Raw genomic sequence first — 144179 nt, 5'->3', positions numbered from 1 at the left:
TTACTGTTACACTTATACTATATGTTACATACTCTATGTTATATGTTACACTTGCCTATACTTTTTTATACACTAAAACGTGGGTGAATTTAGTGTAGCAAATAGTACACTTCCAAGTACTACGTGTATATATACTTACTACATAAATATACTTTATATATATTGTGTGTGTGTGGCAAAGGGACTGGCTGGTTTTGAAGGTGTGTGTGTGTGTGAGAGTAATTGTGAAAAAGTGCTGCTGGCCAGTCTAGTTTGCTGAGTAGGGCTAAAACAAATTGTAAACACATTCTCTCTCTCTCTCTCTCTCTCTCTCTCTCTCTCTCTCTCTCTCTCTCTCTCTCTCTCTCTCTCTCTCTCTCTCTCTCTCTCTCTCTCTCTCTCTCTCTCTCTTTCTCTCTCTCTCTCTCTTTCTCTCTCTCTCTCTCTCTCTCTCTCTCTCTCCCTCTCCCTCTCTCGGCCATCAAGATCAGCCTTTCTCCTGTTTTAATTGTTTATAATAAAGTGTGCCAGACAGGCTGTCTTTTTTTCATTTTTTTGTAATTATCTTTGATCAAATTAGCAGGTATGCTAAGATCTTCATATATTTTAAAAACTCAGTCTCAGACAAGAACAATGATCTGAGGATGTTTACTGCACGTGAATCGCTAAATAGTGATGCATAATTTACCATGCAAGTTCAGTTTTTTAATTTTTAGTCTAAAATGGTATCACAAGTAACATGGTCTCAGTCTTACTTGTTGGACAAACAAAACAACACAACCCGTTCTGAACAGTTTCGTTGTTGTAGTGCTAAAGAAAAGCAAAGAGAATTGATACATTGTGCATTGAAAATAAATTCCAGAGGAACCATGTTTATGTTCTATTTTATTTGTGTTTATTTTGTGTACTTCTTGTTGGTGAAGAATAATATATGTGATAGCCCAGGAACCAAATGTTTATTTGCCCTCTCTTGTGTCCATCAAGGAAATGAGTGAGCGAAATGTTTTCAGTGTAAATCTCAACAGTGCAATTCTTGGAAAAAAAGCAGTAGCGCTATTATACTTCCAAAGTTCTAGGAATATAAATAATACATCAACCCAGGTTTGGGACTCTCTGTTGATAGAGATATTGGTTTGTTTTACTTCTGGTTCTTTCACTTTGTTTAACAGCTACAGAACTCAATCAGATCTATAAACATACAGGTGTGTCAAACAGTTCACGTTATCTGAAACGCTCTTTACACCACTGCGCTGTATAATAGTCAGAGTACCGTTTAACTTCTGTAAACATGCATTTTCCATAAAGTTTGTGATTAAAAGCAGGTTGTTACTTGTTGCGAGTACAAACAATTACATTTATGTAACATTTACAGAAAGAAGAGTTACAGTATACCTAACTGTTGAAGTAGAGCTGTTTGATCAAAGCGAAAGTTTGATCAAGTGATGTTTTTGTTTTAAGGCATATATGTTCAGAACCTCTATAATGAAACATTTATGAATCACCCAAATGTGACCCTAAAACTTTTCTTCTCCTGCAATAATTTTGTTCATCAGGAACTCCTTTTACTCTTAATCTATTTCTCTCTTCTTGAATCTCTATAGAATCTGAATTTGATTACTTTGACTACGCTACCATTCAAAGTTTTGGGTTAATAAGTAAAATCAGTACGATTTTCTTAGACACTACAGCCAAAAACACTGTTTTTTTTTTGTGCATCTATATTTTGAGATTTTGGGCTTTTTGTCTGGCTTTTCACAAAGTGCTTTTTTAGACTAGTGGAAAGAAATCATCCAAAATACACTTTTAAGAGTATCTTTTATAGCACTTTATCTATTTGTGTCTGTAGATTTCGATTACAGTACATATCTTTAAAAGTCGTTGAGTCAAAATGAGTCAGAAATCTCTATTTCCATAGCACTTACACATCAAACAGTTTTCACATCACATCAAACATCTATATTTTGAAGGTTTTTACAGAGGGCTTTGCCTGATTTTATACACGATTTTATTCTTTAAAAAATTGTGTACATATATTTATTTTTCTGACTGTTGACAGTATTTTCTAATTAATGGAATCATAAAAAGAGAAATCCAAAATCCTCTCAGTAAAAACCTTAAACACTAATATATACAAAACGAAACAAGAATTCTGAACCTGGCTTAATCCAATGTTCAAGTTTATGTTCTAGAAATTGTTGAAAATTAGTGCGTTTTAAATTAGATAATGCCTCATTTCCATGTTTAAACATAATATTTCAGTGAACTTGTAATACAATTTTTTTTGCAATTCTTAATCAACTGGGGAAGTATGGTCATATCTATTAGTTTTTTTTTTTACCCTATTCACCTGGGTAAATTCATTTTATTCAGCAGGGATGCATTAAATTACTCAAAAGTGACCATAAAGATATTATAATGTAACAAAAATAGACTTCTTTGAACTTTCTATTCATCAAAGAATATCATGGTCTCCACAAGAAAAAATATAAACTGTTTTCAATATTGATAATAATATTAATATAATAATAATAGAATGTTTCTTGAGCAGAAAATCAGCATATTAGAATGATTTCTGTAGGATCATGTCACACTGAAGACCGGAAGACTGGAGTAAAAATTCAGTCAGAGAAGTAAATAATATTTTAAAATATATTTAAAACAGTTATTTACGGTAAAAAAAGATTGTTTTCTTGTATATTTCAAATCTTTAAAACAAGAGACATTTAAATTGGAAGCAAAGTGACAAACTATATGCTGTAATTAAATGTAATGAGGTATAAAAAACAATTTGCCAATGGGGTGAAAAAAACAAATCTGAGAGTTTGATTGACCACAATCATTATCTCATTTCAAGCATAAACCTCTGTAAATTTAATTGAGAAACAATTTTCAGAAAGCATAATTAAGGAAAATCCAGATTACGGAAATTATTCATTTTTTGCAGTACATAAAATGTGGGATGAGCATTGAATCAGAAAAAGAAAGGAGTGGTATGGTCCACGTTCTCTGTGATGTTGGAAGACATTGTAAATATTATATTGGTCACCCATCCATTAGGGTGCTGATAAACAGAATCAATGGAGCTGATAGATTGACTATCCATGGAGAGAGAAAACACAAACGGGGGCATTTTAGCAGTTATTTCACTGCTATGCTCTCTCGCTTTTTATAATCTACAGGAATAATAATACTAGATAATGTTATGAGTAAGGGGTTAAATGTTTAATTTCAGAGGGACTCTTTTGAATGTGTTTAAGCGTTGGTGAGGAAAAGCCAGGGAGTTTAGAAAAACAGGTAAATCTGAACACATGACTCCACTGGTGTGTGTGTTTGTGCGCTTTTTGCAGGCAGCTCTGTGCTGAATACGTGACTTCCTGTGTGTAGTAACTGACGTTTGTGTGAGCGTGTCAGTGTGTGTGTTAGGATTGAGGGGGATCTCTGACTCATTCCCTCGGAATTCAAAAAAAGAATCGGATCTCTCAAGAAGAAGAATTAATGAGAGCTTTTAGGACAAGAGCTTGGAGGACAAAAGGGAAAGGCATGTGCACAGGGGAGAAAACTGAGGAGAGGAATTATGAGAAGAAAGAGAGAAGAGAAGCCGTGGCAGGTGAGCTGGCAGTGTGTGGTGTGTGTCGTGGATCCGTGGAAATGCTCCCAGTCACGCATCGAACATGCAGTCACTTAACATACAGAGGGTGGGAGGTGTGTGGGTGTCCTAGTTTCTGCAGAGTCATGACTGCAAGTTGTCTGCTCTGCTTTAAATCATGGCACTTTACACAAGTCTTAAAATCCACAAAGATACGAGTGCTGTTTACATGGGCTCACTCTGTCATTTTTTCTTTATGTTTCCAATTGGCTAATATATCAGTTGTCTTGGACTTGGATACTGACACCTAGTGGTGTGCGCATCATGCCGTGAAGCATCATGCCAACACAAATCTATCTATCTATCTATCTATAGATCCAGTAAACGCTTCAATGCATTTAGGGGTGTGGTCCTGGTCAAGACAATCTCATGAACTCCAAACTGAATGCCAGAATGGGAAAGAAAGGTGATTTAAGCAATTTTGAGCGTGGCATGGTTGTTGGTGCCAGACAGGCCGGTCCGAGTATTTCACAATCTGCTCAGTTACTGGGATTTTCACGCACAACCATTTCTAGGGTTTACAAAGAATGGTGTGAAAAGGGAAAAAACATCCAGTATGCGGCAGTCCTGTGGGCGAAAATGCCTTGTTGAAGCTAGAGGTCAGAGGAGAATGGGCCGACTGATTCAAGCTGATAGAAGAGCAACTTTGACTGAAATAACCACTCGTTACAACCAAGGTGTTCAGCAAAGCATTTGTGAAGCCACAACACGCACAACTTTGAGGCGGATGGGCTACAACAGCAGAAGACCCCACCGGATACCACTCATCTCCACTACAAATAGGAAAAAGAGGCTACAATTTGCAAGAGCTCACCAAAATTGGACAGTTGAAGACTGGAAAAATGTTGCCTGGTCTGATGAGTCTCGATTTCTGTCGAGACATTCAGATGGTAGAGTCAGAATTTGGCGTAAACAGAATGAGAACATGGATCCATCATGCCTTGTTACCACTGTGCAGGCTGGTGGTGGTGGTGTAATGGTGTGGGGGATGTTTTCTTGGCACACTTAGGCCCCTTAGTGCCAATTGGGCATCGTTTAAATGCTACGGCCTACCTGAGCATTGTTTCTGACCATGTCATCCCTTTATGGCCACCATGTACCCATCCACTGATGGCTACTTCCAGCAGGATAATGCACCATGTCACAAAGCTCGAATCATTTCAAATTAGTTTCTTGAACATGACAATGAGTTCACTGTACTAAAATGGCCCCCACAGTCACCTGATCTCAACCCAATAGAGCATCTTTAGGATGTGGTGGAACGAGAGCTTCGTGCCCTGGATGTGCATCCCACAAATCTCCATCAACTGCAAGATGCTATCCTATCAATATGGGCCAACATTTCTAAAGAATGCCTTCAGCACCCTGTTGAATCAATGTCACGTAGAATTAAGGCAGTTCTGAAGGTGGAAGGGGGTCAAACACAGTATTAGTATGGTGTTCCTAATAATCCTTTAGGTGAGTGTATATATCTTGTAAAACCACTATAAATATGATGTTATTGTAATTTAGCATAAAATACATACATAGGCCTACATTGTCACTACCTCTAACCCTTGACTTACATAAATTAGTTACAGCCATTAAAATATTTGAAGGGGCATTCATAACTTTTAATAAATAAATAAATATTTTAAATGTAGAATATATTGTATGGTACACATTTGAAAATTAGCGCAAAAATGTGCACAAAACCATATCTTCTTACTGCATGTTAACCGTAAAAAAGAAGCATTACCAACCAGAGCAGTTGTATGTATCACTGTAGCCTATATATATATATATATTTTCTCATTTCCTGCAGCTGGTGTTCCAGTAAATCTGTTTTACACTGTCGCTTTTTTCCATCAGCCAAAGCATGTTTACAGTGAAGTAAAGACAACATGTGTTGCACATATACTCTCTGACCTGTGTGGAAATGCACATCGCTCCAGGATCTTGGCTGAAGATTCAATGGCAGAACAGCAGACTGCAGCAGACAGCAGAGGCGAGCAAACGTTTGGCCTGTGCTTTCAACCACGCTCGTGTTTGCTGCCTTTTTCCTCTTTTTTTTCATTTTGATATGAAAACAAAAAACAAAAAGACAATTTATTTCTCCAAAAATGTAAAAAAATAAAATAAAATAATCATGTTTGGATCCACACCTACTGAAAAGTCACATGGATAGGCCATTGATTAAAAAGATTTTAAAAATATAAGGTCATATTGTTTAAATAGAATTAATCACATAACATTTGTGCTTACAAAAAGGCTTTCATAAGAAATGTTGCATTTACTCTTACCAAAACCCCAAAACACAATACAAATACAGTGACTTACAATATTCGTCTGAAGCAGATATGGAGAAGAAACTATTTTTATATTCCTACTATAGCTCTTTATGATCTAGCTCGCAGCTCTCTTACAGTTGTCATCTACAGCAGGAAAAAGGAGGTACAGCATAAGTGGTAACAACATAAGAACGACAGCTCACATGAGACTGAGCTCTGAGATCTGTCTAGTGTATTTGCCATGGTTTGATTACACTGGAAAGACAACCTTTCCCTGCAACACTCAAACAGAGACATTCCCTTTTCCCAAAAGAACAGATTTATGCATCTTTTGTCATCTTGACAAAAGAACTCAGGCGTGATTGTGCTAATTATTCTAATTAAAGAAAATGAGATGCATGGAACATTTCCCATGATTCAACTGTCCACATGCAAATTTAATTGGCATAGTATGGTGCAAACTCCTACATGCATTAAATGTCTCTTTAAAATTCTTTGATGGAGTAGTCATAACAAGTTTAGATTACCAAAAAAAAGCAAGTTCAGATTTGTGCCAAATATGCTACCTACTCATAAATACCATCCACACATTTCTTTCTTCCTTTTATGACGATTGTTTTGCATGCTTTTATGATAGTTTTGCATCATTTTTAAAGCTTGAAAGTTCTAGCCCCATTCATTCACTGTAATAGCATGAAAAATAGTGACACCATTTTCTTCAATATGTCTTCTTTTATGTTCCATGGGTGACGACAGTTTCATTTTTTGGTGAACTATTCCTTTAATGGGGGTTAAAGAAACCTATTTTCGAAAACAAAATTTTGTTTTGACAACTTTGTTTTCACATACATACCACAGTCACTGCAATGATGACTGTCCAAACCACTAATAGCAGTTTGGTTGGTTTGGTGCAATTAGCATTGTTATGTAGTAACCAGGTGTTCTCAGCACACTATAGGTGCTCACAGAGATAAACTGCTGTGTAACTGCTCTGTCTCTCTTTGTCTGAGTTGATGGCATTAGTAGATGACCTATGTGACCAACAGTGTTGAATAAGAGCATGACCTCATTTTTTGTTTACCTGCTCAATCCTACAGATTAGTGTTTTGCACATTTGACTAGTCATGCTGATATATGACTACTTGGACTCCTGGACTGTATATGGGCTCCCCAATGACTAAGCATATTTTAGTGAATACAAGACAAGGCCTGAATTCTTAATAAATGAACAGATGTGCAGTAAAAGGAAGTGATTTACCTTCAGAAAATGGTGATATTTAACATAAGAAGGTCAAGCTTAAAAGTATATGAGATGTTTTAATCTCTATTTATGAAGATGTATGTATACTCCTGGCAAATATGGGACTTAAATACAGTTTAAAAACATGATTTGTGTGATTTTATAATTGATAAATATTATTGATAAATATAAACTCTCATATATAATTTTATTATGAACATTTTACCTGAATTAAGCTCAATATGTGACTAGCAAATTTGGGACCAAATTGGCTAGTTGATAAATACATATAAAATAAATATCTGTTTTTTAATAAAATAAAATAATAATTCTTTATTCTTACAATAACCGGGGCAACATATCTGAATGGTTGACTAATGCAGTAAGCATAACAATATTTGTAAAAAAAAAAGTGATTATTTAATTGTCTTCAAGGCATGAAATGTTTTAAATGATGACACATACAGTAGTTTGAGCTTTGAAAAATATAAAAGGTTTTTTAATGGGGTGAAATCATGAAACTAAATGTATCAATTAAAATATGAAATATTAAATGTCAACTGAATATAATTCAATAGATTATCAAAAATTTGACTGCTGTATGGTTTAATTGTTCAGGGACGTCAAAAATCACAATTTTAAACTTTGAGGGTTGACATAAAATGAGCTGCTTTTCATGCTAAGTTCATTTTATGTGAGGTAATAGTTTATTTAAATATCTAATAATTCCCACAAAAGTGGATTTTGTGCCTAATACTTGTAAAAATGGTGTGTACTTTATTGATACACTTAGAAAATACAGAGGTCAGTTTAAATTGCCAAATTCTATGACAGAGTGACAAAAGGGAAAGAGTGAGAGAAAGGTGACTTTTTGTCAAACTCATAATATAACACTGTGGCACTTTTACAGTTCTTTCTAAAACATGAAATGGAGTCACAGCAGCAAAAGTTGCAGTCATGACACCGCCTGCACAGAATATGATGGCATTATAAGATAACAGTGTAATATGTAACGATAAAGCTTCGTAAATTAATTAAAAACATAAAAAAGCAAAGCACAGTTGCTTTCACAGTTGATTCACATTTCTATGTTCTTCATTTTTTAGAACTAGAGTTAAAGAACCTTGCAGTATTTTTTGTGTAATTAATTAAGAGAAAGTTCACCGCCATCTTGCCCTGACGAAAGTGACTTGAACGCACCTGCCATCTTAAACACGACTTCCCACCTCGTAAATACGAACTTCCCAGGAGGACTTGACAGCACCAACAGCTCAGATGAAATTATCCCACTTAAAGTAGACGTGTTCACATTTAAAGTCACCATGAAATACAGGGGCGGCTGGCCAATAGAGGGCTTTAGGGTACAAACTCAAATCTAGTCAGCCATGGGCGATTCTTTTAGCGCCCCAAACGCACACCCGCGCCCATCTCTATCAGACAGCACAGGCTAGCGATAAAGGGAAGCAGTGCGCGAGAGACTCCTGTCGGAGCTGGTACACTAGAAAAGGCCTGGCTATCTGGATGCGGTCATGCTAATTCCCTATGGTGCTTTCCATTCGTACCTTTTAAAACAACAGGGACCGATCAAGCACGAACAGTTACCGGAGCGAAAGATATGAAGCACCTTTCTGAGAAAGTAACTAAACGTTTTGAGTTCAATTTCAAATACAAATGGAAAGTTTGTGCAATATGTTTGTTTTTGTGTAAGAATGCCCCAACCTTTTAATATTGGCATTACATAATTATTTACTTTGTCACAGAGTACTGGTGTCCTGCAGTTGGTATTGTGTTTTTGGGTGGGTTTTGTATTGGGTGGTTATTAATAATAATAATGATGATTTTTATTTATATAGCGCCTTTCCACAGAGATGGGGTACTCGAGTCACATGACTTGACTCGAGTCGCAAATTTAAGGACTTGAGACTTGCTTGACTAAATTAAGAAAATGACTTGACTTGATTTTGACTTGAGATCCAATGACTCGAGACTTGACTTGACTTGAACTCTATGACTCGAAAATGACTTCATATACATTTTTATATAAGTCATCGCAATAGGGTGACCAGATTTCTCGGAGTGGAATACGGGACAGATACAGAACGCATGCGTATAGAGGGAATGCACGTGACGTCACCGTTGGCCGGAGTGACTGCAGTTACGCCCACAAGTGGCAAAAAGACTGAGCGGCAGCATTGGTTTTCAGTGTGAATGCTGCGGAAAAACACACAAAACGCGTCTAAAACGGGAAAGAGCTTTGAGACTGACTGTACAACTAGATTTGACAAGAAATATGAGGAATATTTTTACAGACTACCTAAAGCTACAGAACAGAGAAGCAAATAGATCGCTACAATTCATAGAAACAACTGGACTCCAGGCAGCGAAAGGTGGATTTGCAGTTATCCTTTTTGTGTCAATATGCTGAATTTAGTGGTAAAATCATTCTCTATATATTGTATTGTTATACATTGCAGTGACAACTCATCAATCAAATATTTACCACTGCATATTCTGTATAATTTGACATTTTTAAATAAACACTGACAAAAAACTATACAAGTTTTAAGTCTCTAGACGATATGATGATATATATAACATTGATAAGTGATCACCTGGATTTAGACCTGCCTATTTTGTATTTACAGGTCCTTCTCAAAAAATTAGCATATTGTGATAAAGTTCATTATTTTCCATAATGTAATGATAAAAATTAAACTTTCATATATTTTAGATTCATTGCACACCAACTGAAATATTTCAGGTCTTTTATTGTTTTAATACTGATGATTTTGGCATACAGCTCATGAAAACCCAAAATTCCTGTCTCAAAAAATTAGCATATTTCATCCGACCAATAAAAGAAGTGTTTTTAATACAAAAAAAAAGTCAAACTTCAAATAATTATGTTCAGTTATGCACTCAATAGTCAATACTTGGTCGGGAATCCTTTTGCAGAAATGACTGCTTCAATGCGGCGTGGCATGGAGGCAATCAGCCTGTGGCACTGCTGAGGTGTTATGGAGGCCCAGGATGCTTCGATAGCGGCCTTAAGCTCATCCAGAGTGTTGGGTCTTGCGTCTCTCAACTTTCTCTTCTCAATATCCCACAGATTCTCTATGGGGTTCAGGTCAGGAGAGTTGGCAGGCCAATTGAGCACAGTAATACCATGGTCAGTAAACCATTTACCAGTGGTTTTGGCACTGTGAGTAGGTGCCAGGTCGTGCTGAAAAATTAAATCTTCATCTCCATAAAGCTTTTCAGCAGATGGAAGCATGAAGTGCTCCAAAATCTCCTGATAGCTAGCTGCATTGACCCTGCCCTTGATAAAACACAGTGGACCAACACCAGCAGCTGACATGGCACCCCAGACCATCACTGACTGTGGGTACTTGACACTGGACTTCAGGCATTTTGGCATTTCCTTCTCCCCAGTCTTCCTCCAGACTCTGGCACCTTGATTTCCGAATGACATGCAAAACTGAGCAACAGTCCAGTGCTGCTTCTCTGTAGCCCAGGTCAGGCGCTTCTGCAGCTGTTTCTGGTTCAAAAGGGGCTTGACCTGGGGAATGCGGCACCTGTAGCCCATTTCCTGCACACGCCTGTGCACGGTGGCTCTGGATGTTTCTACTCCTGACTCAGTCCACTGCTTCCGCAGGTCCCCAAGGTCTGGAATCGGCCCTTCTCCACAATCTTCCTCAGGGTCCGGTCATCTCTTCTCGTTGTGCAGCGTTTTTTGCCACACTTTTTCCTTCCCACAGACTTCCCACTGAGGTGCCTTGATACAGCACTCTGGGAACAGCCCATTTGTTCAGAAATTTCTTTGTGTCTTACCCTCTTACTTGAGGGTGTCAATGATGGCCTTCTGGACAGCAGTCAGGTCGGCAGTCTTACCCATGATTGCGGTTTTGAGTAATGAAACAGGCTGGGAGTTTTTAAAAGCCTCAGGAATCTTTTGCAGCTGTTTACAGTTAATTAGTTGATTCAGATGATTAGGTTAATAGCTCGTTTAGAGACCCTTTTTATGATATGCTATTTTTTTGAGACAGGAATTTTGGGTTTTCATGAGCTGTATGCCAAAATCATCAGTATTAAAACAATAAAAGACCTGAAATATTTCAGTTGGTGTGCAATGAATCTAAAATATATGAAAGTTTAATTTTTATCATTACATTATGGAAAATAATGAACTTTATCACAATATGCTAATTTTTTGAGAAGGACCTGTATATAAAGCTTTCACAGGCAAATTTGCTGTATGTATTTCCCTGGTGTCGAAATCAGGCACATATAAATGTCAGGAAAAACGATTCCTGGCTGCATGTTAATATCCATGGATCACTGGATCTTTAGTAAGTTGTAAGGAACACTATATTGAGTCCAATCTTTAGTTTAAACTGATAATCGTTTGTTTTACTTGCGTTTTCGCAGTTTCCCCTATTAAATCCAGTCACGCAGCTGCTCTTCTGCCACTCAGTCCGGCTGAGGGGGCGTGTTCCGGCGGGAAAGTGACGTTAATGCATTCTATTAATGCGTCTTACATGCGCTTCATTAGGCACACTAGCACACACACACAAGGTCTCTCCCTCTCTGTCATGCGCGCGCTACACGGTTTGAACGTTACATATATATTCACTTAGCCTTTCGGAAACGAAACCTATTATATATTAAAAAAATATATATATTAACGATGAAATAAGGGACAAAACATGATTTTTTCAGAATAAGTCGGGACACTAAAATTAGAGTGGAAATACGGGGCTGTCCCGGGAAAAACGGGAAGTCTGGTCACCCTACATCGCAACATATATTGATGAACAAAATGAAAGCAACGGAACCATTGACGCCAGTCATCAGATTCTGCGCGATTGCGTGACGCACAGAGCACAGAAAAAACATACACCTGAGTGAGCGCGCTAAATACAAAAACATCTCCAGCATCGTTTCTTTTTGGATATAAACACTAGAAATTTACCATATTCATACAATAAATTTTAACTGTTAAGGGATATCGGACACGACCATCACAACCTCGAACTTCATTCACCTAAGCTATATGGCGTGTTTAACCTGTTTGTTATAGTTAATTTGACAAACGAAAGAATATGGTTAAAACAGCATGCCTCTTTATACAATATTATGTTTTCAATTCAAATATAGCTTAAGGCTGTCAATAGATTCAAATGATAATTAATGGTGGCATTATGGAAGTAAAATAATGCCAAATGTTTTTGAAACAAAAAGCCTGTTGAATTGCACTACTTGCAAAATTGTTTTGCATTGCATTAACCATGCTTGTATTTTAATGCATTGTATTTTTAGGGCTTGCATTTTTATGGGCTGAAATTTAGCATGGTTGAATATTTAAGATGTGAATATTTAAATTCAAAATATTTCAAACACATTTTCATTATTAAAATTTCAATAATCCATATTCACCTTTCATATTTCATTTCCAAAATATTCAAACTGATTAAAAATTCAACCTATAATATTCAACAGGCGGTTTTCGGTCCATTTTATTTCGCTTTGCAAATTCGCTTCCACAAATTCAGTGGTTCAAATTCGACAGCAAATTCAACGTTGACATCCAGGAACTGCAGGAAAAGCAGTAGATTACCGAGCATAATCTCCATCTGCTGTTAGTCGACCCATGAGTCGACCTCACCAGCAGGGGGTGCAAGCGCGTGTTGTTGACGAAGACCAGAGCAACAGTTAGAGCAAGTCATTCATTCATAAATACTCAGTTACAACAATGTAAGTGTATCTGTGATTATTATATTTTATGTGAAATTTAGTGTCTTCACGATTACTTTTCCTGCGTAGCCTAACGTTACATGCATCTCTACCGTGAACGAGATTATAATGTTCATATAACCGGCCAAATTTCCCACGATCAAAGAGGACACTAATACGCATGGGCACAGCAAAAATCACAAGTTGTGCTTGCTGCGCACGCAAGTTATTTAAGGTGTCTCAACTGTACCTATGACTCAACTGTACCCAGTCTACCCCTACGACCAAAACTGTTAGACCCGTGATTATAGCCGTGTGTGGGGTCTCTCAAGTTTGGAAAATCGGCCGACAATTTTAAAATAATTCTATTTTTTTAATTATGAAATTAAAACCGCCAATAGGTGGCGCCAAATCAACGTCTTACTGTACCAGAAGCATTCATTCAACAGATTGAACATTCTAACAGCAGATGGATATTATGCTCGGTAATCTACTGCGTTTCCTGCAGTTCTTTAGCAGTTCTTGGACGTCAACGTTGATTTGGCGCCACCTATTGGCGGTTTTAATTTCATAATTAAAAAAAAATAGAATTATTTTTTAGCATCTATTTTTTTCTATATTAAAATGATTATATTTAAATAATTAATCTCATAACATTATTTATGGTGTTGTAATTGCAGTGTAAATGCATGGATAGAAAAAAATGGTTAGAACATAGTTAGAAAAAAATGACCCTGGAAATCAATTTAAGGGGTCAAATATGTGACCAGTCACGGAAACGACTCGGTTACTAACGTAACCTCGGTTCCCTGAGAGGAGGGAACGAGTATTGCGTAAGTAGCTTACGCTATGGGAAAACTCCTTTTCTCGAGAATATTGAAGTCTTTATGTAAAACGCATTGCAGCTGCACAGCTGACAGCAATGAACGAAGGCAGCTCGGTCATTGGCTGTGCTGCGGCAACTTGCTCGAACCAATGACGGGGCGACTCTGAATGCGCGACCAATGAGCGCGCTTCGCGCCCGCGCGCGTCAGAGCCCGCCAAGATGGGCGTGGCCAAGAGCTATATATTGGGCGCCCCGTCATGAGAGTTCTTTAGGTTAAAACGACTGAAGCGAACTAACCAAGCACAAGCACGGCAGCTTACGCAATACTCGTTCCCTCCTCTCAGGGAACCGAGGTTACGTTAGTAACCGAGTCGTTCCCTTTCGAGAGGTCTCTCCTATTGCGTAAGTAGCTTACGCTATGGGAACACCATGCAAAACGCCGTGCGTGCTGAACTTCGCCTTATGATAGCCAGAGGCAGGTGCCTGAGCTAAAAAAGCAAAGTTATCATCCAACTAGCCGGCAGAGGCGAGCTTTATATGTGGGAAAGAATACAGAGCGGCTAGAAGGCGCTCAGTGTGACACAAGCACATACATAATCTAGATACGAACTCGTAGTTCAACTAGCATCATGCTGATAGTACATTGGAATGCAGTGTCGGGACCTGTAGGTTGTAGAACCTGATAAATGTGGACGGTGAGGCCCAGCCTGCCGCCGCACAAATATCCTCGATCGGTATCCCGCTCGACCATGCCCAGGAAGAAGCCACACTCCTGGTGGAGTGTGCTTTGACTCCCCAGGGGCATTTAAGTCCCTTAGCTTCATAAGCCAGCGCTATAGCTTCAACTATCCAGTGAGAGATTCTCTGCTTTGAAACGGCGGAACCTTTCGTACGGCCGCCAAAGCATACAAACAGTTGTTCTGTCTGCCTGAATAGGGCAGAACGCTCCAAATACACTCTGAGAGCCCTAACGGGGCAGAGTAGATTAGCGTCGTGTTCGTCTGCTGGGGACGATAGCGCAGTTAGGGAGATAACCTGTGCTCTGAAGGGAGTGGTGAGCACTTTAGGAATATACCCATGTTTCGGTCTAAGGACGACCCTGCAGTCGTTAGGTCCGAATTCTAGGCAGGCAGCGCTTGTCGAAAGCGCATGCAGGTCGCCCACTCTCTTGACCGAGGCGAGTGCCAGCAAGAGCGCAGTCTTGAGCGAGAGCTGTTTAAGGTGCACGGTTCGGAGTGGTTCGAACGGAGGCCCTTTAAGAGCGTCTAGGACAGTAGCTAGGTCCCAGATCGGCACTGAGGGGGGGCGTGAAGGGTTCATCCTCCTAGCGCCCCTTAGGAAACGAATAATTAGGTCGTTTCTTCCCAATGGACGTTCCATTACAGGGTCGTGTGATGCTGTGATGGCCGCCACATATACTTTGAGCGTGGAGGGGGCGCGGCCCGCCTCCAGAAACCCTTGTAGAAAAGCGAGTACGTTCGTAATCTCACATGTTTCAGGGTTCATGGCCCTTGGCATTACACCAGACACTGAACAGTTTCCATTTCTGGGCATATAAGCGTCTCGTGGAGGGCGCCCGCGCCTCAGCGATGGTTTTTAGTGCTCCGCTCGTGAGGTTCCTGGGAACCCGTTGAGGGGCCATGCATGAAGGGCCCACAGATCGGGGCGGGGATGAAATATCATCCCGTTGGCCTGACTGAGGAGGTCTGGCCTCAGTGGAATCGGCCGTGGTGCAGATTGCATTTGCATCAGATCTGGAAACCATGTTTGGTTCTTCCAGAGTGGGGCTATCAGCAGCACTGCGTTTTTCTCCTCTCTGACCCGACTGATGACCTGCGGTAGCATCGCGATCGGGGGAAAGGCATATAAGGGACGGCTCGGCCAGCTCTGGGCGAGCGCATCCATGCTTTTCGTGAAGAAAAGAGGGCAGTGCGCGTTCTCCTTGGAGGCGAAGAGGTCGATCTCCGCTTTGCCAAAGGTTTTCCATAACCAGTGAATCGTCAGCGGGTTGAGAGCCCATTCTCCTGGGAGAATTTTGTCTCTGGATAGCATGTCCGCCCCCCTTGTTCAGGGCACCTGGCACATGCGCTGCTCTCAGCGAGCGCAAGTTGTGCTGGGACCATAAAATGAGTCTCCTGGCCATTGAATGCATGGAGCTCGACCTGAGTCCACCCTGGCGATTTATGTACGATACTACCGTCATGTTGTCCGTTCGGACCAAGACGTGTTCGTTTCTCAGCTGTGGGAGCAGGGCTCTGAGAGCCAAAGCGACCGCTTTCATTTCCAGACAGTTTATGTGTAGGCGCTTCTCCGGGTTTGACCAAAAGCCGGAGACAGGCCTGCCCTCGTAAAGGGCCCCCCAACCTATTTTGGAGGCATCTGTCGTTATCATCTTTCTCCTTGTGTTCACACCCAGACTCACGCCTGACTGGTACCAGTCGGCGGCTTTCCAGTGCGTCAGGGCTTTTATACAGCCGTGGTTCGCTCTGATTAAAAGGTGGCCCGAACGCCACGCGTGAGTAGGGACGCGGCTCTTGAGCCAGCGTTGGAGAGGGCGCATATGCAACAATCCTAGCTGGAGTACGGCCGATGCTGAGGCCATGAGACCGAGCATCCTCTGAAACCGCTTGACGGGGGCGAGCGCGCCCGCCCTGAATGATGTTGCAAGGCGCCGGATGGTGAGCGCGCGCTCTGATGAGAGACGCGCTGTCATTTGCATCGAGTCTAGAACTATTCCCAGGAAAGAAATCCTCTGGCTGGGAGATAGTATGCTTTTTGCAAAATTGATTCTTAGACCCAGGCATTCTAAATGGCTGATAATCCAAGATCTGTGTGTTATTAACTGACTCTCTGATTGTGCTAGAATCAGCCAATCGTCGAGATAATTCAGTATTCGCACTCCCCTTCGCCTTAGGGGGGAAAGTGCTGCATCCATACATTTCGTGAATGTACGGGGAGCCAGGGACAGGCCGAACGGAAGTACTGTGTACTGGTACGACTGTCCCTCGAAAGCGAATCTCAGAAACGGCCTGTGATGAGGCGCTATTGGAATGTGAAGGTAAGCATCTTTCAGATCCACTGAGAGAAACCAATCTCCTGGGCGTACTTGCGCGAGGATATGCTTGATTGTTAACATTCTGAACGAGCGAATCATTAGTGCTTTGTTCAGGTGTCTGAGATCTAGGATGGGGCGGAGACCGCCATCCTTTTTCGGGACGAGAAAATAGCGGCTGTAAAAACCTGCCTCGCTCAGAGAGGGGGGAACAGTTTCCACAGCGCCCTTTTCTATTAGTTTGCGCACCTCGGTGCGTAGAACATGTGAGCACTCTTTTCTCACTTTCGTCTCGACCACAGTCGTAAAACGTGGTGGTCTGCGAGCGAACTGGAGCGAGTATCCGTGCTTTACTATATTCAATACCCATTTCGGCATATCTGGAATATTTTCCCATGCCGCTGCGTGTACAGATATGGGCTGAATACAGGCTAGGGGCGGGCCGCTGTGACGCAGGGACCCGGCCAGCGAATCGCCTGAGCTCATAGCTCTCATAGGCGCGGGCGCGCGCTGAGCAGCTGAGTGAATGGGCGCGTGTGTGATTACAGCAGCGCGCGCTGTGTCTGTAAAACTCGCAGCCTGGGCTGGGGTTGTGTTTGACACTGTAAGGACAGTGTTTATAAGTGGGGGTGCATAAACAGTGGTAGGCACACGCGTCACTTTTATAATGTTTCCCGCTTTTACTGGGGATGAATTTATAACTGTGTGAACAGTGCTTGTGTGTAGTGGTGCGTACATGACCATAGGCACGTGATCTACATTCATGGGGTGCGCAGCTTGAGCTGGGAATGAATTTGGCACTGTTTTGACAGTATCTGGGAATGCACACTTTGTGGACATGTGAACCCTTAGTGACACAGGCAGAAAAAGACTCTTTTTGTGTTTTCTGTGCGTCGCCGTAAAAACGGCGTTTGTTTGCAGGTGAGCGAGCTCTGTGACTGGCCCATTGACTGCTGTATGAACATATCCAGCCGCCTGTAAGGGGACTGGGTAATGCTTGAGCTTTTGCAGAGAGAGTGGTCCGGCTTTTGCGAGACACGGACTCTCTCTTTTCATTCTTGTGGCTAGGACGGCTTTCGAGGCTCGGGGTTCAGCACAATCTTGGGCCGAGGACCCCGTCGCTCAGAAGGCGGCTTGCGGTTGTGAGAGCGCGAGCGGCGTCGAGCGTCAGCCTGAGGCGCGGGCTGAGAGGCGGTGGGGGCTGTTCTAGCCCGCTGCGGCTGCGGCGGCCTCTGTCTGCTCTGCGATGAGCTGGAGCGCTTGGGCAGGAAATGCCGCATAGCTTGTGAAGCATTCTGGGCCTCAGTGAAGCGTTCGGCGAAACCCTTAACCGCCGGTCCAAACAGCCCGCTGGTGGAGATAGGCGCGTCGAGAAATGGCGCCTTATCCGCGTCCTTCATCTCAGTCAAGAGTCAACCACAGATGGCGCTCGAGAACAGTCAAATTAGCCATGGCACGGCCGATAGACTGGGCGGTGGCCTTCGTGGCTCGCAGGGCTATGTCAGTCGCGCTGCGTAGGTCCTTAAAGGCTTCGGGTTCGGGGCCAGACTCGTCCATAGAGCGGAGAAGCTTGGCTTGGAACACTTGAAGTACCGCCATAGAGTGAAGCGCTGATGCAGCTTGGCCGGCGGCGGCGTAGGCGTGACCGGCGAGAGCTGAAGTAGTGCGGCAGGGCTTCGAGGGGTGGGAAGCTTTGGCTTTCCATCCGGTGGTGGAGGGCGGGCAGAGATGATTGGCCACGGCCTCCTCGAGGGGCGGTGTTCCCTCGTAGCCTCTTTCCTTCGCGCCGTCCACAGAGGAGAGCGAGGAAGAAAAAGAAGGCTTTAGGCGCGCAGAGTGGGGGGCTTTCCACGACTTGGTGAGTTCGTCGTGAACTTCCGGGAAGAAGGGAGAAGGCCTTTGCCGAGGGGCCTGCTGGCGCCCCTGCAGAAACCACTCATCCAGTCGGCTCCGGGTTGGTTCTTCGGGAGAAGACCAATCGAGCCCGAGGTCTTCCACGGCCTTAGAGAGAACGCGGATAATCTCGCTATCCATGGTGGAGCCCCCGCTCGCGCTAGCTAGCGTCGACGGGGCGGGGTCGAGAGTGGAGCCCGGCCAGTCGTCCGATGCAGCGTCGATTGACAAGCTGTCATCCATTCCCCCGTCGTCCTCGGACGCGCCGAAAGTCACAAGGCCCACCGCTCTGCTAGAGGGGTGTGGGTCCGGCTGGGTGAACTGAACCGGCGGTGGGGAAGGCAAGAGCGGCGGTGAAGCACGCGGAGACTGGCTCGGCGTGACGTCACTGAGCTCAGGTTCAGGAAGCCTCTGTGAGCGGCGCTTTTTCTTAGTGCGCGGCTCGAACAGAGGGATGGCGGCGATGGGCTCGCTCACGGCGAAAGCGGCGAGGCGAGCCCGCAGTGCGGAGAGACCCAGGTCGTCACATTCGGGGCATCCGCCCTTGGTCAAAGCAGCTTCTGCGTGGTCCCGGCCCAGGCAGCGAGCGCAGATGATGTGACGATCCCCGTCCGGGAGAAGGTCTCTGCAAGACGCGCAGGAAGGCATTTGAAACAACGCCTTGGAAAATTTGCTCTTTTACAAGTGTCGCAGAGCGAACAGATGTAAATACTTGCGTGAGCAGTACGCCGGATGGCTCAGTAGGATCGCGTTAGAAGGCGGCTGAAGGTGCCGACGTCCTCGTAGCAAATCCCGCTGGTATGCTTTTCGACGGCGAAGCTTCAATAATCCGAAGGATCCAGCGAAGAAGGTGTTCGCTGAAGGAGATTAAATCTAAAGAACTCTCATGACGGGGCGCCCAATATATAGCTCTTGGCCACGCCCATCTTGGCGGGCTCTGACGCGCGCGGGCGCGAAGCGCGCTCATTGGTCGCGCATTCAGAGTCGCCCCGTCATTGGTTCGAGCAAGTTGCCGCAGCACAGCCAATGACCGAGCTGCCTTCGTTCATTGCTGTCAGCTGTGCAGCTGCAATGCGTTTTACATAAAGACTTCAATATTCTCGAGAAAAGGAGTTTTCCCATAGCGTAAGCTACTTACGCAATAGGAGAGACCTCTCGAAAGGGAACTAGGGACACAAGTCGGTTCTGGGGCATTTTGCGTTATTCATAGATTCTGAGAGTGTAATATCCAAGCTTTCCAACGATGTGTAACATGTGGAAATCTGATAATATTTGGAGAAGTTGTGGCCATTTAAAAGTAGGCACTTAAAAAAGCTCAAAGAGGAGAAAACGAGCTCTAAAGATTGTGCAGTTCTCACCTGTCTCTGCTGCTGGGGGTGACAATAGGGCTCATTTACATCTCATTTAGATAAGCCATACCCCCTGTAAAGCTCCTCCATGTGCTTTACAGCTTTTTTTACACTTCGAATGAGTGCACTTCTGCCGCACTAGGCGAAAAACAATTGTGCTGCCCCTCTATTTGCAACGTACCAGCAACAACACACAAAGACCAATAATGCCATATAGCCTGCATATAACGCGAAACCAGCAACAACACATAAAGACCAATATGCCATATACATATAACGCAAAACCAGCAACAACACACAAAGACCAATATGCCATATAGCCTGCATATAACGCAAAACCAGCAACAACACACAAAGGCCAATATGCCATATACATACAGTATAACGCAAAACCAGCAACAACACACAAAGACCAATATGCCATATACATATAACGCAAAACCAACAACAACAAACAAAGACCAATAAGCCATAGGCCTACATATAGCGCAAATAGTGCGCAACGCTCGTGTGCCCAAAATGTCAACAATATTAAAGTTTATGTAGGAGGCAAATGCCTGCTGGCATTTTTCTTTAAGCAGTCATTTCTGCAATTTTCCAAATAATCACATTTCACCTCCTCAAATTACTGTTGCAAATCTCTTTACACCACTTTCTTATGTGCGTATACACACACAAATGAAATGTCCGCAAGCACATTATATCATCAGCAGGTTCAGCATCTTAAATAACGACTAAAGAGCAAATGAAGCTTAACTTACATTTCAGAAACACGCACAGCAGGCCTTCATCGCAGCAAAGGTCTTAACTGCATCCTCTATTTCGATTCTCCGTCACATATGAAACAGCCAGCCACCGCTGTCAGCGAGCCGAGCCGCCGTATTGAAGCACTGAGGGCGCGCGCGCTGCGCCCATACCTCCGGTTCAGTTTCCCGAGCCCACGAAGTGCGGCGAAAACATTTTCGGTGTAACTGCCAGACGGTTCATCTCGTCTGCGACAATCTTTGCGGCATCCACCTTCATTGAATTTTGATATCAGATAGAGCCGGCCAGAGCACAGCATAATAAGTAGCCATGTGGTTGACTTGGAGGGCGGGGGCAAAAGCGCCGGGTTATTCAGTATGGAAATACACACAGACAATGACACGCCACGCCCCTACTGCATGCTAGAATCTCCGAAAACAAGCCGATTTCAACCTCAAAATGTAAGCTTTTAAATATACCAATACTGCTATCTCAAACATGGAGAGGCTTCTTCGTGATTTCAATTAACAGATTCTCCAAAAAATTGAAAATCACCAATTTTGAAAAAAAACTCTTCTTTCTCATTTTGCTCGAAAGTTGTGCTGCCGACTTGTGTCCCTGGTTTCTGTGACGGGTCACATATTATGGGCTATTAATGGGAAAGTTAATGTCTGGGTGATATTGCATAAAAAATATATAAGCAAAGTTAAACATATGACATTTAATATAAAACCAATATAATTAAATGCATCGCACTTGTGAATTTGCCTTCAAATGTTTTATCTTCAACATTTTTCATATAATTGTTATTATAATCATAATAATTCCAAATTTTGATAATCATAAATACATGCTGTAATAAATTATACAAATATGATTAATATTACGATATAAATGTATAAGAAAGGTAATCAAGGTAATCAAAAATAAATAAGGTTGAGGCCGATATTAACTTTTTTTGTTTGGTATTGTAATTTGACTTGGAGTTGACTTGACCCTTAGCAGGACTCGACTTGACTTGCTTGAAGTGAACCATTGACTTGACTTGACTTGACTTGCTTGAAGTGAACCATTGACTTGACTTGACTTGCTTGAAGTGAACCATTGACTTGACTTGACTTGACTTGACTTGGTTGCGTGTGCATGCGACTTAGACTTGCTTGAGACTTGATGGTATGGGACTTGAGACTTACTTGTGACTTGAACATGTGTGACTTACTCCCACCTCTGCCTTTCCAACATCCAAGGTCGCTTTACAAAGATAGGTTAAGGCTGGGGTTCTCAAACTGTTGTACGTGAGGTTGATCACATTTTACGAATATCCACACGATTTCAAATGTGACTTTATACAACAGTTAAAAAGGGTAGGCTATTAATATTAAGTGATGTTCATTTTAAACAGTATTGTCAGTATTTTTTGCAACAAAACAATAGCTACAAACGAGGCGTGATTTTTTTTCCCCAAACCACTTCAGCGGAAATCCCGCCCTGCAGCCGATTTCATTGGTTTAGGTTACAGTGACGGGTAGGTTTAGGGATCAGTGTTTGGTGTAGGCAATCAGTACAGTGATTGACATGACCAATGAAAACTTTAGAATCGGCTGCAGGGCGGGATTTCCGCTGAAGTGGTTTGGGAAAAAAAATCACGCTCCAACGAGAGCCACAGCAGTGTTTGTGAACGGATCTGCGGCTTTGAACAAATCGCGAGAGTCAATGATTCATAATTACAGCCACTTGCTTCCTAAAGCCTGGTTCACACGGGACGATTTTAAAATTGTCGGCCGATTTTCCAAACCTGAGAGACCCCACACACGGCGATAAAAAATCACGGGTCTAACAGTTTTGGTCGTAGGGGTAGACTGGGTACAGTTGAGACATAGGGCTCTCAAGTCTCACACGCATTTCAACCCGTTCACACGCTCACACCTTGTATTTCTCACGCTGAGGAGTAAGGGAACTTGTCCCGCTATACAATTAATGGACGAGGCGCAGGCAAACGGAGGGAAGTTCTCTGCCGAGTTCATAGCATCTGTCTCGAGTTATACACATAGATATGGTTATACAGAGTTAAATGCCAGCTACCAGCCAATCAGAAATTAGAATTAGTTGTTTCCGGGTAGATTATGTGTTCCCGCTGCAAGCTCGTTCGTTACTAGACAACACGCGCACACACGGAGTGAAAGTTGAAAGAGCACGATCTGATGAATGCGGTTTGCGTAAATCTTCGTTTTTTTTTTTTTTTTTAGCATTTTGATTTTACGATTCCTGGACGATATCTCTTGCCTGTGATCAAAGACAGTGAGAGCTGATGTTGAGGAGTATAGCCAAATTCGTGCTAAATTATTTTTGATGCATTCAAAAACTCTCCAACTGCTTTTAAAGGGGTCATCGGATACCAAATACACTTTTATACGGTATTTGCAAATAAATGTGTCTTTGCCGTGTGTGGACACAATCACCATGCAATGAAAAAAATCCATTCACTTTTTTTTTAATCCTCAAAAAGCCAAAAAGTTGTTGCTCATTATCATTTAAAGAGACATGCACCGAAACGGGTCACTGTGAACAGAGCTGTTTTTGAGGAGGTAAAAAGGGCAGGGGCGTAGCCATCATTTCAAAAGTGAGGGGGACAGAATGTCAAGTATAATACCAGTTTTATTTTAAAGATAAATTCACTAATCTGGTGCACTTTTAGTGCCCCGAATCCGCTGTTAAAAATAAATAATCCAACTGCCCAAACATATGATATTCTCTGATTTAGATATCTGATCATCGCATTACAATTATTCAAATTATCAGTGTTAAGCATGATAATATGGTTAAATATCACACTGAAGCTGATTTAAAAATAACATTTACTTAAAATAAAAGTTCTTCTTTTGGCAAAATTACATTTTCTTACTAGCCTAAACAAAGTCTGTCTTACTAAACTAAAACTTTACAATTGAAAACCTTCAAACTTCAAGCTTTTAAAACTACTACAAACTTTCTAGTTAGGCTTTTTCAAGAGAACTTAAAGTTTGTCTACAAACTTTTTTTATCTAATTGTAAAGTGTTACCAAATTATGATAAACATCATGTACACATGTTACATCGCTGCCTGATCCAAGCAGATCGTGGCTGTTAATGCATGAAAATACAAATTCAGCATTAACATTCACCATGTTTATTCTCATTTGAAGGGCTTCGATAACATAAAATAAAATGAATTACGAGTAAAAAAAGATTGAAAATATTGCATGTTTGTTTGGGTAGTGAATTTACAACAAAACCAGCTAATTATTCAACAAGAGAAATAGGCGGAGTTATTCATCATTGTGCAACACAATTCGGATACTACATGACAACTTACTTACAGTGCTTGACTTTTTCGTGAAAAAGGAGTGAAGAGTTTTTTGCCATTTTGAACTCTATGAAACTGATGGATTCGGCGCGGGTGCGGGCGTGTCGTAAGCTATGCACGAGTGACTGATTACCATGGAAACGTGAAAGTCACGTATAGACTATCCTTGACTCTTTTGATTTTAAATATCGATGTATACACACCCGTGAAAACCTCAGCTTGTCGTTGACACACTTGCCCTATGAAAAAGTGCGGGGAACAAATTTACATTGTATTTAAAAGTGGGGGGGACACACACGCCCCCCCCCCCCCCCCCCCCCCCCGTAATCTACGCCCATGAAAAAGGGTGTTGTTTTACACAACCATTGAGAAATTTTAACCAAAGTATGTTACAAACTTTACATGAAGACCCAAAAGAATCATACCAACTTGTGGAAAATGGGCATCCGATGACCCCTGTAAAGGTGACCGGTTTGGGTCTTGACATACATGCTCAGGGCAAGTTGTTATGACACAATGTTATGTACATTGAGCACTGATGTTCAGTTGGCTTGTTTGGGGTCAAATTTATTTTTATTTTTCAATAAATTTGTATTTTTTAAATATAACTATTTATTTTATTTGGATGAATTTGTCTTTTTATCAGATTTAACAATTGTTATAATTTCCATTTGTGCTGGTCAATTATGAACAATAGGCAAAATTGAACTGCTAGCAAAAATTGAAGCGAATTTGGTTGGGTCGAGGGACCGCTGCTGCAAATATTTGGGTGGCTCCTCCCCTAAATCTCACTCTAAACTTTTGATAAAACTTGAGAGCCCTGTAGGTACAGTTGAGACACCTTAAATAATTTGCGTGCGCAGCAAGCACAACTTGTGATTTTTGCTGTGCACATGCGTATTAGTGTCCTCTTTGATCGTGGGAAATTTGAACAACGGACGCATCTCCGATCCGAAGATATCGGCAAAAGTTTTTTTTCTAAGATAAGACGTTCACTTCACCATGCACACTCCACAATGAATAGCTTATTATCCTTATGTGACTGTTAAACGTAACTGGTGTCATCACAAACGTTATTCTGTGCCCTAAAAACTGGCATATTTCATGGTATTGTGTCATGCAAGATCATTGCAAAATCTAGAGAAATGTGCGAGGTGGCCAACGGGGTATGGTTGATACGCACGTGTCCCAACTGTACCCGCGATAGATTTCTATTAAGTAATACACTGTTTAGTTGTTCAGTGTTATGATAACAGATTTAACGTCGTAATAAGCCAGCATAGGACTCAAATGAAAATAAAATTTGATATTTGTGATATTTAAACTGTGTATTATTAATAAATATATTAAATATATGGTTCCTGTTTTATATATTTTAACCAGTGCTAATTTAAATAAAATGAATTAATTTAAATGGATGAATAAATAAACATGTTGCCCAATTGTTTTTTTCTTTATTTATTATATTTGCAATGAACATTTAGTTACCTTTACATCATTAAAAATGGGTGTCTCAACTGTACCATGGTACTCTCTCAACTGTACCACGTACAGTTGTGACAAAGTTAAGACAAAAAGCACCTTATTTTTATGAGCTAATTGTGGAAAATATAAACTACTTATGGGTATTATTGATTGATAATATCTTAGTCTAAAAGCTAATGAAATGTCATGTGGCATGTCATGTAGAAATTCACTTCTTTTCAGTATCTATTTTTGTGTGAAAAATCAAACGCAAAAAAGGGTCTCAACTGTACTCAGTCTACCTCTACAGTGGTGCGCAGCCACGCGGCAAAATCAACACATCACACACGAACCGAGCATTCCCAGGGGCCTGTTTCAGAAAGGAGGTTAGGGAAAACTCTGAGGATGTTAACCCTGAAATGAGGGAAACTCTGGGTTTTCTGTTTCAGAATGGGAGTTAAGTCAAACCTGAGAAAGCAGGGTAAGTCAAGCCCGTTTCTGAAAGAGAGGTAACTTATACTCAGAGTCAGTTACCATGGTAACTTACTCTGTGAACCTAACCTGGTCGGGAGCAGGTTTACTTCCGTAAACCCAGAGTTTGTTTCGGTCTCCTCCCCTTTTTTAAAGAGGAAGCGGTGTTTAAACACCTCATTCATTCTTTCGGTACATTTATTCATTGCTGTTTTTTCCCCCAAGTTTTTTAATAAGATGAAGTCTATATAACTTCTTAACTGGCAACTGAAAATACAGTAGATTAGAGTTACATCATGTAGTTCTAAACAAATTCTACAGAATTAAACTGGCATTCACTGAAAATCACTGAACTGTGTTCATCTGTGCACCAGAAGTTCAGGGACCTTCCTCCTGCTGTTCTTCCACACTCTGGGGACGGGGGAGAGATAAGAATATCCATTTATACTTAGATATAAACTTAGGCCGTGTGTCCACCAAAGCGTTTTTAGCCGGCTGAAAACGCTGGACGCTCTGCTGAAAACGCCTAGCTGTGGACGCTTGAGAGCGTTTTGGCAGCACTGCGTTTTTTCAGTTGAGACGATTCGTTGCTTTGATACAGAATATCTGCAGCACAGTTTACTTGTAACTGATTTCGCAGATAATTTTGTTTCATACTAAAAATGTATTTTTCATCCATTTTGTTCGGTTAGCTCTGCTGGTTGACGTCGTTGTACAGAAAGAATGTTGTGACAGTTGGTCGTGTTGTATTTGTCCCGCCCCTCCTCCACTGTGATTGGACGGCTGTGTAAAAAGTGACAGTGATGAGCGCAGCGTTTTACCCAAAGTTGAACATTTTTCAACTCTCGGCGACCAGTAAAAAACGCCGGGCGCTCAGCACTTGAGCGTTAAATACACGCTCAGCGCCTCGTTACGCTCATGGCGTTTAAAAAACGTGGCGCTCCCATTGAAAACAATTGGAATTTTACGCCAGCTGCGTGAAAAAACGCTTTGGTGGACACACGGCCTTAGATTCTATAGGCTACTCCACATAAATAATGTGAAGAAATGTAATGTGTAGATTGTTTGATGTGTAGACACATAATATTAATATTTCTGTGGCAGCAGAAACTGTTTCTTCATCCCCATCGTCCTGTGAAGATGAGCATTTGGTTGAGCACATTTTATAATACTATTTGTCATAATTTCTGGTGTATTGAGTATAATTTCTGGTGTATTCTGGTGTACAACTGCCTGGGTTTCTGTTGGGACAGGAGGCTCCAAAAGACAGATATTACCATCAGAATCTGTTGGGAGCAACAAAAAACCCAAAGTAAAATATATGGAAATATCAAAAACAGCCATATAAAAAATAACACATATGTAGACCTCTTACATTTTATTTAGGCACTTGAATCTTTGGGAGTGACTGGCTCTGATGAAGTCCCTCCAGGAATTCCCTCAGCCATTGGCCTTCCAGCATTCAGGCTCAGGGCCATCTCCATCTTCATCTTCATCTCCATCTCCTCTTCATCTCCATCTCCTCTGCATCTCCATCTCCTCTGCATCTCCATCTCCTCTGCATCTCCATCTCCTCTGCATCTGCATCTCCTCTGCATCTCCATCTCCTCTGCATCTTCATCTCCATCTCCATCTCCATCTCCATCTCCATCTCCTTCTCAATCTCCTCTGCATCTCCATCTCCATCTCCTTCTCAATCTCCTCTGCATCTCCATCTCCATCTCCTTCTCAATCTTCTCTGCATCTCCAACTCCTTCTCCATCTCCTCTGCATCTCCATCTCCTTCTCCATCTCATCTGCATCTCCATCTCCATCTCCATCTCCATCTCCATCTCCATCTCCATCTCCATCTCCTCTGCATCTCCATCTCCTCTGCATCTCCATCTCCTCTGCATCTCCATCTCCTCTGCATCTCCATCTCCTCTGCATCTCCATCTCCTCTGCATCTCCATCTCCTCTGCATCTCCATCTCCTCTGCATCTCCATCTCCTCTGCATCTCCATCTCCTCTGCATCTCCATCTCCTCTGCATCTCCATCTCCTCTGCATCTCCTCTGCATCTCCATCTCCTCTGCATCTCCATCTCCTTCTCCATCTCCTCTGCATCTCCATCTCCTTCTCCATCTCCTCTGCATCTCCATCTCCTCTGCATCTCCATCTCCTCTGCATCTCCTCTGCATCTTCATCTCCATCTCCATCTCCATCTCCATCTCCTCTGCATCTCCATCTCCATCTCCTTCTCAATCTCCTCTGCATCTCCATCTCCATCTCCTTCTCAATCTCCTCTGCATCTCCATCTCCATCTCCTTCTCAATCTTCTCTGCATCTCCAACTCCTTCTCCATCTCCTCTGCATCTCCATCTCCTTCTCCATCTCATCTGCATCTCCATCTCCATCTCCATCTCCATCTCCTCTGCATCTCCATCTCCTCTGCATCTCCATCTCCTCTGCATCTCCATCTCCTCTGCATCTCCATCTCCTCTGCATCTCCATCTCCTCTGCATCTCCATCTCCTCTGCATCTCCATCTCCTCTGCATCTCCATCTCCTCTGCATCTCCTCTGCATCTCCATCTCCTCTGCATCTCCATCTCCTTCTCCATCTCCTCTGCATCTCCATCTCCTTCTCCATCTCCTCTGCATCTCCTCTGCATCTCCATCTCCTCTGCATCTCCATCTCCTCTGCATCTCCATCTCCTCTGCATCTCCTCTGCATCTTCATCTCCATCTCCATCTCCATCTCCATCTCCTCTGCATCTCCATCTCCATCTCCTTCTCAATCTCCTCTGCATCTCCATCTCCATCTCCTTCTCAATCTCCTCTGCATCTCCATCTCCATCTCCTTCTCAATCTTCTCTGCATCTCCAACTCCTTCTCCATCTCCTCTGCATCTCCATCTCCTTCTCCATCTCATCTCCATCTCCATCTCCATCTCCTCTGCATCTCCATCTCCTCTGCATCTCCATCTCCTCTGCATCTCCATCTCCTCTGCATCTCCATCTCCTCTGCATCTCCATCTCCTCTGCATCTCCATCTCCTCTGCATCTCCATCTCCTCTGCATCTCCATCTCCTCTGCATCTCCATCTCCTCTGCATCTCCATCTCCTCTGCATCTCCATCTCCTCTGCATCTCCATCTCCTCTGCATCTCCATCTCCTCTGCTTCTCCATCTCCTCTGCATCTCCATCTCCTTCTCCATCTCCTTCTCCATCTCCTCTGCATCTCCTCTGCATCTCCTCTGCATCTCCATCTCCTCTGCATCTCCATCTCCATCTCCATCTCCTCTGCATCTCCATCTCCATCTCCTCTGCATCTCCATCTCCTTTGCATCTCCATCTTCATCTCATCTGCATCTCCATCTTTGCGAGTCTCTTCCTTCTTTCTGTTGGCTGAGTAGAAGTCAAATGAGAATGAACATTTAATTGTTTTAATTAGAGCTATGTAAAAAATGTTGCTGCACTGCAAGACACTGGATGCTATTTAGTTATTTACAGTTTTTCTCAATTGCTAAGACACATTTCTTGAAAGCTGCTCTCCTTTTCTCTAAACTGTGAACACAAAGCCCATTTTTCAAGCTACATTCACAAAACCTCAGACTCTTCTTGCAAAACCAAACTTTCACCTCTAAACAGTTCAATCTGTGCTCAAAACTGAACTATGTTGTCAAATCGTGCCCCGAGTCAATCAAAATTAAAAACACTACTGAACAGTCACTAAATACTACGTAGAAAAATAGAAAACACAATGCTCAGGACATGAGGCTGGGGAAATAAATGTTTATTGTTCACTGTAGGCTAAATGCATGTTGCAAAACAAAACAAAAAATCTGTGCATTTACTGGAGCACTTGTACAAAAAGACAAAACAGAAATCTTGTGCATTTACATGTAGCACTTGTAAAAACAAACAGAAATCTTACAGTATGCGTTTGCCACTTGTGTATAAGCCCATGTAAAAATAAAGTACAAAAATATACAAATAAGTGCATTACTCAGCCACAGCATCATGTCTCCGTACTGGGTCAGGCCACAGGACTTCATCCACATCACAGGCCACATTTTGTCTGGCCAGGCAACGGGGGAAAAAACCCCTGGCATGCCGTATCCAGGCTTGGCATGCCTCCACACCTATGTCACCACAGGCAAGTCCCATGGCTTGCAGGAGATTTACCCTGGTGTAAGGTTGGCGTTCATATACCTTCCACCGCCATGAGGAGAAGAATTCCTCAATGGGGTTTAGGAAAGGGGAGTACGGTGGAAGGCAAAGATTGATAAATCCTTGGTTCATATTGAACCACTCTCTAACCTGGAGGGCTCTGTGAAAACTCACATTGTCCCAAACAACATAGATGGGATGCTCATCCTGCTGCCCTAACAGAGCATCTCGCATGTGATTGAGGAAAATGAGGAGCTGGTGAGTGTTGTAGGGCCCCAGGTTGGCATGATGGTGGACAACCCCATGATTGCTGATGGCAGCACATAATGTGACATTGCCACCACGCTGCCCAGGAACACCAACAATGGCCCGATGGCCAATCACATTACGGCCTCTCCTTCTCCTTTTGGTGAGATTAAACCCAGCTTCATCCATGTAGATATATTCATGGGGTCTTTCCATTGCATCCAGTTGAAAAACCCTCTGTAGAAATAGATATAGTTTTGTAAGTGATACAGAAAAAGTGATTTAGGCCACTACAGTAAATCACTACCTAGAGTAATCAACATTGAATGTGTCTGGATATATGCCAACCTGTACATACTGGAACCTTTGCTCTTTGACTCGGTCTGAGTTGCGATCAAAGGGCACTCTGTATAGCTGTTTCATGCGCAGTCTGTTGCGCTTGAGGACACGATCAACCGTAGAGAGGCTGACACTGTTGATACCCTCAAAATTTACATGGTCCACAATGATCTTCTGCTGAATTTCACTCAGTTTAATGGCATTGTTCTCACAGACCATATCAACAATTAGGGTCTCTTGGTGTGGGGAGAACATACCTGTCCTCCCACCCCCATGTGGCAGTCTTTCAATTCTACATAAAGAGAACATGGAGTTACAAAAAAATATACATGGAATACTAGGCCTACAAACAGTTAGACCAACCCTCCATTACAATACTACAGTACATTGGTACAGTGATGTACTGAAACATACATTTACTTACAGTATACTGTGGTACAGTATATAGTGTCATACAGTAATTGCTGTCAACATTTACATACTGTACTATAATGTCAAAAAAAGGTAATTACCTGTTCTCTTCTCTAAATCTTCGGATTATGGTGGACACAGTGAATCTACTGATGTTTGGTTGTACCCTTTGTCCAGCCTCCCTCATGCTCATACCATGGACAAGAACATGGTCAATCACAGTAGCTCTGATTTCATCAGATATTACTGTTCTTTGTCTTCGCTGACCACCTCGACCACCTTGACCACCTTGACCACCTCGACCACCTCTCACACGAACTCTTCCTCTCAGATTTCTATCCATTGTAGAGCCTCACAAACCAGTGCTCTCTGAACTGGCTTACTGTATATGTTCCCTCACATCATTAGCCACAAGTGTGATCAATTTTGAGTTGTTGTGTTCAAGTGGTGACACCTGATCTTTAATTGTGTTTGCCTTTTGTCACCTGTGCTCACCATTATGCAGCACAGGTGCATCACAATGAAAATGTGTTGACAAGTTGTGTCTAAACAGGTGAAAAGTGCTTATGGTTTTGCCAAAAGAGTGATTGATTCAATCAGTGGGTTCAGGCAACTGAGCATTTGGTTCAGACAATAGGGTTTAGTGTTTTAGCAATTGAGAAAAACTGTAATATGTCAAATGTTTGTAAAGTCAGGTAGCCTACATCCATGATATGCTCAAGCCTTACCTGATTGAATTATGTTTTTATATTTCATTTTCAGCTGCTGCCATGTTCTTTTAATGCCTGCTTTTAATTGCACCTACATGAAAATTAAAATTAGGTTGAATAACATACTGTTCTTCCAGTTTCTTCTCTGATATTATAACAGTTGGGTAAGTTACTCTAAAATAGTTATTAATTACTAACTACAAATGACATCTTCAACAGTGTAATTAGATTAATGTAATAATTACTATCTCTAGAAAGTATTGGTCTACTTATTACTAATTACTTTATAAATCCCAAATCAACCTCAACCACTTGAACAATACAAAAAGAGACAATAAACTGCACTTTTAATGCTTTCAAATTAACAATATACAATTGCATTAATTATTCTTCAATTGATCAGAGTGTAGAGAGAGAAGGTTACATTAAAAATATACCTTTATAAAATGTTATGTTAAATTGACTATTGTTTCATACAGAATTGTTCTATAGTCTATGCAGTATTTAATGCAATGACATCATATTTTACTTTGTATTCCAGAAGAATTAAGAGTAATCCCTTTAATTAAATTACAGTATTTAGATTACTTGGTAATTACACCCAAAACCGTATAACAGTAATTAAAATGTAAACTTACGCATTGACTTGAGCAAATATTTTCTCCCAAACTAACTCTCTCGATCGCCGCTGCTGCCCTGTTGCTTAAAAAAAAATGTGGTATACTGCTGGTGAGAAATATGCAGACCTCTTTTTGTCTGGCGCTGTTACCATGGTGACTCATAATATCTGCGCTCCATTGATAATGGCTTTTTATAGCTGTGGTGCACGCGCTTAACTCAGAGTCAGTCAACTTAGAGTTTATTGAACTTACTCATTTCAGCTGTTCTGTAACCGAAAACTCAGAGTTTCCCATCTCAGGGTAAGTCAACTCAGAGTTCAAGTTTTAACTCAGAGTTGGTTGAACCTCCTTATTGAAACGGGCCAGACGGAAAATCTTGCAAAATCCCTCGAGATCAAACGTGACTTCAGAGTAAACAATCGTGGCGGACGTAGAGGATGCAGTGGCGACAGTTTGTAGTTTTTTTTAACCGAAAAAAACAAAACGTTATCAAAATAAAAGGCGATGGTCAAAGAAGTGGCGACAACGCAAGCAGGACGGCTGTTTTGATTTTGTTTCCCGGTGCTTCCTCTGTGCCTCGCTTTTTGATTGGCTACACGCCACAGTCCACAGGCTGCGTGCTCGTTTGTCCCCGGGGGGCACCACAAACGAGGAGAAATCGGGCCAAAATAATCCAACATGTTGGATATCCCCGATTTGAGATCGGAGCGGTCCCGACTTCCATCAGAGCAGACGAGAACACTCTTAACACACCACACAAGGCAGGAATATCTCATCAGATTATTTTACGATAATCGGAGCATCCTTAAGTTTGTCGGAAGGGGTAAATCGGGGCTAAAAAACGGCCTAATTATCCTGCCGTGTGAATCAGGCTTTACTGATGAATAAATGACTCGATGACTCACTCATAAAGACAGTGACTTGGCGCCACCTATACTGGCGGATTTAATTTAATATTTAAAAGCATCACTTCGTTTTTACAATCATTGCATATTTCTCCATTGAACATTTTTTCAATTTAAAGCATTATTTTTATAAAGGTAAAAAATACACTGGAAATATAGATATAAGGGGGCAAATATTGTCCGTTACTGAAAAAGGTGTGACAGAGAGGGGGTATGTAGGAGGATGTTAAAAGCCTCATGGGGTAGGCTACTACAACACTCTAAAAAGTATGAGAACCAATGGGTTAAGGATTAGAACAAAATCAACATCAAAGCACAATGCACACAACAAGGGCAAAAAGTAGGCTATATACAGAGGCCACTTACAAAGTTAGGTTAAAGTTACAAACAAAAAGGGATTTAAACAAACAACATATAATAAGGTAGAATTTACAGATTGTGAGCTGAAGAGTAATATTCAAAACCTCTTAAATGCTTTTAAGAGGTTTTTGAATGAGAGAAGGGTGAATGCTACACAGTAAAATCGGCAGTGTAAAAATTCCAGTGTTAAAAGTTATAAATTCCTAAAGAGTTAAATTAACAATCTACAATGTTAAAAAGTACTCCTCTTCAGTGTAATTACAGGGTGCTACGTAGTGTAATTTCATTTTTACACTGAAAGTGCAAAAAACCGCGCCGAATTATATTGACTCCGCCCCTCGATGACTGCTGCTGCTGCCTCGCAAGACGACAACGCCATTTTATCTTCATGCGACCGAGACGGTAGGTTGAATTGCTTTTCTCTTTCTAAAATTAAATAGTAAATGCATTTATTAACATTTTTAGTAAACTATGGTGGTGAACACATTTAGAAATGAGTAATTGCGCGTTTTTGTATGGATTAAGGAAGCTCGTCAAGTTCATGAGATGCAGAGATGTACAGAAGAAAAAAGAAGAAAACATTTCTCATGCCGATTTAATTCAAACTTTTAAAATACATTTGTTGGAATGTGCTTACAATTTGTTATGTATATATATTTAGCTTCTTTCATTTTGGTTTGTTGACAGCCTTCATGAAAGTAAGCATTCCCGCCTCCAGTCGCGCCGAGGCCTGGGTTTACGACGAGCCTGGCACTGAAGCTGATGAGGAGGTCTGAAGCAGCACTATTTGGGCTTTTTTTCTGCGCAGATGAGAGAATTCTTAAAATGGTAATACATTTTATATATTTGTTTTGTGTGTATAAAAGTAGCTGTGTTATACATTAAAACGTTAACCATTCCGTTTTCGTGACGCATGCGCATTATTAACGCAGTCAATGTTTAACGTTAAGTGTGAATGACATAACTTAATCTCTATGTTACTTGTTCTTAGCAGCACTGAATATCATGTCGTCATATCTGCGTCAAGACACAAACTTCCTACCATCAAGTTTTTTTTTATGACAGTTAAATTCAAACATTGTAAAAGTGAGCTAATCTATAAATCCGTCTGTCTTCCAGTTCAGTTTACAGGTATTTGCGTGAGCACTGGCAGAGCATACAGGTACTTTAGCTTGAAATCAGTCTTTATCAATTCATACTGCATTTTATTATAAATGATGTACTAACTATTTATCTGTCTGTATTTTATTAATATGAATCTGTATTTTCTGTTCACATTATAAATAACATTAACAAATTATGGGTCAAATAAATTCTAAACAACATGTCTTTAAATCAAATGAAGGAAACTCCTCTTATGAGATTGCAACAGAAGTGAAGAAAGCAACAGAATGCTTAAGATTAATCCATAATTGTGAGTATCATTAGCCTATATTTTATTCTATGTGCAGTACAAATTTTAATACATGACAAATGAACATGAAAAATCTAAACCTAACTGGGCAACCACACAATGCCTTTGTTCAGACCTGGAATTTACATGTGTCGTTGGTGATTGATTTGTCTTGATTGTCAAAATGGCATAGTGATTGATGTGTCATCATGAATTGTGTAAATTCAAGATATTAAACTGCAAAAAGTTAAAGGGTTAGTTGACCCAAAAGTGTAAAATTGTCTTTTCTCACCCTCATGTCATTCCAAACCCGGAAAGACTTTCGTTCATCTTCGAAACTCAAATGAATGTATTTTAAATCTGAGTGACTTCTGTCCCTCCATTGACAGTACACGCAACTACCATTTTGACGCTTCAAAAAGGTCATAAATGGTTCATAAAACTAAACTATATGAATTGAGCGGTTTAGTCCAATTTTTCTGAAGAGACTCGATCGCTTTGTGATAAATAGATTGAATTTAGACTTTTATTCACATATAAACATTAATCAAAAAACATAAACAGAAGAAAAATAAAATTTGGACTAAACTGCTTGGTTCATATGGATTAGTTTTAAGATGTCTTTATGAACTTTTAAAAGCGTCAAAGTGGTAGTTGCGTAGCTGTCAGTGGAGGGACAGAAAGCTCTCAGATTTCATCCAAAAGATCTTCATTTGTGTTTCAAAGACAAAAGAAAGTCTTGCGGGTTTGGAACGACATGAGGGTGAGTAAATTACAGAATTAAAATTTTTGGGTGAACTAACCCTCTATTAAAAGAATGTGGCCTAGACCTCATCAGAACAATCGAATCTCAATGCGTCTTGGGGGCGTTTACACCTGTACTTCGAGTTGTTCACTTGTGCGTCACCCAAGATGAATGTTAATGCCAGGTGTGAACGGCACTACTCTGCCCGGCACTGAGAGAGATTGGGTTGTCATTATGCTATGTAACTGTTGATGTTTTTTTGTTTTTTGATTTTTGGTTAGAAGACCTCAACTAAGTTCCTGGAAAGGCTTCTCCCAAGAGCTTCAAGGACCTGATTGACTCAGCAGAATCTGTTGTGAAAGATGATGAAACTGATGATTCAGGTTAGACTATAATTCAGAATAAGATTATCTATATGCGCACATGCATTTTTTGCTGAAGTTGTCACATCTGTAATTTAGAATGGGGAAGCGATCTTGCATCAATTTGTCTCCTCCTTGATTTGATTCCACCATCACCACAAGGCTGCAAGAGACCTGGAAAGATGTGCTCATATCAAGCTGAAAAACACCTGGTTGTCTTCAAAAAGGTAAATTTGGGCATTTCTGTCACTATTTACATTACATTTATTCATTTAGCAGACGCTTTTATCCAAAGCGACTTACAAATGAGAACAATACAGAAGCAGTTAAACTAACAGTAGGACAACAATAGAGGGAATGCATTAACGTCACTTTCCCGCCGGAACACGCCCCCTCAGCCGGACTGAGTGGCAGAAGAGCAGCTGCGTGACTGGATTTAATAGGGGAAACTGCGAAAACGCAAGTAAAACAAACGATTATCAGTTTAAACTAAAGATTGGACTCAATATAGTGTCCCTTACAACTTACTAAAGATCCAGTGATCCATGGATATTAACATGCAGCCAGGAATCGTGTTTCCTGACATTTATATGTGCCTGATTTTGACACCGGGGAAATACATACAGCAAATTTGCCTGTGAACGCTTTATATAAATACAATATAGGCAGGTCTAAATCCAGGTGATCACTTATATCAATGTTATATATATCATCATATCGTCTAGACTTAAAACTTGTATAGTTTTTTGTCAGTGTTTATTTAAAAATGTCAAATTATACAGAATATACAGTGGTAAATATTTGATTGATGAGTTGTCACTGCAATATATAACAATACAATATATAGAGAATGATTTTACCACTAAATCCAGCATATTGACACAAAAATGATAACTGCAAATCCACCTTTCGCTGCCTGGAGTCCAGTTGTTTCTATGAATTGCAGCGATCTATTTGCTTCTCTGTTCTGTAGCTTTAGGTAGTCTGTAAAAATATACCACATATTTCTTGTCAAATCTAGTTGTACAGTCAGTCTCAAAGCTCTTTCCCGTTTTAGACGTGTTTTGTGTGTTTTTCCGCAGCATTCACACTGAAAACCAATGCTGCCGCTCAGTCTTTCTGCCACTCAGTGAGCGGAACAGCAGCGACTTCCGCTTACTGTGACGTCATGCGCATTCCCTCTATACGTAAGTGCTATAACCCCTCTCAGTTTAATTTTAGTGCAGTTTTTTTTAATTTTTTTTTATATATAATAGAAGAGAAGAGAATTTATTGTCTGCCTCAAAATATTGCCATTTGGGTTGACTGTATTGTGGAAAACTATAAAGACGGCCAATTGGAGAGCTGACTTTGATTTGTTATTTTTGTCTTTGGCAGAGACCAGCATACAAAAACACCTTGATTGCATTGAACCGACCACACAGCATACCTGCTCGCTGCCGGTGGCAATAAACTCAAATACTACTACTGCATTCATGGATGGTACACAACTGTCGACAAGTAGTTTTCTGCAATCTTGTTCAAATCTACCTGTCATATTTGTTCATGTCTTGGCAAATTAGATGATGTTATGCTTTTTTAATTTATTTTTATTTTTTTGCTTTTTCTTTGCAACTCCTCATGAATGTGATAATTTGACCTTTTCACATCTGGCATATGTTTTAAAGGAGCCACTTTGCCCATTTGTTGAATAAACTTTGGATTTGTACATCTGTCTGAAGACTCTTGATTTTATGTCTGATCTTGTACATTAACACTATAATAATGTAAATTGTTTTTGCACTGAACAGAATACTTTATAAATGACACTTATAGTGTAATCCAATGGATTTAAATCAACACCAGGGGTGTTAAAACCCCATGGTGTAAAAATTGTAAGTGTAACACTTGACACTCGCAGTGTAATTTTTCTACACTGTACGGTGCTATATTAACACTGTAAATTCAACACTATGAACAGTGTACTTTTTACTCTAGATAGAGTGGGACCATATATGATCCGGAGTAGTGTTAAAATTAACACTTTAAGTGTTAATTTGACACTGCGTTTTTTACTGTGTAGACAAATGTCTTGAGCCACAACGCTAAAAGACCTGGCTCCTATGATTACCAGACTATTGAAACTGACTGAATATGGCACAGTCCCACCTAAGATATTTTTCACCAGCCGCCACTGATGAACTATATATTTTTAATGGGATATAGCAGTGTTTGCTAAATGGTTTATCTGTGCACATCTTTTTTTTAAAAGGGGCACCTCTTAAAGGGGACATATTAAAGAAATCTGACTTTTTCCATGTTTAAGTTTTATATAATCAGGTCCCCGGCGCATCTACCAACTCAGAAAACTTGAAAAGTGACAACCCAGTAACTTTGTTTTGGTCAGCCTTTATCTGCAAGCATGTCAAAAAATAAGCCGATCAGACTTCGCTCCCCTTCTATTGTAGGAAGGGGATCTTATTATAATATTATTTACCACCCCTTAATCTGTACGTTTCCACCCTATGGTTTACGCAAGAGACAGAGAGGCATCCAGCTTCAGCCCCGCAGACTCCCTTCTTGCTAGACACCAGTGGCTGGACACCAGTGGATGGACAGCAGACGTCATTTCCGTATCTTCATTCACTTTTCAAATTGACGTAATTTCCGTATCGTCATTCACTTTTCAAATTTGACGCGCCATGCAGATGTCAGCGGTAAGAAAAAATAAAGGATGTTTTTTCAAAGACTGGGTTGGGTACTGTGGAAATGGAAGACGTGGAGACCTGCGAGGGTTTTATACAGACCCTGAATTTCCTGAGCATTGCCCAGACCCAGACTGCCAGTTTTAGGGGGCAGGAATGAGGTGTGATGTGCACAGTGTGCAATAGTTTATTTGGAACTGTTCATGTTTTATTTTCTCTTGAAATAGGGACTTCCTTCACAACTTTACGGGCCTGGCTGAGGCATCTTCATTCTGATGGTCAGATTTGACTAATTTTACTAACTAGTTTGTGTAATTTCCAATAAATATTGCAAAACCATGAAGTGTTAATTTGATCTGGATTGTTTGGTAAATTGTCTGATCATGTGAATCTACGTATATTTTAAAAACAGAAGTGGTTACATTTACAAAAAAAAATCAGAATTGAATATCCAAATGGGCAAGGCAAAAAACTGTGGTCAATTAACATGTACAAGTCTGTTGTATTGACAAAACGTTATGGTCCATTGATCTAGGCTGAATTTAAGTCACAAAAAATAGTGATATGATCTGAAAGATATATATTTTCAAGGTGGTTCTTGTGAATGCGGTTTGCATGCATTATTGATGTTATAATATAAGTATATTATTGAGAATTGTTTTATGTAAAGAGATATGAAAAAGATCATATTTCAATTTGCACACAGCTTTTATATTATATATTTTAAGTCATAAAAGTAAAATGACAATACGGAAAAGACGTGTGCAATTAAGCCTGCAAAGAATGCTGTCTATCCACTGGTGAAAACAGAAAATTAATATGCTGTCTATCCATAGGTGAAAATATAAAATAAATATATGTCGATCCAGCGGTGAAAACCAAGGGGGTAATCCATCAGCCGGAAGTTGAAGCCTCGCGGGAGCCGCCATTGTAGCAGAACTTCACCTGCTGTTAGCATTCCATTGACTCCCATTCATTTTGGCGTCACTTTGACAGCGAATAACTTTACATCTGAGGCGTCCAAAGACTTCATTTGTCCATTATATATTTCTAAATAAACACAACAATGTATAAAAGGCTCCATTACTTTGTATCTTACGTTATGGCCCCGTAGAAGCCGTTTTTGTTAAAAACAGGCTAACGATTGCGTCATAACCACGCGACTTTTTGTCGCACAATAGAGACATTACCGTATAGACAGGAGGAGAAGCTCGCAGGCAATCGGGGGGACGTCCCGTCAAGAGAGAAGCCCATAGATAATGAGTCCATAAATGCAACGGGACAAAATATTTCAACAACGTTTTTGGGGAATTGGAAATAATTCCGTATGTGGCAAGTGAATACATATGAAGTGATTAACGTTGCCAATTTTCACGCACAGCTACTAGAAGATTTACGTCTGTCAGACAGGTTGCTCACGTCATCAAGCTTAGTTTGAGTCGGTTTGAGTCTGCGCGTCAGGAACGGAAGTGCTAAAAAATCGCTAAAAATGGGCTTCAACTGTCTCAACTGAGTTCCAATGAGATGGCTCTGTCCACTTCTTATACTGTTTATGGTGAAAAGGGAAATTAGCGGCGAAACGGAAATGACGGAAAAAATGGAAATGACGTAGGCTGTCTCCGGAGGTGAGTCTGCGAGGCTGCAGCTGGAGAGACCACAGTATTCTAATGCAATGGGGAAAGTTCGAGCAAAGCATGCAAACTGCTCTGTCATTGGCTGCACAGAACGAGTCCCAGCCTCAGACGAGACAAGAGAGCAGTGGATTATTTTTATTTTCAATGGAAATTAAGATTAACAAAAGTAGCTCCACTGAAATGTAACCGTTCAGTAACGTCCAAGTGCGTCTAAAAGTTGCAACCTCTTTCTGGGTCTCTCCGTAAGGCTGCACTCCAATACTGGTTATTTCTGAGATTTTGGATGAGTGAGATTCGGGTGTTTTGTTATTGTATCCGAAGCTCGGGTAAAGGATCTGCGGACCTCTTCTGAACGGGGGCAGGGAGCAGCAGCTCATTTGCATTTAAAGGGACACTCACAAAAACGGAGCGTTTTTTTTACTCACACCCAAAAAGGGGCATATTTGACTATCTACTATAATAAATAATCTGTGGGGTATTTTGAGCTGAAATTTCACAGACACATTCTGGGGACACCATAGATTTATATTACATCTTGTGAAAAGGGACATAATATGTATGTCACCTTTAAACCTCCCTCTTACAACTCTTCTAAGGCGGGAGAAGAGTTGGCGGGAGAAGGCGGGAACTGTCACAAACATTTAATAAATTCCTGATGAACAAAATTGGACAAGTACATTGGTCTGTGCATGCATTCTGTAAGTTCATTCAGTAACAAAACTGAAACTGTAAAACTGAAAATGTAAGTCACCTAAAAACCTTTTAAATGATTGAATTGATGTATAAAATCAATACAACATTTGCAAAAGTGCTGATATTCGGTAAAGCAGCACTTTTAGCTTGTGTGGCATTGCTTATATTTTAAAAAATAACTTAAATTGAGAGTTTTTTTGGACCATATCTTGATTTTTCTAAGTACCTTTATTATTTTGATGGCATTTTTGCCCCACGCCTGGAAATTTGTTCATTTCCGAACCTGGTGTGCGTCATAGCAAAGGCTGCTATACAGTTCGGATACTATAATGTTTTGCTGTCGTGACTGACAATGATGCTTTTTAGCTAGGTTAGTCATGATAACCAGCCACACCAAGAGAAATGCATTTGCACATTTAAAATAAAGGATGGAATAAGAGACGGGGTCAGCTGGAGAAACTGGGACTTTAAACGGAAAGATGGATGAACTTGAGCGTAGCGAGGAGCAGAATGAATACCGTTGTGTGAGTTGGTAGTGTGGAAGTGCAAAACATGAAGAGGACTGGGTCAAGCTGAACTATGGAATGTGAAACTACAAGTTGCAGAATGAGGAAAGGTAGGAAGGTAACTTCCAATAAGGTTCACTGAAGCTTCTGTGACTAATTAGAGGGTGGGATGTTAAGAAAGTGGGTTGCTAAACTACTCTCATATGTTGTGTGGCGAGAGAACATAGAAGGGAGAATGACAATCAGAATGTTAATAGACCTGTTTCTGGTCATTTAGAGCAGGGGTTCGTTCAACATTCACCTTTTCTACTATACTCTGCTCAAAGAAGCATCCTGATTCTTTTATTCTTTTTATTTGTAATTCTGACAGAGTTTTCTGTTGTATTTTTCTCCTCATTCTCTTCCATGTACTGTATGTGGAGGGCACAAGCGAGGTTTCTCTAAAGCTATTTATACAGACTTATGGGATTATCAACTTTATCATTGGGTATACTTTTTACTTTGTATTTGTCATCTGGACACTCCTAAAACACTTCAACTGTAATTAATAAAGATTTTTAATTAGTTGTATTGTTAATTGTTATTAATATAAATACATTTTGAAATATATATTGCAGCCTATTTTTAAGCCAATCCTATGTTGTCCATGTAGGGTAAACGATAGCCAGCAGGACCTTCACAGACCACTAGGGGTCCACAGGAGCAATCGGACAAAAAGTCTTTAGAGCAGTGGTTCTTAAAGAGATAGATCCCCCAAAAATGAAAATGTTGTCATCATTTACTCATAGTATATACCGTCAACTCTTTGGTTACCAACATTCTTTAAAATATCTTATTTTGTGTTCAGCAGAACAAAAAACTCATACAAGGTTGGAACAACTTGAGGTTGAGTAAATGATGACAGAATTTTCATTTTTTAGGTGAACTATCCCTTTAAGCTTTTTGCCTTAATGGTCCTCTTTGTCAACAACAATATTCAAAGGCCCTATAATGTTTCTAGTAATGTTTCCTATAATGTATCTTCATAATTTACTGGATGAGGATTAAAAAAACATGTTTTACTTGCAATTTTAGAGCTAGTAAACTGTATATTCGTTATTCAAATTACTCATGATATTTTAAGATAGTATAGGCTACATTTACACTACTTTTCCAGGTCTCAAAATTACACTTTTAATAACCTTCCTTATATATCCAAGTTTTCAAGACAGTGGGAACCCTGGTTCTTTAAACAAAAATGAATAAACAGTTAAATCAAAATTTTGTTTTTTAAATGCTTGTTTTGCCTTAATTTAAACCATTTTAAAGTACCCCTGTGGTGAAAATCAAGCTTTTAATGTTAAATGTCTACGTGGTGTATTTAATATGATTTAAGACAAACCATGTGCAAATTCATAAGTCAACACCTTTGCTGAGGCTATTTCTCTTTAAAACTGCAGTGAACCAAATACAGTCTCAAAAACGCGGTTCGAAATCGCTGGCGTTCCTTGCGTCACAAACTATCTTGTAACCAAACGTCAACGTGCGGACAAGCTTTAGCATATCATAACTACAGTATATGACCGCTCTGAAGGCCCGGTATATTTTTCTGTTGATATGAAAAATCGTGTAGATTTAGCGATATAGCGGGTGTATGATGTATTACGATGTTATGATGAACTATATGCCTTTCTCCACTGATTTCTGAGTTGTTCAAAGCGTCTGTAAGGATACTGATTGTTAGAAGGCGGCGTTCTGACTCTGAGGTGGTGAACGGGAACATGGTCCATGTAACATTAGCAACACACTATTAGTTGTTTGATAACATAGCAAAACAAATGGCTACTCCTATTAATTACCATTATGTGTCCGACATTGTAATGAGCGATACCTCAGTCTGGTGTGCATGAGTGGAGACAGTGCTAATTAGTATACAGGTCCTTCTCCAAAAATTAGCATATTGTGATAAAGTTCATTATTTTCCATAATGTAATGATAAAAATTAAACTTTCATATATTTTAGATTCATTGCACACCAACTGAAATATTTCAGGTCTTTTATTGTTTTAATACTGATGATTTTGGCATACAGCTCATGAAAACCCAAAATTCCTATCTCAAAAAATTACATTCAAGCTATTTTAAGGCATGAATATTTTTTTGGTCACAGGAAAAAAACGTTTAATTTGGTGATCAAAGATGAGTTTTAAGGTATACAATTATTGACTACAGGGGGACTATCTTGAGGCCCTTTGGAAGTTTGCTGATGCCCTATGGGTTCTGGTCCCCTGGTTGAGATTCACCTCGTTCTTGTCCAATTGTAGTGAGCCCAATATTGACCATAACAGAATAAACAAAATCAACATGGGTCACACATGTTGGGTTTTCCATATGAGTATAAGTTACATTGCATTTAATAGTCTGTGATAGCTGATGTTTCAGAACGTGTATTTTTAAGTGTACACTGCGGATAATAACAATGTCCACGAGTCCACTGGATCTAAAAAAAGAGTGTGTTATTTACTTGCATTGCATGTGAATTTATGGGTGGAGGTTCTGTCAGGAGAGGAAAATGACGTCATAATGTCATAGAGACCATCTGCAGAGATGGCCCTGGCACGATAACCGCTTCTTCCTGTTGTGCCGCCGCAACAACGCCTCGTACTCCCCTTCCTGAAGCCTCTCCAGGACCAACCCTCCCAAACTCTCCATATCATATTCTCAGCGTGAGCACGTAAACATGTTCAGACAACACATCAATACATTATATACTGGAAATAAGGTGATGTTTTCAGTGTCACGTGATACAGAAATGCTGATATGTCTGATGCTGATTTGAAACATTTCTTAATTTTATCAAGGTTGACATGTTCAAATCACATGACCAGTCAAATACTATTACATATCTCAGAATACCCCTATTATCATACACTTTTGCTCATGGAATTGATAACTGCTGACTGCTGCATTTCTACAGTGGAACTTGTAACTAAAAATAAGTCTTGCAATATTATTGTTTTTTCTGTACTTTTAGTAAAACAAATTCAGCCTTGCTGAGCATTTCTTCCAATCTTTTGACTTCAGTAGTGCATTATATAGTTTGGTTTTGTATCATGTCTGTATCATTGCATAAGAATGCAAGACCATTTTTGAGATGTCTTTCTTGAGGTCTTGTTAGGTATCTTGAGGGATTTTGTGCTCTACACAGAAGGGAAGTGATTTGAAACATGCCTTCTGGGTCTGTGGTTCAGTTTTACTGCATTATTTTGCAGTGCAGGCAGATTGAACCTCGGCTGGATGTCACGCCTCAAAGCACTGGAGCCAGGTTCAGTGCCGCCTCCTCTTCCCATGGCATGTCTGACCAAAACGTGGGCACAGGGGCACCTTCACTCCCTGTTGTGTCCTACGGTCTGGACACACTATGTTAGCAAATTATCATTTGAATGGTGGACGGCAATGCGATTTCCATTGATAGAGAGGACAGTTCTGCATGCCTATAGTGAAAAAAGAGGAAGATAGAATTGGTTTGAAAACCAGAAAACTGTTACACCACATGCAGGTGTACTTTCATACAGCATATTATTAAAATAGCAAATATGCCTAATATATTATACAGTTGTTATTTTTTTTAGTGTGGTTGGAGATTTATTTTGCATGTGTACAGTCGCTCTGCCAGTAGGTGGCAACAAGTGACTGTTTTGAATTACTCTAAAAAAAATTGAAACACTGACTCATTCAGGAATTAAACTGACTGGATACATCTGATATTGCATCAGATATATCTGAGCAGGTGTTTCTTTTGAACAAGCTCTTACTTTGCCACCATTAAAAAGTATGTTTTATATAGTATGCATGTGTGTAATCTGGACGTACTACATTCGTCAAGTTGTCATTGTCATGTGATCTACCAGCCTCATTTGCGTCTCACTGCCATTCCTAAATTCTCTCCTGTGGCTTCATGGGAGAATACAGGGTCCGTTTGATGTGCACTTTTGAGTCTTGCTGAAAGTAGTTGGTCATCTGGGTACTTTTTGTGAATTCAGACAATTTTTGAATTTTTCGCAAAGAATATATTGGGTAAGTCTACACATACTTGAATGCAGCTTAGTGACTGTCTGTATTAGTGAGTCATTGAATCATTCAAGCTACTGATTTTTTCAATACAGTGATTCAGGAATGAAAAACTACTCACTATCCACCTTATTCCTGACGAGCTTACTGCGTTTTGAATTATGGGTGGCACTTCCGGTTTGGGGAACTCCCATTCAAAAAGACTGAAACGAATCATTTCAAATCATAAGGTTGCCCTACAAATAAAAATGATCCTCAGTTTGACTTAATGAGCTATCAGTTTTCTTTCATGTTTTATCTAAGAATAACATGAGAATAACGTAACACTTGGTATTTTAACGTGACATGTTATAACAAGAATATCTATATTAAGAGCTCTGCATTCTTTTCCTCATGATTATTTTCTTTTTTACTTTTGAATTTCGCTGTAATAGTATGATAAAGGTCAACATATACTGCACATTTGTGGTCTGTTCTCCCGATTTGATTTACGATGTATACCATTAATAATTCACTGGAATCCTCCCCAAATCCTCACGTCTCTTTCCAGGTTTGGTTTCACAGGCAAATACAATTTATTTTCTGTCAAAATGACTGAAATCACTTTAAAATAGTATCACGCAATGCTGAAGTAAAACATTTTTTTATTATTAAGGCAATGTATGTTACATAATACAGATTACCACAGTGATATTTAACCGACCGATTTTGCTGTGGAAAAATGCTTTTTCAGAGATTATTCATGGTCTGTTGAAAGTACCTTGATGCTTTTACACTTTTAAATGTCCTTTTAATGTTCAATGGTTGAAGGGTGAGTAGTAGAATAATATGTCATCGTACACGGTTTAAATATATATATATATATTATTGCGTCCATAGAGCTATATTTCACTGAATTTTTTACAGTTTAACGGAAGTTACACCCATAATTCGCGCAAAGCGTCATGGGGCGCAGGGATACTGTGGATACGTACGGAACGTCGCCCAGCTTAAAGGTGCTCTAAGCGGTGTCACGCGTTTTTTAGGCCAAAACATTTTTTGTCACATACGACAAACATCTCCTCACTATCCGCTAGCTGCCTGTCCCATGAACACACTGTAAAAAAACACGGTCTCTGCAGACACCCCAGGCTCCACAAACGGCAACAAAAACAAACTGGGCTTACCCGCACCACGAAACATAAACTGTTCCAGCCAACAACCGACAAGAAGGGTTTGGGGGGTTAGTGTGCGGATGAGGAGAAGGGAGGGGCTAGCTAGCCTCCGTTTTGTTTGACAATACTATAAACGTCAACAAGAAGTGATGTCACCCGACATCGCTTAGAGCACCTTTAACAAAGTAAAAGTAGGCTACAGTTTTAGAAATGTACGAGTGAAAGTAAAAGTAACCACATTTGAATCTGCTCTTAAAAGTACAAATTCTCCGAAAGAAAAATACTAAAGTAAATATAACAAAGTAAATGTACTTCAGTACTACCCACCTACCATCTTCTTGGAGACATTCTGCTATGGCTTCATTTGGAAATATTTTCAATAGCGGAGTTTGTAATATACAAACTAAGGGGCAATATTGTTTCAACATTGTAAGTTAGTCAATATTACCTTCTTGTTTATTGAACTGCTGTAAAAGCAATACCACACTGTTGCTGTTGTTCTAAATTGCATGGCTGTGATTACCTGATTTATTCTGAAATGTAACTCACTCAATATTAACTTCTTTTTTCAAAGCATTACATTATTTCTGGCTGTACAGGGAGAGATCCCATCAAAGCATGTGCTAGTAAGAAACATGGTTAATTACTATTCTTGCACCAGTCAAAAAGATAACATTAATTCTCATTGCTCTGCTGGTGTTCCTAAACCCAAAGCTGATTTGGGGTCTGTACAGGGTTGATTGTTGCTGGTGCTTATGCACAGTGCAGATGGGTTGAGCCCCCTTTACAAGCATCAAGAGAGCCACTGCCAGCCATGGGCATCTGTTAACTCTGCAGTCTGAGAGGAATGAGAGATAGAATTAGAGATTGCCTATACATCTCCATTAGTGTTTATTCTTCAGTCTGCCCCTCTGTCATTTACTGTGCCATTTTCTATCTGTCAAACTGCAAACTCTTTATCTCCTGTCAATGTATCATTTTGTTTCTAAATCTCTCTGATTTTCCTATCTTCATCTTATCCTTACCATCTCAACCTTCATCATCCTCTCTTTATAATTCATTCCTTTTCATTCATTCATGTTCTACTTTCGTCTGAAGAGACATTTATGCTATAAATGTTAACAGCTATCTCAAATTAAACTTGTTGACTTTTGGTTCACCCAAAAAATGTAATTACTCACCCTCATGTCGTTCCAAACCTGTATGACATTTGTTAATATTCTAAATAAATGAAGATATTTTTGATCAAATCTGAGAGCTTTCCATTCCTCCATTTTTCAGCCTAAGCGACTACCACTTTCAAGTCTTAATAAAGACCTCAGCTCTGTTTTTTTCCTTTCTTTTTTCTCAAACAAAGGCTGTGTCCGAAATCGGTTACTAGTACTTATTTTAAATAGGTAATTACTTAGCGACCGCTAAAAGGGTTTGTTTTATATGATTGTATATATAACATTTTTGTTGCTTTAAATAAAATAAACTAACTGAAATAAAATTGTAAAATACTTGTAAAAAAAAAAAAAAAAAACTTGACATTTTATTTCAGCAAGTTTCCAGGGCAACATTTGAGACCTAACCACAATCTCACAATCTCTCCGCAACCCAACCATACGCGCCAACCCGTTTGACTAAGGCTGTCGAGCCCCACTGGTGCGTTAATATGCAGTTTCAGTGGCAACGGTTCCGTATGGCATACCACCTACCACAAAACACAATATCTGCCCAACCACCCGTCATTTACGCAATATACACAGGAACGTAATGACTGTAAATACTATACAACCTATACAAATAAACCAACAGACCTTTCAAGTTTTCAAGAATTCTACGAAACCGTAGCATGGCGGCCTGTACACAGCCAGCTAGAATCTTTCCGTCTCAACCACAGCCAGTTGCTGCTCCTTTCTGCTGCTTCAGATAAGTTCTTCACTGTGCGACGCAACTCTTGGCCACTGAATCCGACGTCTCTGAGGAACCGGGTTGTAGAGTGTGCCACAAAACCACGACAACCCACTTCCACTGGATAAACCTGGACTCTCCATCCTCGCTGTTCTGCTTCAGTGGCCAGATGAGCAGTTTCTTCCTCTCATATGCCTCATCTACCGCATCCTCCCATGGCACTGTTAACTCTATCAGTTGAACAATGCGTGCTGATCCAGACCACAAAACAATATCTGGTCGTAGGTTAGTGGTGGCAATCTCAGGTGGAAAAATAAGCCGTTGATCAAGATCAACCAGCATCTTCCAGTCCCTAGCAGCTTCCAGTTGTCCTGGGCGAGAATTGGTGTTAGCACCTTTTCTTGGTGGTTGCTCGCCTGGGCGGAGGAATATTGTCTTCTGCGTGTAATGTTTTGCTAGAACAGGCGGCAATTTATTGGTCATACTACGCTTGCCTTCCAATGCTAAAGCCAAACATCGCAATACTTGGTCATGGCGCCAAGTAAACCGACCCTGGCTAAGAGCCACCTAACATCCTGTCAAAATGTGCCTTAATGTGGCAGGTGATGAACACAAAGGACAAGATGGATCCTCTCCTACCCAGAGGTTTAGGTTCTGCGGTGATGGGAGAACATCATATGTTGACCAAATAAGGAAACTGATCCTACTCTCTTCCATTGACCAAAGGTCTTGCCAGCCCATTTTGCGTTGTTCCACACTCTCCCATCTCATCCACTCTCCCTGCTTGGCCTGGGAAATGGCCTTTATACATCTCATCCTCTCCTCCTGCTTTCGCACCTCGTTGACTACCAGCTTCCTCCTTTGGGCTGGGCCTGCCTTGTGCCATTTAGGAGAGCTAAACTGAGCCCAAAACCCCCTCTTCCATGCTGTACCTGTCCCACGATATCCCCAAATAACACTGCACACAGTCCAGTCATTCCCTTCATGACACAAATGTTTTTATTGAAGCAATTCAATTAAACAAATTGCGTGAAAACATTAAACTTCAATTACAAACAGGTAAAGTGTACTTGCAACTACTTTATTTAACAGTACTGTTTGTAAGTAGACATTAAGCTTTAAAACATTAAGCTAAAACATAAAGTTTTCAAAGACACATATTGGCCAAAACGTTTTGGGACGTACTAAACTTTCAAAGAGAAAGACATGAAATTCCTAGTTTACTCAAATAAGTATCGTTATGATCACTTCTATTTAGTTTGATATGTTGAGCTATTTTAGCTTGGTCTGCCTGTGTGTGTGTGGCTGTGTTTAGATTAGGCTCGTTAATCTTGCGTTTCTCTGCCATGTAATCACTATCTTGTAAATGCTCAGGCTTCCACGGAAGTGTGAACATCCTGTCCAAAACCCCAGCCCCGAAAATAAACTGCTTCATAGATCCTGCAATAAAAAAAGATTATTATATGAAATAGCACAATTTTAGGCTTGAATAAGATTGGGGCATTTGCAGGAATGCCGTATTGTTCAATTACCGTGAATATAATCAAAGGCACAATCCGAGTGAACCACACGAGTTAGTTTTGTATTCATAAAAATGATACTGCAATCACTATAAAGGTCAGTCTATGGGATGGATATTGTATTAATTGTTGAGGATTATCAATACCAGTTTCAGCAATACTAGTATTTGTTGTGAAGCTGCAAATAGTATTCCTGACCAAGCTGATGATTTATTATAAAGTCGATGTAAAGTATGTTTAAGCAACAACAACAAAAAAACATTTATTAATATTACTACATTTAATAGCCAAAATGAATACATATTAAAAATGAAATATGACCATTATTTAATAGACATAATTACAATCAAACATTTCACCTAATTAATAGTTAATAGTCTAGCTGTGATGCATTTGTATGTTTATTGATGCATAAGTATGTTTGTTTATTTATTTATGGACAAGCATTACATCTGTGTTTCATGAGTACAGATGATGGAAAAACAGTCAGTTCCTCCTTTTTTTAATTTTATGACAGGCTTTAACCACTAGGAGGCACTTCACACAAACTTTTTATTTTATTTATTTTTTTATTATTTTTTTTACTTTCATAAAAACTTACAATGACATTTTACATCATACATAAAACAAACAGATATTGGGGAAAACCTATACCAGATCTTACATTGTACAGAGTAAAACATTAAATTCTACAAACTATTTTTTCCAAAAACTTCACACAAACTTGTCAGACGATTTTCAAAGCTTTTGGGAGGCAAAAGACAGACTTTACCAACCCAGAAAAGGTGATTCTGCACAGATGATCCTGACCAAGAAATGTAAATATTATAACATTTCATATTTTATTCCACACTACACTTTCATCCATGTTCCTGCCCTATACTCTCAAATATATTTAGGCTACTAATAATTTGTTAAACATTTAAGGAAAATATAGGATGGCTAATTGAAGTGTGTTGTAGCATCACAAATAAAATGAGCACACTTTGGACAATACAAAATTCTCTTTATATATGGATGTGAGTTTTGATTTTATAAATCTTTAATCTCATTTATTATTTGACACATTTACAGACAGGTGCACTGGATGTGTTATTAATCTTGTTTTCCCAGTCTGTAAGCACTTAAAACGATTTACATTCTACATCCTTACTTGCATACATCCTCTTCAATATCTTGCAATGTCTGTTAGCTTTGTTTTATGCAGATTTATAGTAAGATATGTATCTTTGAATTTGTAAACAAGTAAAAAACTGTTTTGTCATGCTATTATAGAAATGCAGACTGTGCATATGAAGTATTTGCTGCACTGTGAATCAGAAACTAGACTAACAACATATTATTACTTTTGCATCTTAAAATGAAACTATCATTTTTTTTTTTTAAATGAATCAACATTTGAATAACGTGAGCAATCAGTGCATGAAAACGCACCTTTTCAGTATAGCTTGAAGTAATACTCTGGGCTTTTTACAACACCGATCAAAGTGCAAAACAACAAGGCACCGTCATTGTTGTTTTGTTTGTGTGAGGACATCAGAAACTCAACTTTAGTTGATATGTCACACTATACTATAGCACAGAGGAAATAGAACAGATGGAACGAGAAAGTTAAAGGTGTGCGCCGTTGGGAGAGAAGGTTTGGGGGGCGTCTCACAGTAATCTGAGAAAGTGAACGAGTGAACTTTGGATCTCAGGCGTTGCCCTAAGTCTGCTTTGTCACCTGAGTTGCCACACAGGTCTGGTTAGTAACCGTGGTGATGGTGAATAATTGAGAGGGTACGAACAGACAAACAGCGTTTCAGGAAGAGAGAGACAGAGATAGAGAGACTATACCTTTCCAGAGACATTGAACTAATTTGCTTAACATATTTAATTGTTGTTGTTAATTTCAGACACATTTGTGCACACATTAAGTCATGGAGGATGACGTAGATGAAGCGAATTGGACTTTTACTAACATTTCACTAGATGATGAATCAGGTAAGACTCCATGTCTTGTCTAAAAGCTGATCTGAAACCTTTTTTCCCCTTTTTTTTTGTCTTTGAGTGGTCTTTGAGTGTCTTTGAGTCACACAGGTGCACATTCAACTTATTCTGCATCATGCATTATCTGTGAAATGTTTATACAAGTCAACCCATGGCAAAAACATATCTGCATGTAATTCCATCTGTAATTAATTTCTGTAGTGACATCTATAATTACACTATTTATTCTACCCCTTAACCCACCCTTAAACCAATGCATACCACCGAACCTGTCAGTAACCTTACCTGTATTCTATACCAATAGCAGCAAAAGTGTTTTACAATACAACATGAACACAATAAGTATATTGTACCTTACAATTTATATTTCTGATAGAAGTATACAGACCTACATAGTGGTTAAAGACACCTTTTATAAAGTGTGACCTGAATGATTTAACTTCTGGTTTTTAAGTAATACTTTATAAACTATATTCTTGCAAGTTAGTATAATAACTCAGCGTCTAAATGCTTTAGTGCTGTGCAGCATGTAGTTTTCTTGTCCAAATATAGGGATGAATGGCTAGGCATTGAGTCAACACATGTCAGAAACCTCACTTGCTATAATGGGCAGTAAGTGTACTGTGTAGTATGCATGTGAATATGGACTGTGTAGAGATACAGTGAGCATGTGTAAATGAAGCTACTGTCAGAGCAGTAAGTAGAACAAAGGCTGCATATTTCAGATGACTCACAATCTATTAATTTATGTGCTAATTTATGATGGTTCACCCAAAAAAAGAAAATTCTGTCATGTAGGCCTTCTCACTCTCATGTTGTTCCAAACCTGTATGACTTTATTTTTTTTTCTGTAACACACAAGGAGACATTTCCACTTGTCCTTTTGTGACAACATGCCCCAATAGCACATGATGTCAAACTGTATGGGGGTAAGTTGTCACAATGGAATCTGCCATTAAACCTTTCTGTCTATGCATTAAACAGACTATTATAGAGAGCACTGGTTTTATTGTGTTCACTATTACTATTCTATTCTATAACAAACAGAGGGCAGACTTTGCAGTAAGTAGCATGCTAGCGTTGCACACTTTACAGATAACTTTGTCTCCCTCTGTCGGTATTTTTCTGTAGTGAGTGAATGTGAAAGAAAAAGAGAGAAGTGATGAGGTAACGGACGGTCTGTGCCATTACATTGACATCTGCTTTGGAGGCCTGATTATTTTTTGATCATCTTTATTAATAACGCTGAGAGGTTTGGTCTTATATCAGGTAGGACTGTGTGATTGTATATTTACTTCGCGGCTTCACTATTTCATGCGATCATGCTCATTTCGATTCAGCGTATATTATTTCCTAAAGGCCCTTTTACCAGTTTTATCTGTGGCTAATCATTTAAAATGTATTGTTGTCGGGGCCATTTAAAGCACTAAAGTCTTTAGCACCCCAGAGTGCAGCGGCCTGTAATGCCTGAGAACGAGTGGAAACTTGAGTTTTGGTGGCATGAGTTAAAACTCTATAAAACCAGAGTAATGTTATGTCTCGAGTACTAATAGCTATATAATTATACGTTAAGCGTGCCTGTTAATTACAGTGATCTTAGCTTTTTGTGAACTATATTTATTTATGTCAGGCGATGGATTGTTTTGTTAGCCAATAGCTAACGTTAACTTAGCCTGCTTCAACTGTTTTGATGCGCTGGGACTTTGGAACGGCTAAGTTTGCATTATTCGCGAGGTACTTCAAAAAATACCATGACATTACTAAAGAACATGTCCAAAAATATCAGCACATGTTTTTATTTGTATTAGTATATTTTATTTCACATTGATAACATCTCTTACAGCTGACGGAGAACCGACGGTGCAGCGCTTCAGACTGGAGGAACAGTACAGCAACATGAACTGCGAGATTGATGGTAAATATCAGTCGCAATTTATTATAATTATTTTATATTGTGTTGGTAAAATGCATGTTTTCCGTTACAGTTTAAATAGTTTAAGATATGTGTGTATCATTTCAGGAGATATGGAGAACCGGGTTGAGCAGGAGGATAAGTCGAGACTCATAAACCAAGTGCTGGAGCTTCAACATACACTTGAAGGTATAAAAGCATATTTTTAAAATGCATCTAGTCCCAGTAGTTTCTTGTCACTGTTTTGTTTTGTTACTCAACATACACCCTTCATGTTGCTGTTTTTCCTCTAACCAGACTCAACTGACCACCCATGCTCTCTTAATGGCTGCCAGTTAAAGCTAAGTGATGCACTCTAATGCTTTCTGTCTGTCTTCATTAGATCTCTCTGCGCGTGTGGATGCAGTTAAAGAGGAGAACCTTAAGCTCAAATCGGAGAACCAGGTTCTCGGGCAGTACATAGAGAACCTCATGTCCGCCTCCAGCGTGTTTCAGACCACCGACACCAAAAGCAAACGAAAATAAGTGACCGTGTGGATCATGTCAGCTTAATCCACAACATTCAAACTACTAACCTGTACATAAGCTGTTTTTTTGTTTGGTATTTATTTTGTAAAATTATACTGATGCATCTTTCAGCATGGATTTGGTAATACTTGAATGGACTGAGCTGCTTCCTCTCCCTGTCAACTAACTGTGTTACAAGACCTAAAAGGATGCATGTTGCATTTTGTGATCAGATAAGTACAGAGCTGGTGTAATAGCACCACTTCTGTATAATTCACTTAGTACATAACCAATCTCAGACTCTCTCATTGACTTCACCATTTTAAGTACTAGAAAGCCAAAGTCTGGTATTGAGTTCTTTAAAAAAAGTTTTTTGTGCCATTAGCTTTTCACTACTAATCACAGACTGTACAGATATGTTCCCTTGAAAGTGCATGGCATCCCATAACTCAAAACTAAATTGCATGATTTAAAAGGCTAAGAATGGATATCCAAAACTAATCCTCCCTCACTTAGTATGTCTTTTTGTTGAACCAAGGTCTACATGCTCGATTATTTCCATGACAGTTGCTCAGTTGGCACAGAAAGTATGCAATTTGAATTCAGCCATGTATAAAATGTAGTCCCTGCTCCATATTTAAGTACTTGTACAAATATAAGGACTTCCCTTATTGGTCCCTTCATTTTAAGAGACCTTGAGTTACTGAATTGCATGGATTTATCTGAAAAGATCTGACTAGTGCACAAACCCGACATCTTTTGAGTAGGATCAATAGACCACAGTGTAAACGGCAGCATTGTGTTGTAGAGTTTGCTCTTCATGGTCACACGTCCTTTGGATCGACTTAAAATGGATGAAATACAGTGGATGGATTTTTGCTTTTACTGCTTTCAAAGACTGAAGTGAGGTTGCTGAGTGATATTGATCTGATTGCTCCAAAGCGTCTACATGAGTGACATTTATGCATCTGGATGCTCTGCTCTTTGCTGATGTGAAATTTTACTTTGTATGAATTTTTGAGATGACACTGAAGGATCTGCCACGACACTACATACTCTGTTCTGTATTTCTTTTGTGAAAATTTTCATTCCTGTTATTTATACCTGCCTTTTCTGAAAGTCTACATTTTATTTTGTTACTATTATGCCTTTAATAAAATAATTTGCCTTTGCACAGACGAGTAAACTGTTCCTGGTTGAAGTCATGGCAACAGTGCACAGATGTTTATAGTAAATATTTATTTCCAAGAGCAATGAACAGTTCGCAAACATGTAAACAAAAGGCTGTCCTCATAAGGCTGAACACACGACCTAAAAAAAGCAGAAAAACAAGTCTGTTCATCACTTGAAAAACAACCTGTTTGTTTCCAAAGCTCTATGGTTTCATAGATGGCGGTCAGTCTGATGTCAGTGGGAGTGTTTTCAGTGTGCTTACGACTGGCTCTGCAGTTAGAGAGTGTCAGTGATGAAAAACAGTGCGTAACGACTCTTTGATGGCGAAAAAGCAATACTGATCTGCGTTCCTAGCACTCCGCTGACCTAGATGTTTGGTGGAGACGGCTCCTGGTCTCACGGAGCTCTTCTCCGCGGCTAACTCTGGCAATAACACAGTAGAATGCGAGATTAAAAAGTTCTATGCCTAAATTGCATCAATTTTCAAACAAGACATAAACAATAAATACGATCAGAGCGATTTGATCATGTTAAAAAAACTCATAACTTAAAAGCTCACAAAATAACTGACCTCTTTTTAATAACTTGAACTGAAACGTTGAGGTGATCATAAACTAGTTAATCTCTCTAAAATGTCCATTGATTTCCCTTCACAGTATTCACACAGGGAAACACTGGCCCAGTAAAACTTCTTGAACTCTAATCTAAAAAGAGAAAATAGGAAAAAATGTGGAGATTAAACTCAGCAGGTCTGACTTTTGTATCTAAATCCAAATCCCAAGGTTAACTGATAAGAACTAAGCGGAAGACTGAAAGAGGGGAGGCGAGGTTTAGTCGGATGAAGGATGACCTCTTCTGGAGAGCGGCTAGGTTTGCCGTTTTTTGCATGCTAAAGGACATAAGCCGAAAGCATGCAGCAAAAAGAGGCAAAGGACTGAGAGAAGGGAGGAGGAAACGAGGAAAATGTGGTTCTTCAGTCCTTCCGTACTCTTCTCTTTCTCACAGCTTTAGGTTCTTCTCCTGAGCCCTGAATTTCCTCATTGGCGTCCTTCATCTGCAAAGACCAAAAACGGTCAGTCTAACAACAATCAGTGGATCTAGATTATCAGTACAAACCGATTTAAAACAAAACAAAATGATTACTGATATTAAAGCTACAGTCTGTAACTTGTCGCTCTTGCGGTTAATAAACAGAACTTGCGGAAGAACATTGTAGACGGAGCTACTTCTCTTTGTTTATGTCTATGACGAGACACGCAGTTGCTGGACTACTCCGCGGTGGTATGTCCCGAACCAGTCTAAAATAGTCTGAATATAAACACTTATTTTAGGTGTACCGTAGTGATTCAGGATAGGACAAAAACACGGTCTGGAAAATGGATTCATGATGAGCGTACTCGCTCACCATATCATTTTTGTAATGTTTGAACACAAAATAAGTTAGGACAGTGTTTCTGTAAAATAGAATCAAATGTGACCATTTTCCAGCAGGATCTTTGTAACCGTTATGATTTCAGATTTGCATGCTTCTAAATGTCATGTAAAAACATTATTATTTTACATTATCAGTCAAACAGTCTCTTCTCTTCCCATTACGATAGTCGCGATGCAGAAAACACAGACGAATCGCGGAATCCAGCCATATAAATGGAATTTCCAGTACAATGCGGAATGTCACGAATTTGGCAAATTTTGGATGAATAAAGGCTGTACACTAAATCAAATCGTGATATGGATTAGCGATTGTCTGTGAATATTAAAGCGCAAAAAGACAGCCATTTAAATATAAAGTCAGAAGCTGTTTACGGTTAGTTCCGCTGCTTTTAATTGTTTTTCTATGTAAACATGCGCTAGACGGACATCTGACCGTTGCAGTTACTTTTGCATACTATAGTAACTCTTATACGACCCATGTTTTTTAAAGCAAAAGTGTGTTCTGTGTGACCATCCCCTTATGCTTGTTACTCAAAAGTAATAATGTAGAGGAAAACGGCTCAGCGTTTAAAGGTCAATTTACGATGATTGACAACACAGAGTTTACTGGTATTTTGGTACTGATGTGTGAATGGTATCTTGCCAGTAAAATGATGGAACGCTGTTGCTTGTATCAACAGCACATTTTCATAGGACCCTACTCTTTTTGTCTAAATGGGTGGAGTAATCGACTTCATGTTGATCAAAAGTCTGGCTACAGAAGACTAAAAGACAATGCAAACTTGCTTACTTCATCCTCTGAGGCTGAGCCATTTGGCTTACCGGCCTCTTCCTCCTCTTCATCTGTATCTCCTCCATCTTCTCCAATTTCCTTCTCCATCCCGTCCCCATTCGTATCCACTGGTAAGGGAATAACAAAAGAAGAAAATTATGAATAACAGCTACACAGGAAAATAACTTAAATGGGAAAAAGGATTTATTTTACAAACCATTAGCTTCATCTGCTATAGCTTCATCTTCATCTTTCCCTTTGTCCTCCTCTTTTTCCTCCTCCTCCTCCTCCTCCTCGTCGTCGTCTTCTTCTACCTCCTCTGGTTCTGCTTTGGGCTGATCAATTTTCTTGTATACATAGTCATCATCTGACTTCTGCAATACACATATAAACGTGCAAGTCAAGAATATTCAAGAAGCAGTTGTCCACATGAAAGGCACTATCACCGTGGTCACACTGAAGAAGGAAGAGGAAGAAGTGCACCATCCTATCTGTCATCACAGACATCTGTTCATATCTGGTGACAAACCTGAACGCTTCAGGGCAGGTCACTGATACTCTGTTGCTATGCTACCAATGATAAATTCTCATTAAGAGGATTTTGTGCTTGCAAGCTAATCCTAAACACCATAATCTTTAGCAACTTATCAATTGAGTTAACATAAACAATACAGCTGATTAATCTGGTTTACTGTGTTTCAAGTGTTCCGTTTATGTGGATCTCGTCACATAGCAAACACACAACAAATACTGGATTTGAGCCAAGAATGACCTATACATGAAGTACCTTTTTTCTAAAGCCTTGTTTGTTATATAAGCAAGTAGGGCTGGGTAAAAAATATCGATTTCTCGATTTGAATCGATTCTCATTTTTACGAACCGATATCGATTCTTAAATCCCAAGAATCGATTAGTCATCCTGTTTTCAGTTGATGAATGAATGGAACATTGTAGCGCGCATCCCATCCAATAAACGCAATAATCTTTGTGCTTTGTTACTATTGATATGAAACAAAGTCTCAGATTTCAAATTACGCCCATTTTCTTACAAAATTCCAAAACATATACCGTTTTGGCGCTGTGGCGTGAGATCGCTCTGGCGCAGCTCAAGAGAAGCAGCAGCGCTTAGCACACATAATCTTAATATTACCAGTTACAGCGTGAAATAAACATGAATGAGCATCTGAAAGTGTGTTAAAAGATAGAGTATAACTTATCGAAATCCTTGTTGTCACATGGAATCGCTCAATCATTGTTTCAACCGAGGAAAGACGTCAGTGAAACAGCTTGTAAACAATGTCATGTAACGTCACATTTACCTCAGAAAAACCATATCCAGTGACCATGAACTCGTTAGTCAGCTAGAAAAATTAACTCTAGAGAGGAGCATTTTGCTAAATATATGCACCATATTACATATGCATTTTATGTTATTTTATAATTATTTTATGTTTTTCAATATTTAATGCATGTTTGAATAAATCTGGCAAGTTTTTGACAGCCACCATTTAAATATTTATATTTCATATAACTTTATTATTAGAAAAATAAATAAAAGTGTTATTGTTTGTATACAAATCAGTAAATCTTTACCTTTAATATTAGGCTATAGTAGGCTAATGAAACAATTTTAATGATACAACTGACTCCCATAGTTTACAGCATTGGTTAAGAGATTTGTTTTCCTTGAGAAAATTTGCCATGTATTGTACCTGATATCCAAAATAATCAATATTGAATCGAAATCGAATCGAATTGCAAGCTTGTAAATCGAAATCGAATCCAATTGTGAAATTTGTGTCAATACCCAGCCCTATAAGCAAGGCTTTGGCTTGCGTCATGTGTCCTTCACAAAGACAGATCTGCCTGATTCTGATCTCTGATGACTTCAGTTTTCAGCTGGTCCTCTAATGGTTAGACAGAGACCTGGAGAGGCCTACAACCTACAGTCTTTTGCACCCACGGTATACTTTGGTGGAGGATTGGTAATGATCTGGTGGTTCTTTAGTACGGCTAGGATCGGGTAGATCTGTCTTTGCGAAGGATGCATAACTCAAGTCGCATACAAGATTATCCTGTAAGAAAAATGGCTTCTTTCTGCTCTGACAATGTTCCAATACACACAGCCAGGCCAATCAATGAGTGGCTCTTTTTTCGTTATTTTGACCAGTTGCCATTTTCTGCTAATAAATGCTCCTAATTACAATTTTTTTAATTGGAAGAAATGTTGTCAGTGGTTTGAAGAATAAATCAAAAATGTTCATTTTACTCAAATAGATGCATATAAATAATAAATGTAGAGAAACATTCCAGTACATTTTGGTACTGTGTTTTACAGCAGATAGCTGTGCCCGCTATATCAAGTGTTTCCTTTTGCATTCAATGGGATCTCCTCTATGGGATCAGGCCTTACCTTTGGCCAACAGAAGAGCACAGCCAGTCCAATAGGCAAACCAACGGTAAGGATGTAAACCACCCACAGCCAGGGCCTCTCTTCTGCAGCCAGTGCCAACTGACTCAACACTCCAGGCTACGACAGAAAAAGACAGTCAACACAGTGAGTACGTCAACCAAACTAAAGCCCAATGAGCAATAATTACCAGAGCAAAGCTTATGTAAGGCAGAGGCATACCTCATTTGCACTAGCCACCAGTTTTTTGAGTCCCCAGCTGTCTGCAGCCCAGCGGTCTGCCACTTCCTTCTCGGCGGTAACGATGAAATTATCAAAGTAAATGTCAGAGGTCATAGACCACAGCTCTAGACCTACAGCTCTGAATGGTTCCATCCTAAATGGATGAAGATCCTCGAAGTAATCAGGGTTTGCAACCTTCCGTGGACTCCACACACCCTGTTAACAAATTCAAAAAGTCGTTGAAAATAAATGAAATTTTTTTTCAGTGGTCAAAGAGCACAACTGTGTATAAGCTTAATGTAAAGCATAGGGGTGTACTGACTTATGCACCCTGTATTTGAAGGAAGAACAATTATTTATTTACGATACATTATTCATTCACAAAGAAAATTGATGTCCTTAAAGGTAGGATTTTTCCAAATTTTTTTAATCAAGGCATTAAGTTCAATTTCCAAAAGATGATTTTTTTTTTTTAATCTTTTTGGTCAACTTTAGCATGTGTGTATTCACTTATTCTAAGCACTGTATATATTTTAGTAATTAGTAAGCAGTAATATAAAATATGCAATAGTTTTAACCTAATTGTCAAAGACAGGCTTTGTGTCACATTTGCTTGTACTGAATAAAATCTGGGAGCTTAAGCAACATTTCCAGACTCCAGATGTCAGTACCTGGTAGTTAGGGTTGTCTATAAGAGGAGCTTTCCATTTGCCCTTATACTGAGGATTATTGACCATGGCTGGCTTCCATTCACCACATCCAGGAACAGCTGTACATGCTGGATTTGGCACCTGAGGAGCCTCCCATTCTCCATCCATTTCCTCATCCCTGAGAGAGAGAGAGAGAGAGAGAGAGAGGGGGGGGAGGGAGAGAGAGAGAGAATAGAATACTGCTGACAAGGCTCTATAAAAGGTAGAAATACAGCTAAAATGACAGCATTGCATACTGCATAGTGTAATATTACTACAGATGATTGTCTGCAAATTCTATCAGACAAAGGGAGCATTTTTGTGATTGTATAATAAAATGTGTCAAATAATTGCCTAATAATAATAATGTACTTGGGTGACGCACAACACCAATAAGGCAAGATAGTCTAAGGCCGCTTGTCAATGACAATATGTGACATAATGATTGAGATGGCCAATCAAATTAAAGAAGGCAGGACTTTACTGTTCACAGAGGTCAAGCATGGAATCCAGCACAAAGTTTTAATTTTAACGGTAAAAGAGTCTGAAATAAAGAGCACGTAGCTAAGTGTCATATTTGACAACTGTTACAATAGAAATGTTAAACGACCATTTCAACATCCAGGGATGCAAACTACTCAACATTGTCAAAATTGTCTATTTTGATTTGATTAATGTGATGTAATTTCTAACTGAATGTGACAAGACAAGAACCACCATTAACCATTTTCAGTAAATTTGGCATAAGAATGAATGTGTGCACATTGAAAATGTTCATATTGTTAATTTTGTAAATAATTCACTTGTCTAAAATAAAAAAGATTCATAAAACTCAAATTGGGAGAGTTACCGTCCTCAGACTTACGCTAGAACATGAAATAACTTGTGGCTTTGACTCAAATGTATTTATAGGTTGTGGTTAGGACAGTCATTTAGCCTATTAAAATAAATAGCCTACATTACTTGCCAATAGTTCAACATCTTTACAGTAAATTATAGTTCTTTTACTATTTTTCTTCATCTATTTTTGTATTCTTTTAATTTTCTACTTTTAACAAGAAACTTTATAGAGGCAGAACATAAATTTCAGCGCAACATTTCAAGTTTAAACAGTAAAAGAGTGAGGTGAAATGTAAGTATAGTTAAACATGTAATAAACGACATTCAGGATTTTAAATTAAAATGATGATAAGTGTAATTTCAAAATGATTGTGACTAGAAACATTAACAAAGCATATTAAACTAAAGATAAAGAATGTGTGCACATTGTAAAAAATCATTTTGTGAAAATTCACTTGTCTAATAAAACATGCATAAAAGTTGGGAGAGTTAACGTTCTCAAACCTACATTAGAATATGGTAAAATGTGTGCCATTGACTTAAATGTGTTTATTAGGATGTGGTTTAGCCTATTAAAGTGCCCCTATCATGCTATTTTAAAGGTTCTTAAATTTGGTTTTGGAGGTGTCCTACAATAGATTGACATGTATTAAAGGTAAAAAAAAAAAAAAAACTTTAATTTTCTCATAATATACATTGCATATCACCTCATTTCTCAAAGAGTCTGAAAACAGTTCGTTCGAAGATTCAATCTCTCTAAACCGCGTAAAAAGCGTAATAGGGGAACTTTAAATGTAAAATATTTTTTGACAAGAGTTCAAATACATTACAATAAATTCAAGTTCTTTAAATATTTTTCTTTATTCCTTTAAGTTTCTCTTTTTGACAAGAAACCCCAATGTTTGTATTTGTCCATGTAGATATCGCATGTCTGGTCTGTGCTCAAAACGTTAAAGGGATATTTTATATAAAAATTTAAATTCTGTTATTATTCACTCACCCTTATGCCATTCCAATACCCAAATACTAATTTCCAAAAGACTGACATGGTTTTAAAGCTTTTGTCATCCAATATCAATAAACAAGAAGTTAATATTTTGAGCAAAATTATAAACACAATATTGGCAATCATTTCACCAACAAAAAAGCTGCAACAGAACCGTTATGCGCCTCAGAGTAACACACAGTGGTGTTTCGTTACTGAATGAATCACCGATTGAATGATTGATGACCTAATGACTCAATGGCTACGTTTACATGCACAACTTTTGTTTCAATCAGACTGAATTCATTCAGATTGATGAATCCGAATTTAGTGTTTACATGAACGCTAAACATGTTATCGGGTTGATGTGCGCATTTATATGTCACAAGCTTCAAATGGGAATAGATTTTTTGACATCCGCACTGCATGAATATACAGAGTTTCCTGCTGTTTGCACATAGCAACTATTCTCCTACATTGGTTCTTTATTTGTTTTAAACAGCAGACTTAATATTTATCCATTTCTGGTCATAATTTGGAGACAATGAGCATATGAACCGTTGTGCTGTGCTGTTCATATCACGCAGTACAAATGCCCAAAATCAGTCTTCTGTGGATGAAATCTAAAAAAGGACTGGTGGAACGTTGTCCTGTTCCACTTCACAGAAGCTGAGTGAGAAACACTCATTTATACGACACTTTATTCAACAGGAAGAACAGCTTGTTCCGCACGTCATCCGTCTTTACGCTATTTCAACATCATTCATTGCACATTGCGCAGTACTTTCAGTTTCGGTTTTCAATCCGATCAAGTGTTTACATGTTCTCTCGATCGGATAAGAAAAGGAATAAACCAACCCTTTCAATCTGACCGAAATTTCGTTCGGATCGAGCTCAATCCGATCATTTAAGGTGTTTACATGAAGGCTTTTCTACGGTGGCCGAGAAGTACAAAACAAACCGCAATTCCGAAAACAAAACAACAAATTTATAAGTGCAAGGGAAAGACTAAAAACAAATGAACAAGTTAGAAAACACAATAACAATTCCAAAAACAAAATAACAAATCAGAAAACTGGGGTCCTTGGGTGTTTCGGGTTTTTAAATGTCAGACACCCTCTCCCAGGCGTGACCGATACTGACAAATTTGCAGTGGCAAATAAAGTTATTCTAATACTTATCTAAACCCATAAATATCTATGGTGTTAATAACGTATTGGTTCTATCACTGACAGACACACATGATCTTCAGGAACATTGACATTTCTTCCATGTTTTCAACACCTGGCCCCCGATCCATTGATTGACAGCTAATCGGCTCGCAATGCATTTTTAATTCCACATTGAATTTTGCTACATTCATTGAGGGACATTTAATGAAAATGCAGTCACATTTAAAAGTGTCTTAACTGTGAGTGTAAATGCAATTAAGAAAAATAACATTTTAATAATCATTCTGCTACAATTTTTGCTTGAACATGTTAAACATATTTAGTGATTTCTGTAATACATTTCATTTTAATTTTGCAACTTATAAAACGTTAAAATAGGTTTAAATTATGTAAAAACTAGTGTAGTGTAAAAAGTCGTTAATTTTAATAAAAATTATTGAATTTGAATCAAAAAAATAGCCACTTTAGCCACAATTAAAAAAAATACTTTTGTTCTCACCAATCCTCAGGCTTTTCTGCAGTGGGGTCAGACACAAACTCTGGCTCATCATCCAGCCAACCATCAGGCTTCACTGCATCAGGATCAGGCACCTTAGCAAGGGCATCCTCATCCCTAGATAGAGATGGATACATATAAAAAAAAAGAAGAAATAGTGTCTTGACATACCACAGATGCTATTCTCTTGACACAACTTCATCATAAGTTTATGTGGTTCATCATATGAGTGCCATGTTTGTCACTATGACTTTTAAAATTGAAATAAAAACTGAAAGTAGTCACAACAATGAACTGTTAAGTTAACATCAAGTACGTAAGTGGCTTTGGCAAAAAATACTCATGGAAACAAAGAAAAAAACAAACACAAGCTTTAAAACACACGCCAAAGACATTCTTTGCATTTGACTTTGCTTAATAATCATAGATCTCACCAGTCATCAGGTTTGACTGCTTCTGGGTCCGGGATTTTGGCTTTCTCATCCCAGTCCTCTGGCTTGGAGTCTTTGGGATCGTCAATCTCTTTTGGAGGGTTCACAGGTGGAACGACATCTGTCAACATGTTTCCCCTGCTAACACTGGACTGGTCAATAAAGATCTCATAGCTATTGTCTGGATTTAAAACTGAGAGTGGAAAAGAAGAGAGCAAAAATTTCAATTGAACAGAAAAAATGTCACACTTCATTTGTAATATGGTGAAATACTTGTCAGATTTAATCTCCAATTATTACAATTGATTAGCATTTATTATATCCATATGATAGTAATAATAATACATATTTGTAAAAGGTTGCCAGAGCTTTCACAATCTTATCATTTCAAGAACACAAGTGTGTGTGTACGCACCAAGTGTGTAGAGGTGAGTTTTTTTATCAGTATAGATCTTTTTCAGATCGACGTCGGGCCGTTTGGCATGTTTTTCTTCTACATCTCCATTAAGGGGGTTTTTATGTCTGAAGATAAAGTGGAGTTTGTAGTCCTCTCCACATTTGTCCGGCCCAAACATGATGCTGTACGGCGTCCGGTCATGAAACTGTTCCTGTGAGACAAAACACGCATACATTATATATATTATATATGTTTTCTTACATTGTAATTTTCCTTACAATGGCAATTTTATATCATATTCGAATCCAGTGTCTTACATTTCAATTTCTGTAAAATGCATATTTAATGACAATTCAAGGGCATGTTTTTTTTAAGGTGTGTTCACACGCAAAAAAAGAAATTTAGTCCTGGTTCCAGTGTTCACAGTGTCATCTTTAAGATCGAACATCTTTTTCACATGTGATGCTATTTTGACCAGCTGAGAACTCATGAGTAGCTTATAAAATGTGTAAAGAAGTCAAAACAGCGGCAGGAATCCCTCCGTCACACACAAATGATCTGTTGCAAGGAGACTGTGTTTCCGATGCCTGCACCAAACTGCGATGGGCAACAGCGCGACTATGTATGCTTGAGGTATGTCCATGATGTGGCATCACGTCCTGTTTTTGGTTCGTTTAGAAGTCCTTGGTCCGTGTTGCGTTCATATTTTATCCGACCAGCACCAGAGTTCGTTTGGAAGGGGACCGAGACCCATCTTTTCAGGGGTCTCTGTCTGCTTGTTTGTTCCGCACCAGGGTTCAAAAACCAGCGCTCTCATTTATTTATTCAACCAGTCGCACCAGAGTTTGTTTTAATCAAACCAAACATGCCAAGTGTGAACACACCCTTAATTTTTTCCAAAAATATGAAGCAATTAATGAACAAACCAGGTCTAAGTCTTCTGAATCTGACAATAGCTTGATGTAAGCGCCGCCACAGTCAATCCCATCCTGAAAATTGACCTCATACCTGCATAGATTGGATTTTGTTAGAATGCACATGCTTTATTTTACAAGTATCATAGAAATCCAGTATTCTGTGAAAAGTTAGGTTGCAAGTAAGAACAGCACTCACTGGACAATGAGGGGCTTGTCCTCAAACAGGAAGGGTTTGTTAAGCAGAGCTGCAATAGCATGATGCTTCGCACGAGATTTCAGCACCAAACCCAAATCACCAGGCACCTTGTTTTCCTTAAGGGGCTCAACCTCCCATTTACCTACAGGGATAAGAGACATAATAATTTGCCAGATTTTTTTTTTAAGTAGGGTTAATGATAAAATGACATCTATTATCAGTATTACTCATTTATACAAAATAATAAAGAGCGGCACTCAAAATCGCAAATCCTCTCAGCTGGAAAAACTAACCATCATATTTCGCAATATCTTCATCAGCATCCTCCTTCATTGTTTTAGACACCTGCCAACTGCAGAAAATAATAAAAGATGAAAAAGCTAACAAATAATTAAGCAACAAGTAACAAGAGGCCATGCTATTTGCATAGAGTTCTTTTAAACATTGATTGATTTTGTGGAAATTGTCGATCATTATGTCATCGTCGTTTTGACAATCCGTGGAGCGCAGAATTAATGATCAATATTCTTAGTCGGATTGCCCACAGAAGAGCTGTACATTTTAAATGTAAATGTTGTCAACATTTATGAGTATAGTTGAATAAAGATGATCTCAAAGCAAACATACATGGATTACAAGCCACAAAACTGTCATTTTGATTTCCTTCTTTGTGCAATATCAAATTGCAAATAATCTTCACAAACCTGCCCAAAGATCCATCATCAAATGTCTCAGTAAAGAACACCTCTCCTGTTGGAACTGGGGTCTTGTAGGTTACCTGAGCAATTCATATGATGAGTATTTACAAATAACTTGAAGAAGATTAGAGCCTGAGTTAACTGTTCTTATACAAATTTTGATATAAATTTTCTTAAGTGAGCATTTTCAATTTTGACAGGCGTATTTTTTATTATTTAGTGGTATGATATCTAACCTGAAAAGACACATTGGCGTCTACTTCAATGCTTTCACCACTGTCTGACTCCATGTCCACATCTCCATCTTCCACTTGAGCCTCCTCTTCATCCTCCAAGTCTTCTTCCTGGGCCCAAGTTACCATGGTGATGGAGAGCAACAAGAGACACGTCCAGCGCCACCGCAACTTCATCTACAAAAACAACCAAAATAGAGCATGACAAACAGAAAACAAATAAATAATAATGATAAAAAACGCCTTCTTTTTTTTCTTAGGGGCGGAGCGTCAGATTCCATGACACTTTCACCCCGATATTGAACACCACATCTGCCATCGGATTTTTTCAATATTTAATGTAAGACTTCACTTTTTTATAACAGAATAGAATAAAAAAACGAATAAGATAAACAGGTATTTTTAAAAATACTCAATGGCATCTTTTACATTTAATCACAATTATCTCCCGCGCTTTGGTGTTATGGATTTCTCATAATAGTACAATATTAAAACAAAATTCGCATAATTTTGTTATTAATAGTATGTATTATTTCTTTAATATTATTTATAACAATATTATAATAACGTGCTCTGGCTGGCCGCGGTTACCGTTAGCTGGGTGATGACGATGATGATGATGATGACGATGAAGAAGATGATGCCTGTCTGCGTTAGTAGTGTTTAGCAGAAAAAAATATTTTTTCCACTCACCTCCTCCAGCTGAATTAATATTGGCAATGTGTCGGATAACTGTAGCTCAAGCGGATGGGTTTGTCATCCAGTATTTCGGCGCGAAGAGTCCGCTATGAATGAGAGCGATAGCCAGTGTTATCAGAAGCGCAGGACGCCACTGACAACCTCCCCTCTGCGATAAAAAACCTCTTCCGCAACACCTATCAAAATAAAAGTCCCAAATATTAATTTACCACTGCACTGTACTGTATGATAAAATCCACTTTCACATCTCACGCCAAAATAAAAGTCTCGTTCATTTTTTCCCAGTCATTTATGTTTATACGCTGTCACTTGTCTCCTCTGTAAATAAAAAAATAAAAACTTCCGCATCACCTACCAAAAATAAAGAACCAATTTATTTATCCAACATTTTATATGCCACTCACCCACACAGCTGTCGCGAAATAAAACCTACTTATGTAACACTTACACTCTTTTTTACAAGAAGACGGTTCAGGATTCTGTCCCTAATTTATATGTTAGGAGCTAAAATAAAAATGAGATAACATTGTCTGTTGAGGCTATATTATTAAAGGATTTATATAGAGTATTTAGCAATGATGTAACAGAAATGATTAATTAAGTGTTCCCAATCTCCATAAAGATCGCCAAGGAAAGTGGAAAAACAAATATATTTTTAATCAATAACAAAATAAAAATGTTCCCAAAAAACTAAAAACTAATCTTTTGATACATTTATTGGAATGTATTCCTGTGAAAGAAGAAACGAAAAAGAAATTATAATCTAGCAGCTTATTTTTATCGAGTTTCTTATTTGTTGTTTACATAATTTAACCAATTATACTTTAAAATTATGTTATTATATAATGTAAATTATTATTATTATTATTATTATTATTATTATTATTATCATTATTACTAACTTGCAAGAACTTATTAACTTCTTAACTTATTATTAAATTGAAAGAACGAGAACAGAGCAAGAACAGACAAGCATATTAAAACAAGACAAATAAAATAATGAATAGGTCATGGAAGAATAAATAAATAAATAAATAAATAGGCGACTATAGGGCATGCTATAGGGGTTATCTGCTAGTTTAAATTCCTCTAAGTTACTGAAATTTAAGGCATTCTTCTTCTTCCTTAAAATTTAATGATAAGAAATAATGGCACAGTTCCTTGTAAAATATGTAACGTTAGAGATCTGGATATTGTTTGTATTGGTATTCATAGTAAAAAATGTTTGACCTACAAATGATGCGCCCCCTGCTGTCCGTGATGCGACAAGCAAGTCAAGCAGCTTGACCCGGAGGAGAAGCGCCGCATCGGCCATTTTGGGCTCAAAGGGGGCTTTTCTGTCACCACGTGAGGGCTGGGTTAGTAAGTCTGACACGGGCACTAAATCGAGCCGAGCGAGGACTCAGAGAATAAGGGGGTAAAAAACGGGGAAGACGCTGCCTCACACACCCGCACGCATTTCACATGTGCTGATATAGAGAGTGTAAAGGATGCCGACAGTCACTCTGCCTCCCAAAGAAAACGCTCTGTTCAAGAGGATCCTGGTGAGTGCTAATGCTCCAGTACAAAAACATCCATCCGACAAATAAAGCCTGTGGGCAACCGTCATGAATGTGATTCTGCGCTAAAGCTAATTTTTACTACGTGCGAAACTGAACTATCAAAAGAGTCTCTTTCTGTCAAATGGAGGTTAGCTTTTAGCCTGTTAGCTGCTAGCTGTCACTGTGCTAATGTAGCTTAACATACAGACACAATGGTGATGGAAAGAGACTGTCATTGGTTGACTTAAAGCGTACGGGGAGTTTAGTCTTCATTTATTTGATCATAAATGGCAATATAACTACGTTTATACAGTCAAGTGCTCTGAGTCTGCTGTGAAGCTATGCCAGTGGCTGAAGTCAGTCTGTCTCGTGGCCTGTTCATCCAGCAAACCACTTTTAAAGATCCTCAGGATATTTCTCTGAAAATGAATTTGTGGTGGAGTTTTGATTTTGCGAGCTTTGCAGAGTTGTTTGAGAAGATGGGATGAGCTCAACATGTTTGCAGTGTTTCCGTTGTTTGGACATTGAAGGGAAACCTTAGAGTTAAGTGATGCTCAACTTCAGAGCTTCAAACACTTGACGTGTTTTACAACTCCAATTCACTGTCATAGCTTACATTCTTTTTGCTCCACTAATATGTAATGCATTAAACATAGATTTTAGCAAGCAGGCCTCTTGATAAATGAATGTTTCTGTTAGCTGCATTTTGGTTGTTTTATCCATGTTTCTAAACACCCATTTAAACGGCTTGGCATCTTTTTTGTTATTGCAGACTACATTTATTAGAGTTAAATGTGGGCATTAATTTGATATGTGGAAAGCAGACGGCTTGAGAATAGAAACTGATAGCATGATAGGCTTGCTTGCATGTATAACCTTAATTATAAACTCTCAGTGCTGCCATACTGTAATTCCACCCACAAAAAACAACACAATGAACAATTGTATTTTCTTTTGCATAGCATGCATATAACTTTTTTTCATTAGCATTCACTTAACTATTGTAAACTATTGACTCTCAACTGCTCTTTTGTCAAAAATGATAAGCAATGATTTAAAAAAATATTCCTACATGTAATAGTGAGGATTCTAGTGTTGTTTTTTGGCTTGGTCTGGATATAATATTCACAGTCTATTTCATGAAGATGTTAAATTGTAATTATTACAAGGCAAGTCTACAAAAACTTGGTTATCTCTCTGGTATGTAATGCACTGATGTTTTAAAGAGCATTTTATGTAGCCTATTATTCTTAAATTATCTATCTGTGAAGCAAAACTGCAGAAGTAGTTGTTGTTTATGTGTTGTTAACTTTTTATCTGGTAAAATACTATATGTGAGTCCTTAGGCTCTGTCGATCATGATTGATCACATTGTCATTATGAATCCACGACTGATATAGACAAACAAATTTTATTTGATGACCGATTCCTGTATGATTAGATATCACAATATTTAATTTAAAGATAAGTACTGCGTAACAATTCTGAAATTTAATTTATATTTTATAATAATTAATTACTGAAGTATTTATTAAAATAATTAGACAAAAACAATTTCCAGAATTTGGACTACTAGGCCTAGTTAGTTATTTCAACTTTAAAGCGTTATTGAACCTTCAACTGTTATAGGACAATCAGTTATTTCTTCCCCCCATGACTGTATTCTTCGACCTCATGCGTGTAACTAGCTTTTACCCTGGCAGCTGCTCTTTGAAATGTTGTATTTGTTTGGAGTCTGAGAAACTCTCTTACCATGCGACAGTAAATATCGAATTGTGGCGATGGTGAAGCCTGAGGACAGACCCCACCTGGAAGTTCTACCACCTTTGCTCATGGTTGGATTGGTTGCACCTGTCCTCCTGCCAGATTGTTTTGAGCCAAATGCTGGTCAGTGTAAAAAATAATATTTTTACATTCAAGTAATGGGGCTATGCTAAGCAACAAAACCTTGACCTCTCGGTGAGGACTGTCTGAGGGACTCAAGATCATCGTCTGAACGTGGAGCCACAGATTTGCTTTCTACTGCCAGAGAATTAAAGGGACAGTCACATTAGCTTGTGTGTTCTATTCACACACAAAAAAATCACCACCATAACATTTTTCATATCAGTCGATACTGATAATTATCACAATAAAAGTTTAAAGGCAGAGTTTGCTCCTAAGTGAAAGTTGTAGAAACCAGACCGTTAATTGTGGTTTTAAACTAGGCCTACTCTTTATTGTCGGAACATGAATTATTTACACTTTTCCAGTCATTTTTCCTTAACATAATGAGTATTATAATTGAAAAATGAATTTCTTAGTGCATGTCCTAACGGGTGATTCAAGTCATGAAACAGGTTTGTGTCGCCTGACTTTGACGTGTATGTTCAGCAGAGTTTGCAGTGCAGGCTGCTGCAATAGTAATAGTATTACATGTTTTGTCTTTTAGAAATGCACATTTGACAGTAGCTTGAGTTGGGATGCAGATGTACGTTTTTTTTCATAAAAAAGCAGTAACCTCGGTAAAAATTGTAACGACCACAGTTTTAAAACTGAAATATTCTGACTGTTTGAGTTTAAAAAAAAATATTAACCATAAATGTAAAATGTAACTATGTTTTCTATGGTATTTGTATGAAAAACAGTTGCCTAAATACATTTTATATAAATGCACAAATACTGTAGCTTAATTTAAAAAAATACTGGAATTATATTCCCTTTCTCCTGTGGTAAAAATCAGGTTTTTAATGTTGATGTCTGTGGTGTTTTTAATATGCTTTAAGACAAACCATGTGCAAATTCATAAGTCAACAACACCAGTATTTTCGCTTTAAAACTGCAGTGAACTAAAGACAGTCTCAAAAACTCGGTTTGAAATCGCCAGTGTTTCTTGCGTCACAAACTACGTTGTAACCAAAAACATAGACGTGCCGGCCGGCTTTAGCATATCATTAACTATGACCGCTCTGAAGCTGTGGAGTCTCAAAAGAAGCCAAGTTATCCCAGTATATTTTTCTGTTGATATAAAAAATCGGATACATTTATCATTATAGCGGGTGAATTATGTTTATGATATTGCAATGATGATGATGAACTATATGCCTTTCTCCACTGATGTTTGAGTTGAGTTGTTCAAAGCGTTTGTAAGGATACTGATTGTTTGGTGAATGGGAACATGGTTTGTGTAACATTAGCAAGTACAGATTATTAGCTGTCTCAATCATATTAATTACGATTATGTGTCCGATGTAGAGCGATGCACAAAATGCATGACCATTCTGATACTGTACATCGACTTTGTTGACGAGCCTGTATAATTCACTCTTCCACTTCTTCTGAATCAGTTTCAGGTTCAAACATGACTGAATTAAACCAGTATTTCCACTTGCCATTGCGCAGCGTTTACTACAATAAAGTTGGTATTCTGAGCTGGTGTGAGTGAGTGGAGGTCCATACAAAATGAAGTAAGGGTGTAGTTACATTCAAGCTATTTAAGGCATGAATAAAAAAAAATTCACAGGATAAAAACATTTAAAAATATAATTTTGGTAATCGGATCAAAGATGAGTTGTAAGGGATAAAATGATTGACTGCAGGGAGACTTTAATAGCCTACATGTCTACATTAATAATATAATACAAATCTATATGAATATCCCACATTTCTGCCACAATATCACGGTGCTATTAGTGTTACTAAATCTAAATCAATTTAATTAAAATTGTTAATTGAAATAAAGATGAACCTAAACAAAAAATGTGAACACAAATTAAAAATGTAGCCTTGGTAATAACTAAATGAAATGAAGTTAAAGTTGAAGTGCTAAAATTTTAAAAAAATTTCAAAATAAATATTAGAGATCCACCGATATTAGGGGTGTGACGAGATCTCGGAGTTGAGTTTGTGTCTTTTACTGCATGTGATAATTCCTATTATTAGACCGTTATCTAAGGCTGTACATACGATATATTCAAACCATTTAGGAATAATAATATAACACAGTAATATTGTGAAATCACAAACGCTGCAATTCAGTTAAAAAATATATTCTCATTTACACGTCTCAACAACTCCATCTCTGCATATGCTGTGAGTTTGGGTTGCTTATAACTTTCATCTGGGAATGCAACGTGCGTAATTTAATCAGATTTGTAATGCAATTGTTTATAAACATATGCCAACATAGACTCTTGAGTTTGTGTGTTTTGATGTCCTCTTGTTCAAGAAATTACATTGGCTGCAGCATTTCTATCATAAAGAAGTTGCCAAATATTAAATATTAAGTGGACATTTGTATTAAATGCTGTTAGGCCAATATTAAACAAGGATTTGATCATGCTGTAAAGTGTGACAACAACCACCACCAGGCCGTTGGCACCCTCTCTAGGCATTTATTAACTTATACAGAAGTTGATTGTGTATATAGTGTATTACTTTATGTATTTTAAGTGTTGTTTAATAAAACCATATTTGCTTTTGATTACTTTATTTGTATCAGTTATTATTGCCTCATTGTTATGTATTTTTAGTCATTTTAAAGTCTATTGTTCACTTAGGTCTATTTTTATTTAACACATTGTTTTGCTTTTTGTGACTTTCAGTCAAATAAAATATTTAATATTATAAAATACTATAAAAATATTAAATTTTTTCCCATTTATGTTTTTTCATTAAAGATTTTCTTAAGTGTTAAAATATTGTCTCATCTCGTTCTCGTAAACCCAATAGTGTATCGTCTCATGAGCTAAGTGTGTCGTCACACCCCAACCAATATTGCTTTTTACCAATATTTTTTTTATAACCGATACCAATTATAATTTGTATGTTGTTTATACGTTCGATAACCGATATGCAGAACCAATGTTTATTTCATGTTTTACTTGTTTTTATTCAATTTTTATATTCATATTACATTAATAAAACACTCAGCAGTTTTTTTTTATATTAACAATAGGCAAAATAAATTGACGGTCTAATGTTTTCAGATGGAGAACATACATGACAAGAGTCTATTAACTTTTAGGTGTTGTTTATAGGTGTTGACATCTAAAAAGTAAAGACAACTAATTAACTGGAATAAAAGTTGTCAGGAGAGAACCATTAAAGATGCATTACATTTACTTATTACTTATTTTTCTTGTATTATTTTCATGAACAATATGGTTTAATTAAAAAAAATATATAAATTGTCTGTGCATTCCATTTTATTTATCCATGGCACATGCATTTTGATTCTTTGTACTTAAGTAATGTTGTCCAATGAATTGTTTGCATTTTTAGGCAGTATTTTATTTCTTAAGGCAATAGATTTATTTTTATTTTTCTAAAGTTCGCCTTAGAATTTTAAAATAAATTTTAAAAGTTAAGGAATCTTACACTGGTTCAAATTAGACTACTGTATAGGTTTGATTTAAGTTAAAGTGGTTGAAACATGGCTTTTAATTCATTATTCTTAATGAAAACCACGACAACAAAACAGTACAATGACAAACTCGCTGATATTAAACATAACTTTTATTAACTAAACTAATAAGACGGCTTTATTCATGTTTTTAATGTTGTTTATATGTCTATATGGTGTTTTAAATATGCTTTAAGACAAACCATGTGCAAATTCATAAGTCAACAACACCAGTATTTTCTCTTTAAAACTGCAGTGAACTAAAGACAGTCTCGGTTTGAACAAACTCGGTTTGAAATCGCCAGTGTTTCTTGCGTCACAAACTACGTTGTAACCAAAAACATAGACGTGCCCTGCTGGCTTTAGCATATCATTAACTATGACCGCTCTGAAGCTGTGGAGTCTCAAAAGAAGCCAAGTTATCCCAGTATATTTTTCTGTTGATATGAAAAACCATGTACATTTAGCAATATAGAGGCTGAATTATGTATATGATGTATATTACTATGTTCTGATGAACTCTATGACTTTCTCCACTGACGTTCTAAGTTGTTCAAAGCATTTCTAACTGATTTTTAGAAGGCAGACTGAGATGACGAACGGGAACATGGTTTGTGTAACATTAGCAACACATTATTAGCTGTTTGATAACGTAGTCAAGCAAAAGGCTAATCATAATAATTACCAGAGAGCAATACATAAAACGCATGACCATTCATTACATCGACTTATAGAAGAGCCTGTATGAGTGAGTGGAGGTTGGGCTCATTTGCATATTTATGGTTATGGGCATGCCATGGACTGTAAAAAAAAATGGACGTAGTGTGCGTGACGTCACCTGTAGGTTTCTGAAGAGCATTTTTGTAGCCCAAAGTGGGCGGAGCTGGCCGTCGCCATCTTGCCAGCGCCTCACTCCCGGATAACCAAAATTGGGCAAAGAGGCGGGATTAACTGAGGTGACGTGATGGCTAAACAGACAGCAGACAAATGGCTAATGGTGGTGACAGCAGCAGCAATCCTTCTGTCACTCAAGTGGCCACGCCCTTTATTATGCAGAATTTTAAGGCCTAATAAAACTTAAACTGATGAGTTGTAAAAAAGTCACCCCCTCATAGTTGTCATTAAGGGCAAAATTAGCTATATAGACAAAAAACACTTTTTGGACCAGGGTGTAAACATATTTTTTTCTGCTGTAAAGTTAAGCATTTTAACATATGGTGTCTATGGGATTGACTCTTTTGGAGCCTGTCTCTAGCGGCCAGTTGATGAATTGCAGTTTAAGTCACTTCCGTGTTGGCTTCAAGAGAGAGACCAGAAGGTTGCTGCTTGGTGCATAAAATAGAGCAATGGTGTAAAGTTACATTCAATCTATTTTAAGCCATGCATACATTTTTCACAAGGAAAAAACATTTAAATATGTCATTTTGGTGATCAAAGAGAAAAATAAGGACAGCATACATAAATGAAAACGAAATGATAAACGAAATGAGTCCTTCTGCTGATCTGTGCTGTGACTCTTGTTCGGCTCACGTTGCGTTCTCTGATGCGTTATGCATCATGATTTGCAACTTTATAATATTCCATATAATACAAGCTTTAAATACAAACTTCAGTTGTGAAGAGAAACTATATTGTTTGCAGTTTGTGTGGGAGTAGGTGGTGTAGTTTAACATTTTGAGTTTATTGTTCTATTGTACTTAGCCACTAACACAAAGTAGTTAGCAACTCAAGTCCATATCGTGTTGTTAAAATCTACTGAGACTGCCCTTTTGATAGTTTTCAAGTCTTTATTTTTAATTTAGAAAGGCTGTTGTATATAGGAAACTCTGAATTGATTTGAAACCATGCAAGTAGTCCTCTATTGAATGTCGAAGAGCTGATTTCGGATTAGCTGACAGAATGAGGTGATGTTAGTGATCTCACCACCTATTAGCTGAGCAGAGGCCTGTGTAATAGAGGAAACAGAAGCTGCTCCAAATAGAACTACTCAAAGTAAATTACCATCATTTACAGTGTTTGCAGGGGACAGCGTGAGCATGTGCGTTTATCAAGCGCACCCTCACACAAGGTTAGCCAGCTATGGGTTGTCTTTAGAAAGCACTAACCATTAGAGAAGATGCATATAGTACTGCCAAAGCTCTGCACTTGCAGTTTATTTTGGAGAACCCAGAGTTAAAATAAAAATAAAATGAATGCATTTAATATAATAGCTAAATAGACAGACAAAACATTAATAATAATAATTCCGATAACATTCTAGATGAGATGGACTCGGTAATAGTGATGTATGTGTTTTGTTTATTTTTCTGAACACAGATGTATGTGCAATATATGCGTATTTCAGTAAATATTCCACAGTCTTCCTTTCGCTTTACTCTTTAGTCTATTAAACAACACATAAACCTTTTAAAACTAGTTTAAAACGAATCTTATATCCGTGCAAAGTTTATAGAATTGCGTGCCATTTATTGGTGTTCTCTATTTGAAAAAAATTGACTTTGTATTTTGTATTTGACATGTATTTTGCTTATTGTTAAAAGGACAATTCTGGCCAAAAATGAACCTAGGGCTAAATAACACATGGGTACCGACCGAGTAGGGGTGTAACGATATTCTATCCGAACCGAAGAACCGCGATACAGAACCCACCATTCGAATCGCGATACTCTCGTGGCGTAACGGACACGCCCCGCCCCGCCCGGCTCATTGGACCTGGAATGTATACACAACGAATTCAGTTTTGTAGCCTACCCACCATTAACACCAAATAGCAAGCTCTGTGTTTTGTTACTTTCGATAACAAGCAAGGTGTAATCTTCAAATTCTGACTATTTGATCACAAAAATCAAACAATAAATGCCGTTTTGGCGCTCTTTGATGTGGCGTGACAGATCGCTGTACTAGCTCCTCATTTCAAGCGGCAGCGCGGAGCGCGAGTAAACGCGATCATCTCTTCCTCAGTTACAGAATAAACATGAATGGACACCTGAAGGTATGTTGAAAAATACAGTATACTTACTGAAAGGCATCATAACTCGTGTAATCGCTCAATCAGTGTTTTAGCAGCGTAAAGACGTCAATAAAACGGCATAGCTTGTCACTAGCATTATATTTACCTCAGCAGGCAAGTGATTCAGTGTCCACAACTTGTTGGTTCCTAGAGAAATTAACTCTTGCACTAAATACATGCACTATATTATCCTATATATTATGTTTTACTTGACCTGTTAATTATATCTTGATTATTTAATGTACGTTTAAAATATCTTTCATGAAAATGACAGCAACTGTGTAAATTATTATATTTCAGTAACAAATTAGAGTAAAGTTAATGCAAAAACCGCCTTATGTTCAGTTTACATGTTTTCATACAATGTGTTGGGTGTTGATTATTATATCTAAAAAATAAATAGCATCTGAATTTAGGCTCGTTGTTAACCTTTAATGTTATAGTAATGTGCGGCTCCCTATATAGTTTACAGCATTAGCAGATTTCCTTGCAAAACGTTTAATTGTAATAGGGATGGGACGATTACCGGTTTCGCTATAAACCACGATAAAACGTACTGACGGTTAGTAATATCGTTTAGAATTCAATTATCATTAAAACCGTGTTTGATTATCGTAATTTTAATAACTCACTATAAATCCTGTCCAGCCAGCAACAGTCTGACGTAGGCGCGCAATGTTGGGATTTTTCCAAGGAATGGCGGAAGGCGGTGACCGTGTTCGGGAGATTTTTCAGCCTTTTAAGAGGACCAAATCTGAGGTGTGGTCATATTTTGGCATTTACAAAAATCCTGAGGGAAACTTAATCGAGGATGGTATATAAATAATTGGGCACAAAATTTTGTTTTGAGTTGAAATATTTTATCTCACTCTCTTGAAATAAACGTGTAGCTTCCGCTAAGAAAAGTTCGCAGCAAGTGGCTTTGAGCCAAAGACGAACGAACAAGTTCAAACAAGACTATTAAGAGTGACATTTAAGAGATAATAATGTATATTCATTGTACTCTTATTGCACCGATTTTTTTACCACATAATTACGGGGACATATTGAATAGAGATTAATGTCTCTATTCTTACCTGTTAAATACATTTTGTACAGCATACAAAACTCGTCCAGACAAGATGATCACAACAATATTATCAAATTCTGTAAACAATAAATCAACTCATTTTCAATACAATCAAAAAACCAGACGCAAGATGACAAGTTGTATTTGAATGAAATGAGAGCGCGCGTCCGTTGTGATATACGTGTATGTGCACTGAGTTATAATGCGTTGCTATTGACGACGGTCATTATAAGGAATTGCCACAGAATAGAATCTTGCTTTAAAAAGTGCATAGAGCTGCTCGTTTTATTTGTTGTTTGTTGATTCTCAAATATAAAACTTGTTGAAATGTTTTCAGTGTGAGCATCAGTTCTTTTTAACACTTTCATCTTGTTTTAACAAAACCGTGATAATATTGATAATCACGATAATTTCCATCACTATAATCGTGATATGAAATTTTCATACCGTCCCATCCCTAAATTGTAATTGAATTAATTTAAAGACAAAGACACCATTTTTTCATTAAACCACTGTTTACAATTTTTTTTAGCTTTCTAAACCGAACCAAACCGAGGTGTCAAACCCGTGGGAAAACCGAACCGTCAGTTTTGTGTATCGTTACACCCCTAGTACCGAGTCGATCGTTCTCTGGGATGCGTTTTCATGATAATCGAATGTACCCAGTTTTAATGTTAGTTTTAGTTTAACCACAGATTAGCTTATAATGCTAGTGAATGGGGCATAGAGTAAGTAAAAATAAAAATCGCTAGATAATACAAATAACAAGGCTCAAAATAGCCCCAAACTAACATGGTAGCATAATTAGGGTCTCTAACTGCAAACCGAAGCATTGAGAACTTTGTAAGTGTACAGACAGTTTAATAAGAAGATACTTTATAAAGACGGTACACTTCACGTATAGGCAGGAACCATCTTTGGAAAACAGTCTCAACCAGTCGAACCACGAACGCTGTGTTACGTGAGCTGAACTGTGACTATCGACCAGGACGTAGCATGGCGTTTGTGGTTCGACTGGTCAAGACTGTTTTCCAAAGATGGCTCCTGCTTGTATACGCGAAGCGGTTGACTCGGTACCGATGTAATAAGCTGTAATAAGCTGCACTAAAGTAGCAACGCTGTTTAGAATGTTTTTTTTTTAGAATTATTTTTTAAATGTTTTATGTGACGTTTGTTTACCTGATCAGAGCTTTTATTTAAAAGAGACACTTTAGCGACAGTGCACTTTATTTTTTATTGTTTGCATTCTTTCAGACCCCTTTATTTATTGATGTAGAAGTATTTTTGGTATGTATGGAAGGAAGAAGTAAAATTACAGTATAGGAAAAAAAGTGTTAAAACGGTTTTGTTCAGTTCAGTGCTGTTATAACTATCAAAAACAGAGATAATATATCATTTCTGTATACCGGTTATCGGGCACATAAACATGCAAATATAATGTAGGCTTACTAGGCTATCAAAACTGTGTTTTCTTCAACTGTAAGACGACTGAATGAGTTTATATTTTTTGTATTAATAGTTTTTTTTCCTCCTTATGTCATCAGCGATGTTATGAACACAAGCAGTACAGAAATGGACTGAAATTCTGCAAACAGATTCTCTCCAATCCCAAGTTCTCAGAACATGGAGGTAAGAACCATACTTAGCTTATACAGTTTAATGTGAATAACATGGACACAAATCTAATTGAAATGAGCATATACTGAAAAATTTTTAATCAAACATGTCCATATGTATTGACAGAACAGTAGACTGGGCAGAATGACCAATTGGGCACTGTTATTAATAATCTCAAAATTGCCACATATCACTCTGGCTCATTATTACTGCATAAAATATCTATATAGATTTAGACTGCAGCTGAGACATTTGTTTACCAATCCCGTGTAAGTTTACTAGGGCTTAATTAGTAAAAAGTTATGATCTTTGCAGAGACGCTGGCGATGAAAGGCCTGACCCTGAACTGCCTGGGAAAGAAAGAAGAAGCCTACGAACTTGTCCGCAGAGGTCTCCGAAATGACCTGAAGAGCCACGTCTGTATCCTTGGAGCTAGTGACCAAAACGCACGTTTGGAAGATTTCAATGTGACATTTATATGCGTTAACCTCCAGCATGCAGAGTGGAGTGTGGTAATGGTCCATGTGTTGGAGCAGATGGAATGAGTTTGTTTCCTCATTTTCACAGCAGCAGCAGCATTAACACTCCAGTAGGGGGGAGGGGGGGGGGGGGGGGGGGTGGTGGATGGAGCACAGCCAAAATTCCTGCCCTGTGTCTGACAATGATGTGCAGTTACACCATGAACTGTTTGGAGAGCCAAACACATTGTGTGGTGTTTCCTCGTTGCTGGTCAAATGCTTCACATTCTAGAGGTTCATGTTTTACAGGAGAAAGAAAATACATTTTGGAATATAATAATTACTTTATTTTATTGTTTGTTTCCACATGAGATAGTTACCACAAGTTAACCAAAATTATACCAAAAATGCTTCAATTTATTACAATTTAATTGAAAATGTTTGATAGTGGAAAGTCACTGTCAACAATACTACCTGATATTTTATTAATGTGGAATGGCCTTGTTGAAAATACACAGTAAAATCCATTATTTAGCAACTTTTTTGCCTATCTCTTTACCTTCTTACCCCCCACAAAATAAATGAAAACGTATAGACATTTTAATATTTTAGGAAAGGGGTCTCTTGCAAAGGGGTTCATTATATTTGCGGATAATTTTTGTTGTCCCCGGTATAGCCGACTCATTGTGTCCGGGGGCAAATATTTTGTCTTGGCTTTGTGAATTTTAGTGATCATTCTAGGCACAGCACTGACTGTCATCAGCTCTTTTTGTCTTGTTTCTCTTAGCAAACTAGGTGCTTTCCTTAATCTGACATTTTCAGGCTGGCACGTGTATGGTCTGCTCCAGAGGTCTGACAAGAAGTACGATGAAGCTATCAAGTGCTACAGAAACGCTCTCAAATGGGACAAAGACAACTTGCAGATCCTTCGAGATCTCTCCCTGCTGCAGATCCAGATGAGAGACCTGGAGGGTTACAGGGTGAGGATGTGTGTTCAGTTACAGTACTGTTCAAAAGTTTGGGGTCATTATGATTTTTAAAAAAAAGAAATAAACTTAGAAATTATTTTTATTCAGCAAGGAAACTATATGAAGTGAATCCAGTTCTAAATCGAGGAGATTATTATTATTATGAAAATAGATATTACCAGGTTGTATGTACAAGATGTCGAATTGGTCACACAAGACTCACTCGTTCCTATTTATTGAAAGGGGAAGAGAAACCAGTTTGTGATTTGTGTAAGAAATTAAGTGTAAAACACATTTTATTAAGAATGTCCATTTTCAAGAGGTATTAGACCATTTTTATTTAAATGTATTAATGGACTTTTCTAAAAAGGTTTCTCCTGGAATAATTTTACAATTTCTATCATATTAAATTGAAAGATTCTATGTAATTGTGATTATTACTATTGTTGTTATTGGTATATATGTATGTTTTTGTATATTGATTGTTTTTTTAAGACAAAATTGTTAAATTATTGTAAACAATATATTGATGTGATTATTGTAATCATAATTATTTATTAAAATTGAAATGCTGTTGTTTGACATGGATATAGCTGTTGTTGCGGATGTGGTGTTAAATCATAAATAAATTTACTCAGCAAGGATGCGTTAAATTGATCAAAAGAGACAGTGAAGGCATTTACAAATGTACAAAAGTTTTCTGTCAAATAAATGGCAGAATAGTCATGATCGTTCTATTCATCAAAATTGATAAGAAAACTATTTATCAGAAGGATAAATTTCAGAAGGATTATGTGACAGAGTAAATGTGCTGAAAATTCAGCTTTGCCATCACTGTCAAGAGTTACTTTAAATTGTAATAATACATTATTTTTTAGTTTTTGCTGTATTTGATCAAATTAAGTCAGCCTTGTTGAGCATAAGAGACTTCTTTCAAAAACATTTAAAAACCTTAGTGACCCCAAACCTTGAACAGTAGTGTATTTAATTTGTCAAATATGCACTAAAATATTCTCTTAAAGGAAAATATGTTCTTTAATGTAATTAATTAAAATCCCCTTCTGTTTGCACAATGTTGAGGTGAAACACAAAAAGTGCATGTGTGTGTGTTGGGCAAAATACATGACTCAGCAATGTCCATTTCCTGTCTTGAGCCTGTTTCTCTCTACTCTTCTCTTGTGTCTTTGTTCCTTTGTATTCTGCGGTATGATAAAGTGGTTGTGTAATATTTCATAGCCTCAGGGTACTCTGATACCTGCTTTTACCACTGAAATGAAAGCCTCATTTGGGCTTTGTGCAATATTGCTCCACTGTTGCTTTCAGTAGTTTAAGATGGTACTTTGTTACATTGTTTTGAAAGATCCAATTTCTCCTCTCGATTCAGGAAGAGCTTAACCTTTGTTTAACACCTTTGTTCTGACTGTTTTGACTCTCTTATAGGAGACCCGGTATCAGCTGCTGCAGTTACGGCCGGCTCAGCGAGCGTCATGGATTGGTTACGCCATTGCGTATCACCTCTTAGAGGACTACGAGATGGCCGCCAAAATCATTGAGGAGTTTAGAAAAACACAACAGGTAGATACAGTCATGCTGGGCAGATACAGCATTTTTTATCGTGTAGGGTTGTCACAATACCAAAATGCTAGTATACTAATGAACAAGTAATATCAATATGCTTTAAAGGGGTGGTTTACTGCTTTTTTTTCTTTGCATGATTGTGTTTATAGGGTGCAATATAACATGTATAAGTGTGTTTTTTTTTAAAAAAGCCTTATTTTTCATAAATTTCACCTTTATTGTAAGACTCTTTCTCCTCTGTCATCTGAACGACCGGTTGACTTCCTGATTCTATGAAACCACTCCCTCAGAAACAGGCAATGGGCTCAGATTGGTTAGTTGGGCCGGTGTGTTGTAATTGGCTAAACTGCGTAGTGCACGTTGTGGGGAAACTTCACGCCCATTACCTTTACAGGCGAAAGCTGCATGTGCTCCGGTCAAATGTACATGGTGTCAATACTGCGTATCAGTTTGAGACAGAATCAGACCCAGAAAGAGGCAATGAAGAGAGTAAAGCAGTAAAGCCCCACGGCTCTTACAAAACGTTTCTGAATGGTACATTTTTATTAGTATTATTCTATTCTTTTCTATTCTACTATTATTATATAATAATTTCGATACGCTGTTACTTGAAAATGCTACTGCTGCTTATAGCTTTTGAGATACGGTTTTCTCCTGATTAAACATTTAATATAACTGAATAAATGACAGAGTAATACCGTTTTTTAAAGTTATTGTTTTATCGATATAATGAACAACCGTTTATCTATTCACAAAACTTAGTTTACTTAGTGTATCGTTTTCTTTAGGTGTACACATTTGTCTTACACACACAAAATAGCATCGAACTAACTGGCTACTATAAACAAACAGCGTTGGCATTGGTTTACGTTCTTGATCAAATCGAAAAATTACGTCATAAAGTATACATGGAAAATACATTTACAAAATTAGTACATAATTACAAATTCAGGTCCAAAATGTTTGTACGCGTTTGTCATAGAGACACGAAATAGCATAACTAAGTGGCTACTAAAGCCAGCCCTGGCATTTGTTTACGTCCTTGATAAAAACTAAAGGATTACCTCAATCATTTTAAATGTATTTGCATGTATAATTTTAAAGTCTTACTTACAGGTTGTGGCCCAACAACTGCTGCCTCTGGTTTTAAAGTTGGAACTGCTTCATGTTTTAGTAACAGTTTCTTGTTGAATCCGGCATTGAATTCGTGGAGATTCTGGAAGCTGTCTTCCTAAAATGCGCAGGACAGAGAGCTAAATTACGATTGTAATTTTCAGGAACATAATCAAACATAAATTGTAGCCATTGTTGACAGCGTCCGTAGGAAGCCCGAACACAGAAGACCTGACAGCTGAGTGAAAATAACGCAGTTTCGACGCCATGGCTACTGCTCTCCATTATAACTCTTCCTCTTGGATAAAGCCGCAGAAATATGGCCATGCCAACTTTTTTGAATATTCCGGAGGGAGGGTTGGTTATGGGTTAGTTACATATAAAACCCGGGAGTATCTCGTTGTAGTCCCATTCGAGTCGTTTTTGTAGGCATTAAACTTCCTGATTTTTAAAAGACGATATCTCTGCTTACATTGAACTTTCAGCGCTGCAACTTTGCAGATACTGTTCATGCACCAACAGCAACATTACACACTATTTAAAATGAAAAAAGTGAAATCGCAATCAACCGCCCCTTTAAAACGACATGGATTGTGAAATGTTATTTGAAAATTTTAAATAATGGTATGTAGTAGGGGTGTCCCCGACTAAGGATTTTCACAGTCGAATCAGAATCGCCAAGTCTTGCCTATAGTCGAATCATGTGTGGGGTTTGGGAGGGGCTTTAACATTTTAAAGCCGCGATGTACAGAACATCACACAAAGATATAGAAGAAAATTTATAACAACATTTCGGATCAATAAAACTAAGAAATGGCATAATTAACTGCAGAAAGGCCAAACTGTAGATAGGATTTGCATTTCACATGCAAATTAAATCGGCTAAATTGCCTGTGCCAGCGTGCTCTAGGCCTACAGCGTAACGTTGATACACTGAAAAATAATCAATTAAATAAGAACACAATTTATACTTCTAATAAATACGAATACAAAGCAAAATATGTCAGAATGAAGTCACAAGATGCAGAACTAATGTGTGCAAAATGCCTAAAGTGCAGGGGAATATATATTCAAAGCACAAGCCACAAATAGTTAAATTAGATAACCCTGAGTGCTCAATTAATAAAATAAAGAAGTTATTAAAATAATGATAGTATGGCTAGAATTTTCAACTTTTTCTTTTTTACTGCAGAAACAACAATAAACGATTGTGCGATCATGTTTTTTCTGATGCTAAATCCTGCCTTGGAGAATATCCTTTCTGATGGTGTGCATCCACACTTTAGATTTTCTTATCCCAGACATTTTTAAAGATTTAAATCCCTGCCGCCAAGACGCTCCTCTGTCGGTGACGGATTAAAAGTGAAACTTAAATCTGTCACAGGGTGTTTGGATTTATTCACGCTGCACGCACGTTAAAAATATTTAGCTTCTTTCTTTTTTATTTTTATTTTTACATTTTTATTGACAGCATTATCATAATGGGCTGTATATTAACGTATTGACAGAAAACCGGTAGTTCTATGTGAAATCTTACATTGAGCACCCTCATATAGCCAAAATGGCATGATCCTTGTTTAATAACACCTCTGCGAAGATTCAACCGTGAGATTGGTAGTCGAAGCATTGAATCTTCGACTATTCGGGGTCACCCCGAGTATGTAGTATGTACAAGTGGTTTTTATTTAATTTTTTTTATTATGTGCTTGTATCAAGGTTATTAAAACCATTAAAAACATTGTTGTATATTAAAAAAAATATATAATTCAAGTATTAAAATATTAAAAGACTTAAACTAAACTTAAGGCATTTCCCCCTTTTTTAAGTATCTCAATGACACTAGCTTGTATTTATTAATCATTCAATTACCTTTTATTTTTATATTTAATTAAACATTTATTGTGGTTTTGTAAATTTTAATTGTTTTTTTATTTCACATTTTTTTTGTGCTTTAACTTTAGCGTAAAAGGACATTTGAAATTTGACTTTGCTTTGTAACTAAGTTTTTCATCTAATCATTTTTTTTGTTAATTTATATAATTTCAATTAACAAAATAGAATTTTAATAGCTTTAGTTAACAATAACAAGTTTTTCAAATAATTATTTAAGTATAGAGCCAGTAAATAAAACACAAATTTACTTTAAAAAAGTGATGTACATTTCATATCCCTAATAACTTGGAATAGATTTGAAAGAACCAGGGCAGAGATATTGTGAAAACTTCAACCTGCCACTACAAGTCAACAGGCAGCACAATTGCACACGATTATTGTTGCTTCCAAAATAAGGCGCTTACTTCCTCTCATTGGTTTCTAACCCAACAGGAAACTACAAGTTGGCAAGCTAAATAAATAATTCCTAACTGTTTTATATTATTTTAGAGGGATTAGTTAATGCAACAGATCATTTCTCTATCTGTGAATTTTTAATGGTGTTTTTTTTCTTCTTCTTTTTTTCTCCCCTCAGACATCCCCTGACAAAGTGGATTACGAGTACAGTGAACTGCTGCTGTATCAGAATCAGGTCCTGAGGGAGGCGGGACTCTTTAGGGAAGCTCTGGAGCATCTCACCACCTACGAGAAACAGATCTGTGATAAACTGGCTGTGGAGGAAACCAAAGGTACATCAGTGCACCGTTTTCTTCCCCATCTTCCATGTTTTTCCTTTGTTTCCTTTTTTTCTTCTGCGTTTTATGGTATTTTGTCCATTATGCAGTTTTTCCTGTTCACATTTTGCTTGTCTAGCAGATTGACTTCCTGTTTGTGGTGCCCTATGGAAAATTCTCTGTCATTTAATTTCTTCTGTTTCTGTTGTGGATGTGTAGGGGAGCTTCTGTTGAGTCTGGAACGGTTCGAGGAGGCGACAGATGTATACAGACGACTGCAGGAGAGAAATCCTGAAAATTGGTCTTATTACCATGGCCTGGAGAAATCCCTCAAGCCTGGTACACACACGCAAACTGATTCGCCAGCATTGTTTTTATCTTACATCTTATAACAATATGCATGCACATGAGTTATAGTTTAACAAAACACAGCATTTCTGGTTCTTTCAGTGAATACAGAAGAGAAGCTGAAAATCTATGAGGAGGCCTGGGAGAAATACCCTAAAGGTCTCGTACCTCGCAGATTACCGCTCAGCTTCCTGTCTGGTAGGCAGCTCTTCTAGTCTGATACATCAGCTTCTACCGTCATTTTGGATTTGTTGAATAAAATGTTTGTGTATTGTTCAGGGGACAAGTTTCGAGAGTGTTTGGATAGATATTTAAGAATGAACTTCAGTAAAGGCTGTCCTCCAGTGTACACCACACTCAGATCTCTCTATCAGGACAAAGAGAAGGTGAGGAAACACTACACAGTACACATACAGAACATTCATACTAGTGTTTACGTCCGGATGGGTTTTTCACATATTGTTTTAATTGCAGGTGTCAATAATTGAAGAATTAGTTGTTGGTTTTGAAACGTCATTACGGACCTGTCGAATGTTCAGTCCAGATGGTATGATTTTTTTCTTTATTTCTTATTTACTTTTTATTTCATTTTATGATTATACTATTTGGAAGATAGGGATCATATCATGAGAAATCAAATTTTGCTTGATCTTTTCAAAAGTAAATCTGTATTGTAGCTTTCAGGACTCAAAAACTTCCTTCCTAGTGCAAAAATGCCATATCAAAATGGTTTTAAAGAAGTTATGTGAATACCCACAGCTATGTGAAAAAGGGTATAAAAAGAGATAGTTCACCCAAAAATGAAAATTTGCTGTTAAATTATTTAGCTCCTGACGATACATTGAGGTCTTATGAAGCGAAACAATCGGCCTGTGCAAGAATCTGAACATTATTTACACCTATAATCCAAAGCCTCGGCAAATGGTCCTGAGCTCGAGCTTCCTGTCACATAATGACACATTACTTCACAATACTTCCATCTGTTTCGCAACTGTCTGCGTGACATAATTCTTGTCATCAGGAGGGTCCGTAGATGTCTGTGCACACTGTCCGGATGCAGCCCAATTTTTGTGCGCAAGTACAACAGCTCATGCGCAACGTGAATGTTGAGACAGAAGAGTCCACTAGGTCAGTGGTTTTCAAACCCTGGGTCGCGAGAATTAAAAAATGGGTCGCCAGTGATTTATAAAAAAAAATTAAATTCCGTTTTCTAATAATATTAATAATAATAGCTTTGATTAGAAATACAGTAAAAAAAAAAACATTCAAATTCATGGAAAATAAATAATCCACATGTCACCTGACCGGCTGACCGACCTACTCGTAGCCATAGGCAACACAAAACAAAAAACCTTGACAAAACGAAACAAACTGAACGGAATGCTTCTCCTGACATGCGTGTTGCCCTCTCATCCTGCGAACCGGCTTGGGACCAGATTATGCCGAATAAGCAGGCCCACCCTTCTCATTAATATATATATACACAAAACACGCACTCGTTCGCTCCATCCGCAACAAACACATTCGCTCCATCGACAGCAACACACAAACACTCGTCGTTCCTTCCGCAACACACTCTTGTTCGCTCCATTGGCAGCAACACACATTTCAGATCAATATTTGTTTTCCTTAAAATTGTAATTAAAACTAACTTTATTCTCATTTGAATTATAAATATGTTGCTTTTAAACTGTGTGTGATTTTGGTTGGGTGACAGTTGTAGGTTAAGTTTGACAAGAGTTTACAGTTTGAGAAAAGCACAATGTTGGGTTTTATTGCGTGTACACAAATATAAATAAAGACTTTGGAGTTTGAATGATGTTATGTATGAACAAAGTGACGGAGTATGCTTTTGTTTCCAGTGCCGCGCCTCACACACACACATATACACCATTCCAGGCTGCCGAAATAAAATATGATAATAAAATAGTCAACCTAATATAAAATCACACTGCTCTGTTTAAATAGCAGTAGTACAATACATACCATTCAGCGTAAGCACTGCTCAACTGTGATGTTTCCAAGCACATTTTTGCGTATGTGAAAAGGATGATTTTTACCCTGTCGATATTGCAACGTGAGTGAAGTTGCTACAAAGCCTATAATAAAGAATAGTTTACCATCAAATACATCGCGAATGTTGAAACATTTTGATTCTAATGAGTTACGTGAGCAAAATGCCTCTTTACTTTTACTTTCGCTTTAAATTATTTAGTTTTGGCTTGTTTATAGTTATCTTTTTTTATTCTCGTTCTGTTCTGAATATTAAATTTAGAACAGAGTTTGTTGTGGAATATGTTTTGTGTATTTTTTAAGCATGCAGCAAACGATAGGCTATTAATTGGTTACAATTCCTGTATGTAGGCCTATAGCTTGATCAAATTATTTCAGAATCGACTTTGCGTTGCAATCGCGTCAAGGATCAGCAAGTGCACGTGCATCATCAAAAGTGGTTAAAAAAAAGTGCTGAGCTGATTTTTTTTCCACGCAAAAGCCTATGGGTCGCGTAAAAAAAAAGAGAGAAAAAAGGGTCCCTCTTGAAAAAGTTTGAAAACCACTGCACTAGGTGGCAGTACCCAGTCGTGATGTATTGTACAGACAGTAGTCGAAGAAGAGTGCGGAAAGAGCGATTTAAAAAAAACAAAGCAGCTTAGCATTCTCCATCGTTTTTGTTCTTGTTTTAAACTTTGCATGCAATGGCGGATCCACTACTTTTCTTATTCTGTCCTTCCGAGCGAATGTCCTGTAAATGACACAACTCAGTGCTGCCCTCTGTCGTCTTGTAGAGTATAGAAAAGCAATTGTCCTGTGCATGTCAAACTCGTCCAGCAAGTGGAAATTATGGAGAAATTAAATGCTAAAAATGTATATGATGCTTTTTATGCTGTGGTGAGCCTTCTGATTGGTATTGGTGGATAAGCATTATCTGATTGGTTCTTTTGCTGGTCACATATAGATGATGGCAAAGAGGAGCCGCCCACTACGTTACTTTGGGTTCAGTATTTTCTGGCTCAGCACTATGATCAGATCGGCCAGCACACCATGGCGCTCGAATACATCAACGCTGGCATTGAGAGCACGCCTACTCTGATAGAGCTCTTCCTCATTAAAGCCAAGATATACAAGGTAATATACAATACACATCACACACCATTACCATTTCATTCAATCTCCAGTATGCTAATTGATGCAAGCATCACAACGGCTTGGGTCTCTCATTGAAAGGTGCAACTAATCAAAGGAAAATTAGAATAATTAGGTGGGTTCAGCGATTTGTTTGTCAGATATCCCAGCTCCATTGTGTCTCTTTTGTATTTCCATCTCTCAGCATGCTGGGAACATCCGGGAAGCAGCTCGCTGGATGGACGAAGCTCAGGCCCTGGATACAGCAGACAGGTTTATCAACTCCAAATGCGCCAAGTACCTGCTTAAAGCAGGTCTGGTCAAAGAAGCTGAGGAAATGTGTGCCAAATTCACAAGGGTAAGAGGAGTGTGCGGTCATGCTCATTTGTGTACATAAGCATGCTTCTGTCTGGTAATTATCTTTGTATCTGTTTTGTGTGTCTTAGGAGGGAGCGTCTGCAGTAGAGAATCTGAATGAGATGCAGTGTATGTGGTTCCAGACTGAATGTGCTCTGGCCTATAAATCTATGAAGAAATGTGGAGAAGCACTCAAAAAATGCCATGAGATTGAAAGGGTTTGTTGTTTTTCTGCTTTATTTATATGATGATTTTTGTGTGCTGATTTTACCTCCTCATCTGATTGTTTACCTAATTTTTTTTGCTCTGTCACACATTTGTTCCTTACAGCACTTTGTAGAGATAACCGATGATCAATTTGACTTCCATACATACTGCATGCGGAAGATGACGCTGCGCTCCTACGTGGACCTGCTTAAACTGGAGGACGTGTTGCGTATGCACCCATTCTACTTCAAAGCCTCACACACCGCCATCCAAATCTACCTCAACCTGCACGACAACCCGCTAACGGATGACAGCAAAGAGCTACAGGCTGAAACTGGTAATATGACTGAATCAAGCCTGTATATCGTTGCTGTCTGGTGGAAACCTTGTATCTCCATATTTTGCCTTTTTTTCATAAATTATTACTATTGGTCACCTTTTACATATCTCTGTGGGTTTAAAAAATATTTACTAGTGGTGGAACGGATCACAAAATTCACGCTTTTCGAATCATTTACGGTTTTTGAGCCACGGATCAGATCATTTTTCGGATCAGCAAAAAAAAAAAATATTTATATATAATAAAATTATTTATATATAACATAAAAATTATATACAGACTAACAGTAGTATTCAGGTACAGAAATAAATGATTAAGCCTAAATGTAAAATTAAATAGTTTCATCTTTGTTAAAGCTGTATTTTGTTGTTTTATTAACATTATTGACACAGGCAACAGTAGGAATGTTAGGTGTGTGCTGTCACTTTAAGACCGAATGCACGGACCGGAAAAAATGACAAACATCCGTTTTTTTTCTCAACTGTTCATTGACATAACCGAGAGAATACTTGCTGAAATGGGTATTTAGACATAGTTTTGTGTTTGTGTCCATTCAAGGGCAAGGAAACTCGAGGGAGAAATCAATTCGGTGTTTGACCGCTGTCTGAAATGCGCCTAGGTCTCTCTGTCTCTCTCTCTCTCTTGTTTCTGAAAAATCACGATTCACGATTTTATCATGATTCTTTTTCATGTTGGTTTTACTATTTTGCAAGTGACTAAGCATTACATCCAAACTAATGTCCCTATTTTAAAAACAAAGTCTTACAAGGTAACAAAATATAAGAAAAAAGAATGGCAGACATTTAGGCCAAAGTGGCGAAGATAAAAATCTTTGTTGTTTTTTAGTTACATAGAAAATAATAACAAAGATGCACATTACAAATACACAACATAAAATACAAATTAAATGAACAGTGCTTTTTTCAGCCACAGTTGGTGTATTTAACAGTAGCATCCAAGAAAGAAATTAAATGAACAAATATAAAAATAAAATACTACATAGGCTTCACTGTATAAATTATACATTGATTCTTATTAAAACTACTATTAAAGTTCTCAGTCAAGAGCAGTGAGTGATTTTCTCCTTTTTTTTTCTTTTTTTTTTTTTACATTAAAGGGATAGTTCCCCCAAAAATGAAAATTGTCATAATTTACTCTACTCAAGTTGTTTTAAACTCGAAATAGTTTTTCTTCTGTTGAAAATAAAAGTTATTAACCAAACATTTGCTGGTCCCCAGTGACTTCCATAGTATATTTTTCCTACCATGAAAGTCAATGGGGACCAGCAACTGTTCGGATACCCGCATTCTTCAAAACATCTTATTTTGTGTTCAGCACAAGAAAGAAATTAATACAGGTTTGGAACAACAGAGTGAGTAAATAAAGACAGAATTTTCATATTTTTGGTGAACTATCCCTTTAAGGACAAGAGGGAGCATGCTTACTATAGGCTACTGTCACTTCAAGACCGCATCTAATATAAACGCATATGACGCAGAGACGCACACCTGATTTTCTCAAATGTTTGCTTTCACTTTAGACATGACCAACTGTGTTTATGTAAACCTTGTGTGTATTTAACAGTATTAGCTCAATAAGAGTCGAAAAATAACTTAGTCTAGTAACCAGGCGCTGTGTGACAGGCTTTTCAATGCCTGTGCGCTTCAGGTGTACCCGCTCAGAAAAGCGCATGTTAGAACAGCGCATCAGCCCGCGAATGAAATGTTTAACTGACTTTAAAGCACATGCAAATAGTGAACTTTTGTAAATTGCAGTGTCCCGTAAGTGTAACTCTACCTCTGCGTTAACCTGATGTGAAGTACGTCGCGTTTTACAGTATGTTGAGACGGAGGCGCCAGAACTGCTACTGATAGAATGCACTGTAACACGATACTACGATATTTCTTCAAAAGAGGATTGTGGAGACATTTTTATCGTCCATGATCAAAAATCATGAAATCGCAAACCCGTATGTACGTTTTTTTCTTTACTCAGGAAAAATTATGCATATGAAGACTAATGAGCGGACGGGAATGTTTTAGTCTAGCATTTGTTGTAAAGTCATAGCAATACTGTCTTAAATAGCCTGTGCGTATCATAATAACACGAGTTTTTGGCCAAATGACAGAAATTGAGCACCCACAGAGCTTCAATAAACTTTGTAACCTGTAAGTTGATGTAAAAAATGTAATGTGATTCACTTACTGCCTCAGATGCGACCGTTCTTATGAAGGACAAAACGCTTATGTCAAACATTCACTGGCCAAAAGCCTTGTAACTCCATTTTAGTTTGATTTTGGTAAAATGCTAATAATATAATGATACATGCAAGTGTCTGACCATATATAAACCACAATATTAACTGACAACAGGCAAGTGTTTATTTATAAAAATAGTGTTTTTTCCATTTCCTAGAAAGCGGTTTTGGACATAGAAGGTTTCCTCCCGACAGCGATAATATTTTTCACATGTTTTCTTAAGAGGAAGTATGCTTAATGCTGCTTGTTTGTCAATCAGGCAACCTGACTGACAAAGAACTGAAAAAGTTAAGGAATAAGCAACGGAGAGCGCAGAAGAAAGCACAGCTGGAAGAGGAAAAAAAGAATGCAGAGAAAGAGAAACAGTTAAAGAACCAGAAGAAGAAAAAAGAGGATGATGACGAAGAAATCGGCGGACCTAAAGAGGAACTCATACCAGAGAAACTGGCCAGGGTGTGTGTTTGGTTTGAGAGAAATGTTTGTGAATGTGGGGAATTCTGATGAGAAAAGAAAAACACAATTCATGTCTTTTGTAGGAACCCAAGGGGAAATTTGAAGGAAGTTAAAAGCTTTTATTGTGCTTGGACAGAAAGAGTTCTTTTGTTTTCCCAGGTGGAGAACCCATTAGATGAAGCTGTAAAGTTTCTGACACCTTTGAAAAACCTGGTGAAGAATAAAATAGACACACACCTTCTGGCCTTTGAAATCTACTTTAGGAAAGGTATGTGGTTTACTTCTCTGAAACAGTCTCATCTTCATTTGAACAATCTAGTAGTCATAATATTTAATGAAAATTCCCCTGGTCTATTTTCTAAATGCTCAATATAATATTTTCTAATATTGATCTTTTTGTGAACAATTTAACCATGTATATGTTTATTTTTTTTAATCAAAATAAAATTTTAACTTCTTTTAAATGTAATAAAAAAAAATGTAAGTTAAAAAACTTAACTTCTCTCTGGTGCCGTATGCCGAACCTCTCCGGGTTAAACACCACACCTTTCTTACAATCGACTGAAAGCTCGCTTTCAAATTTGCCTCCGTCCAATCAACAACTACCTTTTTTTTACATTTTCACTTGGATGTGCATCACAATGTGCAAGAAATTATCTCTCGCTACTTCTGTTATATTGTGAATTGAATAGTTGCATTATTTTAACGTTCTTTGTCATCAATTCCCTCAGAGAAGTTCCTGTTAATGCTGCAGTCGGTGAAGAGGGCCTATGCAATAGACCCGGACCACCCTTGGCTACACCAGTGTCTAGTGCGCTTCTTTAAAGGAGGTGAGTTAACCCAGAGTGTGCTTGTTTTCTTTACATTTAATCAATTGGTGACTCTTTTGACTTATTTGTTGCTTCTGACACCATATTCACCTCCATGTGTTAAGTTTGGTCAGTAATGTGTTGGTTTTGATTGGCTAACAGTGTCCGAAAGTAAAGACCTAGCAGAATCGGTCTGCATGGTGCTCAAGCAGGAAATCTCCAGGCTGTTTGGGGAAAGTAATGCTAAGAGCTTCAACCAGGCCTTCCTCACCAAGCACTCCAGTTCCATCCCTCACCGAGTAGCAGGTGCACATGCTCAACACTTTATATTCACACAGCTTTTTTTTTTTTTAACTACTACTTTTCCATAATGCATTTTCACCTATTTTCTTCCTTCACAGCTGCCAAAATGATGTTTTATTTAGACCCTTCAACACAGAAGAAAGCAATGGAGCTGGCTATTGCACTTGATGAATCACTGAACAACAGAGGTGTTCAGGTACATAGTAGACTACATGACCTTAAGAGGATTTCACTAGCCGGTTAATGTATACAAAGTGACAAGAATGGACACATTTGGATAAATATTGTAAAACTTCTTTTTAAGAGGATGAATTTATCCACATTGTCCCTTGTAGAACATGCACAGCTTTGTATTTCAGAGCGATTTCTTCACAATATTGATTTGACTAGCTTTCTGCTTTCTTTTTAATTATTAAAGCTTATGTATTCAGCAAAACAAGGCAGTTGTAAGAAAACAGTTGGCTGACATGCACTACATGACTTTTGCACAGATATTTTCCCTGATTTGCATGTTCATAATAGCTTTGATTCTGTCCAGTCTGAGGATAGGAAACTTTTTGATATTTTGAGCCAATTTTAAATATTGTTTTCATTTGTCCAGCATCTCCTAGCAGCATGTTTCTGCATGAATTTTAGTTTGGAACTACTTGAAAGTCTGCTGTGTGATCCTCAGTCGTTTAGTTTTACTCTGTAACCATTAAGAAGTCATCAAGTGTATGATACTTAGTGTTTTAAAATCTCTTTAGATTTTAAAAGTCGTGTCGAGTATTCCAGCCTGTACTGTGGGCCTCTTAACTCCTGGTCACTTCATGCATTTTCTCTGATCGGATATCTATCAATCGTGAACAGACCAGGTGTAAATGCCCTCCGAAACGCTTTCGGATTTAAATCCGATCCCTCAAACCACTTCAGGAGCTGGTTTGAGAGTCATTCCAAACGAAACTGGACTAGTATATGGACTGTGTAAATGCATCTGGTTGATGAAACCACATAAATTTTACTCCCAGAATGTTAAAAAATAAACATGTGAGAGCATGTTATAGCCAGATATGACAGCTCTACTGCAACACGCATTGCCGCAGATGAGCAGCTGAGTTTCTCTTCAGCAAGCTGACGTGCAAACCGCCGCAAATGAAACTGAAAGTAAGTCGCAGACGCTCAAAACACAATCATCTTCATTTAAAGTAGTGTGACTACATGATCTTACCAGTTCTGATGGCGCTTTCTCTCCTATTGGGGTCTTTGGTCTTGAAATTAGCTGATGATAAATAAAATGCAACTTGTATCTGTTGCTTCCGCTGACGTGAACTCCGTTAAATTTGCATATAGTACGGGAATTGAAGATCGGATTTCGTATTTGTTTTGCGGAGACCCATTTATGTAGCCGATTGTAAATGGAACCGTTTTAACAAATCAGATATCCGACCAGTAAAAACACATGAAGTGACCAGGTGTAAACCGATCCTATATTATAGCCGTGCTACTTTATTTTCTTGCAGATCTGTACAGATGTTTTGGAAAGCCTGCGGGATGGCAGCCTTGGAGAGGCTAAAGAAACGGCCGAGTTATACCGAGCGGAGTGTCATAAGATCTACCCCTATACGCTGGCCTTCATGCCTCCAGGCTATGAGGAAAACATGAAGATTGCGGTCAATGGAGACGTCTCCACGGAAACTGAGGAGCTGGCCAATGATATGTGAACATCCGAAGAGGGTGAAGGACTGAGGGAGGAGGTGGAGGAATGGGACGCGGTGCGGCACCGCCACTGTCGAACACCTAAGACGGTTGCCATTGACTATTGCGGTTCTATGAGGAACTTCCTGCGATCTTCTACACCCCCAGAAATTGCAGTTAGGACTGACAGACAATGACTGTGTTTTGAAGTGAAGGAAGAAGAGGAGGGGTGTGGAGGCAGAGACGAGAATAAAATGCCCATTTTACTTTTTTAACCTTGCTGATGACTACTCTCTAACTGAAAACTAGTCAAACATGCATCCCATTTTGAAATGCAGTATGTCTGAATGCAAACTTTGTGCAATGGCGAGAGCAAATCCCATAGTCAACAAACCAAGCAAGAGAAACACACTCAAACCCATCTTCCCCCTGTTTTAAAGAGTAATTTATATGAAAAATAAAAGCTTAAAAAGGATATTGACTTTTTGTGCAGAAGATCTGGTGTGAAAAGGTGGCTGAATTGTCTGAAGTTGGACATGGTTTTGGGGGAAGGCTGGGTGGACGGGAAGTGATGTCATAATGGGGAAGCAGCATGTGTAGATGTTCCTTATTGCATTTCTTGGAGGTGTAAATGGGAAAAAAGCTGTCTCGATAATGACAGTAAACTGTTATCAAGAGCCCTTTTCCCCTGCTCTCTGTTCCAGCTTACCTCATTTTATCACTATGTCTGATCCAATTGGTTTACAGTGTTCAAAGAAGAGTTTGTTGTATGATAGAGATTTTTTTTTTTTTGTAATAAAAAAAATCTAAATGTAAGAGCACACATTTTGCACCAACCCGCGTCTTTAAAACTCTTCAAAGTATTTAAAATGTTCTGGCCAAAAACATCTTAAGTATACTTTGTCACAAAAATAAAATAAAAAATGCATTAGATGCGTTTTAAGCTACTGCAAGGGATATGAAATAACTGTGGGCTGTTTTTGGTTTCTGTCTAAGCTGGATGTCAGACTTCCCTTTTAACAACGGTTCTTACCCCTTTTATGCATAATTGCATTCATTAATAAAAAGGAATAATCATATGTATTATATTACAAAAAGGCAGAATGTTCTTTAATTACCTGCTTTGATGTCTTATGAAAGTGGGGTTTAGAAAACGATTCCAAGTTTCTCTTTTATTTAAGGGGAAGTAATCAGTAAACATCAGTCATGGACATGTGAGGAGTGCTCACTGGTGCACTCTTAACTTTTAGCTTCCTTTGAACATCCAATTGAAGTTGATTTTTCGCCACTGTAACAGTAAATGGATTCGTCCTTGGAGAGCTCCAGCTCGTCGAACGGTATCCCGGTGCGCTGCCGTCGTACCTGTAAGATCATTGTGATCGGAGATGCTGGGGTCGGTAAGACCTGTCTGACACACCGCTTTTGCACCGGACAGTTTCCCAGCAGAACGGAGGCGACAATCGGGGTGGACTTTCGTGAGAAACTTCTTGAGATGGAAGGCGAGAAAGTCAAAGTAAGAATTAAATTATTTCAGTTGTACTGTATTTTCGATTGATTTTATATCACGTTTATTTTGGAGCAGATTACAAAATACTAATTTAGGCATTACGTTAAACCATCCGTAAAAACGCGATTAGACATTATTGCGAGTAGGAACGGCGATTTTTTTTCACGTCATGACTCATGCAGCCATTGCGTAATCTCAACATCTTTTGGTTGTTTTAGCGAAATGTTTGTATCACACTCAATGATAGCCCTAGTTTTTATTGTCAAGTCATAAACAGTAGGCCTACGTTTTATTTGTAGCATTATTTGTAATATGTTATTCGCCTAAATTATGTTTTTTTTCACCCTTTTAACTTTAAAATTAACTAAATCGAATGCTCAGTACTGAACATACCGCTCTGGAACTGATTTATTGAAGAGATCCGACTCAGAGAAATAGGCTATTTTTTTTTTAATGCAACAATAATAAAAAAAAATACAGAAACAAGACAGTAATGAACAATAATTAGGGTTACAAAAACCACAAAGAATTTTACACCGTAACAGATTCACATGCAGTAGAGTTTTTAGAGTTCCTCAAAGAGTTTTGATGCCATCAAATATTTGTAATAATTTACAATTTACCTGATCTGTTTATCGGATTCAATAACCAAGACGTAAATTCTTTACTACTTTAATTTTTAAGTGGTAGGAGGTTTATTTTTGCTTGTGAAAGCTATGGAGTAGTCTAACAGTGGCACGCTGGATTTTACCTTGTTGTTGTTGAGATATAAATTAGCTTTGAAATGAGGAATTGGACTTCACTTTTTAAAAGAGAAGCTTTAGTCCTGCACCACAAACATATTAAATAACAATTGCTTTAAAGATTAACTTTTACATTACTACCGATACTACCCGGATTTCAACCTTGGCACTATTTTTTGTCCAATTCAAGTACTTTGTGTGTGTAGGCTATTAAAAAAACAGCTAATGAACTTTATAACAGGGCTCTCAAGTCTCACACGCATTTCAACCAGTTCACACGCTCACACGCCACACCTTGTATTTCTCACGCTGAGGAGTAAGGGAACTTGTCCCGCTATACAATTAATGGACGAGACGCAGGCAAACGGAGGGAAGTTCTCTGCCGAGTTCATAGCATCTGTCTCGAGTTATACAGAGTTAAATGCTATCTACCAGCCAATCAGAAATTAGAATCAGTTGTTTCTGGGTAGATTATGTGTTCCCGCTGCAAGCTCGTTCGTTACTAGACAACACGCGCACACACGGAGTGGAAGTTGAAAGAGCACGATCTGATGAATGCGGTTTTTTGACATCTTCATTTATTTTATTTTATTTTTTTAGCATTTTGATTTTACGATTCCTGGACGATATCTCTTGCCTGTGATCAAAGACAGTGAGAGCTGATGTTGAGGAGTATAGCCAAATTCGTGCTAAATTATTTTTGATGCATTCAAAAACTCTCCAACTGCTTTTAAAGGGGGCATCGGATGCAAAATACACTTTTATACGGTATTTGCAAATAAATGTGTCTTTGCAGTGTGTGGACACAATCACCATGCAATGAAAAAAATCCATTCACTTTTTTTTAATCCTCAAAAAGCCAAAAAGTTGTTGCTCATTATCATTTAAAGAGACATGCACCGAAACGGGTCACTGTGAACAGAGCTGTTTTTGAATAGGTAAAAAGGGTGTTGTTTTACACAACCATTGAGAATTTTTAACCAAAGTATGTTACAAACTTTTCATGAAGACCCAAAAGAATCATACCAACTTGTGGAAAATGGGCATCCGATGACCCCTGTAAAGGTGACCGGTTTGGGTCTTGACATACATGCTCAGGGCAAGTTGTTATGACACAATTTTATGTACATTGAGCACTGATGTTCAGTTGGCTTGTTTGGGGTCAAATTTGTTTTTATTTTTCAATAAATTTGTATTTTTTAAATATAACTATTTATTTTATTCGGATGAATTTGTCTTTTTATCAGATTTAACAATTGTTATAATTTCCATTTGTGCTGGTCAATTATGAACAATAGGCAAAATTGAACTGCTAGCAAAAATTGAAGCGGATTTGGTTGGGTCGAGGGACCGCTGCTGCAAATATTTGGGTGGCTCCTCCCCTAAATCTCACTCTAAACTTTTGATAAAACTTGAGAGCCCTGTTTATAAATACCATCAGGTCAGGCAGATATATAACCCAATGGAGATTCAAGTTTCAATTTTAATGTTTCTGTAGCTCAGTTTTGTCATGCATGGCAGCAGCAATGCCAAGGTTATTAAGTCATGAGTAAAAATGCAAAATGTGCTATATCTGTATGTGAACACAAATATAAATCTTGTCCTTTTTCATCTCGCTTCAGGTACAGCTGTGGGACACTGCTGGTCAGGAACGTTTTCGTAAAAGCATGGTACAGCACTACTATCGCAATGTGCATGGGATTGTCTTCGTGTTTGATGTCACTAACCCCATTAGTTTCCGCAATCTGCCTCTGTGGATGGACGAGTGCCGTCAGCACTCTCTTGGTCCAGATATTCCCCGGGCCCTTGTTTGCAACAAGGCCGATCTGGTCACTCCGATTACATCTGTGGTAATCGAGCAGGCTCGTCATTTGGCCGAAGTCCATGGAATGTCTTTTTATCTTACTTCAGCCAAAGGTCACAAAGGGGACCAGGTGGACAGCATCTTTGTGACATTGGCAAAGAGTCTGAAGAGCCAGAGAAGCCAGAGTGTGAACGAATGTGTGTTAAGGTGCAGATCTGAGAGCTTAAAAATCCCAGCTAAAGTCACAATAGCACAGGAGACCAAGAAGAAATGGGGCTGCATCTGCTGACAGATAAACACAAGAGTGGTGTGATCACTTCAGTATTTCCACTGACAGGGACAAGTGTATCCTTTGAAAATCACAAGTCTGTGGTCAGAAAGAGAGAGGAAAAAAATCTTTAAACTATTTGCAGTCGTAGCAACTTGTAAAGATTTATGTTGGCCATTATGCAAAGGACAATTCATGAAGGGATTCCTCCTGCATGGAACATTCTAAGTGTAACTGCTAGACTAAACGACTTTATTCTAAATATGGAGATTTCAAAAACTGCTTAAAGATCTAGTTGTCACTGGTTAAAAGGGAAAGCTTTTGTCTGTATAAAAGTTTGTGAAGTCTCTGACTGAATCTTTGCTTACTTGTTGATGCTCTTTGTGCTGTCCCATACACGTGTGTCTAAGACTAACTGACTTACTGACCATACATGTAACCGTATATTACCCAATTTAAATATATTTTTATGAATCAATAAACAGTATGAAAAATACAATTGTCTCATTTTTACATTTCCTACTTGGATCCTTTGACATCTGGAATTGAAGCAGGAACACAAGATTCATTGACACCCTCATGTGACTGTTAGAGGAAACACAACTGAAGGGGGCTGCATAAATTCATAAAAAGAAAAAGATTTAATTAACTTTTTTTTTTTGCATATCACAGTTTGGTTTGATTATTATCGGACTATGGATATTAGCTTTGTTACAGCTGTCAATTAGTCATTTAATCATTGTATACTGTATAGATCGCACATAATGTTTGTTAATGGCCTGGTTTCACAGACACCGCTTAGATAAAGCCAGGATTAGACTTTTTTCAAGTAGCTTTTTTTTAAAGATATGTCGTTGCTTAACAACGATATAAGTTGCTTTCAGTAAAAACAGCTCAAACATGCATTTTATTCTGAGAAGACTTAAGCCTTGTCTGTGAAGCACTCTAAGAAATAGCTAGTGTACAAGATTTAAAATTCTAAAATTTGTGTTTTGGTTTTTACTTTAAGAATGTTGCCTACCTCGTTGGACATTTGTTTTTATTTGCTGTTTAGACATAGGCCTACTGTCTAAATAATGTTTAAGATCATGGCATCAGATGTGGTTAAAAGAAAAGAGCTCCATGTCTCAACCAGTATAAAACAAAACTTTATAGATGAAACTTTATTTATTTGCTATTTCAACAATAAAAATAGCAATGATATCTTTTGGTGAAATGGTGCTTGTACAGAAACAAATGGGTTATTTCTATAATATCAAACTGTTCTAATAATTCTTTGTCTTAATTGAAGACATTCTGGTAAACATTTCAGAGCACACAGCATGCAGAAATCTGCCCACTATAACCAAATCACCCGCGCACGCTGTGTACAACATTAAAAGGCCTCAGTGAAGCAAAATCTAGGTCACCTTGTCATAATCCGTGTTGGGAGAAATGCATTACAAGTAACGAGAGTTATGTATTCAGATTACTTTTTTCAAGTAACTAGTAAAGTAGCGGATTACTTTTAAATTTACAGCAAAATATTCGAGTTACTTTTTCAAATAAGTAACTACATCTTACTTTGTTTTGATGGTTAGTTACACTAAATGTGAACGAACAAATCTCACCTGCACCAAAACAGATTCAGTATTCTATAAAATGAATGAAAAATAGTAAAATGCAAACTCTGAATATTACGTAGACCTGCAATAAGTAGCCTTTTAAAATACACAAATATACTTTATGTATTTAATCTCATTTTATTTACCAATGACTTTGCTGTTGACCTTTAATGATCCAATTCAATCATACTAATAAGCAAAAATGACTTTAAAGAAACATCAAATTTGTGTTACATTTATTTATTTTTATTGCTGAAGTAAGATTGTTGAACTTTCTTCTACTGCATCCTATTCTTCTTCAATCCAAAACGGCAGCACAGCTTAAAGGTTTGTCTGAGCTGTGTCCTCCGTGACTTTGCATTTCCTTCAGCTTGAGGCTTATTCATTTTACTCTTGGTGTGAAAGAACCTTTACATTAGCCAAAAATAGATCTTTTTTATTTGTTATTAAAAAGCTAAAAAGCAATCTCAGCCAAGCCCAGGTGAGAAAAAGTTATGCAAAAGTAACATAATGCATTGCTTTTCAACCAAGTAACGGAATTAGTTACTTTCTGGGACTGGGAGTAATGCAATGTTGTAATTTTATCACTTTTAAAAGTAACTTTCCCCAACACTGGTCATAATTAAGTTAATAAATGTTTAGGATGTTTCTGCATACGCCACAAGGAGGCATGATAGCAGTAAAGAAGAAAGCGGTGAGCTGAGAGAAGCTCTCGGACATGTTGTAAAACTGTGAAATAGGCAGAAAATACAACAGCAATACTGTACAGTTAAAGACATTTTTTTCCATACGTTTGTTTTTCTATCAGTGAGGAGTTTGTTCATTTTTATTGTTTATATCATGATATTTTCAAGCCTGATCCTTTTTAATAGTATAAGCTTGAAAGAAGTTTACTCCCACTTCTTGAAATAGATATTTCCACAGAATGTGATAATAAATTCGCTCTTTAATGCATTGTTTAGTAATGACACTGTCCTGCCTATTTCATCATCACACTGAGTGTGTAGGATATTCAAAAGCAGTGAAGTGTAGGGAGCGAGTGTGGCCACATGTACGGGAAATCTGAGAGATTTATCCGGCACTATTTTTTGATAGAACGAGCATCTGAGACTGCACTTTTAATCTAGGGAATGAAAACTGTACATTTCATGTTAAACGCCGTTACAATCATCGCGTGACGTTCTCGGAAAAGTCAAAGGAGCTCTTTGCTGTATTTTGGACATCATAGGGCACGAATGAATATCACAAAGAATTAAAATAGCTAACTGAACAGACAACCGAATTCAGTCCATACACTGACTGAATTTCTCTCCAAGTGTAGGCTACCTGAAAACTGAAATGGGAATGCTGGTCATTCTGTTTGCAGCAACAATGCTCTATGCGCAGGAACTCGCCGTGGCCGAGCCGAGGACAAAATGTTCATCCAGGTGTGATGTGAGTAAATGTCCGAGCCCGAGCTGTCCGAGCGGTTACGTGCCCGACCACTGCAACTGCTGTCTTGTGTGCAGCCTGGGCGAGGGCACATCGTGCGGTCGGAAGGATGATGCTCCGTGTGGCGACGGGCTAGAATGTAAATTTCCAGCCGGTAAGCGACTTTCCAAAGGCGTTTGCCAGTGTAAGACAACTCACAGAGTGTGTGGCAGCGACGGAAAGACCTACGGTAATGTGTGCAAGATGAGGGCAGCCGCGCGTAAAGCGCAACAGCGAGGGCTCTCCGTGATTACCCAAACGCACAAGGGTTCTTGCGCATCATCAAGCCCAGGTCAGTCACTGATTCAACTACTTGTTTTTCCTCTTGATTTTTCTGTTTCTGTTCAGTTATATCCTACTATCAAAGTTGGTTCTGTTCAGTGTGTCTTGAATAGTAACTAGTAATTATGTTTACTACTATTTTGTTGACCATCAGCGCTATTGCCTTTGCGCATGACATTTACTCATGCTATTTGTCTATTATATAGGCCTACGTCTATTTGTATGAAAGTGTCAGTTAAACGGCTGCTTGAATTTCGTAAATGAATTGCATTTGACAGTATTTCCTGTCTAAAACTTGCAATACTTTCAAAAGGTTTGGCTATATGTTTAATGGATACACTCACATTAAAGGAAGACTCCGGTGGCATACATTAGGGTATCATGGTGGTCGCCATTTGAGATTATATGATGAGCTGAATAGTAGCTACCTCTTTTTTTTACCATGATTTCTGAATAGTAGAAACACCCTTGTTATTGGACCTTTTTCAAATGTGGGGTAATATACAACAATGGGTGACAAATGCGCCTGCAAATACTTTCACAATGGTGTCAGTAACTGAACATTTTTGACTGCTGCTTCATCCATGTGAATAAGACCACTGTTTTATTGACTGGGGGGAGACAAAAATAATGACAGTGCGAATGTTAGTGTGTGTGTGTGTGTGAGAAGCATAGGTTGATACTCAGTCAGCTTTTGGACTGTTGCTATATCTCTACTAATTTTGGCTTCCTTGCGTGATGTCTGATTTTGTCTGATTGAGACGTCTTGGAATGCCTACTAAGTAGAAACACCAGTGTGATTTTGGATGTTTAGTGAGACGTAGAGTCAACAGCTCTTAGTTCCTTCCTCTTACTATTCCAGTGTGGTCTGTAGTTATTTCACTAAGAGCCAGTGAACATAAACACCATCTAAATGCAGCTTTTAACCCTTTTATACTGAAGCGCGAATCAAAACATGCAACTATTTTTATCCTTAAACTTTGGAAAAGAGGACACAATATAGACCGAAAACCATCTGTGTCCAGCCCACAGATTCTTAGGGAAGTTAAATGTGACACACCTAGTCACAGTTGAGCAGTGATCTAAATTATTACAATGGATGTCCTATATTCTGTTATGTGGACATTTGGTCACTGTGATTTTGCCAAGACATGTTCCTGCATCAACATATTCTGTCAAAAAAATGTGTCCTAATCCTATCCTTATCATCCCTAAACCTTACCCATAACCTATTCCTTAAACCAGAGGGAAATAATAGGTGAATAACAATGTAGAAGCACCTAACCCTGGTTGTAAGTCTAAACTTGACATACAATTGCCCCTCAAATCTGATTAGTTGTTTGGAATGTTGTTCCACCAGGATCAAAAAAGAAGTTGATAAAGGAACAAGTTGTTCTTGCTGAAATCAGGTTCACCTAAGATGTAGTTCTAATCAGCACATTGGATGCTGCTGATATTGGGAGATTAAGTTATTGAAGCCTAAATATGTTTGTATTTCATAGATCAGGGGCCGGTTGTATAGACATTATGTTAAGACAGTGTCTTAAGTTCTAGTGTGACCCACTAGCAGTTAGTCTGGGGATGTCAGTTTTACTTTTCGGTATCAAATTAGGCTAATCTACGTTTTTATGTAACTGATTTAAAAAAGCTATCAACAGTCTTAAAGAAAAAAAATTGGTGTCTAACTCGTAAGACTAGTCTTAGCGCTTTATGCAACCGGTGGGCATATTCAGAGGAAATTCCTCTGTCAGTGATTTCTCACTTAAAATCACACTACCAGTCAAAAGTTTGGAATAATTAAGTTATAATATTTGAATATTTTTAAACTAGGCCTATATTAAAATAAAGTGTAAAACAGTATTATAAGTAGTACTAAAACAGTATTATAAAAATACAGCAAATATAAGAATTATTATTCATTTTAATTAATAAAACAGTTATCCCCTTAAAATTTTGTGGAAACTGTGATACACTACTATTCAAAAGTTTGGGGTAAATAAGATAAAAAAATACTTTTATTCAGCAAGGATGCAATAAATTCATCAAAAATGACAGTAAAAACATTTACATTGCAATGAAATGCTTTTCTTTTGAACTTATTACAAAAATTTATCCAATTTTCCTGTATTATTATTTTTCATGCAGTTTCCACAAAAAAATTAAGCATCAAAAACTCTTTTCAACATGGATCATAAGAAAAAAACATTATTAATAATTGAGAACCAACAATAACTGAGAAAGATTTGCTTAAATATTAATTTAGTGCACATTTACATCCTTATAGTACAGGGGTAGGCCAGCTCGGTCCTAGAGAGCCGCTGTCCTGCAGAGTTTACCTCTAACCCTGAAAAAAAAACCTTACCTGTAGACAAGGTAAAGGTTGCCTACAGGTAGGCAACCCCTGAAGCCTTAGTGATCCTGAAGACATTGATTAGCTTGTTCGGGTGATTTTGATTATGGTTGGAGCTAAACTCTGCAGGACAGCGGCTCTATAGGACCAAACTTGCCTATCCCTGACCTATGCTATTTACCAAAAAACAAACTTAGTATTGCTTATATTAGTCATTAGTCTTCATATCTGGCTTATCATGTCATTGACATGAATGATTCTTGCTGCTAGTATAGGTCCTGCACATCTGAACAGCCCAAGGTATAAGTTTAACTTCATCGCTGATGTTGTGGAGAAGATTGCCCCTGCTGTGGTACACATCGAGCTCTTCCTCAAGTAAATTCTACTCTTCTTTATACCTATAATGATAAATGATAAATGATGTTTTAGTAATGTTTTTACTGGTCAAAGCTATATTTATTTGTCATTTTTGCACTCGACTGAAGACTCTCAAGAGAAGGAGTTTTTATATAATTCAATACTGTAGTAATCTACTCATACCTTACTGATAGTCAACAGTTGCTTTGGTATAATTTTGTTAAATTCTGTTGTAATCATAGTCATGTAATGACAGTGCAAGGGCGATATTACTATCAGTTTACATCAAACTATTAGGTATGCATTTAGCAAGTTGTATTGTTACATTAACTTTTATTTTCAAGCAATACTAGAATATAATTGTAATATTTTCACCCTTTCAGTCATACAATAACCACTGTTTTGAATGTTTGTGTCCAGCCATCCGCTCTTTGGCCGCCATGTACCTTTGTCAAGCGGTTCTGGATTCATAATGACTCAGGCAGGTCTGATTGTGACCAATGCTCATGTGGTGGCTAGTAGTGCAACAGTAACGGGCCGCCAGCATCTACGAGTGCAGCTACACGATGGCCAGACGTATGACGCCTCCATCAGAGACATCGACAAGAAGTCTGACATTGCCACTATCAAAATTAATCCAAAGGTGGGAATCATTTCACAAGCATTAATGACCCATAACTATCAGTTTACAGCTGTTTTTTATTGCCTTGTTTTCCTATCACACATTTTAGTAATAATCATATATTAGGTATCATTTGAAAGCTTAAAAACTAAAAAATCATCCTGTGAAACCTTTTTGAAATCGGACAGTGAATTACCATGGAAATGGTACTTTAAAACCCTTTAGGGGACTCCTCCCCCAAGTGGGAGGTGTCTCATTTAAAGGGTTAGTTCACCCAAAAATGAAAATTCTGTCAGTAATTTCTTCGCCCTCATAGGCTGTTGCATCTGCTGGCCCAGAAATGTTAGTAAAGACATCGTTAAAAAAATGTCCAAGTGACTACAGTGGCTCAACCTTAAGTTTATCAAGCAACGAGAATACTATTTGTGTGTAAAAATAAAATAAAAAAAATAACGACTTTATTCAACTATTCATTTTCGTCCGTGTGGGCCTCTGACGTGAGTTCACGAGAGTGCCACAACACTTCTCAGTTCTCTCGCATGCGTCGTGGCGCTCTCGTGAACTCACGTCAGAGGCCCACAAAGAAGAAAATGAATAGTTAAATAAAGTCGTTATTTTTGTTTGTATTTGCGCACAAAAAGTATTCTCGTCGCTTGATAAACTTAAAGGTGCTCTAAGCGATGTGTTTTTTAGGCCAAAACATTTTTTGTCACATACAGCAAACATCTCCTCACTATCCGCTAGCTGCCTGTCCCCTGAACACACTGTAAAAAAACGTGGTCTCTGCAGACACCCCAGGCTCCAAAAACGGCAACGAAAACAAACTGGGCTAACCCGCACCACGAAACATAACAAACTGTTCCACCCAATAACCGACAAGAAGGATTTGGGGGTGGGGTTTGGGGGGGTTAGTGCGCAGATGAGAAGGAGGGAGGGTCTAGCTAGCCTCCGTTTTGTTTGACAATACTTTGAACGTCAACAAGAAGTGACATCACCCAACATCGCTTAGAGCACCTTTAGGCTCAATCCCAATTCACCCCTTGCCTCTACCCCTTGTTTTCGAGTGTACCCCTTGGCCCTAAAAATAGAGTTACAAGGGCCAAGGGGTTGAAATATTCCCCTACGAAATGGAACAACCCTTCATAAACCCGATACGTCATCAGTCGTCGATGATCGCTCTGACGTTACGGAAGCGACGAGTTTTTACAGGATTTCTCCATGACAACGACTGACAATGAGCGCCGCTGCTTTAACCTCTGAGCAGGGACGTCGTTAGGCCTATTTTAGGGGGGCTGAAGCTACCTCAAAATGTTTCAAGCCCCCCTAAATGATAATAAGAACAACAATAACAATTTGATTTATGAATAACCTCATTGGAATGAGTATCCTCATAAGGAAAGGGGATACGGGATATTTTGGTTTCCCATGGCATACATCCCAAGTCTCCGGGAGTCTCCCGCATATTGATATGCGTGAGACTCCCTGATGCTCGCAAATTAGTTCAAATCTCCCGGAATCTCGAGCTTGCGAGCTCCAAACCGTGTAGCGCATGGCAGAGAGGGAGAGAGCGAGAGACCTTGCGTGTGTGCAAATGTGCGCGCGTGTGCCTCACGAAGCGCATGGTGGTGTCATCTGGGGCTAAATTTAAATGTTTAACTTTTGCGAAGCCATCTCGCCGGTGATTCGCGATGTATTCTGCAAACTTTCTTGTAGCCCTCGTAACTCCCAGAGGAGTGTGCCTCTGAAAAATCTCTGTTTCGAGGGCTCTTTAGCCCTACCCCTTCGCACTACCCCTCTATCACAACAAGAATCGGGACACCCTACCCCTAGACGTGAATAAGCAAAACGGAGGGGTAGGGCCAAGGGGTAGGGGCAAGGGGTGAATTGGGATTGAGCCTTAAGGTTGAGCCACTGTTGTCATTTGGACTATTTTAACGATGTCTTTACTAACTTTTCTGGCCCGGCAGATACAATACCTACCAGCCAGCTCTTAGATTTCATCAAAAAATATCTTAATTTGTGTTCCGCATAAGAACGAAAGTCTTATCGGGTTAGAACAACATGAGGGTGAGTAATTACTGACAGAATTTTCATTTTTGGTTGAACTAACCCTTTAACAAAAAAGTTCACCCAAAAATGAAAACTCCATCATTAATCACTCACCTTCATGGGGTTCCAAACCCATACGACCTTCTTTCATCTTCGGAACACAAATTAATCTTATGGATTTCATCAAAAATATCTTCATTTGTGTTCAGAAGATGAATGAAAGTATAACGGGTGTGGAACATGATAAGGGTGAGTAATTAATGACAGAATTTTCATTTTTGGGTGAACTAACCCTTTACCTACTTCATACTTTACTAACCTTTTACCTACCATATTTGGTGACTGTTTTGTGATAGAAGTTTTATTGTGACAGAAATGTAGTAATTTGCTACAGGAGAAAAATTTCAATGGAATGTGGGTGTCAACAGGTGGCTATTTTTGGTACAGTGCCTAACCAATTTTTGTGATATCAACTTCAAATTTGGAACACAACTTCGGTTATACATATGGCCTTGACTTTTTTTTGTTGTTGCAATTTTAGAGTAAAAAAAATTAATTAAGTACATTTGTTTTACAGTGCTTCAGCAGTAACCTGCCGAGTGTCTTCTTTAAAAAGAGACCAACCTTAGTTATGTACTCCAACGCATTCATGAATTACAACCATTTAAGTTTGGATAGTGCATTTTCACATCTATGCTCAAAAAAGGGGGGTGACAGTTAAGGGATAATAGAATAATAGGACCATTATATCTCATTTTTAATATTTTATAATATTTTTCCCTTGTCTCCATTATTTTCTTCTGTAAATGTGGAACAAGGCCTTGAGGCTGAAAAAGTTTAATCCTCAACCTTTCTTGCTTGTCAGTCTCACCACATTTTTCTTTATAGTGGAGTTTCCCGACACAAAGCCTATTACCCAGTAGTCCAGAGTTCATCTTTCATAAACATTCAAAATATAAAAACTCAGCACAAATCATCCAAAAATGGCAACATCTTTGACTCTTAAATCCCATGTTTATGACTCTAGAGGCAGATGGTTTATATCACACATTCCACCTCATCTAGACACACTTGGACATGTTAACTGTAGCTTTATTTTAAGCACATGCTGACCTACATTTGTGTGTGGGAATTTTGGAGGTGTTGTAAGGTGTGTTTTGTTTCCTGATGCATCTGGATCTGATTATAAAGATGTGTAAACCGTCTAGTGCATTATTTCTGTTGCCCATTTCTGAATTACACTTTCAAAGAGAAACTATTCAGAGTAGACATCACTTTGTTAACAAAAAAATTAAGAATGCTCCCATGTCAGAGAGTTGCAGATATTTTGTTTCTGTTTATAGTAGTTGATGTCATTTCCCCATCTCTTGCTCTGCAGCCTTAGACTTTTTCAACACTGCGCCCAATTTCTGATTTGTTTTTTAAAGTTGGTCTTAAGGATAGACTGTTCAAATGTTTTTGCAAGGACTGAAATCAGATCGGTTTGTTCAGGTTGTGTTATCAATTAAGCAATATTACATGAGCATTAGCGTTGTTGTTCATATCACCATCCCAGCTGTTGTTCTGAGTAAGTGTGTAAAAAAATGTAAGTAGCACATCTTTACTTGAGGAAATAACATTTATTTCACCATTGAATGTCAGTCACATGCTGGCCGGGATAGCTGTGATTCGGCCATAGGCACGAGGCTGCACTTTATCAGCTTTTTACACTAACAGGATGATTGCATGTGTGGCATACAATAATGCAAAAAAAAAGAAAAGAAAAAAGGAGTTAATACTGAGTAATGTAGTGGTGTTTCATTCCTGAGTGAAGCTGTGTTTTTAAACAACAGAAAACATATGGACTGAATCACATTTCAGTTGATTTAATTTTCATGAATTGTTCTGTTTATCTCTAGAAAAAGTTACCAGTGTTATCACTGGGTCAGTCTGCTGACCTGAGGCCTGGTGAGTTTGTGGTTGCCATTGGAAGTCCATTCGCTCTTCAGAACACAGTCACAACAGGCATCGTCAGCACAACACAGAGAGATGGAAAAGAGCTCGGCATCCACGACTCTGACATGGACTACATCCAGACCGATGCTATCATCAATGTAAGAATGGTGTTTTTAGGCTACAACAACTGTTTGATAGATGTTTTACCTGAATTTGATTGTCTATTTCTCTCTCTTTCATCATCAATGAGAAGTATGGAAACTCGGGAGGTCCACTTGTCAATCTGGTGAGTGGGAATTGAGTTTTACATCTAGATTAAGAGGACACTGGTTAGATACATTTAATATTGCTAGCTTTTTACATAATATTTCTGTCTTGTTAGGATGGTGAGGTGATCGGAATAAACACACTAAAAGTTACTGCCGGGATTTCTTTTGCCATTCCATCCGACCGAATCAATAAGTTCCTTGATGAATCCAATGATAAACAGCAGAAAGGTAAGCGTCATGCACAGAGGTAATGCAATTTGTTAGGCAGTTCGAAAAATGAATTCCTCAACAGAAATTTTAGCCCAGAGAAATCTGAATTACAAATGGATATTTATTTTCATTCAATTATATGGATTAATGAGGTGTTTGTGTGTCCCACCTATTCAATTATATTCTGCCAACGGTAACAAAATGGCTACAAAACGAATACACTATGCATGAAACAGCCTGTCCATTACATCCTTGGTGTCATTTACTTTGATTTCAGTCAAACAAAGGCTAGTCAGGACAAACTTCACGCAGTCTCAAGCTGTGAAAACTGCCTCAGGTGAGGTAATTGCTAGCAAATGTCACTTTGCTAGCTAGCTGCTAGTCATCTTGCTGGCCTGATGACATCAAACATGCAAGCTATAGCAGAATCAACTGAAATTTAACTGGTCCATCATACCATTTAATTACTTTTTGAGAGGAGGTAAAGTAAAGGTGCAGCATTGATGTTTAGGCCACAATGCTGAATTAGGTTGTTAACTGTTTACCATGTTATACCATAAAACTGCTATGCATGAATTTGTCCCAGTAACCTGCTACTAGCTAACTGCAAGTCAATAGAACTATTTGCTTCGGTGTTTTACGAAAATGGCTACCAAACAAAAAGGCAGTCATTATTTTGTTAAGTTCAGTTTTGTGCAGTGCTAAACTCATGTTTGTGAATAACACTCAGTATGGGATACTACAGTTATCTGATGGTGCTTTCAAGTCCTCCTGGGAAGTTTGTAATTATGAGTTGGGAATGCGTACCAATGTACCAATTCTACCAAATAATTCTAGAAGATTTTGATGAAGTAAGAATGGGCATTAGGTTTTTTTGTTTTTGTTTTCTTTGCTTTCTTATGTTTGCCTTCAATTGAATTATTGAAAGTGCTGTAAACTGTATCGTTATATATTGTATTGGAATAGGACAATGTTGTATTTTGTACATGCAATTATAGTTTTGTTGTAAATGTAAACAAAAATATTTCAATAACTTCCACAAATTTACTGTCAATAACAGACCCTGCTGCGTCCCAGGCATTCGCCCCGGTTTTCTCACTGACATGCCCCCTACTCAGAAGCTCAGGGCTCTAAGGAAATCGTGAATTTCCCAATCATATTTACTTTGTGGTGCAATTCATGTGCTTTTAACTCGTAAAAACAATCTTTCAGGCAGGACTTGAATTCACTTTTTGAATTCTTAAATTCGCACAAATTGTACAAATATCTAAAACTAATATTTTCTCTTTCAGATATAAAAGGCCCCAAGAAAAGGTTTATTGGAATCAAAATGGTCACTTTAACAGAAAAGTATGTTATGTCAATCAACAACATTGTTTGTTTGTTTGTTTTTTAAAGCAGAGTCCTTCACATTTATTAGTGTCAGGTATAATCAGTAAACCTTCTGAAAGGAGAAAAGTCTTTCTGCATCCCTTTTCGCTCAGATCTCTCTCTGTATTTCTTTTTTTCCTCAGCATTGTCCATGGGTTAAAATGGCACAATCCAGACTTTCCAGATATTGGCAATGGAATTCTTGTCCATGAAGTTGTCCCAGATTCCCCAGCTCAGAAGTATGTCTAAAGGCCAATTCACACTACACCAACAGACGGCAACAGACACTTCGTCGGTTTTTGTGATGTGCTGTAATCTGGTGACTGTCGGTGTTGATCTGCTGCGTCTGTTGGTGCAGTGTAAATCGGCCTGAAGCCAAACTATATATTTATTTTCACCCCACATTCTTTTCAAAATGCGTTTGAGCATATCACATATTAAGCATGCTGTTACATACAGTATATGTTGTTGCAACATCAATCAACTGCATTTTTATTTATCCCAAACTAATCACGTGACGTTCTCCTTTCATTGGTTCCTCTTCACAGGGGTGGGCTTGAAACAGGTGATATTATAGTGAAGCTAAACGGCCATCCATTGGTCAACACTGGAGAACTACAGGAGGCGATTCAGGGAGACATGCCCCTCCTTCTGGAAGTTCGCCGTGGTAATGATGATCTACTATTTAACATTGAACCTCATATCCTTATGCAGTGACATTGGCAGAGATGTGGAACCAGAGGAGTGATCTGAAGAACAAGATCAGCAGATTGGTAGACTCTGAAGTGTTCTTGAGTTTCTACAGCTGGATGAAAATGTGAAGAAAGTAAAGCACAATTAACATTGCATCTGGGCTTCAAAGGACAAATGCAGTAAAAACAATTGCCTAGTATGCGCACTGGATCTTCAGACCATTTTCATTATTTTTAATAAATAAATACATTTTTATTAATGTCATTCTAACTCCAAAGTAATACAGTGTCTTTCTGTATGGATTGCCTTGGTCTTCACAATAAAGATCAATTATCATTTAGAAATAAAAAAGGAGGCACTTAGCCAATTATACACTTTATATTTACGCTACTGAATGCTTTTGGCACCTGATGAAGTGTATCATTTTCATTTGATTTGATATGTAATTGCTTACAGGAAAAACACCAGTCAGAGTAGTCTTTGCACACAGCTTTTGTAAAGGCAAATGCTGATATTGTTTATTAGTTTTTAAATGCAAAATATTTGCACAATGAATATGTATTTCGATAAATGACTATTTAATACTATTAAATAACTATTATTTTTCAAAGCTGATTTAACGTGTCTAGCACTGTTTTAACTTTCACAATGACTTTTGGAATGTCATCTAATAAATTGAATTATATCAGTCATTTTACTCAATGGTTTGTATCACACACTGTGTATCCAGGTCTCCTGTAGCTGGAAAGGCAGAATGAACTTTGTGAGAGTAGCTAGTAGTACAGTAAACAAAAAGATGGATTTGAACATCAAAGTTGATGTTAGAGTATGACAATATGTACTGTAATTTACAGTAATAATATCCAATTTTTATATAAGAATGGGCACCCCACTACCATCTAATATCTAATCTCATTGAGGAATAAATAAAAAGAGATAAATGTATGTCTTTATATTTACTTATATTTTATTGTATTTGGTTTGTGTTGGCACGTTAAAGACGATGGTCAGTCTTGTGGGGATTGACTCTTACACAGGTCGTTTCGTCAGTAGGTAAGGACAAGTGAAAGTCTGTGTGACGGCAAAAACCACAGAAGCAATAATGCAAGTGAAGAATCTTTAATGTATAGATCACGGTCAGATGACACAAAACAAGACTGGTAGCGCAGGGACAAGATGGTCAGGGTCCCAAGTGAAGAGTCTTGAAGTGAAGTGAAGTGAAGGTCCAGGTGAAGTGAGGTAATCCACGGCAGTGATAATCCCAGGGAACACGAAACAAGACACGAGTTGACACGCCGACAGGAAAGGAATAACCACACACAACGAAGGACATCCAACAACGATCTGACAATGAGAGTACAAAAACAGTGAGTATAAATAGGGAATGGGATGAGCTGCAGCTGGTGGGTGGATAATGATCAGCTGGAGCGCTGATCAGCAGGATCGCTGATCAGCAGAACGGAGTGGTGACGCCCACTCACACACACCCACACAGATAACAACAGAAACACGAGACAAGAAGGAATCAATAAATTTATGAACCGTGACAGTACCCCTTCTCCTAAGAACGCCTCCTGGCGTTCCCAGACTCCCTTACCTATCGATTGTAATCATCAATAAGGGAATGATCAAGGATGTCTCTAGCCGGTACCCAACTTCTCTCCTCCTGACCGTAACCTTCCCAGTCCACCAAGTACTGGAATCCGCGTCCCCTCCGCCTTGAGTCCAGAATACGATTTACCGAATAAGTGGGTTCCCCTTCTACGAGTCGCGGCGGGGGAGGAACCAGGACTGGCGGATTAATCCGAGAATAAAACACGGGCTTGATCTTGGATACATGGAAGGCGGGATGAATCCTCCTGTACACTGGAGGCAATTTGAGGCGGACTGTCACCGGACTAATGATCTTGGTGACAGTAAACGGGCCAATGAATTTGGGAGCAAGTTTGTTAGAAACGGAGCGGAGAGGAACGTTCTTAGTAGAAAGCCACACTTTTTGACCAACGACGTATACGGGAGGCTTTGACCGGTGGCGATCGGCCTTGGCCTTGGTGCGCTCCCCCACCCGGAGTAGAGTCTCACGGGCTCTAGTCCAGGTGCGGTGACACCTCTGGACAAAGGCGTGGGCGGAGGGAACCGCGACCTCGGATTCCAGACTGGGAAAAATAGGTGGCTGGTATCCTAAACTACACTCAAACGGAGACAGGCCCGTAGCTGACACTGGTAACGTATTGTGGGCGTACTCCACCATGGACAGTTGTTGGCTCCAAGAGGAAGGATTCTTGGAGACCAAACATCGTAACACCCTTTCCAGATCTTGGTTGGCTCTCTCGGTTTGACCATTGCTCTGGGGATGAAACCCTGAGGACAGACTAACAGTCGCTCCCAGTAATCTACAAAACTCTTGCCAAAATTTGGACACAAACTGGGGTCCTCTGTCGGAGACCACGTCTGTCGGGAGGCCATGAATACGAAAGACGTGATCTACGACTATCAACGCTGTCTCCTTAGCTGAGGGTAATTTGGGTAAGGGAATAAAGTGAGTCGCCTTCGAGAATCGGTCCACCACGGTTAAAACCACCGTGTTACCCTGAGAGGGTGGGAGGGCGGTGATAAAATCTAGAGCGATATGGGACCAGGGTCTCGAAGGGACAGGCAGCGGTTGAAGGAACCCATCTGGGGGTCGATTGGAAGTCTTACCAGTGGCACAGACAGAGCAAGCCAAAACAAAACTGTGGATGTCACGAGCCATACGTGGCCACCAGAATCGTTGCTTGGCTAAAAAACTAGTACGGTTAACTCCCGGATGGCAAGCCACGTTGGAACAATGAGCCCACTGGATAACGTCAGACCTTAATTCCTCTGGCACAAATAAACGGTTCGGTGGGCAGGCGGGCGGAGGCATTACCCCTTCTAAGGCCTTCTTGACCCTCGATTCGACCTCCCATACGAGTGTGGAGACGAATAGATTCCCCGGTAAAATGCACTCGGGAGTAGACGGGCGTTCGGATCGATCAAAAATGCGCGACAAAGAATCGGGTTTGATGTTTTTGGAACCCGGGCGGTACGAGAGAGTAAAGTCAAAACGTCCGAAAAAAAGTGCCCACCGAGCCTGCCTAGAGTTCAATCTTTTGGCAGTTCTGATATATTCCAAATTCTTATGGTCGGTCCAGACGATAAAGGGTACCCCTGACCCCTCCAACCAGTGACGCCATTCCTCCAACGCTAACTTGACTGCCAACAACTCCCTGTTACCAATATCATAATTGCGTTCGGCAGGGGATAAACGATGGGATAAAAACGCGCATGGATGAACTCTGTCGTCTGTGGGAGAATGCTGAGATATCACCGCTCCTACCCCCACCTCTGACGCGTCGACCTCCACCACGAACTGCCGTGATGGATCAGGGGTAATCAGGATAGGGGCCGAAACAAAGCGGTCCTTCAGTTTGGCAAACGCTGTCTCAGCAGCGTCTGACCACCTGAACGCAGTTCTGGGGGAGGTCAAGGCGATCAGAGGCGAGGCTAGTTGGCTGAAATTACGAATAAAACGCCGGTAAAAATTGGCGAATCCCAGAAACCTCTGTAGGGCCTTACGGGAATCCGGGATTGGCCAATCTACCACAGCCTTAACCTTCTCGGGATCCATGCGAATTCCCTCAGACGACACAATGTATCCTAGAAATGGAACAGACTGTGCATGAAAAACGCATTTCTCCGCCTTGACAAAAAGCCCATTCTCTAGCAGCCTCTGAAGCACTCGCCGGACGTGCTGCACGTGTTCCTGGAGAGAAGATGAAAATATCAATATGTCATCCAGGTAGACATAAATGAACTGATCGACCATATCTCGCAGCACGTCATTGACGAGAGCCTGGAAGACTGCTGGGGAGTTGGACAGCCCGAAAGGCATGACCAAGTATTCAAAGTGCCCCCTAGGGGTGTTAAAAGCAGTCTTCCATTCATCCCCCTCTCTAATGCGGACCAAATGATAAGCATTACGTAGATCCAATTTCGTGAAGATAGACGCTCCCTGCAACCTCTCGAAGGCTGAAGACATCAACGGCAAAGGATAGGTATTCTTTACCGTGATGTTGTTCAACCCTCGGTAATCAATGCAAGGTCGCAGAGATCCGTCCTTCTTCCCCACGAAAAAGAACCCCGCCCCCGCTGGAGAAGAAGAATGACGGATGAACCCAGATGCTAGAGAATCAGAAATATATTTCTCCATAGCCTCCCTCTCCGGGACAGAAAGTGAATATAACTTGCCTTTAGGCGGAGACTTACCTGACAGCAAATCTATAGCACAGTCATAGGGACGATGAGGAGGTAGAGAAGCAGCACGAGACTTACTGAACACTTCCTTCAGGTCTGAGTACTCCGCGGGCACGTTAGATAAATCCACTGCCTCCTCCTGAAACACAGAGACAGCAACAGACGAACAGGCAGACACAAGACAGGACTCATGACATCTACCACTCCATTCTAACACAGATTTCTTTAACCAGTCGATCTTGGGGTTGTGTTCAGTTAACCAAGGGTGTCCGAGAACGATGGGTGCAAGTGGTGAGTTCATGATATAAAAGGAACATGTCTCAGTGTGGTTTCCAGATGTGGTGAGTGTGATGGGTCCGGTGATGAGGGAGATGGTAGGAAGATCTTGACCATTGAGTGCCTGAACTGCTATTCTGCTGGTGAGTGGTAGAAGGGGAATGTTAAATCTTAGAGCAAAACCATAGTCCATGAAGTTACCTTCTGCCCCAGAATCCACCAGTGCCTGACAGTCGTGATTGTTGCCTGACCATCTTAGTCTTACCGGGAGGAGGGTCGATGTAGATGAGGACTTCGCAGCGGAGATCCCACCCGACAGTAGCCTCAACCTTACTGTCGGGCTTGGCCTTTTACGGGACAGTTGTAGGCGAAGTGTCCCGCGGCCCCACAGTAAAGACATAGTCCTTGGGATCTCCGCCTCTCCTTCTCCTCCCGGGAAAGCCGAGCTCGCCCGACCTGCATGGGCTCGTGATCGTAGACGGGGCTGACCGCGTCCCCGCCGCTGGATCGTGGGCTCTCAGCTCCTCCCCTGGCCCGATTCGTGGGTGCTCTCGTTTCCACTCTCGATAAGCGTGCGTCCACACGAAGGGCCAGATCCACGAGTCCGTTGAGAGATGTTGGGAGATCCAGGGCGTAGATCTCCTTTTGAACGCGGTCAGCCAGCCCATGCAGGAACATGTCCCACTGCGCCTCCTCGTTCCAGTGACACTCTGCCGCCAGGGTTCGAAATTCGATGGAGTAATCCGATACTGATCTTTCCTCCTGTCGTAACTCTGCAAGCATCCGAGCCGCCTCTCTCCCGGCAACCGCCCTGTCAAAAACCCTTTTCATCTCGGCGGAGAGTGTCTGGAACGAGGCGCAGCATGGATCCTGGTTCTCCCACACCGCCGTTCCCCAGAGAGCCGCCTTCCCAGTCAGTAATGTGAGCACAAAAGCCACCTTCGAACTCTCCTGGATAAATGTGCGAGGCTGCAGGGCAAAGTGCATAGAGCAACGTGTTAGAAAAGCACGACAGAAACTTGGCTCACCATCGTAGGTCTGTGGGATGGGTAGGCGGGGTTCTGACTGGGAGGCTCCCTCAGCTGGAATGAGGGGAACGGCCGGTGCGGGGGGCGCAGTGGGATCTCGTAGCTGTTGTATCTGCTGGGTGAGCTCGGACACCTGCGCCACCAGTACTTGGACAGCGCGTCCCGTCTCATTAAGGTTCCTCTCCTGGGTCTCCATGCGCTGAATGCTGGAGTTAATGAAATCCTCCAACGGGCTCACCTCACTCGCTGCTTCCATTACTGGTCAGATCGTTCTGTGACGGCAAAAACCACAGAAGCAATAATGCAAGTGAAGAATCTTTAATGTATAGATCACGGTCAGATGACACAAAACAAGACTGGTAGCGCAGGGACAAGATGGTCAGGGTCCCAAGTGAAGAGTCTTGAAGTGAAGTGAAGTGAAGGTCCAGGTGAAGTGAGGTAATCCACGGCAGTGATAATCCCAGGGAACACGAAACAAGACACGAGTTGACACGCCGACAGGAAAGGAATAACCACACACAACGAAGGACATCCAACAACGATCTGACAATGAGAGTACAAAAACAGTGAGTATAAATAGGGAATGGGATGAGCTGCAGCTGGTGGGTGGATAATGATCAGCTGGAGCGCTGATCAGCAGGATCGCTGATCAGCAGAACGGAGTGGTGACGCCCACTCACACACACCCACACAGATAACAACAGAAACACGAGACAAGAAGGAATCAATAAATTTATGAACCGTGACAGTCTGAGTGACTAATTTGAATCATTCACATTCGTTAAAAACAGTCTCTTCATTGAATCATTTACTCGATGAGTTTAAAAACACTGAAGCATGAAGGAAGGAACAAAAAAAAAACATTGTGTATTTGGTCAGTGTGTCAACGGTTAGCGAAGCAAAAAGAAACTGGCCATAATGTTGTCTAAAACGTAAGTTACTCGATTTTAAATTATTGAACTGTTGTATACAATCTAAAAACTTATGAAAAGATAACCTTTTAATATTAATGATCTTGAACACCCCTTTTAAACTAGCAACAGCAGAAACTCGGTAGGTTAAGAAAAGAAGTTGCCTGCCTGCCTACACACAGAAGAGCTCCATGTGGGGCCTTAGAACTCGTTTTTGCATTCCACTGCGATCCATTTTCATTGTTTTGCTGTGGAACGTTGACCGTTGCTCTCGAATCTCGCGTATCCTGGAGTCGAGACTTTTAAATGTAACTTCTCAATTCGGCGTTTTTATACAAAGAGGCGTTCTGTGTGAATTAGGCTAGAAGCTTGTTTTCGACACAAAAAACAAAAAGGTAATTGTGACTTTTTAGCTAACATTTTTCCCTCAGAATTCCCTCAGAAAAAAAAAGTATTTTTATCTCACTATCCGGACTTTTCTTGTAAGACCTGCGAGTTAACATCAATGTTGAGTTAAGGCTATCTTGCTATATCTGAGTTTATTTGGCAATTGTGACGTAAGGCTATCACAATTCTGAGTTAATAGCTTAGAATTGTGTGAGAAAAGTCAAAACTGTGAGATGGAAATAAGCTTTCAATAGCCCAAAAGACTCATTTCCAGCATGTGTGAACATTTTATGGTAAGTTTTCAGCATTCAGAGCAAGTGTTTCGACTGTCATTGGCTAATTAGCACAAACAGATTGAAAAAAAAGTGCAGTTTCATATTTTTTGATTGATGAAATATAACAAAAATCACATGTAATATGGGGAAAGTAATACCTTTATCTTAGGGTTGAGGATGAGTGGATACTCTAGAACTGTTTCTCTCTGGTCATCATAAATCGTCACAGACAAATGTTATGAAATAGCAGAGTGCTATCCAGAACTTCCTCTGTCTCCAATAATTCACAGTTTATAGTTTCTTAAAATATATTTTAAAGAATGATGCTGGATAAGATGTTCTCAACAAACATTGTAACCTTCCTTTTAAGGTGATTTCAGGCAGTCAACAGCAGTTCCACACTCTAATTTCATCAAGGCACAATCCAGCTAGCAAAGCCTGTGACTCCATCACTGTCCTGAAGACAGGTAGGTGTGATTGGCACAGTGGTGGAATGTGACATGTGTGTGTAAATCAACACATCTCATCTACACAAAAAGTGCAAACAAAATATAGCTAATGCATTTGACATATTATTAGTGGTTGTAAAAAACAACAAGGTTACGTGCATTGAGTTAAACATGCTTGCTGTGTAATAATAATCTGAAAAAAAATCATTTAGAAATGCATTTATTTTAACCCTCAAAAGTGGACAAATGTCAAATTCTCTGTATGTATAATATTTTTCATTATCTGGCACTGGCAGCACGCCTGTGATGCATCTTGTCTTGATGATTCATATGTAAGTTTGAGTCCACAGGCAACCTTTTTCTGGAAGGTCACTTTTGAACACGTGTCTAAACTCTGACTCACATGCCAGTTCCTCTCTACTCTGTTTTGAGGCCGTTTAGAAGTGAAGTGTTTGTGTATCTTTGTCAATATGCTGTTTACTAGATAGAAAATAGAGACAAATATTTTTATACTTTATTGCAAACCTTTATGGTTATGTTTATAGAGTAATTTGGACACATTTGCACTTGTGAAATTGACAGTCACAGCAATAAATACGTTATAACTGCTAAGAAGGTGTTGCAAATGGCTTATAAATGGACAAGAAGACATGACTAAAAGTGTCTGAACTTCAGGAAGTGGCAAGGCTGAACATTTACAAATATTCTATTTGTTAACACTGATTGGCAACCTTTTAATTTAGTTTTTTAATGTTTTTCCTATTTCACTTTTTAAAGGTACCCTATGTAACTCTTTTTTGTTCAAAATTAAATAAATGAGTCAATGCATCATCAATCCTTCTTCCAGTTTTTGTCTTACCCTAATTCCCTATGGTAAGCCTATAATTGTTTTTATTTTAGACCTGACTGGATGGTTTTCATGGGAAATTGCGCACAGTAATAAAACCGGAATCAACATTGGCTTGGCTTTTCGGAGGTGGCGAGAACTGAGGAATTTGAAATGTTATAAAAGTGGAGATGGAGATTGTATGTTCATCAATATGCATTGTCCCATCCAAATAAATGAATAACAGAGTTCATTGTAAAGCATTATTTATTGTGAAGGGCCATTTAATTATGGTTGTTGTTATAGTGCTGTGCTGGAATGTATTTTCAAGGAAGTAACGTGTCTGTTAATGGGTATAGCTTCAGCTAGTCAGTTTGAGATCCTTCTTAGGTTTCTAAATTGTCTACCTCTTAGTAGTGAATGTTTTATTTATGAGAAAGAACCATATTCTGCAGTCACACAGAACGGAAGCACAACTAAAAACAACGGTCTTCTACAAAATGCATGCAGTTTTGTTTTTTAACTGCTAGAGTGACAAAAGTTACAAAGTGAACCTCTAATGTAGGCAATGTATGTTAGTGAGAAAGAGAGTTGAGTAAAATCAAAACCTGAATAGTTAGAAGGATGATGCATGCAGTATTCTTTTTGACTGCCAACACACTTTCTGTGTCCTAGTTTATTTTGGAGAAAGTAAAACCAACGCTGTGACAAAGCAGTCTGAATCCTCAAGACCTTCACTGTAGACTTGATCTGATTCTGAACGTCAGCAAACTTTTATTTTGGTTCATGTTGTGGTAGAGCTGTGGGATTGAGACATTATTGTGGATTTGGAAGACTCCAAGAATAGTAATTATATTTATACGATTTTTGGAGTGGTTATTGGTATGCTGTATCTAAAATATAGTGGACTGATTTTTAACTCCTGAGGTTAATACCAGAGCCATAGCACAGCAGTAGCACACGTGTTTATGACACATAAGGTTTTTACTGCTCCAGTGAAGACACAAGTCTGAGGCCAAACCACATCATTTCCCAATCCCACACACCCCTCCTCCCTCCTACTCTTTCCTGTCATCATTCTTTAATAAAAGGTATAAACTTTTCTTGGCCAAAGTTAAAATTAGGTCGTTTGACATGTCCATTTCCTACAGTTTCCCATCTTGGATAAAGCTTACATTGATGAAGGCAGGCAAAGTCATATTTAATTTTCTGTATAGAGCAGTTTGTGAGCACCCTCTGGAGGAACAGACCATCAGAATAAAAAAAAAACAGCTCATGCCATATGACTTAACAGAGAACATTGCAGATGTTTTGACCCTTATTGACCCGATCGCATTGAGTGCTAATTCATACATATAGGCTATTTACATTCAGAATATCTGTCTTTTGCAACTGCACAGTATATCGTGCTTGAGTACACTTGTTTGATGTTATTACTTGTTTTAACAAGTAATTCTTTAAGAGATTTCAGCAATGTTTATATTTTAGTTCAACTTATCATTTCTACTTTAAACACTGCTCGGTTCCAGTTGTGACTGATCTACTCACGCTGCCAAGACCTATACATATTTTCACTTTCACATGTTGTTTTCTTAGTTTTTGAAGTCAGCACCGCAGTCAGTTTTTAACCCACCACTAGATGATGCTGTTTGTTTAGACATCGGGCAAGTCCTGCTCTTTGAGAGACGTGGCACAGTCCTGCATCTACTTTCTTGTGTTTATTCTAGTGTACTTGTCCTTCTCAGGCTCTTGAGTTGCTCTTCCATCAGAGGTTTGCTGCACCTTGCAAAAGTCGTTTTCTTAATCAGTAGTTTTTGTCTATTTTTGTTAAATTATCTTCAAACCAGCTAAAATTGAATTAGCAAAATTGAGTATAATTTTAAGACTTGAAAGATATTTTGTATTAAGCTGCCTATATATATGTATATACGTATATATATATATATATATATATATATATATATACATAGTATCTCACAAAAGTAAGTACACCTCTCACATTTCAGAAAAAACATTTTAGTATATCTTCTCCAGAGACAATACTATAGAAATGGAACTTAGATATATTTTAGAGTACTAGTCAATGTGCTGCTTGTATAGCATATTTACTGTCCTCTGAAAATAACTCAACATACATTGTCAAAATAGCTGGGAACAAAAGTGATTACACCCTAAGTGATAATAGCTGTACGCTGTTTAACCATGCAAAGCCACATGTCCTATTCATCATGTTCATGTTTTTGTCTGCTTGACAGGACCATACAAATGTGTGTATCTTGTATTAGAGCAGTTCACATTTGTGCTGTGAGTAAAATTCGATCATACTGACCACTGGATGTTCAACATGGCAACTCATGGCAAAGAACTCTCTAAGGATTTGAGAATTAGAATTGTTTCTCTCAAAGATGGCCTATATAGGCAATACGAAGATTGGTAACACCCTCAAACTAAGTTGCAGTACAGGCCAGGGTCATACAGATGTTTTCCAAGATGGGTTCCACTCGTAACAGGCCTCGCAAGGGTCAATCAAAGAAGTTGAGTCCTCGTGCTGTGCGTCAGGTGCAGAAGCTGGCTTCAAAAAACAGACCCATGAGTTCTGCCAGCATTGCTTTAGAGGTTGCAGAAGTGGAAGGTCAGCTTGTCAGTGCTCAGACCATACGCCACACACTGCAACAAGTCTGTTTGCATGGGCGTCGTCCCAGAAGGAAGCCTCTTCTGAAGCTGGCTCACAAGATGGCCCACAAACAGTTTGCTTAAAGCAACCTGTCCAAGAGCATGAATTACTGGAACCATGTCCTGTGGTCTGATGAGACCAAGATAAACTTGTTTGGCTCAGATGGTGTTCAGCATGTGTCGCGAAGCCCTGCTGAGGAGTACAAAGAAAATTGTGTCTTGCCTACAGTCGAGCATGGTGGTGGTTGCATCATGGTCTGGGACTGCATGAGTGCTGCTGGTACTGGGCACTCGGCATGATAACGACCCCAAACACGGACGGTGGAGAGGCGCCATGTGTCTAACATCCAGCAGCTCCATGATGTCATTATGGAGGACTGGAAGAGGGTGCAACAACCTGTGCAGCTCTGGTGAACTCCATGCCTAGGAGGATTAAGGCAGTGCTAGATAACAATGGTGATGACACAATATATTGACACTTTGGACACAGTTTTGACATGTTCACTTAGGGTGTACTCACTTTTGTTGCCTGCTATTTTGGCAATAATGGCTGTATGTTGAGTTATTTTCAGAGGACAGTAAATATATATTATTATACAAGCAGGACATTGACTACTCAAAAATATATCCAGGTTTAATTTCTATAGTATTGTCCCTTGAGAAGTTTGCTGAAATGTGAGGGATATACTCACTTTTGTGAGATACTGTATACATATATATATATATATATATATATATATATATATATATATATATATATATATATATATATATATATATGTATGTATGTGTGTGTGTGTGTGTGTGTATGTATGTATATGTGTGTATGTAAATGTGTGTGTATATGTGTATTTTAGGTGTGTATTTTAACATCACCTCGCCTCACTAAATTTGAAATCAAGCCTTATTATCAAATTAACTTTTGATCGTTTTAACTTGTTTAGAATTTTTTAGTGGAAAAACACAAAAAATAATTATGAAAATATATATATATATATATATATATATATATATATATATATATATATATATATATATATATATATATATATATATATATATATATATAAATATATATTTGTTAAATTATAAAGTAAATAAACCGTCTACGGTTACGTATGTAACCCTCGTTCCCTGAGTAGGGAACGGAGACGTTACGTCGGATGACGACGAATGGGGTTTCGCTTAGAAAGCCTATCAACTTCGAGTATTACAAAACGAGCCAATGGCAAAGAAATGCCATGGGTCTGCGGAATTTGCATGGCGTAACTCCGCCCCACCTCGTGGGTATAAAAGGAGGAAGCCGGCAGCAAGCAGATATGTTTCTTCGCTGAGGAGCCAAGACTGAGCTCAGGCGATCCCCGCGGTACAGCGGAAAGTGGCAGGCAGACGTAACGTCTCCGTTCCCTACTCAGGGAACGAGGGTTACATACGTAACCGTAGACGTTCCCTTTCGTTGTCACTCCGAGTTACGTCGGATGACGACGAATGGGGTTACCAGTCTAATCACGCCACCTTCTCAGCTGTCTTCCAGTGCCCTGCGTAAATCGAGATCCCTGTCAGCCTGGACAAAGGACTCCATATAACACAGGAATACCAAGGTACACTGGGAAGCATATCCCAAGCTAGGGGAAGTATGCAATTAATGCCAGCCCGGAGGGGGGGGACTTAGAGAATACACATATGACCCGAAGGAAGCATATGGGAAACACTGGGGTGTCCAGCCGCAGGTGGAATATTTCAACCCCAGGGGTGGCAAGGTGGCTTGCCAAGGGAAAGACACACGCTCAGAGAGGCTTACAGTGGAAATACACATGTGGGGGTCGCTCAGAGGAGGGACCATGCACACGGGAGGCACCTAGCCGACGCACAGGCAATAGACACTGGCGCCGACGTCAGGAGTGCTGGAGGAGCTCAGGGCTTTCGGAGAAGCTCACCTGAGAAAATATCGCACGTATCCAGTCCGTGGAGTGGAATGGCGAGCAAGCGAAGACACCTGAGCGGGTCCGGTACTAGCTGGTTGAAGCGAGTACACGAGAGGACACAGGCTCCACTCGGAGATTATAGAATCTGGCGAATGTGTTAGGTGTCGCCCAGCCTGCAGCTCTGCAGATGTCTGTTAGCGAGGCGCCATGCGCTAGAGCCCAAGAGGACGCCACACTCCGGGTGGAGTGGGCAGTCACACCAAGGGGGCACGGACGACCTTGCTGCTGGTAAGCCAAGGCAATGGTGTCCACTATCCAGTGAGACAACCTTTGCTTGGAGAGAGCCTTTCCCTTCAGCTTCCCACCATAACAGACAAAGAGCTGGTCTGAGGTCCTGAAACACTGCGTTCTGTCTACATAGGCGCGGAGAGCGCGTACTGGACAGAGCAGTGTCAAGGCTGGGTCTGCCTCCTCCGAGGGCAGCGCTTGCAGGTTCACCACCTGGTCCCGGAAGGGAGTGGTAGGAACCTTGGGCACATATCCAGGCCGGGGTCTCAGGATCACGTGAGAGTAAGCCGGCCCAAATTCCAGGCACGCTTCGTCAACGGAGAATGCGTGCAGGTCCCCAACCCTCTTGATGGAGGCCAGTGCAACCAGGAGCGCTGTCTTCATAGACAGGAACTTAAGCTCAACTGATTGCAGGGGCTCAAAGGGAGCACTCTTCAGGGCAGTTAGAACCACTGAGAGGTCCCAAGAGGGAACGAGAGGAGGACGAGGAGGATTCAGTCTCCTCGCTCCTCTCGGGAACCTGATGATCAGGTCGTGCTTCCCCACCGACTTACCTTCGATGAGGTCATGATGTGCGGCAATGGCGGCAACATAGACCTTCAGGGTGGAGGGAGACAGCCTTCGCTCCAGCCCCTGTTGAAGGAAGGAAAGCAAAACACTGATCGAGCATCTCCGGGGGTCTTCTCGGAGAGAAGAGCACCAGTTGACGAAGAGGTTCCACTTCAACGCATAGACGTGTCTCGTGGACGACGCTCTAGCGGAAGTGATGGTAGCCACCACCGCTGGTGGTAGGGTACTCAAACCTGCCTCGTCCCATCCAGGAGCCACACGTGGAGGTTCCAAAGATCGGGACGAGGGTGCCATAGGGTGCCCCGTCCCTGAGAAAGAAGGTTCTTCCTCAGAGGGATCGGCCAGGGAGGTGCTGTCGCGAGGAGTACTAGTTCGGGGAACCAGGTCCGGTTGGGCCAGTAAGGGGCAACCAGAATGACCTGCTCCTCGTCCTCCCTGACCTTGCGCAAAGTGTGCGCAAGAAGGCTCACTGGGGGAAACGCATACTTGCGGCCCTGCGGCCAGCTGTGCGCCAGAGCATCCGTGCCGAGCGTGCCCTCGGTCAGGGAATAGAACTGGGCGCAATGGGTCGAGTCGTGAGAGGCAAACAGATCTATCTGCGCGTCCCCGAACTGGTCCCAAATCAGCTGAACCGACTGGGGATGGAGTCGCCATTCTCCAGGGAGGGGCTGAAGCCGTGAGAGCTCGTCGGCTGCACAGTTCAGCGCTCCGGGAATGAAGATGGCTCGAAGCGACCTCAGATGCTTCTGACTCCATAGGAGGAGGTGGCGAGCGAGTTGTGACATACGGCGGGAGCGTAGACCACCTTGATGGTTGATGTACGCTACAGTGGCGGTATTGTCTGAGCGGACTAGTACGTGTTGACCCCTGAGCAACGCCCGGAAGCGGTGCAGGGCAAGGCGTACTGCCAACAACTCGAGGCAATTGACATGCCACAGCCGCTGGGGTCCTGTCCAGGAGCCCGCAGCAGCATGTCCATTGCACATGGCGCCCCAGCCCGTGGTGGAGGCATCTGTTGAGACAACAACATGCCGGGAAGCTCGAGCCAGGGGGACACCGGCCCTGAGAAAATCGAGGTTCGACCACGGGGTGAAGAACTGACGGCAGGTCGGAGTAACTGGTACTCGGAACGTGCCGTGTTGCCATGCCCACCTCGGGACTCGGTCGCGAAGCCAAAGCTGAAGCGGTCTCATATGAAGCAATCCGAGCGGCGTGACCGCGGCTGCAGATGCCATATGCCCCAGGAGCCTCTGAAAAAGTTTCAGTGGAACCGCACTCTTGCCCTCGAATTGTCTTAGGCAAGTCAGCAGTGACTGCGCGCGCTCGCTCGTAAGCTGCGCGGACATGGCGACCGAGTCGATGTCCATACCGAGAAAAGAGATCCTCTGCACGGGGCAAAGTTTGCTCTTCTCCCAGTTGACCCGAAGGCCCAGACGGGCTAGGTGCCGGAGCACTAGGTCCCTGTGTTCGCAAACCTGATCTCGAGAGTGAGCTAGGATCAGCCAGTCGTCGATATAACTCAGGATGCGAACCCCTTGCTCTCGAAGGGGAACAAGGGCCGCCTCGACGACCTTCGTGAAGATGCGAGGAGACAGGGCTAGCCCGAAAGGGAGAACCGCGTACTGGTATGCCTGCCCCTCGAAAGCAAACCGGAGGAACGGTCTGTGTCGAGGAAGAATGGAGACATGAAAGTAGGCGTCCTTCAGGTCGATCGCTGCAAACCAATCCTGGGGCCGTATGCATTCGAAAACGCGTTTGGCGGTGAGCATCTTGAACGGCATCCGATGAAGGGAGCGGTTCAGCACGCGCAAGTCCAGGATTGGCCGTAACCCACCGGTTTTCTTGGGGACAATGAAGTAGGGGCTGTAGAAGCCGGACCTCATCTCGGCTGGAGGGACAGTCTCGATTGCACCCTTCGCCAGCAGGGTGGCAATCTCTGCTCTCATGATAGGGGCATTGCCACCGACCAAAGTGGAGCGGACTCCCCTGAAGCGGGGAGGAGACCGTGCGAACTGAATCGCATAGCCGAGCCTGACGGTACGCGCGATCCAGTGGGACAGACGGGGAAGCTCTAGCCAGGCTCCCAGGAACTGAACCAACGGGATCATGCGGGCCACAGGCGTCCCCCCGGAGGGGCAGCGAGGCGGAGTAACTGGCCCAGATGTGGACGGCATAGCGGCCCGGAGAGGGGGCACAGTTAGCAACCGCACCCTGGCAGAGGGGGCCAGGGGAGGACCAGGCTGGTCGTCCCGCGGGGGCCTGCTCTGCCAGGGGTCTGGCGACAGAGGGGGACAAGGGCGAAGCGGTCCGTGGACGGCACGCCGTGTCAACCGCCTCTGGGACAGAGGGGGGCGAGGAGAGCACGGCTTGTGGGCGGCGCTCTGTGTCGCCCGAGAACTCTGTGAGCTCAGGGAAGAGGGGATTGTTTCTGTCTTTAACCACATTAGGGTGCTGCCCACCCGTGGGTGAGCAGCGGGGAGTGGAGAACAAAAGATTCTCCCCCGGCCCTCCACCGGGGGAAGGAGTGGTCCTGCTACCACCTCCTGAGAAACAATCATCATCCCTGAGCAGCCCGTCTCAGGAGCGCCGCTTGGCCCGGCGTTTAGCGGGGGGCGGGGCAGGAGAGGGCTGTGGCGCCTTCTTACGGCTTCCTCCGCGACCGGCCCTGGGTGGAGGCTGCTGCGTGGTCCGGGCGGGAGGGGCGGGAGCCGCAGGAGGGCGCCCTCGGCGGGAAACAGGTCGAGGCGTCTGCCCGGCCGGCAAGGTGGAGGCAGCAGCGGGCCGGCGGGGCAGAATGTGTTTGATGGCCTCGGTCTGTTTCTGGGCAGTTGAAAACTGTTGGGCAAAGTCTTCAACTGCACCGCCGAAGAGGCCGGCCTGGGACAAGGGGGCGTTAAGCAGACGGGTCCGCTCAGCGTCCCGCATGTCAGCCAGGTTCAGCCACAGATGTCGCTCCTGGACCACAGCTGTGGACATCACCAAACCCAGGGAGCGCGCGGTAACCTTCGTCGCCCGGAGAGCAAGGTCGGTCGCGGCGCGCAGCTCATCAAAGAGCCCTGGGTTTGTCCTACCCTCGTGCATGTCTCTGAGCATCTGGGCCTGGTAGACCTGCAGAGTGGCCATAGCATGCAGTGAAGCAGCCGCCTGTCCCGCCGCTCTGTAAGACTTCGCCACCAGGGTCGACGAAAATCTACAGGCTTTGGATGGGTGCTTAGGCTCGCCCCGAGAAGAAGCACTCTGCGGACATAGTTGCATGGCAACAGAGCGTTCAACCGGGGGAAGCCCAGTGTACCCACGGGCAGCTGCCTCATCGAGGGGAGGAAAGGCGGATGAGACCAGCGAGCGGTCCCGAGAAGACAGGGGGGTCTTCCAGGACTTCGAGATCTCATCATGCACATCCGGGAAGAAAGGTATTGGGGTTTGCCGAGGACGAGGGTCGGCGGCCTTACCCAAAAACCAATCGTCCAGCCGCGAGCGCTCAGGACAGGGTGGAGGCCTCCACTCAAGTCCGATGCTCGCGGCTGCCCGGGAAAGCATGGCCGTCATCTCCGGATCAGACTCGAGCACAGCCGTATGCACACCGGAAGGTGGCAGCTGTGACGAGCCCTCACTTCCAGAAGAGTCAAACCCGCCTAGTGATGCTGCAACAGACATGGCATCTTCCTCTGTAGCTTCAACTGAAGCCCGCGGGCCACCAGAGGGTAGACCCGCGGGAATCAGCAGTTCACTAGCGGGCACCGTCATTGAAGAGGGGGGCTGGGGTCGCGGACACATAGTCGGCGCCTTGTTCCAGACCGTAACCCTCAGATCACCCTGGCCACCAGCCGCAGGACGGGGGGTGGATGAGGGGACTCTCACTCTTGCGAGTTCACGGAGTCTCGACCGTAATGACGCGATGGTCATGTTCCCACAGAGAGAACATGAGTCATCCACGAGCGCTGCTCTAGCATGATCAATGCCCAAACATACTATGCAACGCTCGTGCCCATCAGAGTCCGATACCAATCTGCCGCAACCAGAAGTACACGGGCGAGACATCTTTAAAAAGACGTGCCACGTGTAAGCTCTTTTAGTGAGAGAAAACTCAAGTGTTGAAGCACCCGGGGAGAAACGCACCGACTGGCAGACCACTGCAACAGATCAGCAGGAAGCACGCTCTCGCCGTAGATCGCCGTCACACCAACACTCGAGGTACTCGTTTGTAAAGCTGACAATTCAGAGATGGCTTGTGGAGAGAAGAATACACTTGGCTCCGAAGCGAAAACATATCTGCTTGCTGCCGGCTTCCTCCTTTTATACCCACGAGGTGGGGCGGAGTTACGCCATGCAAATTCCGCAGACCCATGGCATTTCTTTGCCATTGGCTCGTTTTGTAATACTCGAAGTTGATAGGCTTTCTAAGCGAAACCCCATTCGTCGTCATCCGACGTAACTCGGAGTGACAACGAAAGGGAAAGAACAATTCCATCAGTGCTCTGGCACTAATACGATTTTGTTTGCCAAATAACTATGATAAAATATGCATGGGGATATACATTATTGCAAATATTAACACTGCATGCCAGATCTCCTTTAAATGTGTGTCCATTTTCCATAATGACCTTTCTGTCACACTAATGGCATAACAGAGCACTATAATAGGAAGGCAAGCCAGAATCACTTGCATGTTCCTATCATTTTGTTTTTTAATCCAGTGATTTAGGTCTCTTTTTTATCTTTTTTCTTCCTCTATTTATGAAATTGCACCATTGGACATCGTTCAAAGAAACTCACAATTACACATTGGGGCCCTCCTGCATAGAGACTCTTTAGCATGGACTTTTTTTCTGCAAGTGGTAAAAGAGCAGTGAGGATTCATACCTCTGGAACTCACAGTAGACAAAAGCAGTTAAACACGGGTCACAGACAAACTGGCATCTGCTCCACTGTCTCTGCGCCAGTACAGATTATCTGTTTCCTGCACACGATGTGCTAATTCTCATGTTGTGACATCTGGATATGACATTTTTGGATAATAAATAAACATAGTTGTACTCATAGAAAAATTGTTTTTTTTTTTTACAGCTAATGATGTTGCATACACTTAAAACCTCCAACCTCAAATGCACACATACTGTATGCCATCCTCTGAACCTCAATATAACTCATTGTCCTTTTTGAGAGCCAGCATACCTATTATTTATATCTACATATAGACATCTAGCTCATCTACTGTATACTGTAGCATTTGGAGATTTGTGTGTGTGTGTGTGTTATTTCAGTGGATGACTTGCCAGTGTTTATTTATTGGAAACAATTCTCTTGGGAATGTTTTGTCTTGATGTGAAACAAAAAATATCAATATTCTGTTTAAAAGTAAATGTTTGTTTGCAAGCTTGGTGTATCTTGAAACTACCTCTGTGATTCAAAATATAATTGCATTTAATCCTCACCAAAACGCCAGTTAAAACGATCATTTGTGATTAGTCAGTTATTCTTATTAAAACTTCATGTTAAAATCAACACTGAATCTATTGGCCGATCTGTCTGGTTCAAGACTGATATATAAATGACCCAGCTGTCATAGAAAGTCATCCACATAGCAACTATATTTCTGCTGTTTTGAGTTGACCCCCCCCAAAATCCCATGAGCCAGCGATGGCATGTTGTTGTCCAGTATACTTGATTCATCTGAAACTTGCTATTGGTAATGTGTTCCAGTCATACAGTTAGAATGTGGAAAAGGTCACACAAGGAGATAATACGGTATCTTATTGGGTCAAACCTAAACAGAAGACAAATCATCTACAAATCAGAACAGATACTTATCCTGATCTTGGGCATTTAGAGTTGAGTGATTAGTTACAGCTGTTGCTAAGCAACATCAGAATGGGAAGACTAACTATGCCAATTTAATGGTTTTATTAACTGGTTGTATCTGTAAGGAATAATTGACGACAGCCCGTTGAATTATTAGAAAATAATGCACACCCGAGGTGGTAATAGGGTCACGACGCGAAGCGGAGTGGCCGTTACACCTCGGTGTGCATTATTTTCCTAATAATTCAACGGCCTGAAGTCAATTATTCCGCTTATACTACAGTTACCACACATCGAAACAGTGTTCAAATGATGTATTTCAAGACGTTTGTAAAGTTTTTGTCATTAAAACGCTCTTGTAGGACTAATTTATTGCTCATCTAATCCCACGCCTCCGTTGCTAATTCCAAAACGTCATTTTAGAGTTTTATTTAAAACTCATTTAACTCAGAGTCTCATTTAACGGAGGTTTGAGCCACTGATAGCAGACTAATGCTGGACATACTTAACGACTGGCTGAAACATTCTGTTTCCATCGACTGCAGCAGATTTTAAACACAGACTGAACGCGCTGAACACGCGTTTGGGCATGATCAATCATAACAAAGAATCAAATTACATTCATAACCGGCCTTACAATAAGTGTGTCCCCGGCTTTATGCAGTTATTAATGCAGTTATTAGAGAGAGAGAGAGAGAGAGAGAGGGGCATGTGCTTCAATGTTATTATTTATTAATTAATTCAATTCATTTTAATTAGTTCGTTCATGTTTTTTTCCTAATATTGACAGTAGTAAATGAAACACAAAGTCCTATTAACAAGTAGGCTATAGGCCTATCAATAATTATTTATTTGTTATAGCCTATTATCTGCAATAATTACGAGAACCCGTACAGCAGGACTATCAATTTATTTATATAGGCCTATTCAGTTAAATTTTCTATTGACTATATAGGGCTATATACTTTGTTTATTAAAATTAAACTGCATGTTTCCATTGATTTTGAAGTTAGACATCGAAAATTGCAGATCAAGCGCATGGGCTGCATGTTTTTTCTTGTTATGAATTGTATCCTATTTTTTGTTATTACAGTTAACTACGCGAAGTGATATGGAACTGTAATGCGGTCAAGACCTGCCTGGAACTACGTTAGCCGTGCGTTTCCCTGAAAATAATTGCACACCTTAGAACGTTCTCGACCAATCAGAATCAAGCATTCAACAGCCCTGTAGTATAACTAATTATAATGCATGGGCTGATCTACAGTATATGTGACCCTGGACAAGAAAACCAGTGACATGGGTATTTTTTTTAAATTGAGCTTTATACATCATCTGAAAGAGGAATAAATACGTTTTCCATTGATGTATGGTTTAGTAGGATAGGACAATATTTGGCAGAGATACAACTATTTGAAAATCTGGAATCTGAGGGTGCAAAAAATCAAAACATTGAGAAAATCGTTTTTAAAGTTGTCTATTTATGTTCGCGACTCTGCTGCATTCACTCACAAATCTATATATTTATATATTTACGGTTGGAAATTTACAAAACAAATCGATAATTTTGACCCATACAATTCTTGGCTATTGCCACAAAATATGTTTAACATTAACATGCTTCTTTCAGTTTTAAAAGAGACATTTTGTAACGTGTAAGCAGAGAGGGAATCCAGATGCAAGCACAAGTTTTAATTGATAAACATAAACACAAATTAATCCAGGAACAAAGGTAAAATCCATAAAGAGAAAGCAGGAGAACAACGACAGGAATACGCAAACAGCAGTAACGACCGACAAACAACAACCAAAGCAAAGAGGTTTAATTAGCTGGTTAACAAGGGGCTGAGGAGGGACAGGTGTTGGTGATTGATGTCATGGGAACTAATGAGGGTAACTATGGTGACATACAAGGTACAAGGCAAAACAGGAACTAAACACAGGAAGTGATCACAGAAACAATGGGGAACTAAGACTATACTTCAACATATAATTCCTTCAAAACACAAGACAGTACAGGGATCGTGACACATTTATGTATGACAATTTAGCACACACAACAACATGTTTGACTGATGCAGGCTTGTTGGCTGCAAATAGTTTACATTTGTGTTTTAGGCCTGTAATAAACCATGTAGAAAATTATATGTGGGGCTACTGTTTGACATTAAAGGCCAATCCAAAATGCAGGAAGTGAAAACTGATTTGAGGGCCAGATTTAAGGATAAACTAAACACTTGTGGGATGTAAGTATCATGCACATCAAATGTTTGAGACCCCTGATCTAAACTGATAATCACGCTTAACCTTTGGCTTATTCCTTTTACAGCTGAAGCCTGCAGTTTTTTTAATTTGTTTTCCCTTTTTAGTCAATATTACCAGTTATTTCCAGATGTTATATGTTTTGAACATGTGAGGCCACCCAGTGGTGTTCTGATTAAATACAAGTCAAACAGAGGGAGGGAGGGAGGAAGGGCGGTAAAACCCACGACTAGGGAGGAGATGACGATGGGAGGAGCCAGAGAGTGACCCCAGTGTTTCCCACTGGATTTTGTGAAACTGTGGTAAGTGGACCTCGGTTTCCCTTAGAGGATTCCGGGGGCATATTCCCACACAACACCACAACCCAATTTTTAATGGGAAAATCCAAGATCATAAACCGTATAACAGGCAGTGGTCAAAAGCATAGGGTAATCAGTCCAAACAATGACAATCAAATCCAGAGAGTAAGACAGGAACAAGAAAACCAAGACATAGGCAGATAAGAAAAATCAGGAACGTGGAAAACAGTGGAAAAGCTCAGAAATGCAGTGTTACACGTACAAGACTTCGCAAGGAATGAATGTGAAAACCAGCCTATTATAGGCTGAGTTAAACAAGGTAATGAGACACAGGTGGATGTAATCAGGGATGATGAGTCCAGGAAGAGAGTTATGGGAAATGTAGTTTCATTAGGGAATGACAATAGTCCGGGGTGGAGTGCCCTCTGGTGGTAATGATGGGCACTCTCACTGGTAATCGTTACACATATATTTAAAAACAAAAAATAAATGAAACTTTCATAAATAGTTTTATCCTAATTTCTGCACATACAAGAGATAAACCCTTGAGGTTTTATTTTGACGGACACTGCAGTCAAGCTTTTATTATGGCGGAAAACAAGTTAAAGTCGTCATGAAACGGAAGTTGAGATTGTCCTTTTTTCCTTATTGTGACGTATATCCGAGTGAAATGGCTTCTGAAATTAGAAAAAATGTAGGGCGGGGCTTGATTTCTTGATTTTGGGAATTGATTGGATCGCTGGAGGTTGGGCGTTGCTAACAAAATGGAGACATATTTGAATGCCAGTTTACAGTCAGTTGTGGATGATATCTCCACCGGACTCACCACCGTTACCCTCCCATGAAGCATTTTTTATTGAGAAACCCGACGATGAGAAGGAGGACGAGCAGCCAAATTTTCCAGAAGGAATCACCCCATATTTATATGAGCCTCCCGCGAACCAAGATGAGGCGGCTGATAGTCACGCCCTGTATTAATAGGTTTTGACCTGAAGAGAAGAGAATTCATTTCGAGGGGGGAGGGAAGGGTAACGTATTTGACTAAAGATTATAAGGGTACATGAATTAAAAAAAAATAATGAAGTGCACAGATAAATCATTTATAGTAAACACTACAATATTGCATATAAAAATACGAATGGTAAAATTTGATTTCATGACAACTTTACCAAACACGTTTCATTACAAATCTAGTGAAATTCTGTAATTGTCAACTATGCAAATGTGGAAATAATGGTAACTGGTGCCCGGCAGATTGAAGGCCCACGGTGGAGACGATGGAGGGAGGAGCCTTGGCAGAATGCCCAGGCGAAACCAGGGGGATGACTGACAGAGGAGGAGACTCAGGCAGGGCTAAAGAGACAAAAAGACCGGATGACACTTAGGCTGCATTTACACTGCAAGTCTTAATGCACAGATCCGATCTTTTGACTATATCCGATTTAATTGGCCCATCTGTACATTCACTTTAGACAGGACTGGTATTTGATATCTCTGTTTACATTAATTCCCGCCCAAAATTATTTTTGGAGATCGTTTTACTATGCACATGGTAGATAATGGTTTTGAATGGCCATGCTATTAACATTATTTATATAATTCATGTTGGGTGGTCATGATTATTTGACAGCAAGGTAAAGATAACAGCTGTCATGACTCATGAATGTTTTGCAGCGCAAAATTTGACGGATCTAGAATTCTGAAGTGAAATAAACTGGCCCTGTAATTTTGTTTTTAAATGAATTTGAATTAATTAACCAGAGCGAGAGAGAGAGAGCACGAGAGCGAGTAACCTAATAGTGAAGCTTGTTGGTTTAATTACTGTGAAGTTATCAACTCATTGCTGAGAAATATAATGTAGCTTTCAGTAGCAAGGCCGTAACCAGGGTTTGACAATTAGTGAGGTCCGGGGTGAGGTGTAAAGAATTGTGCTATAATAACATCCACAAATGCAACTCATACACTTCATATAGCCTAAACTTTAAAATAGACAGACATGTAGATGTTTGTGAAATAATTTTTTATTCAATATAATGTTTTATATTTTACAGACATGTTACAAACTATTTACATGCTATTTGCTATAGCTTGTGTGTGTGTGTGTGTGTGTGTGTGTGTGTGTGTGTGTGTGTGTGTGTGTGTGTGTGTGTGTGTGTGTGTGTGTGTGTGTGTGTGTGTGTGTGTGTGTTGTGCGCGTGTGTGTTTGTGCGCGTGTGTGTGTGTGTGTGTGTGTGTGGCCTGGTAAACCCTACATTATGGGGACCAAATGTCCCCATAAGGATGGCAATATCTGAAATCCTTGTTTGTGTGGGGACATTTTTTTGTCCCCATGAGGAAAACAGCTTATAAATCATACTAAGTGATGTTTTTTGAAAATGTAAAACTTCAGAAAGTTTTCTGTGATGGGTAGGTTTAGGGGTAGGGTTAGTGTACAGGAATAGAATATACAGTTTGTACAGTATAAAAATCATTATGTCTATGGAAAGTCCCCATAAAACATGGAAACACTACGTGTGTGTGTGTGTGTGTGTGTGTGTGTGTGTGTGTGTGTGTGTGTGTGTGTGTGTGTGTGTGTGTGTGTGTGTGTGTGTGTGTGTGTGTGTGTGGACTACTCTTCAATCCTTGGCTCACTGAAATGACAAAATAAAAAAGACAGATTCAGACTTCAGACATATAGTTTATAATCAATGCAAAAGGGAAATTAATCTTGGATGACTATACTCTATACAACATGCATTACCTTTTCATTGACAGCTAGCTGTGGCCAGAGGGATCCCACCGTCTAAGGACTGTCTCCTTGTCCAGCTTAATCTTTTGGTGAACATGCATCAACGCCAGTCCTGTGAGCCTTTCACTAGACATGGAAGATCTCAGCCATGTTTTGAGCCTTCGCATTGCAGAGAATGATCTTTCACATTCACATGTTGTCACGGGAAGTGTAAGAAAAATGTTCAGCATGCACCGGATGTTGGGGAAGAAGGCCATCTGTGTTGTTTTCAGAGTTTCCAATGCTGATGCAGGCAGCACCCCATCTACAGAGTGAAACTTGTGCCTCCAGCATTCTATTTCCTGCTCTACTCTGTTTGGGTAAGGTAGGTGCACATGGTACAACTTTACCATTCTTTTCTCTCTTTCTTCTGTGAGCTTCTTCAAAGATTTTGGTACCAGGTAAGCTGCTAGTAATGCAGGCTCATTATTTTCAGAGAATCTCTCATCCAGCTCACTAGTTATGTGATTTATGAAGGGATAGAAGAGATTCACCCGATAGTGGTGTTCCACTGACTCTGTGGATATGTTTGGTCTGTAATTCTTTTTTCAAGACATCCTACGCTTTGCTGGGACCACATCAACTGAGTTGGCCAATGCTGTGGCTTTTTGAAAACATGGACTGAATGCTTTTTCCCATCCCATTTATTTGGTTGGCTATGACTTGCCGTACATTTCTTGCCTCCTCGTATGCTGTGATGATGTCCAAGTTGGTAGACTGCAGCTGTTTGGTTAGAGGTAGCATATAACTCAGCCCTTTGTTGGCTATTACAGCAGTAATGATGGTCTCAAATGTCCCAATACTATGCCGGAGAGTACTGGCCTTTCCAGAGGTGGTAGTTACTTCTGCCTCCATGGTTTCCAAAAAAGAATGTATAGAAGTGAACTTCTCCACAAAAGCACTCAGTGTGTTTGCTCTGCTACCCCATCTAGTGTCTGACATAAGTGGGATCCCTGCTGTTCTTGGTTGCCCTTCTCTTGTACTCTCTGCCCGCAGGGCATCTTTCCTGGCCCCTGTGGCTGAGAAGAACACTGCAATCTTTTCTACGATGGACATTGTGTTTCTCACTAAAGGAAGATCAGAACAACCATGCACCAGAACCAAATTAAGTGCGTGGCTCCTACAATGGGTGTACACTGCCCTGGGGTACAGTTCCTTGACTCTCTTTTGTACCCCACTCACTTTGCCACTCATATTAGAGGCCCCATCATAGCCCTGACCCCTTAGGAAAGTTGTCTGAAGACCCCACTTTGTCAGCTGATTGAGAATGGCTGAGGTTATTGTTGCCGCATCTTGTTTGGGCAAGGGACAGAAACCGAGAAAATCCTCCTTTATCTCTAGGTTTTCTTCCTCCTCATTGACGTAACGGACACATATGGACATCTGTTCAGTCCCAATTATATCCAAGGACTCATCAGCTAATACTGTGAAGTACCTGGCTGCCTGTATCCTTTTGATTAGGGTCCCTCTGATTTCCTCTGCACAACATTCAATTAGCTCATTCTGAATTGCAGGTAAAAGGTATATTGCATTTTTGGGTGCAGTCTGCATGTGTTGCTTTAAGGCCACATCAAATTGTGCTTTCCAGTTAATGAAGTGGTAAAAGTTTCCATTCTCACTGTCCCCCTCCCAGCTCCCTCGGAATGCTATATTTCGCTGGCCAAGACACACAATTATGTCAATAATAGATAGAAGACTGTTACGATTCGCAATGACCTTTTCTACATACTTCTGTCTGATAATTTAACTAATATCCTTTCTCTTTTTTTGGACAACAGAAAGGAAGTGTTCTGCCTTTTCTGTGGATTTTCTGTGTCCTTCTGTTAAACAGTGTCTTGGGATGATACCTCTCTTTTCACCCACTGCATTCTTCCAGTCAGTGAAGCCCTTTGTAAGAAAACTAAAGTTTGAGCCCTTTAACTTATTAAAGCTGAGGCAATGATCACAATATGCTTAATCCTCAAATGGTGAGTAGCGAAGCCATTCATACTTTTTCTCCCACTGGACATTGTATTTTAGTTGTTTTGCGCCAAATGTCCGATAGGGATAGCTATGCTGCTCTGGTTGTATCCCTCTATTTTCGAGCAAACAGGCTTTATCTCCATTTGGGAGTCTCTCCTCCTTAATTATTTTATTCTTTATTCTCACAGGGTCAAAGGGATGTAGAGTCCCTTCTTCAGTGTTCTCACTGCCCTGCTCATCACTAATGTCATCCTGTTACGATGCAGCAAGGATGAAGCAGAGAGTGAATCCAAATGCAAGCACTTTAATAATCCAGCAAACAGGTAATCCAAAGAAACTCAGAACAAGGCACACAGGACAAGGAACTGGGAACATCTAACATAAAACAACAACCGACAGCCAACAACTGAAACACAGGGGTTTAAATACACAGACAAACAAGCTAAACAAGATAACAAGGGGGCGTGGTTAATAAGAAACACCTGGGGAGACTAATAAACATGGACGAGGAACACCTGTGGACACTGAGCAACAACAACAAAAGACAAGACACATGGCAGGGTCACATGACAAACAAGGAATCACGTGATATACAAGACACAGCAAAACCCACACGTTACATAGCCCCCCCCCCCTATGGGCGGCTCCCGACGCCCCTTGAAACAAAACCACTAAAGTTCAGGAGGGTGGTGAAGCGGAGGTGGTCTTGGGGGAGGGTAGGAGGGCCAAGTCCTAGCAGGGGAACGGGACCAGGGCAGAGAAGGTTGCGCAGGGGACCAGGGCAGAGATGAGCCCTCGGACGGCCACGGCGGAGAAGACAGTCCATCGGGCGGCCAGGGCGAAGAAGACAGTCCATCGGGCGGCCAGGGCGAAGAAGACAGTCCATCGGGCGGCCAGGGCGAAGAAGACAGTCCATCGGGCGGCCAGGGCGAAGAAGACAGTCCATCGGCGGCCAGGGCGAAGAAGACAGTCCATCGGGCGGCCAGGGCAGAGAAGACAGTCCTTCGGGCGGCCAGGGCGGCGAAGACCCTTCGGGCGGCGAAGACCCTTCGGGCGGCGAAGACCCTTCGGGCGGCCAGGGCGGCGAAGACCCTTCGGGCGGCCAGGGCGGCGAAGACCCTTCGGGCGGCCAGGGCGGCGAAGACCCCTCGGGCGGCCAGGGCGGCGCAGACACCGGCTCAGGAACAGCAGACAACACACACACTGACTCTGGCTCAGGAACAGACAACACAGACTCTGGCTCGGGAACAGACAACACACTCACTGGTTCGGGAACAGACAACACACACACTGGCTCGGGAACAGACAACACACTCACTGGTTCGGGAATAGACAACACACACACTGGCTCTGGAACAGACAACACAGACTCTGGCTCGGGAACAGACAACACACTCACTGGTTCGGGAACAGACAACACACACACTGGCTCGGGAACAGACAACACACTCACTGGTTCGGGAATAGACAACACACTCACTGGCTCGGGAACAGACAACACACACACTGGCTAGGGAACAGACAACACACTCACTGGTTCGGGAACAGACAACACACACACTGGCTCGGGAACAGACAACACACTCACTGGCTCGGGAACAGACAACACAGACTCTGGCTCGGGAACAGACAACACAGACTCTGGCTCGGGAACAGACAACACACTCACTGGTTCGGGAACAGACAACACACTCACTGGTTCGGGAATAGACAACCCACTCACTGGCTCGGGAACAGACAACACACACACTGGCTCGGGAACAGACAACACACACACCGGCTCGGGAACAGACAACACACTCACTGGCTCGGGAACAGACAACACACTCACTGGCTCGGGAACAGACAACACAGACTCTGACTCGGAGGCGGCCATCTTGTCCGTAGACACTGGCTC

At 39.8% G+C, this 144179-nt stretch overlaps 5 protein-coding genes and 1 long non-coding RNA gene across 10 annotated transcripts; 5 read left to right on the top strand and 1 right to left on the bottom strand.

Moving 5' to 3' along the window:
• Positions 1-34103: 34103 nt before the first annotated feature.
• On the top strand, positions 34104-35148 carry LOC143754026 (uncharacterized). Of its 2 annotated transcripts, XR_013207863.1 has the most exons (4): positions 34104-34154; positions 34440-34580; positions 34872-34914; positions 35098-35148. It is a non-coding gene; the product is annotated as an uncharacterized LOC143754026 (long non-coding RNA). The 2 variants fall into 2 exon arrangements; XR_013207862.1 differs by lacking the exon at positions 34104-34154 and having other exon boundaries at positions 34165-34580.
• Positions 35149-52112: 16964 nt separating this feature from the next.
• On the top strand, positions 52113-55971 carry scoca (short coiled-coil protein a). Of its 3 annotated transcripts, XM_077246577.1 has the most exons (5): positions 52113-52168; positions 52285-52372; positions 54222-54293; positions 54399-54479; positions 54673-55971. In XM_077246577.1, the coding sequence occupies exons 2-5, from the start codon at positions 52309-52311 to the stop codon at positions 54813-54815; spliced, it is 360 nt and encodes a 119-aa protein (XP_077102692.1). In that variant the 5' UTR covers positions 52113-52168; positions 52285-52308; the 3' UTR covers positions 54816-55971. The 3 variants fall into 3 exon arrangements, with proteins under 3 accessions (XP_077102692.1, XP_077102693.1, XP_077102694.1); XM_077246578.1 differs by lacking the exons at positions 52113-52168; positions 52285-52372 and adding an exon at positions 53461-53647; XM_077246579.1 differs by lacking the exons at positions 52113-52168; positions 52285-52372 and adding an exon at positions 53672-54112.
• A 50-nt stretch (positions 55972-56021) lies between these two features.
• Positions 56022-68735, bottom strand: clgn (calmegin). Its single transcript, XM_077246575.1, has 15 exons — positions 68556-68735; positions 67866-68039; positions 67636-67709; positions 67225-67283; positions 66932-67073; positions 66745-66826; positions 65837-66029; positions 65425-65614; positions 64994-65107; positions 61480-61636; positions 60809-61024; positions 60590-60706; positions 58394-58550; positions 58195-58304; positions 56022-57024 (listed from the first exon to the last, which is right to left on the bottom strand). Exons 2-15 carry the CDS (start codon positions 68037-68039, stop codon positions 56944-56946), a joined length of 1866 nt encoding a protein of 621 aa, XP_077102690.1. The 5' UTR covers positions 68556-68735; the 3' UTR covers positions 56022-56943.
• A 1076-nt stretch (positions 68736-69811) lies between these two features.
• Positions 69812-98597, top strand: naa15b (N-alpha-acetyltransferase 15, NatA auxiliary subunit b). Its single transcript, XM_077246573.1, has 20 exons — positions 69812-70105; positions 81109-81193; positions 81497-81601; positions 82462-82619; positions 84048-84182; positions 87766-87919; positions 88124-88243; positions 88355-88450; positions 88532-88638; positions 88727-88799; positions 91209-91378; positions 91581-91733; positions 91822-91950; positions 92063-92276; positions 94797-94990; positions 95150-95258; positions 95722-95820; positions 95962-96105; positions 96201-96298; positions 97602-98597. Exons 1-20 carry the CDS (start codon positions 70052-70054, stop codon positions 97800-97802), a joined length of 2598 nt encoding a protein of 865 aa, XP_077102688.1. The 5' UTR covers positions 69812-70051; the 3' UTR covers positions 97803-98597.
• Positions 98598-98964: 367 nt separating this feature from the next.
• On the top strand, positions 98965-102592 carry rab33bb (RAB33B, member RAS oncogene family b). The gene is made up of 2 exons (XM_077246574.1): positions 98965-99289; positions 101649-102592. Exons 1-2 carry the CDS (start codon positions 99077-99079, stop codon positions 102117-102119), a joined length of 684 nt encoding a protein of 227 aa, XP_077102689.1. The 5' UTR covers positions 98965-99076; the 3' UTR covers positions 102120-102592.
• A 2104-nt stretch (positions 102593-104696) lies between these two features.
• htra3a (HtrA serine peptidase 3a) lies at positions 104697-115920 on the top strand. 2 transcript variants are annotated; one of them, XM_077246571.1, is made up of 10 exons: positions 104697-105464; positions 108080-108179; positions 108582-108804; positions 112731-112925; positions 113021-113053; positions 113150-113264; positions 113524-113583; positions 114539-114596; positions 114761-114856; positions 115166-115920. In XM_077246571.1, the coding sequence occupies exons 1-10, from the start codon at positions 105041-105043 to the stop codon at positions 115332-115334; spliced, it is 1473 nt and encodes a 490-aa protein (XP_077102686.1). In that variant the 5' UTR covers positions 104697-105040; the 3' UTR covers positions 115335-115920. The 2 variants fall into 2 exon arrangements, with proteins under 2 accessions (XP_077102686.1, XP_077102687.1); XM_077246572.1 differs by lacking the exon at positions 113524-113583 and having other exon boundaries at positions 104733-105464; positions 115166-115478.
• The last annotated feature ends 28259 nt before the right edge of the window (positions 115921-144179 follow it).

This window comes from Siphateles boraxobius, unplaced genomic scaffold, assembly GCF_051911475.1.
Source record: "Siphateles boraxobius isolate OS27281-9 unplaced genomic scaffold, OSU_SipBor_1 29, whole genome shotgun sequence".
Taxonomy (NCBI): domain Eukaryota; kingdom Metazoa; phylum Chordata; class Actinopteri; order Cypriniformes; family Leuciscidae; genus Siphateles; species Siphateles boraxobius.
The sequence above is the reverse complement of the archived record's forward strand: the minus strand, read 5'-3'. Positions and strand labels throughout refer to the sequence as shown.

Coding starts and splice junctions, on each gene's coding strand:
- htra3a (XM_077246571.1), top strand. CDS start 105,041: ATGGGAATGCTGGTCATTCTGTTTGCAGCAACAATGCTCTATGCGCAG. Junction 108,180..108,581: donor CACATCGAGCTCTTCCTCAA/GTAAATTCTACT, acceptor GTTTGTGTCCAG/CCATCCGCTCTTTGGCCGCC. Junction 113,265..113,523: donor CAATGATAAACAGCAGAAAG/GTAAGCGTCATG, acceptor CTTTGATTTCAG/TCAAACAAAGGCTAGTCAGG.
- naa15b (XM_077246573.1), top strand. CDS start 70,052: ATGCCGACAGTCACTCTGCCTCCCAAAGAAAACGCTCTGTTCAAGAGG. Junction 82,620..84,047: donor GAGACCTGGAGGGTTACAGG/GTGAGGATGTGT, acceptor ACTCTCTTATAG/GAGACCCGGTATCAGCTGCT. Junction 88,639..88,726: donor TCTATCAGGACAAAGAGAAG/GTGAGGAAACAC, acceptor TTTTAATTGCAG/GTGTCAATAATTGAAGAATT.
- clgn (XM_077246575.1), bottom strand. CDS start 68,039: ATGAAGTTGCGGTGGCGCTGGACGTGTCTCTTGTTGCTCTCCATCACC. Junction 67,074..67,224: donor AGATATTGCGAAATATGATG/GTTAGTTTTTCC, acceptor TTATCCCTGTAG/GTAAATGGGAGGTTGAGCCC. Junction 61,025..61,479: donor TAGACAACCCTAACTACCAG/GTACTGACATCT, acceptor ATTTGTTAACAG/GGTGTGTGGAGTCCACGGAA.
- scoca (XM_077246577.1), top strand. CDS start 52,309: ATGGAGGATGACGTAGATGAAGCGAATTGGACTTTTACTAACATTTCA. Junction 54,294..54,398: donor CATGAACTGCGAGATTGATG/GTAAATATCAGT, acceptor GTATCATTTCAG/GAGATATGGAGAACCGGGTT. Junction 54,480..54,672: donor GCTTCAACATACACTTGAAG/GTATAAAAGCAT, acceptor TGTCTTCATTAG/ATCTCTCTGCGCGTGTGGAT.
- rab33bb (XM_077246574.1), top strand. CDS start 99,077: ATGGATTCGTCCTTGGAGAGCTCCAGCTCGTCGAACGGTATCCCGGTG. Junction 99,290..101,648: donor TGGAAGGCGAGAAAGTCAAA/GTAAGAATTAAA, acceptor ATCTCGCTTCAG/GTACAGCTGTGGGACACTGC.